The following is a 141,675-nucleotide window of genomic DNA, read 5'->3' on the forward strand; positions in this document are numbered from 1 at the left end:
AGGGAGGAGGGGTGCAAAGCCTACTCCCAGTGCATGGGAGGAGAAGAGAAGGGAGCAGAACAGACAGCCCAGTGAAGGGTTAATCAGAGTCAGTCCGCGCTCCTTTTTCCAGGACTGGCTGCACCAAATTCTTCCGTTTCTCTTGGCAGGGGTTTAAACTGTGGGGCTAAGCTCAGCACATTAGCCTGGAGAATCCCTCAGCTCCAATAGCAAGCAGGACCCAGAGCAAGACATTGCAGCATATTAGCAAAGCAGCAGGCTCACCCAGCGCATGCAGGTGCCAAGCGAGTGGCAACAGTGGCAACAAAACTTACACACTCTCCCTGTGGAGAGGCAGAAACACAGACGAATTGAGGGTCCCTTACCTCAGCAGCAGCAGGCCATGCACACAGGCATGCACATTTACATAAATAACGTAGGAGTGGAGCTTCACCCTCTCTCTCTGTAGGGTGAAATGTAAGGCTTGGGGACTGGGTCCATCCACGGAGTTAGTGCCAGTCTGAGCCATCCCCTTGGCTGCATTTCATGTGCATTTGGTGGCATTTCCTTGGGAGGTCTGGAATCTCTCACCTCCATCCTCCCACCCCTCAGAGTCCCAATTATCCAAGGGGCAACACTATACTCATTGAGGGAAGCAGGGATTTGCAACAGCTAGCACCTGGCATGCCAGTAAGCCCCAGGCAATGCCATTTGCTCCCCAACTCTGGGCTGGCAAAAACGTAGTGATCTAGAGAGCCCTCTGACCAGAGAATAGGACTAGGAATTATTCCCTGAACAAATACACTGATTCCTCTTCCTGGTGGCTTATCTTACTCCTCTCTCATGCTTGCCCAGGTGACTGACCACCGAAAAGTGCACACTAGTTGCATGTTCAGGTGGTTCCTTCCTCTGTGCTCACCCCTTAAGGGGATGACATTCTCCTGCAACAACCCCTCTGCTTCCTGATTGCAAAGCACACACATGCACAGAGTGAGTGAGGGGTAGCTGGAGGCCAGACCTAGTGCCAGCTTGTCCACACTGGGTACCACCCCTGGAACAGTCATGACAAGCATCAGTTGGCACAGCCCAAACTCAGCCAGTAGTGTGAGAGCAGTGGTGCAGAATGGAAGTCTAGGGTCCAGCGCTCAGCCTTGCTTCCTTGCTCCGCTTCACCCTTTGCACAGATGGAGCAGCTATCCAGCTCCACAAGCAAAAGCTGTTTGAGGATCCTTTTCACACAGAACCCTTCCGTAATGCAAAGCTGAGGCATGACAGCTTTATCTTCCCCATCTCTGCCTGCCACCCTAGCCCTGACATGACTTCCTTCTCCAGACATATCCCTGCCCAGTTATGTCTCCACCAGCTCAGAGTTTGTCCTGGCTTCAGCACTGGCCAATACTTCCCTGAATTTCTCCATTGAAGGGTGTGCTCAGGATATGACTTTAAAAACAGTCTCAGCACCCACGCACACAGAAAGCTGGGAGAAGACCCAGAGAGCAACATATTCCAGCTCAGACATGGTGATTCCAACATCAGCTTTGTACAGATATGTCCCTCAGGAGAAGGAAAGAAAAACAGAGATGATTTGGAAGGAGAATAAACCCCCTCCTTCTATGGGACTTTCTCCAGAGGAGAAACCACCTAACGGGGAAGTTTGATTCAGCTGAGTAAGAAACCACCTTAAGCTGAGATGACATCTCTTTTGAATGTCATATTCAACAGTGTATGCTGAGATAAACAGGGATCGAGGATATGCTAGCAGTTCTTTAAAAGATTATTAATAATGTGCTGTTCATGTCCATCAGAGATTCCTGCCACAGTCCACCAGTAACAGACTCTGACAGCCCTGAAGAGGAATAACTCCTGCCATGATAGGGCTTTTGCCGAGCACTAGAGGAGGCATGAGCCAAACTTGGCTTTCCCCTAGCCTTGTCCCATCATGGCCATTAGCACTAGAGACGGGTACATGGTCCTGTGACAGAGACCCCAAGGGTCTAGGCAGCACCAGGAGACTCAGACATGCGCTGGGGCACAGGAACCTCACGTTCTGCATGCAAGCCCTGGTGGGCCGAGGAGGCCTTGTAGCAAAGGCTGGTGTTTTCATGGATCCAGCATGGATCCAGGCCTTGAAGGCAGGAAGAGGCATTAAGTGCAGTGAGGGGAGGCTGCTGTAGATCTGCCAGAGGATGGTTGTTAATGGACAGGACCGATCCTACAGCTCTATGGAGCTGAAAGAAGAGTACCCCAAATGCAGGACTTCAGTAGGACAGGCTGGACAGACAAGCATCCATCTTTGCTAGAAATTTCTCACACCATGGCTTGTGAACTAGCATCAATATGATTGTCCAAAAGCCTGAGCAGAGAAGGTCCATGTCAGAGCAGTACAAGGAAAACAGAAAGAACTGGGAAATCATCTAGACTGCTACATTTCTACCTAACCCACTTCCACCAGACTGAGTTTGCCTGAATCTGGCCCATCAGCTGTCAGCATTAGGACCAGGGTGAGAGCATGATCAAGGAGCTTTCCCCCTCTCCCATAGAGATTGAAACATCTCAGGCTGGAAATCTCCCAAGAGCTCCCTCCTGAGCTTCACTGCTGTTTCCTGTTCTCGGGGGCAGGAAATACCAAGCAAGCAGCTCCACGAATGACTTCAAAACTTCCACTTCCAGCGTCGGCTGCTAGCCGAGGATAGAGGAGGAAGGGACATTCTGTGCGCTGGGAATGGCCTACCCATACACCTTACCCCTGTGGGTCAGAATTGCTCCCTCTTTTTGGTCCTCTCTCTGTTTCTTGGGAAGCTAGGGCCCCAGGAACAACTTCTCCTAGCCCTTAAAATCAGACTTAAGAGGTGGTTGCACTGATCTCCCAGGCTTTCAGTTCTGATGCATTCTCTTTTGCTCTCTGCCTCCATTTAGAGATATGAAAATATGTATATTAATAGCTGCATGGGAAATGAGACTGTGCACTGCACATGATGAGGCTGCTTCACTTACTGTGAACATAGATGTCCACAGCTGTTGTGGCACAGTCACCTTCATGGTGTCCTCCACCACCACCACCATTGCCATCATGATGGTCTGCACACCGTGGGCTTTGCATGCGAAAAGACACATCTCCTGCACCCCCCTGTTATTCTAAGTCCCTCAGCCTGGCCACGGTGCGGGTTTATGCCCTGTATTCTTGTCTCCTTTCTGATTTTGTTGTTCCAGCCCTGTGCTGCTGTGCTAAGAGCTGCACAACAGCATAGAGTAACTGCCAGTGCAAGAGAAAAAGTCCATGCCCAAACTTCCTTGGTTAGAAATAACACAGTAGAGCCTGGCCCAGCTCTGACACTGCTTCCAATTGCTCTATTGATTGGTCCAGTAGTTCATTAGCACAGGTACAGACTCAGTTGTCTTCGAGAAAGGGCCTTTACAAGCAGAGGAGAGCAGGAGAAAGGGAGCTTTGAGATATAGGGTAACTGCTGTGCTCTGAGAGGGACAGGGAAGCAAGGTGTCAAGGGCCATTGCAGCAGGAATCAAACTTAGGACAGAGGATGACAACTCAGAGCAAGGTCCACCCCATGTTTTTTCATTTCTGTGCCCTGGCTGCCCAGGGGTACAGAAAGAGACCCTTCTGTGCACCTCACATTGGGGTCTCATCAGAGCAGAGGTGCCCTGAAGTTGTCTGCATTGGAGCTGAGTGCTGGAGCTGTCTCTGAGAAATGTCTGCTTACCTAGAGCACCACAGGGCCCCTCCCAAAGGCCCCATCGCAGCAGGCCCCATGGGCAGAGGCCACATCCCAGATGCATGCAAGAGCCCAGAGTTGCCCAGCACGATCTGAGCCTGATGGGTGGAGGTCACTGCCTCATTTGCCTGCCACAAGCTCCCCACACTGCTCAGCATGCCTGCTTTTGGCCTGGGTACGGATAGAGCCAGCTGCTCCTGGCTCCAGCACTCATCTCTGCCAGGCGCCGAGCCATCTGCCTGGCAGGGCCAGCCACACCTGCTGGGAAGGAGACAGAAGTTGGGCAATCTCTCTGCCTTTGTGGCTTTTGGGCTGGTGGCATCATGCAGCGGCTCCAAGAAGGCTTGTGTGTTCACACAAAAGAAAAAATAAGGGGCTGCTTCTTCCACACCACCCCCAAAGCCTAGCCACAGCTGGGTGCTTTTGCAAGGGCATGGCTTGGTGCAGTGGGGCAGGTGCCAACGTGACAGCATCAGTGATCAATGTCATCTGACCTGTTGCTGGCTCCTTCTGGCAAGCCAGACCCATCTGGGAGGACAGAGATTTTTTACCCTGTGCTTGTGACCAGGAGTGGCCCCCCTGCCAGAGCAGTCTGTGCCACTGCGCTGCACAAGTAGCTGCATCCTGAGCACTAAGCATAGTCCCCTGCCAATAAACAACACAGGAACCAGTGAGGAACAGGCAGTGGGTCTCTCCTGAGCAAAGAAGGGGCTCTTTGCTCCCAGCCCTTCTGGGAGCTTCAAAGGAGACATGGCTAAACAGCTCTCTGATAGCTTGGGCTTGGGACAGTGACAGTCAAAGCAGTGATGGGGCTGACAGCTGCCTTGGATGTTGTTATAGAGTCCACGTACCCACACAACTACAGACAGTGCTGTGATGTAGGGGAAAAGGAAGGGACTCAATGACTGTCCTCTGCAGAGCTTTACCCTGTCTCCATCCTCCGCAGCAGGAACTGTGAGAGCCAGAGGTGGGCCACCCACCAGTGTAAAGGTGCAGGTTTTTTCTCCAGTGCACAAGACCACATGCCTGAGGCATTTGGGGCAAGGCAGTGCCATGGCAGGAGGAGCACATAGGATCTGCCACTAGGCTTTATGTCCCAACCTCACTTCCAGGAATAGCACTAATTAGGTGCTGGGATGGAAAGTCTCTCCCAGTTATGGCTGGACAGAGGAGTTCAGGTCTTCTGGCCTTTGGGATGACAAAGCTGAAGGGAGCAGTGAAGGCAGAAGTAATCATAGAGTCATAGAAACATAGAATCAGTAAAGTTGGAAGGAATCTCTGGAGATCATGTAGTCCAACCTCCCTGCTCAGTAGGGTCACCTAGAGCATGTTAGACAGGGTTGCATCCAGGCAGGCCTTGAAGATCTCCAGAGAAGGAGACTCCACAACCTCTCTGGCCAACCTCTTCCAGTGCTCTGTCACTCTCACAGTGAAGACATTCCCCCTCATGTTCAGGCAGAACTTCTTGTGCTTCAATTTTTGTCCACTGCTTCTTGTCCTGTCACATGGGACAACTGAAAAGAGTTTGTCTCCATCCCCTTGACACCCTCCCTTCAGGTACTTGTACACATTGATAAGATCCCCCCTCAATCTTCTCTTCCCCAGGCTGAAGAGGCCCAGCTCTCGCAGCCATTCCTCATAGGGCAGGTGCTCCAGCCCTCTGATCATCTTCGTAGCCCTATGCTGACTCTCTCCAGTAGCTCCATGTCTCTCTTGTACTGGGGAGCCCAGAACTGGATGCAGTACTCAAGATGAGGCCTCCCCAGGGCTGAGTAGAGGGGCAGGATCACTTCCTTTGACCTGCTGACAACAGTCTTCCTAATGCACCACAGAAGACCATTGGCGTTCCTGGCAGCAAGGGCACATTGCCAGCTCATGGTCAGCTTGTCATCCACCAGCACTCCCAGGTCCTTCTGTGAAGAGCTGCTCTCCAGCAGGTCAGCCCCCAGCTTGTACTGGTGCCTAGGGTTATTTTTCCCTAGGTGCAGGACCCTGCACTTGCCCTTGTTGCACCTCAAGAGGTTCCTCTCCGCCCAACTCTCCAGTCTGTCCACATCTCTCTGAATGGCAGCAGAGTCCTCTGGTGTATCAGCTATTTTTTCCATCTTGGTATCATCAGCAAACTTGCTGAGGAGGCACTCTGTCCCCTCATCCAGGTCATTGATGAAGAAGTTGAACAGGGTGGGACCCAGTACTGATCCCTGGGGGATGCCACTAGCCACAGGCCTCCAACTAGACTCCACCCCACTGATGACAACTCTCTGAGCTCTACCTTTCAATGGGAAGCATCCCCAGACTTACCATGACTGAAGAACCTGGAGGCCTCAGAAACACTGTTTCTCTGTCCTATTTCTCCTCATTATGAAGAAGCAGTTGACACACATAAGGGAGCAGTGCTTACCACAGTCTAGCTGACTCTCTCCCAAAAATTGCTCCCATCTCCCACTTCCATGGGAGTCAGAGCTGCTCTGCCACCCTCAGGTGCTGGAATGTCGCAGTTGGGAACCTGGCAGCTCTTGCTGATGTTGGTGATTCCAAAACCAATCTGGAAAGCTTTTCCCAGCCCTCAACAGGACCAAGTCACACAGGACTTTCATCTTACGTCCAAAGGACGTAGGGAAGTGAGTTCTGCTTTTGAGAAGTTGGAGACAGAGAAAAGTTATTCCAGAGGCCTGAGAAGCCTCCCACACTGTACACCATACATTCCAGCCTTGGCAGCTCTCCAGGATACCTTTGGCCAAGGGGTGTCTGCAGGGAGCTATTCCCTCTGAGCATCATGCACAGGCAAACCAATTACTCCTATGAGCTCACCCTTCTTCTGAGACAGCCTCATTTCCAAGCTGCAGGCTCAGAGGAGCTTAGCAGTATTGAACTTTTGGCTGAAAAAGTGGCACAAGATGGCACAAAAGGTCTTTCTGAATATTTCAGTCAGGGTTTAAGGGCCTGTCTAGAAATGAGGATGCATGGCTCTACCTGTTGCCAGCTCCTGTCCTGCTTTCACCTTCTGGTGTAGCAGTGGTCCCTGTGACTTGGCTGCAGTTCTGCTGTGCACAGGAGACCCTGAACCAGTTTGGGGAGTGAGGAGGGATTTATGTGAGCACTATGACAGAATCACAGAGTAGTTGAGATTGGAAGGGACCTCTGGAGATCATCTGATCCATCTGTTAGGCACCCCAGCCCAGCTGCCTGCATAGTCCTGGAAACAGGAACCATAGCCAGCTCCTGCAGGGATTTCCATCAGAGCCAGTCCCAAAGCTCTGGAAGGAAGGCAGAGGTGCTCTCAGGACATGAGTCATTCAACCTATTTCATCTGGTGACCTCAGGGAACGTGAATTGCCTCAAGGACTCCACTGCCCACAGGTCTGCTGGGCAGAGCAAGAGTTGAGGGCAACATCGGATGTGGCTGCCATGCTGCAGACACCACAAGCATGCTGGGGTTGGGCTGGCGGACCCCATGACACACCATGTGCCCAGTAGAGCTGGATTCCTCAACCACGGCCCTGGCCAGCTGATGCCCTGATGCATGCCCTCACAGCATTGAGCTAGTCATAGTTCTGCTCAAGCACACAGCTCTGCTAGCCATGTGGCTGCAGCAGAGGAACAAAGAGATCACATTAAGAATCAGGTTGTCCTGGTAAGCATCCATGGCACCTGTGTCTGGCCTTAGCATGGGGCAGATACTGGATAGGCAGCAGCTTAGGGGAGCTCAGTGGCAGCTGCTCCTAAACCATCATACATCCACTTTATGAGGTGTGAACCCCCAGGAGGATGCTGGGTTGGGGGCCTGCTGAGACCTCTTACTCTCACTCTGCCTCATCCAGGAGCCTGCTCTCCACCTTCCTACTCCCTCTAGTGCCACTTCAGACTGCTGTGAAGGACTCAAGTGTTTTTTTGCCCATCTTCAGGGCTCTCTGACCCCTACATCCAGCCCCATGGTGTTCTCCTGCTCCATCACGGGCACACAATGAACCCAACCAGCTGATGCCACCTTCAAGTCCTGCTGACATCCCCCTTGCCCACCCTCATGGGCACTCTGACATGCTGCTGTAGCACTACGCAAATGGCCTCTTGTGTTAGCTCAGGAAAACTTAGCTACAGCAGGGCTGTTTCGACCTTGACCTAGAGTAACTCTGCAGTGGTGGCTACAGGAGACGACATGAGCTCAGCGGCCTGTCTGATGGGAAAAAAACACACACAGCAACCTCTCTCCTTCCTTTCTTCTCTGTCTGCCATCCATTTGGTGGGCAATGTGGCCTCTCTGCAGCTTTATCTTGGTTGTTTAAAAGGCTCCCTGGCTGACATGCACACCGTATGGGAGCAGTCAGCCGAGGAGAGCTGTAAATCTCTGAAGGCCTCATCTTGCGGGGCACATTAGCGTTTTAAACTTGTCAGCTTTCAGCGATGGTAATTGACTGTTTAAAGCCATTCTTCCCTCCACATACTGCTCCATTTTATGCAGCAGTAAGCTCCATCCTCTTTGAGTTGGAGCGGGGGGCTGTGCATCTCCCCGCACACATCCTAAGGGACTGATTTTGCCTTAGCTCTGTTTCTCAGGGTCCCATATGGGGCATGAATGCCTCTGAGCCTTCTCCTCCCCTTCTCACCCCCGTGATATTGCCCTTGCCTTTCTATTTGGATGATGATATGTAACATTGCAAAGCACTCCAGTCTCATTGAGGTGGCTTCCCTGTGTCAGCCCATTTGAGATGACACCAGATCCCACTGAAACTGAGTCTTGGAAGATTTATGAAAATCACCTCCAACTTAAAGGCAATCTGGTGGGATTCAAATGCAGCATTATATGTGTGTGTGTATGTGTGTGTGTGATCTCCAGCACTTTGCACAGCCTCAGATGCGAGGCAGAGATGCACTGTCTGGCGGCTGGCCAACTGTGGCTGCAGTCGGAGCACTCTGTGCCCACCAGGGGAGGATGCTTCTGATGCTCTGGTGGTGGCACGCAGCTCCCCCAATGGCCTTGCAAGCTGTATCTGGAGCAGAGAGTGTGGGGGCTGTGAGGAGGAAAAGCTCTGCTTGCACAGCTCTCCTTGAGATGCACGCCTACACAGGCAACCTCTCCTCGAAGGGCCACATGACCTCATCCATGTATCTACCTCACAGAGGGATCCTACAGAGACATCAAGGTGTGAGCACTTCGTGGATACCCACCTTGCTCCGCATGCACACTCAGCTCAGCTAAGCACAGTAGTGTCTCCTACTGCCTAGCACAAGCCTGAGCCCTGAAGATGCTCTTCAGCCCCTATATGGACTGGAGGGACCTGGAGAGAAGCCTCATGGCCTAGGCATGGCCCTTCACCTCTCTCCCCCTCAGAAAATCCCAGCACAGCCATCACCTCAGGGAGCCCACATGCATGGAGTGTCTCAGGAACAATTTCACCTCTGGGTCAATACAGCCCCCACCAAGGCACCCCCTGTGGGGCCCAACAAACAACAGCTGCACTTTTTCTGCAGAGACTGTGACAGCCGCACTTAGACGTAAATCAGCCCCAGGCCCCCAACCATCCCCGTACACAGGGTCAGAGCCGCCGTGATGACGAGCTAGTGTGGAGGCAGGGGATCTGAAGCTGTTCCTAGAGCTGGGTGATTAGTGGTATGAGTCCTGCGTCAGAAAGCATTGCTTCCCTGTGCTGCTAATTTTTCTCCTTGGTTACGAGAGGAAGGGGAGAAGCAGGCCAGGCAGGAGGGGGGCATCTGGGCCACTGAGCACAGGGGCCGTGGCACAGCATTCAGCATGATCCATCACAGGCACAAAATTGTTGCCCCTGAATTAGCCAAGTGTCTGATGACGCATGCACTGTTGGGGGGCTGGAAGAGGGAGGACTGGAGTGCTGGTGGGCAATGTGCATCACTCTAGCCACCCCACAGCTGCCCAGCTGGGCACACTAAGGGAAAGATGTGGCAGGAATGGGGTCAGCCCCAGTTCTGTGACAGAAAAGGCATATATAGCAAGCAAAGAGAGCATGGGGCAAATCCCAGGCTCTACACTGGCCCAGGCCCCTGGCCACTAGCACAGCCATGCCCTCTGCTGAGCCCCGCAGTGTAGCTTCCAATGAGTTCCTACATGCTCCCAGCAGTGTCTGTCTATGGTGATGCCCAGAAATAATCTGGCAGCAAAGCAGAGCTGGTGACGCTTCCCCCTGCCTCCGCACATGAGGGGTGGGGAGAGGGGAAGGTGAAAAGAGCCAGCTGCGGCCCTTCTCTGTCACTGTGGCCCTCTGATAACATCGAATTTGGGTCCTGGAAACCTGTGACAAAGGGGGGTTGCAAGTGCAGAGGGAGCAGTTAAGCTTCCTATCACCTGCAGGGCAGTGCTTCCCTGTGGACCCTGCCAGCCTACCTCCCTGCAGGCAGGAGAGAGGCTTCAAAAGTGGGGAGAGAGGGGAGGAGGCCAGGAAGGTACCAGCAGTGGCACACACATCCCTGAGCACACTGACACGTCTCTGGCCTCAGCGGACCACCAGCCCATCTTGACCAAAGCACAGTGCATGTCCTGCTTCAGGTGACCACAGCACCCCAGCCATGGAGTCTCCCCCTTGGCTACAGGGACAGCAGAGCTTATGTTAGGAGCCTGATTTTTAGATTGCTGTTCACAGCATGATGCTCCAGCCCAGCTAAGGCCAACTGCTTGCTTATTATATCGACAGTGTAAACGTGTTGCAAATTGCCTGAATTAGCCGTGTGCCATGAACAGGTCTACGGATAATGGGATGCAGAGCCCTTTCAGTAGCAGGCAGCTCACAATCCAGTTAGACAGCTCCTGCTCCAGCCTTTCCCTGCTGTAAAATAAAAGCCCAATGGCAGTCAGAGCCCAGTGCACCTCTCACATGTGAGTAGGAAGAGTGCACAGTAGGCAGGATCCAGTCTAACCAAAGCAACCCCTTCTCCCAGCTACCTTCACCTCCTCTCTCTTCCTCACCTGATTGTTCTCCTCCCTTGAGGCCTTCCCCAGAAGATATTTTCCTTCTGGTTGTGGAGTGTAGGGAGGGGGATGCTGTTACTCTCCACTTTTATGCCCAAACTGCACAGCAGCAACTTTGAATGGAAAATCTAGGTGAAATATCCTGTCTGATATCTAAGGCCATCCTTACTTTGGACTTTGAATTAAATCCTGTGAGCTAGCCATACTGGTTCAGCCCAAAGGCCCACCTAGTCTAAGATCACACCTGAGAGCAGCTCTAATAGGGACATAAGGGAAGATGTAAGAACTGAATTAGCTGTCGGTGGATTTTTTGTGCATGGATTGAGCTGATCACTTTTTCACTCCACAGTACACATTTGTTTTCCTGCAGCAAGGCATTCCCCACCTCCTTCCAGACACTCAGCTGGACTGAAGCCAGTCTGATGTACTTGACTGGGCTTTCCTCTGGACCTGCAGGAAAGACTGGACCTGAGCCCTCTCGGCTGTGTGCAGGAAGGTTTGGCCTGTGGTGCCAAAGTCTGGTGATCATGACCACGGGGCAACAGAAGGTCTGGGGAGACCCTGGCTCCATGTATATCCCCACACTGCACCCTTGCAAGAGTATTGGCTTTAAAAGGACTTTATTAACATCAACAGGCATCTCAGTGCAGCAGGCACCAGGCAGGAGTGTGCTGAGGAGAGACAAAGAGAAAGCAAGCAGCGGTGGGGAAGGGCCAGGCTCGCCTCCTCACACAAGCACTTTTCCTCTACTAAGTAGTGAGAAAGCAACACTGAGAAGTACCTAAAATTAGAGCTGCCAAACCCCAGCTGAGGAAGCCTGGAAAGATCCCCAGGCCCTGGAGCCTCGGGCAAGCTGCATAAAAGGCAGTGGAAGGGAAGGGAAGGCAACTCAGGGACCACAGCAAGTAGAACAAGGCACAGCAGGAGTGGGGAGCCGTGTTGCAGCAGCTGTCTGTCTTTCTCCCTCCCTCCCATCCCACTGCCTGCATGCCACATGCATGTACTCCCCACATGCATACCTCCTGCACACAGGGACAAACACACAACCTATGCTGCACCCCAGTAAGAGTTATGGGGATCTGCTGTCCCTCTGAGGGCATCCACTGGGGATGTAGCCATGCTAGCACATCACAAGACAACGGACATGATCTTCAAGCGCTGTGAGCATCCTCCTACCACGTATCTTATCCTTCTCCGGGAGCCCTGTGGATCTCATTCTGATGCTTAGAGAGGACTATGTACTTGCAAAATGCTCCATCAGTGTAGGCACTGAATAATATGTAGTGGACCATTCCTCAGTGTGCCTTACAGCCCCATGCTGTCTCCCTCATGATGGACCCTGCCACAAAGCCATCTGGCGGAGTAGGGATGATTGAGGAGACCACAAGCTGGATGATCTGGGTGATTGGTATCCTCCCAGAAAGCTTACTTTCACCTGCACTCAGCAAACAGGAATGGCAACCGTATGATCTCCCAACTGTCTACTCTAGAGTAATTTCCTGCCCTCGGTGTCATCCCAGGAAGACAAGACCAGTGATTCAAAAGTTTTGCCTTTAGCCAAATGTGCCAACACAGCTGAGGTCAGACAGACACATCCTTTGGCATCTTCCTAACAAGCTCTTTACCAAGATGTGATAGCCTGGACCCAGGCCAAACAGGGGCAGGGCAAGTTCCACTAGTCTCCCAAGGCTCCTCCTGATTCACAGAGAAGGAGCTCAGATGACAACATCCCAGTCACCCTGTCTGGACCTGACAGCACAGGCAGTGGAATCACAGGTCACTCATCAGACATACAGCTAAAATGTAAAAATGCAGCAGCCTCACAGGCAGCCAGTGACTTTGCACTGAATTTGGTTTACCAGCTCCTATTTGTCGTGATCAAAGGTTTAGAACCAGTTTCACTGAGCTCCAGAGATGCTATAAAATGGCTGAGTCAAGGGCAGGTCTATATCATTTTCCTCAGTAACTGCAAAATCAAAAAGGAAGCTGTAGCCTGACACTTGGTGGAAGTGGTACTATTCTGTCTGATCCATGTCCTCCCCAAGGTTAGGACCCCAGTCAAACCAGTCCCTTCTGCAGGCCACAGAATCAGACCCCAGTCACTTAATTTGGAGTAAACCAGCTCCTGCTTGACATTTGTCCATGACTCAATGCTGGATGCATATAAAATTGTCCAGTCAGGAGGCAGAAGCATCAGACAGTAGTCAAAAAGAAAGGATCCTGGGGATAAATACACCCCAAAGGGATGCCTTGGGAGTGGCTTGCTCCATATTCATCACTTGCTGTCCTCCTAGCAGCTTCTGGGCCCAGCGTGAAAGACAGGGTATGCTATGAAAACACAACTCCATACACCACCATCATTAAGTCATGGACTGGTCATGTGTGCACAGAGGTCTGAGCATACATAAGGGCCTTCTCCAAAGGACAGTACTTCATCTCAGTCTCCTCTGCTCTGTCACCCAACTGTGTGCCTCCAGCATGGCAGGAGCCTAGCCAGCACCAGAGGGATGTTATATTCACCAAGGCAGGCATGGGAAAATGGGATTGGGACAGAAAAGGAAGATGCAGCAGTGTGAAATTAGTCAGGACCAGATGCTTGCACCAGATTCATCATGAGGAGATGCAAGCAGTGACGCAGTGGTGGCTGGGGTGAGGATGTGATGAGATGGGATGAGAAAGGATGAAATAATTGGGATGGGGTGGGATGGGATGGAATGAGATAGGATGGGTGAGATGGAATGAGACAGACAGGAGAGGGTGGGCTGGGGTGGGACAGGACTGGATGGGATGGGACAAGATAAGTGAGATGAGATGAAATGGATAGGAAAGGGCAAGAAGGGAGGGACAGGACAAGATGGGGTAGGATAGGTGAGACAGGATTGGATGAGACAGACAGGAGAGGATGGAATGAGAAGGGAAGGGATGGCATGGGATGACATAGGATGAGTGAGATGGGATGGAATGGGATGGGATGAGTTGGATGAGTGAGGCTGGGACAGGATGGGACAAGGTGACACAGGACAGGATAGGTGGGTGAGATGGGATCAGCCAGATGGGAGAGGATGGAATGGGACAAGACAGGATGGAGTAGGAAAGACACAAAAGAATAGGACAGGACAGGACAGGATAGATGGGATAGGACAGGGTGGGATAGGGTGAGACAGACAGGCAAGGATGGACAGGTGAGGATGGAATGGAATGAGATGGATGGAACAGAATGAAATAGCATGGAACAGGAAGGAATTGGATGGGACAGGTGGGATGATGTGAGGAAGATAGATGAGGCTGGGACAGGAGAGGATGAGACACAACAAGGTTTAAGGAACAAAAAGCCCTCCTGGGACCCTGCTCACCATGGACATGCTAAGGTGGCCCAGCCTGGCTTGTAGCAGAGCACAGCACAGCATCCCTGCTCTGCAGTTTTGGCAATGGCAAAGCAGTCCCATTAGTCTGCTGACTTTGCCCTGTTGGGCGCTATGCTGGAGGTGGGGAGCCACATGCACGACCCAGAACAAGCATCTTATGCTTTCCCGTGGGGAAGCAAATAGCTACCTGGACCATGAGATCTGATTAGATGTGTGACACATCGTAGCATTGCAAGGACATGATGGTCAGGGCTCTGGCACATGACCAGTCCCTGACCCACATCCTTCCAGTGCTTGGGGGACATAGTGAGGGGAGTAGGCTGCCCCCAAATGGATGTTGCATGCTCCTCTGCTTCCCTTCTAGCACTGCGCATGGGGTGACATACCTTCCAGCCATGCCCAGCTGGCACAGCCACCCCCACAGTCAGCCCCCCAGCACCCTCCGTGTGAAGAACCCCCATCCCACCACTATCATCATACAGTATTCAGCTTTGGAGCACCCTGCTGCCCTGAAAAGCCCTGCTCTGCAAGTACCTACAGATGCTGCTTGGGAGACGCACACCCACCATGGCCTCCAGTGCAGCTGTCCAGATGTACAAGTAGCTGGGGTGGGGAACTCACCTTCAGCTCCCCCTTGGCTCAGTGCAGGGCTGCAAAAGTGAGAATCTGAGCTCCCACATCACCCCACGGAAAACAGGAAGTGGGAAAGGGGTCCAGGTGGAGCTGGCACTGGCATTGAGTCCCACCAGCTGACCAAAAACAAGCGTGCCACACAGCTGCAGGATTTTTGGAGTGTTAGGACCTGATTGTGAGGGGGATGTTTGGCATGTTCCAGGCTGTGTTCATGCTGGAGAGCAACTGGACAGGTGAGAAACAGCAAGGACAAGGGACAAGGGTTGGCCACATGTATGTCTGTGAGATGGACTTGGCTCACCTGAGTTCGTGCATCTTGCACAACATTGGGCCTACAGATCCCCTCCACAGCTCAGACCCTCAGGAACTGACTGACCTTCAAAGCACTGTGAAGCTTGGCCTCGAGTACTGTGCCAGGCTCAGTGGCATGGCAGGGGGGGCTGAAGTCATTCAATGCCCATGGCCACTTCACTGCCTCCAGCCAAATGCAAAGAGGACCTCTCCCAGCTTTGGCTGGTAAGGCAACCACTGTGCTGGGAGCTGTGCTACCTGCCTGTCCTCTGAAGGCAGCAGTGAGAGTCCAGCTTGCAGAGCCCTGGAGAGCCTCAAGGAGCCAGAGGTCAGGTGAGTTACTCAGTAAGGAAAGGAGGTAGCTTCAAAGGCTTCCTAAGATAATGAACAGTGTCTGCCTGCAGTTTACCCTTCACATTTGCTGCCTATAATGGTTACTAAGAGATGCCTGTCTCTTTATTTGAGATCTTTCAACAGCTGTCTGATAGAGAAGTCCTTTATCTTGCCTCTCTCAGGCTCCAGTCCAACACAGCTCTCTAGAGGTAGGGAAGAAGAGGGGGAAGAAAAAAACAGAATTCACTCCTGACCAAGAGCCCCACCTAATCCACTGCATGTGGAAAATTATTGCCATTGCACAGGCCACCTTCCTACATACTCAAGCTAGTACCACTCCTGAAGCTTTTCTGCCTGCATTTTTTTCTGTCTCCTTCCTGCTGGGAGAATAAGAACTTCGGTATTTGGACAAACTCTTGAGAAAACAACTTTACAAGTGCTCGAGGCACCGTGTTGTTTTTGATTTCCTTTTGTCTGAACCTGCGATGGATTTGCCTGGAACAACCACAAAGGCAGAAGAAGCCCCATTGTGGTCCCTAACCCAGCACCCAGCATCAGCATGCCAGGAAACCACTTGTCCTGATTAGCACTGCTGGAAGTCTGCTAAGCTGCACCAGTACAGCAGGACACTGTGGGACCAGGCCTTTCCCTTCTACACACAAGTCCAACCTTATCTTGCCAGATCACACTCAGCCAGACCACAGTTCCAGCCACAGTTCCAGCCAACTAACAGCCATATTTGCACCCACATCAAAGGGGCTGATACAGAAAAGCTGCCAAGGATAGTGTGAGGCTTCAAGACAGATGACCTCCCTTCTCTGCTCAGTACAAACGCAATGAGACTGGGACTCACCTCTACCACCCTGAGGTACTTGCAAAGTAGACATCTGTAACTGAAGCCATCCCACCCAGGATTGCTCCATCATGGGCAGAGAGACTAAGCTTCTTTGAGGTTTCCTCTGAGCTCTTGTAGCTTCTCCTTCAGGGCAAAATGCATTGCACCTAAGCTCAAATGCCTGAACCCTTTCTCACCCAAGAGGATGAAGATGTCAGCTTGTGTTTGTGCTTTCCACAGCAGCTACTATGCCCCAACCCCAGTCAGCATTTTCTCATGTCTCCACATGTATAAATGTGTGGTCATACAATGTTCACCAGCAGTTTGAAAAATACTTGGTTCTTGAACTGGGGTTAATGACACACTCTCCAGATAGCTGTGGACAGAGCTTCATCTCAAGGAAACAATGCAGAAACCTCCCCACACTGCTAACTGAGAAAAAAAGGTTATTATCCCTTAATCACAGTTTGGGAAACTGAGTCACACAGTGGTTAAATAATGTATTCCTTCTCAGAGCTCAGAGGCTGGTTGTTGGGCTAGTTTTGTCTTGCTTGCAAAGATCAGACAGGAAAAAAAAATACAAATTGTTTTCTATGAAAAATAAGCCACTAAGAGTTACCCATTTTACTTCATGGGCGTTCTGATTCACAGCATTTGGTGGCCAGTTCAGACAGAGCCATTACAATCTCTGACCATGCACGATCCACAGCTTAGCATTGTCTCCTTACTGCTATGGAATCAGCTAGCTAAATCACATGGAATTTGCTTTCTTTACTCCTTGGACTTCTTAACCAATTTCAACATAGCTGCCAAGCTATACCTGTATGATCACACAGCATATCCAGGCCACTGAGATATGCTCAAAGCCCAAGACGTAGCACTGACCATATCTAAATTGACCTTAAACTTCTCCCCTATGTTGTTGGTATGGCTGATGGCATTGATGCTACTCCTGAGAGCAAGGTGAAAAAGAAAGGGACAGGAGAATGATGCAAACTCATTTCCAAATCCAGTAAGTGGAAAGGCAATATCTGTCCAATGCCCTCCTTTAGGAGGAAGGCTGTATGGATCAGTACGGTGCTTGCAGACAGCATGTTTTGGAAACATCAGCCTTCTCTGCAGCAATTCCTGCACCGTCACCAGCAGCCCTCTGAGCGGGGATGCAGTGCAGGACCAGTTTGCATGTGGCCACATATCAACCATTGGCACTTGCTGGATGCTCATGGATCCAGTGGATTGCTAGTAAAAGCATTTGGATAATCTCTTGCTAATAGGGGATTCTGGGTAACATTTTCCAAAGCGTCTCCAGGATTTAAGGGCCTAGCTCTGCAAAGGAGTTGAAATTGTGGGAATTAGGTACCGAAATAAGAGTTAGGCACTTGAGAACCACTCTGGATCAGGCTTTTAATTTACTCTTTAACTGTAGTGTAAGAAAGCCTCTTGAAAGATAAGGGCTGTGTTACAGGCACTTAGCAGAGGTCCCTGTAACATAGTCCGCTATTTCCATCAGAGGCCAATACCACGTGCCTTGTGAAGAAATTATAAATGTGGCTGGTGCATGTAGTATTTCCTTGCTCTCCTGATCTCCAGAAATTCATGGTTCAGAGTTTCGTGAGCTAGAGAGATACTATCTTTCTGTTTAAGAGCTCTCCATACTTTTTTCTGTCTTTAAACTGTCACATTGCTCATGTAAACTTTCAGCACTCAGACCATCCTCCAGTGAGGAGTTCCACCATTTAATGATACTCCATAAGAATAAACATTTCCTTATGTTTCCTTTGAATCTGGCCCCATGCTAATTTTGTTTGACCTGGGCCCCAGTTGGTATATGAGAAGAAACAGTGAACAACCATCCATCTTCTCTGTACTGCTCAGGATTTCAGAGATCGCTGCTTCCAGAAACTGCATGCTCTGCCCCAGGGAAGGACAATTCTGATGACAGAGAACAAAATGAGTTCCTGCCCCTTGCTGTGGATGACTTGGGCTTGATTTTGTTCTCCATTCCTGACCAAAATAAAGAAATAGCAGGAAGGGAATCCTGCCCTGCCACATTCACTATCTCACTGCAGTTCTTAGATACCCTCAGAGCTCCTCCACTGTGCTGGGAGCTGCTCTAAAGCACTAACACCACTGTCAGAGAAAGGGAAATTAAGCCACAAGGCAATTACTTAGATGTCTTCTGGTCATCTCATAACCCCATGCAAGAAGGTAAAAGAAGGCTCCCAAAGCCCTGTCATTCATTTTGGAGATCAGTCCAGTCAACATTGGTGGAACATTTGTGTCCTACTCCTCCCTGGATGCATTTAGCCTAGCTATATTACACTACTTACCTCATTACTAGATTTTAGCCTGTAAAATAGGGACAGCAGGCAAACTGAGGCAGGAGAGGGACCCATGCAGCCTAACCAAAGTCCCACAAAAAGGTGGTAACACAGGTGGAGCTAAATCCACACCTTAGTACTCTAATCACTGACCCTCACTACCTCTTTGCCTGGTTGGAAACCCCGTGAAGAGAGACAGCAGTAGCTTGGTGGGGAGGGCAAAAGGATGGCTGTATAGCCTCATGGATGGGCCATCGGTGCCCACAGCTCCCAGGAGCAGAGGTAGGGCAGAGAGCCCGCAGGGCTGGGGTGCACAGCAGAGGCTCTCCAGCCCCGAGCCAGGCAGCTGATTAAAATGCAGTCCAGCCACCCTGGGCCTGTCCCCACCGTCTCCTGGCTTTAAATAATAGCTTAATTATCTCATTTACATTTGGCTCCTTTCAGGGAGGCACTGCAGTTTATTAACATTTTCCCTCCCGGTGTCTCAGCTCTGTGTCCCTGTAGCAGACTTTCCCACACTGCCTATCCTCCTTTCCTGGGGTGCAGCTCCCCATGGTTCCCCATGTGCTCACCCCATAGAAGCTGTCTCCAAGGATCTGGAATCACCTGGACCCAGCATACAAGCAAACAACATATTTATATAAATCTTGGGGGAAGGGAACAGCTGCCCTGGTGCATCAGCCACATGTTGAAGGCCCTCCTCATCCTCTTACTACCTCACCCTGGCACTTGCTGAAGTTCTGCCATTACTTTGCTGCAGGCTCTTCTCTTGGTCTCTCCCCAAGTCCCCATTTCCACCCCTCACTGGATAGCTTTTAACTTTCCTTTTTTATCGTCTCTTTTTAAATCTTCTTTGAAAGCTCCAGCCAAACACTGAATTCCTTTGAAGAAGAAGAAAACCTCTCCACAGGTTGCCATTTCTCACCAGCTAGAGCTGTGCAAGGATCCAGTGCCCAGCCCTGGAGGTGGGAACCACTGCCCAAGAGCTCCCCCAGCCCTCTGCACATCTCTCAAGGATGTTTTCAGAGGAGGGGATTAGGATGGGAGGCATCACCAAACCCCACCTCCCAGGCTCCTCCCAAGCCTCATGTGAGGTTTTCTGGAACACCCTAAAAGCCTAAATTGTGCTCCTACATCATACAGCACCTTTGAGACAATTTAATACCTGATTAAGAAACATGCCCTGCTGAGCTGAAGGGGAGATTTTGCTGCAAATTTATGTGCAAATCATTCCCTGGGCCACAACACGGCAAGTACCCGGGTGGGGATGAGGCAGAGACAGGGCTGTGAGACTATGTGCAGCATTAGGCTCTACACTATGCCAGGCAGCACGCTGCTCTCTCTGCTGGATCTGCCATCCCAATACTCAGCAGTAGGATGGGAGCCCTGCAAATACAGGGTGGCAAAAGCAAAGCAGCAATACAGAGCTAGTTCCTTCAGCTGCCAGGGCCCTGTCCCACCAGTACAGAGGGAAATGGAGCCAGCATAGTCAGGTTGGGGGGGGGAGGGACTGCATGTCCTGAAGGCTCCTTGGTAGACCTACTTATTGGCTTTTGCAGACTGTTCAAGCCTTCACCTTGGCAGCCCATTTCCCCCGCCCCTGCTCACTCTGTCCTTTGGTGCAGCCCTGGAGGCTATTTCCCTCCCTGGGCTTGGCACGGCTGGCTGAGCTGTGGCACAGCACTGCAGGCCCTGCTGTCGTATTATGGTCCCCTGCATGAGTGGCAGGCATTTCAAGACAGCCTTATTGGCTTTGTGTAGCCTCCAAAACCCTGTCCCTGCTGCTAATTTAGCTGGGACAGCCAGGCTGTCCCTTGTCTGGGCAGAGTGCATGGTTAAACCCTTTGATCTGTTCCCTCTCATTCCTTTCAAACAATCCCTCATTGCCAGGAGAGTTTGTGCTTCAGTGCAGAGGTGCTCTTTTTGGAACATATATTTTTAATAGGTATTTCAGACGCAGTGCAGGCACGAGGGAGTAATTCTCCTGTGCCCTGGTATTTACATATTTTCCAGTGTGCGCAGCACAGGCAGGGGAATGTTTCACAGAGGGAGCACAGCAAACAGGAAGGAAAGAGCTTTGTGCTTTATATCACTGGGGCCCAATTACAGCGTGCAAGGCAGGGAGCCCATCCGGGTATCGCCCTCTCCAGCCAGTCCAAGCTGCAATTATAGTCCTTGCCAGACTCAGCAGGATCTGGAAAAAAAAATATCTCGAGAGCTTCAGAAATGATTGTTAGCTCATTCTTCGGGGCACAGAGATTTTAGGGCACCATCTGCTCACTTTTCTCTGCCAGCATAGATCCTAAGAACTACTGGTTTTCACCTGGCTTCTGAAAGAAAGGAAGGACTGGGGAGAACCCAAATGTTCACCACTGTGCTGGCACTGCATAGGCTATGCAGACAGGACAACCTGGGAGCTGAAGCTGCAGGGAGGGTTTTTCAGGGATGTAGCTAGCTTGTAATATTGAAGGGAAGGAATTAAGGTATGTGGAAGACGTAAAGAGATATCCCATAGAGCAAATGTCATAGGAGATGTGGAAGGAAGATGGGATACTTACTGCATGCACAGCAAGTGTTTACAAGACTAGTCTTCTCGTGGAGCCGTGTGACTCCCAGACATGGAGTGTGCCTACGCGTTGCACTGCTCATTGTATAATCCCAAGAGTTTGCAGCAACCCTCTGACAGCATCTTTATTACCAGGAGGGATGACATACAACCAAACATCATCTAGGGTAGGTCACAGCACAATTTAGGTCAGTTCTGAGCTCCCTGCCAGCCCAAGCCACCAGACTGCCTGCCCTGTCAGGGCAGCACTGCTGGGGACCTGCCTCTGAACAGCCTGCCTCTCCCACAGGCTTGGTTCCTCTCGAGTGGGTGACATCATTGGGACGAGAGTGTGTTGGAGCACAGGACAGTGCAATCACTGGCCACAGACCCATGCTGGGAACAAGAAGAGGCATAGTGCCATGCTCTTCAGGAGGACTAGTTTCTATGACCAGTCCTGCATGCTGCTTTCAGCCCCATGGCACTGACCAGAGTAAGATATGCTGCTGATGACATGATTTTCCACTTTTGCAGGGCTGTTACTAGGCAAAGGCATTGAAAAAATTAAGCTGCAGAGGCAGTAGGAAGAGAGAAGAAAGGGCTATATGGGGATATCATGCATCATGCTAAACCTAGCAAACATTATTTCTGAGCCAAAACAACAAATATTTAAGTGCTGCAAGTTTCTCAGCTGAAGCAGGCTCTTCAGTGAGCCAGATGTGACCTTCAAACATTTCTAGGACTAAGTTACATGCAAAGGTAGGATTTGTCCCACTAAACGTCACGCACGGAGTACGAGCCCACTACTGTCAAGACATGCAAGTTCTATTTTCTTTGAAGTTCTTCCAGCTTCCAAGTCCTGCCTGGCAATTATACACTTTTTTCAGGTCTAAATTTGTTGGCCTGTCTCTAAACATATGCTGTACGATATGATATGGAGCATTTGGGCATAGATTTCTGTGTAGCAGTGCCGTCTGCTTCAGAGCATTCATGCTGTGGCAGTTTCTGCTCCTTCAGCACTGTAAAACCTACAGATTATTATTTCAATGTACAGGAGACCATACTGTATCTCAATACAGGAAGAAAGAAAATAAGCCTGAATTCAAATTTACCACTGCTGAAACAAAAATAGAAGAACACACGGGGACCAAGTCTTAGACAGGATGCATACACCTGTATATATTCGAATTGCCTTATCTAGGTGCTAGTTATCCATCTTTCTTATATCATGTCCTGTACGGTTGACCATACATGTCAAAACATCAGTAAGGAAAACTGGGATTGCTCCTACAGTTGAGAGAATGGGATAGGGTAAACACTACCAAGTCTATTAAACCCAGATCTGTGCCTTGCTTTCCAGGTAGCTCTTTGCCTGTCTAGCCTATTCATAAGATGAATCCTGGGGCAATGAGCCAAGTTTACTGCTGTACTCCCCAGCCTGATTCAGATCTTTGAGCACAAGAATCATTCAGAGCAAGAGTGGAAAAGATTAAAAGCTGGGTTTGATTGCCACTAGTAGGTTTCAGTGTTAACAGCCTAGTTGTTAAGAGGGCAAATGGGATCCTGATCTCCACAGGACAAGTGGAGCAACTGTGTGAGAAGAGGCTGAACTAAGATCCTACTAATTAGGGTTTCTGCTTGTCCAGACATAGAGGCACACTGATTGCGGTTTCCAGCAGAGCCCTGATCTAGGGGGCTGCTCTGATGGGCTCTTGGCTTTCCCTCTGAGCCATGTGAGAGCCACCATGTCCCATTTCTGTTGCCTCAGCTTCCTTCAAGGCAGGCGCAAAGACCTGGCATTCTGCACATGGCCATTTGGGAGCCCCTCTGAGTTGACAGGTCGTAGCTGGGAGACCAGGCCAGATTTCCCGTTTTGGAGTGAGTGGCCTTGGCTTGTTGCAAAGTATGAACACCCTCAGATACATCTCAAAAGGCTTTAACTAGCACATACAGATTTGTCAGGCCTAATCCTGTCAAGTCAGCCTGGAGTTTGGCCTTGAAAAGGCTCCAGATGTTCCTACTCAACAGCTAGGCAATGAGCCTGGCTCTGGGACATGAACAGGGCCAAAGTACGCCCTGGCTGAAGCCATGCAGTTTTCACCTGCCGGCAGACCAACCCATCTCCCATGTAGGCCTTGGCCTGTTTCAGGGGAAACTCCAAGCTTTGGAGGCATCAGAAGATTTGTTGCAGCTGTGACTGGCAGGATGAGGTGCTACCAGAGATGTTGGAGACATCAGCACGAACATCCTCTCCAATGTGGAGCCTAGGTCCCAGAGCGGGGAGATGGCAGGGGCTTGTACAAGGGCCAGACAGAGGAAGTCCCTTCCTGGGCCCTGACTCCTGTTTGAAGAGCCCATATCACTGTGGCCGCCAGGTCCCCAGGGAAAGGGCACATCATGCAGCGGCTCCTGCCCCTTGAATGTTCTCCAGGGCCACCTCCCAGCAGCTGCCAGCTTTGCAGTGATGTAAGGGTATGTAAGCCCTAAATGCCCCTGCTTTTCAAAGAGGAGCCAATCCCCACCGATTTCATCCCATTGCTGAGTCAGAGTTGGCTTTGTTTCTTATCTTCATGGGAGAAAGGCAGCAATGGAGCAGTGTCCAGCCCAAAGCCTCTGCTGTTTTGTTAGACTTTCCCAGCGCAACATATAAGATGAGGGGGACTTTGAGGCTAGCTGGCTTGTTGCTGTGCTTTGTCCTTGCTGGTCTGGCCATGCTGAAACCAAGATCTGTCCTAATGGTTGTGCGTGCCCTCCGCTGAGCTCTCTCAATCCAGGAGACCCTATGGTCCTCAGGCCAGAGGAAAACAGTTTGCAGGAAAGATGGTGAGACCAGCAAAACTTCTGTGGTCCTCTCAGGAGTTTCACCACTGATAACCTGCACACTTGCTTCAGGGCCAAGTCCCATCTACCAGGATGTTTCAGCTAAGTGAAGAGCTGGGCTATGTCTCTTCATCACTGAAACCGCTTGCAAGGCCCAAGTACCAGGAGGGGCATCACATCTGCTGGTTCATCTCACCAGCATGCACTTGAAGCTGCATAAGGGTGAAGTTCCCTCTGAGCTACTTGTGCTGCCAGCTCCCTGCTCCCTTCATAGCCCCTGCATACCACTGCACCTAAAAAGACAAAGCCATGTGCCTTGCTCCCAGCTGCTGGAAAACTGCCAGGAACCACTTCCAGGCTGCGTCACAGTATTCACGGCCTGCTCTCTCAGGCTATACATAGTTGTGTGACTGCAGGTTTTTCTGGAAGTTGAGTTGCTAAAGAACTAGCATTCCCCAGCCAAAACAGAGCAGTGTCACAAAGGGGAGCCAAGTTGTAAAGGGGAGAGCCACACAAGTAGGTGTGATCCTTGTAGCAGCAGACTGAGGTTTGCTTTGCTGTCAGGTACCCATCCCATAAGCAATCAGTGCACAGTGACTTTAGACATCTCTGTCCCCCAGCTCCTTGGCAGAGCAGCGCAAAGTTTTGCAGGGCTGATTTCACTTTGATGCAGCCAACAGAGCCAGACAGGATGTGAACCTCTGCACCAGAATGTGCCTCGGAGAGAAGCTGTAGAAGATAGAAAGGAAGAAACCACTGCTATATTGCAAATCACGTCCTTGGCCTTTCCAGCTGCTGCGCTCTGCGGGTTTTTTTCTGAGAGTCTGAGCTCAGAGAGACACTGACTCAAACACTGCGACAACCTTCTTTTCCCCTGGAGTTCCTGAGTGCTTGAGAATGGCCTGCAGTACTGCAGGGGATGGCCTGATTACATTTCTGTATATCCCACTAGGTCAGTTTGGCTCAGGAGAAGCCAGCCCACTGCCAAACTTTGTGAATCTCATTCTGCTTCACTCTGATACCCGGGGAAGCCCCGGGGATGAGACATGTGCTGAGGAAGGGCAATGGATGGGGTGTAGGTTCTATGGAATCTGGCATTCCAGCTCAGAAGAGGACCTTTCTAAGACCTCTGTGGGAAGATGGAGGAGACCCCATAGATGATGAACATTTCCTATGAATCTCCTCTTTCTCATAGGAGTCATGAGCAGTTGCTCTCCAGGCATGATTGTATCTGTAAGCACTGTAACTTAGTTTAACCCTTGTTACCCAAAACCTGACCTCATCAGTATCCTGGCATCCCATAGTAAGCAGGAAATCCCAAAAGTGACAGCATCATGTGATCCATTTTTCTTTAGACCATGGTGTCCTGGTATACTAACTTCTGTAGCAGCTTTAGTGTAAGTCTACCCTCTGTCTGCCCTCTTAATTGTGCTGCTGCATGTTCGTTGTACCCATGATCACACCAGCTGCTTCATAAGGCCATGCTGTGAACAGCTCAGTAAAATGATCTCTATTAAAAAATAACTCAAAAAAAAAAAAAAAAAAAAAAAAAAAAAACACACAATGATGGAAGAAGCCAATGCATTGTAAACCCATGGCCTCAGCCCCACCTCAGCCATCTTCCTCCAGCTGTTCGGATGCGGCATAGTGTGTTGGAATTAATCATTTGATAAGGTGGAGCAGGTCTGAAGTGTTGCCTTTCGGATGAGCTCAACTGTCTTGACCTCATCACCAAATCACAAAATACTTCAGACTGAAAGGGGCCTCAGGAGGTCTCTAGTCCAACCTCCTGCTCAAAGCAAGGTTAATTATAAGACCAAGTTGCTCAGGGCTTTGTCCACTGCGAATTTGAAAGTCTCCCAGGGTAGAGAGTGTACAGTCTTTCTAGGCAACTAGCTCTGATGCTTGATTGTCTTCATGGAGTAAAATTCAGTGTGAGTTTTTCTTGTTTCACAGAATCACAGAATTGGTAAGGTTGAAAGGGACCTCTGGAAATCATCTAGTCCAACCACCCTGCTCAAGCAGGGTCACCTGCAGCGTGTTGGACAGGGTTGCATCCAGGCAGGTTTGAAGATCTCCAGGGAAGTAGGCTCCACAACCTCTCTGGGCAACCTCTTCCAGTGCTCTGTCACTCTCACAGTAAAGAAGTTCTTCCTCATACTCAGGCAGAACTTCCTGTGTTTCAGTTTGTGCCTGTTGCTTCTTGTCCTGTCAAATGGGACAACTGAGAAGAGTTTGTCTCCATCCCCTTTACACCCTCCCTTCAGATACTTAAAAACATTGATAAGATCTCTTCTCAGTCTTGTCTTCTGCAGGCTAAACAGGCCCAGCTCTTGCAGCCATTCCTCATAGGGCAAATGCTCCAGCCCTCTGATCATCTTTGTAGCCCTATGCTGGACTCCTTCCAGTAGCTTCATGCCTCTCTTGTACTGGGAAGCCCAGAACTGGCCACAGTACTCAAGATGTGGCTTCACCAGGGCTGAGTAGAGAAGCAGGAGCTCCTCCCTCAACCTGCTGGCAACACTCTTCCTAAAGCAAACCAGGAGACCATTGGCCTTCCTGGCCACAAGGGCACATTGCCGGCTCATGGTCAACTTGTTGTACACCAGGACTCCCAGGTCCTCCTCTGCAGAGCTGCTTTCCAGCAGGTCAGCCCCCAGCCTGAACTGGTGCATGGGGTTATACTTCCCTAGGTGCAGGACTCTGCACTTGCCTTTGCTGAACTTCAGGAGATTCCTCTCTGCCCAACTCTCCAGCCTGTCCAGGACTCTCTGAATGGCAGCAGTGCCTTCTAGTGCATCAGCCACAACTCCCAGCTCGGTATCATCAGCAAACTTGCTGAGGAGGCACTCTGTCCCCTCATCCAGGTCATTGATGAAGAACTTGAACAAAACTGGCCCCAGTACTGATCCCTTGGGGACACCACCGCAGGCCTCCAACTAGACTCTGAGCCACTGAGCACAACCCTCTGAGCTCTGCCTTTCAGCCAATTCTCAATCAACCTCACTGTCCACTCGTCTAACCTGCACTTCCTGAGCTTGTCTAGGAGGATGTTATGGGAGACAGTATCGAAAGCCTTGCTGAAGTCAAGGTACACAACGTCCACTGCTCTCCCCTCACCTACCCAGCCAGTCACTCCATCATAGAAGATTATCAGATTGGTTAAGCAGGATTTCCCCTTGGTGAATCCATGTTGACTACTCCTGAGCACCTTCTTTTCCTCCATATGTTTGGAGATGACATGTAGGATCAGCTGTTCCATCACCTTTGTAGGGATGGAGGTGAGGGTGACCACCCTGTAGTTGCATGGGTCCTCCTTCTTGCCCTTTTTGAAGACGGGAGTGACACTGGCCTTCTTCCAGTCCTCAGGCACCTCTCCAGTTCTCCATGACCTTTCAAAGATGATGGAGAGTAGCCTAGGAACAACATCCTCCAGCTCCCTCAGCACTCATGGGTGCATCCCATCAGGGCCCATGGATTTGTGAATGTCAGGTTTGCCCAGAAGGTCTCTAATCCTATCCTCCTTGATCAGAGGAAAGTTTTCCTTTCTCCAGACTTTCTTCCTTGTCTCCAGGCTCTGGGATTCTTGAGGGCTGCCCTTAGCAGTGAAGACTGAAGCAAAGACGGCGTTCAGTAACTCTGCCTTCTCTGTATCCTTCGCCACCAGGGCTCCCACCCCACTCAGTAGGAGGCCCACATTTTCCCCAGTCTTCCTCTTGCTGCTAATGTATCTGAAGAAGTCCTTCTTGTTGTCCTTGACATGCCTTGCTAGACTTAATTCCAAATGGTCCTTAGCCTTCCTCGTTGCATCTCTACATACTCTGACAACATTCTTAGAATCCTCCCAAGTGGCCTGTCCCCTCTTCCACATTCTGTGTACATTCTTCTTCTGTTGGAGTTTTGCCAGGAGCACCTTGCTCACCCATGCAGGTTTCCTGCCCCCTTTCCTGGACTTCTTTCTCCTTGGGACTCTTGAGCCTGGAGGAAGTGATGCTTGAATGTTAACCAGCTCTCATGGACCCCCCTTCCTTCTAGGGCCTTAAGCCATGGGACTCCTCCAGGTAGAACCCTGAAGATCCCAAAGTCCAGTCTCCTGAAGTCCAGGGTTGCAATCCTTCTTATGGCCTTGCTTCTTCCTTGCAGGATCCTGAACTCCAACATCTCATGGTCACTGCAGCCAAGGCTGCCCCCAGCCCTCACATCTCTTACCGGTTCTTCTTTGTTGGTTAGGACAAGGTCCAGCAGGACACTCTTCCTTATAGGCTCCTCCACTACCTGTGTCAAGAAGTTATCATCGATGCACTGCAGGAGCCTCCTGGACTGTTTGTGCCTAGCTGTGTTGTCTTTCCAGCAGATACAGGTTTCAGCTTATGCCCATTGTTTCTCATCCTCCCATCATGCACCACTGTGAAGAATCTGGCTCCATCTTCTCAATAATCTCCTTGTATGTGCTGGCAGGCTGCTATTAGGTCTCCCTGAAGCCTTCCCTTCTCAAGGTTAAATCTTCCGGTACTGCTGCTCTCAACACCCTTTCCAGCTGAGAGGAGGCTCCTGCAGTCCTGTACAACAGTTCTCACTAGCTGCCCTGAGCTCTTGCATGCCTCTGGAGCCCAAACCCACTAAACATGAAGGCAGATGACCAGATCATATCCCATCACACTCTGGGCTGCTCTAAAGACAGGGAATAATGACTGAAATCAACTGAATTAGCTCAATCCGAGATGTTCCTGCCTCTCAGTTATTACACGGTAACACAGGGCTATGAACACTCCTAGCCTGTAATACCAATGAAGGGGGGAGGGAAAGCCACTTTTTGTAAAAGATGAGCTTTCTGTAAGGAAATAGACATATTTAACATTTAAAACAACAGACAAGGAGGCCTGAGAGGTCCCACTGCACCTTAAATTTCCGTATTGTTCCTGGAGGAACCAATGTGTGAATGTCATTGCACATTTGTAGCTTACACAGAAAAAGCAAGTATAGTCCAATCAGCCTGTTCCCCTGGCTGAGTCATCTGCCCCATGCTCTGATTTCACAGTTCCTCAGCATGAGCCAAACCCAGAAGTCAGTCTTCCCATAGCTAAGCCTCTTCAGAACGCAAGCTGTATTTTTGCCAAGTTGAAGACTGGATTAAGAGGGGTTTGAAACACTGGAAGCACACAACATGGATCAAAAACAGATTGTCACAATCCTGTCATCAGCCATCAGCCCCTCTGCCTACAACAATGTCTCATAGACAAGCATCGAACCAGACCAGCTCCGGTTGGCCTGCAGCATTGAATACCTAGCAGTACTAGACAAGCAATTTGTGGAGAGATAAGTATGAGACTATCACGGTGGAGGACCCAGAGAGTGTGATCAAAACAGGTGGTTGAAAGGGATGTGGAGAACTTGAGAAGAAATAGGAAGAAACAGCAAGTGACGGGGCCAGTCCCATGAGCTTAGCATCTGCCAGAGAGGATCAGGTTCCAGGACAGAAGGCCGTCTGCGAGCTGGCATAAAGATGAGAGCAAGCCAAGAAGTCTTTGGAAGTCACCAGGCCAGGCTTAAAAAGAACAGAAAACTGTGGCTCTCATTTTGAGCTACTCATTAGCCACACGGACTCTGGCCTTTCAACTAGACTAATTACTGATTGTTGAAAAGATAATGCTTCCCACAGCTGCTAAACTTGCTGACATTGAGCCATGGATGTCTTCTATTCTGGGAAGGGGGAGTGGAGTCTCCTAGAGTGAACTTATGGAGCTGGGCAAAGCCACACTGGAGCAGAGATAAAGTTAAAGGACTAAAGCTGCAGCTGTTTGGAAATTGTTCAAAACGAGCCATGAGTTGGTGACTTGGCTATTCTGGGACAATCTAGGAGCCAGCACTGGGGAGAGCAAATTCACAGCCTGCTAGTACATAAAAGGACTGCATCAAGCCTAAATGTGAACAGTGTCCAGTACAGAGGTGAAACAGATGCAGGTTTGTCTGGTGCTGGTCTAAGATCTCAAAGCATAGTCCTCGGTCACTAATGAGGAATTTGCATTTCTAGCATGGGATCTACCTCCTGCACCTCACAGTTCTACAACTGAGGATAACCATATAACATCCGCCAAAGTCACAGAGAGAAAGGTACTTCAGGGATAATTTTGGCTCTTGTGAGTGTCAACATTTATATAAGACAAAGGAATCCTGCCTTAAAGATACCCATTCCTTTCCAGTGACTGGAAAGGGATCCTGAACAACTAGCAGAGATGAAGACAGCTCCTGGCAGATGAGATGGAGACAGCTCTGAGTTAGATGAATGAATGAATCCCAGCAGCTATGATCGGAAGCCCACAGAGGCTGAAGAATCCAGGACTTGCTCTCTTCTAATTCCTATGGGGAGAACTGAGCAAACCAGGAAGTCTTGCAAACCTGCAGGAAGATTGCACATGAGCAGAAGACAACATCTGAGGTTCAAACACTGAATTGTCTATGGGTTTTCTTTGGTTAAGCACTTTAAAAACTGAACCTTGAATCTAAATTTTTCAAATGGCCTTTCCCTCCTCACTTTCTCATACCCAAAACTCCCTCCACCAAATAATTCTTTTCAGTTTGGACAAAAGTCTTAGATCTTCTAGAGATATGCAAGCTCAACTGTTGCTCTACAGGCTCTTAATCTCCACTTTTCTGGAGCTGTAGTGAATCCAGCAGAGGTTCCCCAAGTAGAAGATAAAATGTTGCAGTGGATGAAGATTCTGAATGCTCTGCATTTCCCAGATCTTGGGTGGGGGCACTAGGATTGGATGTTCTGATATGTCTAAAGGAAGGTTTATTTCCCCTCTCCAGTGCTCCTATTCCGATGTGGGACAGTGTGAGACCACTATCACACAAAACCAGTGCCACACATCCCCAGAGCTAGACAATTAGACTCTTTGCAAGCTTACTCCAAGGACAGCGGCCTTTTGAGGTCACCCACTGCATATGCTGGAAAGCATAGAAGATCTCATTAGGCAAATATTTATGATCAATATTGTGCACTCCCTGGCAATGAACAGCATCACCTGAAGCAAGAAGCTCACCATGGACAGCTGGAAAGTACACAGGTTGATGGAAGATCCTGGGTTCAGCCTGAGCTTCTGCTCACCTGGGTTTCAAACATCTACACTTATTCTAAATATTTCTTTCAGGATTCACCAAGAGATTAATTAGCTACTTGGAAATCCCAGACATTAATTATTGATTATGCAAAAGATTTTGTTCTTCACAGTTGCTGAGCTTGTCAGTGTTGGCGTACTTGAGGACTGAGGCTTCCAGGATGGAGAGAGTCCCTGAGTATGTCTGGATGGGCCCTGGAGAGTGCATTTGTTACTCACTTTCCCTGGTGGGACAGAGTAGGGCAAGGAGCTGTAGCGTGGCTCAGAAAAGGGAGTCATGTGTTGAGTTGAGAGCCTGACTCAAGCAATCTACTCCACTTCCCAGGCACTGGGAGCCAAGCTGAAGGAGCAGCGTGACCTACTCAGTTACTGAAGGGTAGCAACAGAATCTGGGCGTACTCCTCCCAAAGATGTTTGAGCTGATCAATGAAGCTGCCTCCACAGTGTACAGAGCGGAGATAATTCACCCTTTCCCCATCACCTCCTTGGCCAGCCTCCTCCTTGCAGCAATATGGCCATTCCCCGGCAGTGTCGGGTTGTCTCCAGCAGCACAAAAGCCTTCAGAAATGTCGCACTGATACACAGGTGCCTGGAGAAAGGTGCAATTTTGCTTGGAAGTGGTTATGCTTCTTCTCACTGTAACTCCCCCTGGAAATATTGCACTGGCACAGAGTGAGCCAGGGGAGCCGTGGCGAGAGGTGAGATTCAGGGAGCCAAGGTGGCAGTGATAAACCTCCTGCAATGCCTGGCAATTAATCTTGTGAAGCGGTGAGTCAGAGTCACCCAGAGCTTCCTCCTATCACCTGGAACGAGGCTGCCATGATCTCTAGCTGAGGGGAGAAAATCTCAGTGTGGGGGACTTTCAAACGCCACGGGGCCTGGGGAGAGTTTAATTTTGCAGTATGGCAAATTCAGAGCCTTATCTACCAAGAAAGGTGCTGTTCCCCCCTCCAGATACCAGACTCCATCCTAATGATAAAGCTTCATGTAAAGAGTTGTCAAAGGAAGGGAAACAGGGAGGACTGTGACTGTTTAAATGAAGACCCCAGAAAGGAGGGGGCTGATAATAACTCCTTCTAAGAAAATATCCCCAGGTGTTTTTCTCTCATTCTCCCTGGAAATCTGCAATGTTTCCCAAAGTTCACCAACCTTTCCAGAGGAAAAGCCTCTTCCCATCTTGCCCTAGGCATGAATGCAGTTTGCAGTTTTAACAGCAGATGTCTCTCCTATTATGATTTATAAAAATGCTTAAAATAAATAATGCAAACATATTTACAGCAATGAATTCCTGCTCCTGAGCGCATTTGTCACCCGGAGACTCCTGAGCAGCGGAGACTCGCGCCTGAGTGCCTCCTGCACAGCCTCCCCGCCGCCCCCGCAGCCGCCCTCTCCCCTCCCACTGGCACCGTGGTGGCTGCTGTGAGGAGCCCGAAGCGGGGCCGCCAAATCCCCCATCCTCCCCCAGGTCCGGGCTCAGGCCGGCGATTTATTCCAAATGTTGTATAATCAACGTGTTAAATATTTAAAACGGTCATGCGGGAGAACTACCCCGGCGGTGCCTGATTTCACACATCCTGACAATTTCACGGACCTCTGGGCTTACATTTCTTGGCGAATAATGAAAGGCTCTTCAAGCCTCGTTCCTAGAAGGGCAACTTTGGGTGGTTTGCCCTGGTGCAACTCCTTAAAACAAGATGCGACTTGTGTATCGCCTCTCCCACCTCCGAGCCCAGCCATGTCCAATTCTTTTAAGCATGACATTCACACGAGGCAGACGCAGCCATCGTGCCGCGGAGGTGACTCAAAGGCAGGACTGAGGGGGGAGAAGCGGGGAGCCGAGGAGGGAGGCTGGCCTGGGGACAGCTGCTGACGGTGCCCGTGCCGCTTGGCCCACTCCAAATGGAGCAACTTTGTTCCACCTAATGCAGGGCACCGTTTCCGCAGCCTGCTATTTCTGATGCACGCACACACACAAAAGAGCGAGGCATACCTGCCTGCGCGGCTGTGATGTGAGGAGAAGTGGCCCAATTACAGCTTCGTACCTAGCCTTGCTGTTTCCATAGCTTCACAGTGCAGCGCTTCCGTCTCCTGAGGCCATCAGAGCAGGACCCGGCATCTTATCAGCGATCATCCTGGAATATAGCTCTCCTCTAGGCCATACCTGCAGACGGCCAATCTCACTAGCAACACAGGGTAATATCTTTTCCCACAAGAGCTGTACAATGATTTCTTCCTGCTGTAATTTGTGTTGCTTCCAAACCAACCTGCATAACCAGTATGGAGGAGGCAAAGCAAAAAGCAGAGCTGCTGCCCAGAGCTCCTTGGAGAAGTCCCTGAGGCTGGGGAGCTGGGGAAAGCTACTGTCTCAGTGCAAAGGACTCTTTAAGCAGCTCTTACAGCCTGTGCTCTGGCACTGCTTATAAAGCACAAGAGGAAACATCCAAAAGGACTTGAGTTTCCCTGGCCAAACACCATCTTGAATGGCTTCGGGGAGGGGAAACCGTCAGAACAGCCTGGAAAACTGGGCTGAAAGGACAGCAAGAGGGAGAGCAGGATATTCTCCCAGAGCAGCCAGATCCTGCACACATTTTGGCCCATGTGAAAGCCGAACTATGCTCTGGCAAAATGGATGCAAAATTCAAATTGAAAAGCCTACATAAGAAAGCTACTGAGTCTTTGTGACCCACAAGGGCTGGTGTCTTGCTAAGGATCGTCCTTGTTCCAGGCCACCTTGAGAGGAAAACAGGCTGTGCAAAGGTCTGGAGTGGCTCTGCTGTGATCCATGCCACTAGCAGCGCACAAGAATGATGGAAACATGTTATACATGTGACATGCAGTGATATCATGAACAGTGCACTCTAATACGTTCAGAAAAAGAGCAGCCTGCAACCTCACTTCCCTCAGTCAATCACAGCCAATTTTGCAAGTCAATAACACACTCTATCTCTGCTTCTGAGCTCCAAAACCAGATTCACAGGCAAACCAGACAGGGTGAACTTCCCAAAGCAAGTCAGTCATGCCCCTACACCAGCGCCTTCTCAGGCCAGGCCAGAGGACTCTTGCTGTATCACCAGGTATTCCCACCAAACATAGCCCAGCGGGATCATAGAGGCACACAAAATAAGAGTCGTTCAGCACTCTGCATCTTCTTAAGGATATTGTAGATAGAGCAGATCCTACCTTGGAACAGGATGGACTTTGCGACCTTCTCCAGTCCTCTGCTTCCCAACTCGGGCAGCCAGGCAGGAATTGCTTGCACAGTTCATCCACCAAAATCTTGCTTCAGAATGACCATAATTATTTGTGAATTTGGGTACCATTTGGAATGAAAAGGGACATTTGTTATCATGGAACAATCAAAATATTTCCTTTTGACTTTTATGTTTTTAATGGCACTTCTCAACTTTTCACTTGTAATTCATCTAGAAATTTAATTAATACTGGTAGTAGCTAAAACCATATGCCTCCTGTCCAAACAATGCTTTTTTGTTTCAGAAAGAATAACAAGAACAGTTCATTGTGAGCTGACCCAAAGTGATTTCTTTCCTCTGAGTTTTTTATTTAAAAGCCAAAACAAAACAAAAACCTTACTTACTCTCACATCCCAAGTATACTTTTGCCACACATCAACTGCTTGCTTGAAATTTTCTGTGCTTTCTGGCTGGTTCAGGCTGAATTTTTCTATCCAATATTTAAACAAAAAAAAATGGGCGGTCATTTCTGAGAATGCAGCTTGCTCATTAAGCATGACCATTTCCTTTTGAAGATCTCCCACCACCTTGCCTGAAATCTGGCAGGCCATGGCTGTGCTAGGTTCAGACATGCTTGCTCCTTTCCCTGAGGAGCTGCACATATATTCAGTCAAATTATCAGCCTCTGAAAATTGTTGTTTGCAGATTTGTTTGCAGACTGCAGATGCCACAGAATGTATGCTCAGCCTCTGGAAAACCTGCTGCTAGGTCTCTCAAATGGAGAGCATGCAGAGAGTGTGTGATGGCTGACGGGCAAGCCAGGCCAGGCCAGCTGAATGTCCCACCAGCACTGTATCTGGGTCTGACAGCGGCCGACAACAGACACTTGGGGAAGGCACATAAATAGGACAAACATGTATGATACGTTCCCAACCCCAATGGCATGTGGCCCAAGGGCTTCCCAAAGCAAAGTTGGGGGTGTTGTGTTATGCCTTCTATTCTTTCTTGCTTTTTTTTCCCCTAATCTTTCTGTGCAAAGTTTTAAAGGTATATAGGCAGAAGAGTTAGGAGCCTAATGCAAACTCACTAGTGTCTAGCTTCATGTTTAGCCCCTGAAATATGTCTGCCAATTGGTCCTCTTGGCCTCCATTCCAGTGGCAAACTGAGGAAACAATGCCCCTTCCTAGCACATGGGTACTAGGGAGAAGACAGCTTCCCCCAGGATTTTCTTCCATGCTCAAAAAAATTAATTCCCTAGCAAAGCTCAAAGACTACATGGAGACTGAGGCAAGAGCTACCCACTGAAGGAAAGCAATAGCTGTGTCATGTTTGGAACAAATGAATCAGGACCAGGCGGAATAAACAGAACGTAGTCATCAAATTCAAGACAGTTCTGAGATCTGATGGTTACTGCATGGTCTAACTCTGAGTGCTTGCACCCTCACGCAGCTGTGTTTGCCACGAAACAGAAGGTCTGACATGCCAAAACATCTTCTCAGCTATATCTTCAAATGGTCCCCTGCTGGTGCCTGCCCAAGAAAGCCTGCAGACAGGCCTCAGAAGCTCTACATGCAGCTTGCCAGCCTTGTGCCTGCCCTTCGTGTTGGACTTGGAAGCCACGCCTCAGGGCAGGTCTCTGGCTCCATGCAGCTGCTCCCGGGCTCATAACCTTCTCAGGTTGGGCAGAGAAGCTGTGGCCACCCCTTTCTGGGCCAACATTATCCACATAGTCAAGACAGGACAGGCTGCGACCCTGTTACCCTCCACTGGCCTTAATGGGAGGCTCCCAGGCACCAACTAGGACAGCTCACAGCTGGCTGAGGGCGTCAGGACAACTGGCAAACACCTCTGAGACAGTCGAAGCATCAGAGAGGAAGCAAGCTGGGTTTGTTTCCCTCTTTACCCTCCCCTTCTGGAGTTCTGCCATGTCCAAAGAGGGGAAAGATGCCAAAAAAATTCAACTGGGATATGAATATGATGTTCAGACTGCAGCATCAGCTGTAACCTAGCCTGAACTCTCTAGCCACAAAGGTCCATCCTGCACTGCAGACAGCAGGGACAACCGCCAGCCCTCAGCTGCCAAACCTTCCTTCCAGCCTCAGCCCTCGGACACCAGCCCATCGGTGAGTCCATGTCAGCTGCTTCCCGACAGTCCTGCTGCCTGTCCTACCTTTCTCTCCTGCCTGCAAAGCACTGGCCAGAGCAACTTCTCTCCTACCTGCACATACCTCCATTCCTGCAGGAGTGACGTGACCCTCAGAGCTGAGAATAGCACACGAGGGAATTGCCAAGGATCCTTTCAGCTGCGTTGTGACACACTGAATGTTGCTGACAGAGAGGTTGTCCAAGCAGATGCCAAAGGAAAGGGAGTAGCCCATGAGTGGTTGTGTCTGGGAGAGGTCCAGGCCATTTGGTTTGGTTTGGTCCTGCGTTCATAATGAGAAGCACAGGGCGTTGCAGCCACACACGTCATGATGGAGAGCAGAGCCAGGGACGCAGACATGAGAAATCATCTCAGTGGAGGGCAGGCGCTCTGCTTCAAGAACGCAGTGCTGCTTGGCATGTAGGTGCTCACTTCTCCCCCGTGTGAGGCAGTACCGGGAAGTCATGGGCTGGAGTCATGCAGGACATCTCAGCCCAGGGGACTGCAGTCCGGGGGTCCCCACCTGCCTCTGACATTTTTCTCTGGCTCTGAATGGGCCAGAAGTCACAGGTAAAGTTCAAAGCCTGGGCTCCCTTTGCCACCCTAGACTTAGTGCCCACTCCCAGCATATCAGATCCCAACGGAGTTGTCTTCTCAGATCTTCTACACTCAGCACATCAGGGCAGCAATTTGGGATGAGGCAGAGGAGACATCTGGCTCTTATCATCTTGGAGTAGGAATGAGTCCCCAGGTTGAATTACATCCATGTGCAGTGCTCATGTGTGAGCCAAGTCTGGCTCATAGGGGCTGGGAGGAGAGAGCCAGGCCTGCAAATTGCCCATGGCTGGAGGAAGGCTCAGCAGGGCTGTGGGCAGAGGGGGCTTTACCCAGGTCTGGTGCTGGTGCATGCCCGTTGCTGGACAGGGAGAGGAGACCAAGACGGACTTTGGTCTCCAACCTGGGAGATCCAGCAGCTTGTCTGAGCTGCAAGAGAAGCAGGGGAAAATAGAGAAAATTGGGTATGAAGAGAGGCTATTGTAGATCTGCTCCAACCCAGGCTCTGGCAGCACTAGGATCTTTGTTGAGAATTGACTTTCCCAAGTTTAGGAGGCTGAGAGATGTGTAGAATAAATCGTTTGTGACACTGACTCCTACACTTCTAGATTCGCATGGGATTTAGCCACCTGACTCCCAGTTAAGTCAACACCAGTTATTAAGGTCAGTAGAAGTCGAGTGGCTAAATCCCATCTTGGGACTTGGACAATGCAGAGGTATCAATGCTCTGAGGCAGTGCCACTAGTCCCAAAGCTGCCCCATGCCACCCAAGCACCTTTTTGCTCCATTCGGAGCAGGTCTGTGAGCTGCTTGTGTTTCAGATTCAAAATGATGTAATTAAATGATGCAGTCTATTGAGCTCCTTCAATCTATTGAGCTCCTTCTTGGGATTATTCTGTTAAAGGGAAAAGGGAAAGGAGAGGAGAGGAGAGGAGAGGAGAGGAGAGGAGAGGAGAGGAGAGGAGAGGAGAGGAGAGGAGAGGAGAGGAGAGGAGAGGAGAGGAGAGGAGAGGAGAGGAGAGGAGAGGAGAGGGGAGGGAAGATATTGCTCTGATTCAGGAACAGTCTGGTCTGTTTTACTGTTGTTTCTGTGTGGTTTCACTTCTTTCTTTCCCCCTCGTACTATCTGAGCTTTCAAAAGCACCAAGGAGATGTCTTGATTAACCACAGTGTTTTTTGGCAGTTTTATTTCGTTACAAACTCTCTTCCACCTAATCCTTCCCAGTTATTGTTGTTATTTTTATTATGATTTTTTTTACAGACCCCCTGTTTCCAGTTGTACTTAACCTGGCCATGTCCCTTTAAATACCACAGCCTGTGCAGAATAGGGGATCAGTCCTTTGACAGGAGCTAAAGTCCTGTTTGATCTGGATTAGATGCTGATTTTGCTTACCAGACTAAAGACCAAGGGGGGACCGTGCAGTGCCCGTGTTTGCACAAACCTGCCTGGTTACATTCCTCCTCTTCCCTGTGTCCAGCCAAAGGGGTGAGCACAGTGCTGTGCACACAGCTTGAAATCAAAGGGGAAAAGGCCACTTTATCTGGAAACATAAGAAAACAGCAGTGGGAGGATGGAGTCTGCAGCTAGATGCTGTGTTGAAGAGCTGGTTCAGGTGGCAGACCATTCCAAGATAGAGAGTGCAGGCAGGTCACTACCCATTAGCTGAGACTTGCTAACATGCCTACATGCATCTCAGCTCTTGGCAGACACTGCATGGCTTCACCCAGGAGGCTCCAGCTAAGTCTTGCTGCTGTTTCCTTGCAGGTTGGAGTTAAATTGTGTTATGTCAGTATTCACCTCTGGTCTTTCCTTGGTTTCTCTAACTGTCTCTTGAAGGGACAGTGCAGAGTATGGTGGCATCGAGGACTCCACCTTGCCCCATTCCCCAGCAAGTCACATTTTCTACAGCAAATCTTGTCCTCCCTGTGTCTCCCTTCCATCCCCAGCTTCTCCCTCTTCCCCTACTTTTTTGTCTGTTCCCTCTGCCCAAAGGGCAAGTTTTCCTCTTTGGTGTTCTCCCTTCTCCAGACTCTACCATGCAATCCCTCATCCTCTCATACCTGTGCTCTTCACTGTCCCCCATTCCTTGGCTCAGGCTCAGTCCTGCTCTTGAGTCCACCAGGAGCAGCAACACCTCCTCCATGGCCCTATAGCTTGGCCTCCCAAACAAGTGCTGGTGTCTTTTCTCCCACAACTGTTTCCTCTGCAAGGGACCACAACTGAACCAGGGCCAAGAGAGATTGCAGGGGCTACCAGCGAGCTCAAGTGCTTATTGGAGGACTGGAAAGTAGCCACATGCAGCACCCCCATTACACACATACTTATCCTCCAAGCAAAGACAATTCAAACCTCCCCTTGCAGGTGTCAAATGGTAATTTATCCGGACTTACCACAATAGGCAACAAATCATCTTGCCCATGGATGCCCTCTAGACCATGTAGAGCAGGTGGTGGCCATGGCTCAGTGCCAGAGTCCTTGTCCCACTCAGCCTGGCTCCTGCACCTATGGCCTCACTGCATGTAGGAGTAGCAGCAAGCATGTGGTGTGGTCCCTGCCATAGCCCAGCCTCACCTCACACTCTCCAGATTAAAAAGACCTGGTGCATCTGTGATCTGACTGCACTCTCTGGATTGACATGGGGGGCTGAGCTGTCTCAATCCCTTGGTTTCTCTAATCCCAGTATTCCCCTCCATCGCCACCACCACTATGTCCAGTTGCTTCCTTCCTCTGCCCCAACAACCATGAGGACCAAATCTTCCCTCCTAGGCAGGGCCAGACTTACAGGGTTGTCCAGAAGGCATTAGCACAAGGGTTGCTTCATGGCAGTTGTGCCCTATGGACGTCACCAAGCATCAGTGCAAAGCAGAATCATCTCCTGAAGCAAACCAAGCCTTGGCCTGGCAACAGGGCAAAAGAGTGTCTCTTGCTTACGCAGGCTGACGTGTGAGTCAGATTGGGTGCAGAGCATGGCCGCCCACCCTTCTCCGGGAAGCATCTGCCACCGGGGACAGTGCCCAGGTCGCCTGGCGGCAGGAGGAGCTGTCAGCGCACATTAGTGCACTATGCTTGCAGGGACGTGCCACCGCGGCTTGCTTCCTGCACGCTTCAGTCGCCTCGGCACGCCACGCCGGCAAACGGCTGCTGGTAACAGCCGTGTGTTGACCTGAATACTCTTCTCTGGAGCTGTGGACGTGGAGGGGGCAGAGTGTGTGCACTGCTTGCACATGTGCATCTTGGGAGGTACGTGAGGTGGCTGTGGGCCTGGGATGGTCCCAGGCAGGGTGGAGAGGGTACCAGGCATGTCCGGCTAAGGGCTGCTGTGGTGTCAGTTAACTGGTTACCATGGTTAGCCTTACACCATTGGGGCTAGCATGGCTTTTCAGTACCCCTGAACATGCAAATTATCACTCAAACACAGTTCAAAAATAGATAGCACCTAGTATAATAAAATATGCAAACTCTTTGTCTGAGCTGGGCTGGGGAAACATGATTTCCAGGGAATTATGCAGCAATTAGTATTTCTGTGAAACTTCTGGTTCCCAGCTTTTTAAGGGAGACTTGTGCCTGCAATGGCATGGTGGAAGGATGTCAAAGGAAACATGTCATCACTGTCATGTGAGTGGGAGCATCTGGAAGATTGCAGCAGTGAGTGGATCACAGTTGAGAGCTTCTGAGCTGAGCTCTCCTGCTCACTCTCAGGGGTTCAGCACTGTCCAGATTTGCAGGAGAGGAAGGAGGAAGATGCAGGACATGAGTCCTTTGTGGGCTCTGATCTCCTGACAAGTCTGTTCCCTCCATTGGGAAACTGAATCCACTGGAGGTGAGGAGGCGCATGACCATGCCACTGCTGGAAATAGCACAACCTACAGCAGATGGGGCTTTAAAAAGAACAGAACCAGTGAGTGAGGGGAAAAAATGAAGAAATTAATGTCTGTAAAGGTCAAGGAGGATGTATTCCTTGAAGCCCTGATCCTTGGCTCCCACCAATCAGCTTGGAGGAAGTGGGGCTCAGATGATTTCCAGTGCTGCCTTACTTGGCCTAAAGGACTAGAAGAGCAATGGCTACCTGTATTGCCCAGCTGCTCAGAACTCATGTCCCTGAAGATAACATAAAATGGCTCAGCAATGGGAAGGGCAGTGAGAGGAGGCAGAAATCCAGGGTCAGCCAGGGCTCTGCCAAGGTAAAACGGGCACATCCGGAAAGAAAGGGGGAGATGATCTTACTCTCTTGTTCCTGTGCAAGAGAAACCCTGACCATAGAAGGTGGTCTTGTGAAATATTCTGGACACCATCCCTCTTTGGCAAGGAAGAGGAGAACAGGAAAGGCCAGAAAGTAGGTGGCACTAACTGGCACATCTGGGAAAAGAGACTAAATACTTTGGAACGTTTCATCTATGCTTGTCCTGTTCCTGCGCCTTTCCTAGGTTTAGTATAGCCTCTTTTAACTCTTGCTGGCTCCTAGGTTTGCCTGTTGCCAGTCAATGAGATACAAACCAGCATCTCCTCTGGCCTCAGCAGGCCTGCTAGGTTTGCTTAGCCTTGGGGAGAGGGCTAAAGGCTTGCAAAGTGTCCCACCAGGCCACTCACAGGAGGAGCAAGCCAAAAGATCTCAAACACAAGACAGGAGACAGAAAGGCACCTTTCCGACTTTACAAGGCCTCAACATCCAGCCCTAGAGCAGAAGAACAAGAGGGCTGTGGGGCAGGCTGGAGGGAAGCAACAGGACAGCAGGATCTTGTCTCCCTGTTGCCCATGATACCACCTGGCTGGCATCATGAGTACTACATCCACTCACAATGTGTCAGGGGAGGGGGGAGAGGGGTGTACATGCACCCCCCCCCACCCCCCCAGGACAGAGGACTCATAATGGCTATCGGTGCTAGCACCCAGGCAAGGGGAAGCAGCCCCTGCTGGTTCCAGGCTGCAAACCCATTGGCCTGGGCTGGTATTTTGTTGCCTCTCCTAAGCCTCTGCTCAGCTGCTGTTGTTCACAAGTCGTCATCCAAAGGCTGAATGTTAATGCTGGGACTGCAGCCACACCAGTCACTCCTTCCTCTTCTCCTCTTCCTGCAATGCAAAGGCCTCAGTACTTTTTTCCCTCTGATAACATAGCGTCTCGTATTTAGTAGCCTCCTTCCGCTGTCACAGGCCGACCTATTTCTCACAAATCCTGACTGCACTGGCCTTAAAACATCCTGACGCAGTGCTGAAACCGGTCTTGGCACAGCAACAAGTCTCCGATTAAGCAGGAGCCACAGCGGACTGGTGTGAACTTTGCAGCGAGCAAACATTGCCTGGAAGAGCAGAACAACTGCGGCATGGTTTGAATCTGGGGGTACCTACACATGCACCAAGAATAATCAGGCTTCAGCCTTCATTAAAAGGAAGGACACCACTGCTCAACCAGGGCACATGTTCCTTGTTGCCTACAGGGTCTTCCTTGCAGTGGAGTATGCTGGAGGATGTGGTATGCTGCAGGAGTCGGAGTGATGACAATGGGCCAAGGAGGAGAGAGATGTCCCCCTCCATGCACTGCCCAAGGTCTCACATACCCTACAGAACACAGGGATGGGAGCTGAGACCTCGACTCCCTGCTCACCAAGGATGCTTCCTCCTTGTCAGAACAAGGCTGGGAGCAGCCCTGCTGAGTAGAGAGCTGAGCTCCAGGCAGGGTGTCAGGTCCCATGGTACACAAGTCCTCAGAGTAGGAGGATCTTGGCGCGTTTCTGCACATCCCCAAATAGAAAAACCACCCATGACTCCTGCATCTATGGGATGCATAGATGGCTCTATGCATCCCATAGAGCCATGCTACTATGACCAGCCTGGAGATCTTGGCCATCTAGGGCCACAGCTCTGTCTTATCTGGGACCTATCTCTTTTCAGAATGGTGGGACACAGGAGTGGATGTCATCTCCCACCTACAGCCCACTTTTTAGGGGCTCTGCTATGTATACACCCGCCTCACATGGCTCCCAGCCACAGGGGAGACCTCGGTGTGTGGTAGTAGGTCAGGGAGTTTGAAAGACTCAGAGATGCAGTGAAGTGATGAGGGATCCCCCATGGTTCATCTACCCTGAGAAGAGCCCATAGATCCTCTTCAGGCTTGCTCCAGAACAGAGACAATGCCATCAGCTCTTTGGTTCACTGTCTTGGAAAGATCCTCCTGCTTCCCCCATCACATGCTTCAGCATGGGCATCGTCCAGAGGAATAAGCCAGTTCAGCACTTGTTCCTGGAGGATAAGCTACAAAAGATGGGAGATTTTTAGTCTGAATTTTCAAAATGCATAATGTTGAGAAGAACTTCATCCAGGGCTGAAAACTGGGCAAAAAAGCTTATGGGAGCTTTGTGATGCAGGGGAAATTTCAACTGGTCAGCCAGGGAGAACTGAATGGAGAGAGATTTATTTAGATTGATATTCCTGTGTGAGCTGACTCAGTGGCTGATAGGTTTGGCCTAAGGTTCCAGACTTGAAAATGATCAGAAAGCTCTTAACAGTCCATAACAGCCCCAAAAAAGCAGGCAGCGTGTGGGCCAGGATCCCTTATGGCTCCCCATTCTTGGTGAGGGTTGACAACCCACTGCCAACCTCTCTGGGGTAAACCGGTCCCAGCAACCCCACTGGCATTTGGCACCAGAGCAGCATGTCCCAAGCGAGTGATGCTGTCTGCACAGGGCATATCCAGTTGAGATAGGGGCCAAGGCTGCCAATCCTCCTGATGCAAGAGCAGCAGCTGCCTCACTCTGCAGTGGCATCAGCTCAGCCCACGTGCCATGATACACAGGGGAGCAGCCACAGATGGCCTGGCCTTGTAGGAGATGCCAACCACCTCTCTGCTTCACATGGAGGCTGGCCAGCCCATGTCTTGGCCCCACTGAACTCCCCTGGCTGTGCAGCATTCCTGTGTGATACACCCAAGCTGCTCCCTAGCCCACCGGTCCCTGCTGGGAGCTCTTGCAGCCCTGCTGGGAGCTCTTGCAGCCCTCTCACCCTTGGGCTGAACAGTCACAGAGCAGCTCCAAGGCCTCGTTGTTCATGGTCAACCCCATCCCATCTTCACAAAGGCACCAGCACCAAACAAGTTCACAGCTTCCCTCTTATGACATTCTCCTCCTCCTCAGCTCACTACCTGCCTCTCTGCAGCTCCTGAGTCCTAACTGGAGCCGGAGAGGGGCCATGAGAACAGTGCTGCCCGTACCTCTGACACCTGCCTCTAGCAACCAGCATGGCTGGAGAGCTCAGCCTCTGCAACAGGACCCCATTGCCAGGCGCTCCTGGGCCAGGCTCCCACCTGCAAGCAGCACAGTACAACTCTGCCGAGGCCATGCAGGGCCCAGGCATAGCTGGGCACTCTGGCTGGCGGCTGCCTTGTGTCACCGGGGTGCTGAGGAGCCGGGAGGCTGCCTCTCTCCAGGGATAGCCACCACCATGCTTCCCCCAGCTGCAATCGTGTCATAGCAAGGGCCACCAGGCTGGAAGGGTTTTGCACATCCCACTCTGCCTTCGAGACACAAAGGAAGAGCCTTGAACTTCCCTGTTGAACATTAACTGAGCGTGGCAGCAAGCGTTTCCGCTGCGGCTTTGCCCGCCCCGCCGTCACAGCCGAGCTGCAGCGAAGCAGTGGGAGCAACGCTGCCCACAGCCTGCCCCAGCCTGCCTGGGAAGGTCACGCTCAGCCTGTGGCACTCGCAGCAAGCCCGCCATCCGGCTCAGCTGAAGCACATTTTGTTCAGCGTTTCCTGCATCCTGCTCACATTCCCCGTGCTGAGAGGGAAGGAGGGAGGAAGGGAGGGAAGGGGGGGGACGCATGGGTCAGCGCGAGGTCAGGCTACTAATTGCATCCAAGAGCATGGCGGGCCTGGAGGAGGCCATCAATCTACCAGGCCCCAACTGCAACCAGCAGCCCAAAACAGCAGCAGGAAGAACAGCAGGCCAGGGAGGCCAATGATGGCTCCAGTGGATGGGAAGGTGGCAAAGGCAAGGGATGGGGGGCCATCAGCTCACTGAGCAGCCTATAAAGCATTCACCCCACTCTGGAGCGGGCTGTGTGAGCACCCTTGGGCCATGCAAAGCCACTTGAAGGTGCTGGGGGTGCTCCTGTGGCAGGCCAGCCTCATTTGCCTGGGCCAGGTCACCACCTGAGAGGTGCCTGTGTGCAGCTCCAGCATCAGTGTGGAGCTCACAGCTCCTGCCACCTGCTCTGATGCAGCTCTTCCCATACCAGGGGCTCTGGGGTTTGTCCCCCCTCCGGCCTGGCTGAGCCAGCTCTTTGTTCAAACCCCTGCTGGTGCTGCTGTTGTGCCCATGGCCATGCATCACTGCCAGCCCCAGCCCAAGCTTTGTGTTGGACACCAGTGTCTCACAGCATCAGCTGCTTCTGTCCTCCTATGCAGAGGCTGAGCTACCAAGGTCAGGCAGGAAGGGGAGCTTGAATCCAGTCATGCCCTCTGTGCTAGCACACAGTAGGACTGGCGGCAACTGGCGGCAGGTTGCACTGACTCCTCTTCCAAGTGTTAATGAGGATGTTAATTAAGAGTGACCCCCATGCCAGCCCTTGTGGTACTGCTTAAGCAGCTCCCTCAACACTGTGCAGAGCTCATTATCACCGTCACACCTTCCCAGCAGCCGGTCCCAGCCCCAGCACCCAGCCCTGCTGGGCCTGGGGGATGGCAGCCTGGGGGATTTCTTCCTCAGCAGCCTGGACAGGCTGGAGGCATAGCACAGCTCAGGGTCTGTGGCCAGCAGCAACATCACAGCTGCATGTGCTGCAGAAGAAGGGTTTGGCCCTCAGGGATGCCTGAGGTCCCTGCACCATGCTTGCCTGGACCGGAGCTTGTTGGCAAGGAGAGGCCATTCACCCCAGGAGACACAGAGGCAAAGATGCAGCCCAGTATGGGGGTGAGCTACCAGTGCTGTGGAGAGGCTACTCTCTCCCACCTCCCCATAGCCCCACCATCCCAGGCCTGCTCACAGGGAGAGTTTGAATCCCATCTTCTCTCTGGCTCCATATTATCTCACAAACTGTTTTGTCCTTGTTCCTCTTGGGGAAGGCCCTGCTAACACCATGTCCCTCTGCTAACATCCACATTTCCTGCCAATGCCCCCAGTCCCTGCAGACACCCATGTGCCCTGTGAATGCTCATCTCTTAAGCTGTTGCCCACATCCCCTGCTGATGCCGACATCCCTGGTATCATTAATGATGTCCTCTGTCGATGCCAACATCCTCTGCTGATGCCCACATCCTTTGTTAATGTCCACATCCCTTGTCAGCACCCACTGCCCCTGATAATGCTACCTGTAGCCCTGGTGTCCTGGGACCTACTCCAGTACAAGTGCAGTGCCTGGAGACCAGGAGCAGCGGCAGCACCCACATGAGCTGAGGAGCATGCAGCTGCTGCAGTTGCTAGTGCTTGGAATGGCAGCAAGGCTAAGGGGTCCCCAGGGGGCTGGGGAGGCCACTGCAACGTGGAGAGCGGTGCCAGTCACTGCTTCCCAGCTCCAGACCCCACATAAGGGGCAAGAGAACTATCAGCATGAAGGCAGGCATGGGCAGAGGCCGTTCTCATTGCAGTGGCACCATCCCCCCTCCCCCACCCCGCTCACACTCAGGCCTGCAAGCTACTCCAGGATCACACACCTGCATGGGTGCGAGCTCCAGGCACAGCAGCTGCACTGCCTGCAGGGCACAGCCCATGCCAGTTGCTTTGCAGCCAGGCAGAGCGGCTGGGAGAGAGCCCAGCTCCCCGTTGGAGATGCCTTCCTGCTCTGCACTCTGTGCTCAAATGGTGCTGCCCTGGGTGTCTTCCCCTAAACCTCCCCAGCACTTGGCAAGGGGCTCACTGGAGCGTATGGGCTGCCACAGCATGCCATGCCCGAGTGATGCCCAAGAGGGTTTTCAGGGACACACACCATGCCTCAGTTTCCTGCCTGGCAAAAGCGTGGGGCTTCCCCTGGGAGAAAGCAGAGCTGGAAGCATTACGACTCCAGAGTGGGGAGTAAGTCTGGAGTTTGCCCCATCTGCAACTGGCCTGGGGGCATTTCCCCACCCTGTGACCTGTGCTGATGGCAGCCACTGTGGCTGTATGTACAGTGCCAAGCGCAGACCTGCCACGGAGACGTGGCTGGAGAACCCTTCGCCCTGCCGGTGCCAGGCGGCCCTCAGCCCTGCCACACTGCCAGCCACAGTGCTGCCAGTCAGCAGTGGGTGGGCTCACACCAGTCAGCTGGGGACGGTGGGCAAAGGCATCCCAACAAGTTGGGGGCTGCCTGGGCATGGCCTTGCAGGACAGCCCCAGCTGTGGCTGCTGCTGAGAATGAAAGAAATAGCAGCACCTCCGCCTAGCATAGTGGTTGGAAGTGGAAAGCCCTGCACAGGGGTCTGCGTGCCATTCCCTTTTCCCACCACCCTCCCCAGGACAGACTCCCAGCATGGGGCAGGGGCCCATCCCCCCAGGTGCCAGCACTGTCCAGTCACACTATCCCAAATATTTGTCACAGTCATAAAAATCAGCTGGACTGCTGTTTTCCACCTTATACACCCCCCCCCCACAGGCACATTCCTGCTAAGTGACTTTGGCTGTTGCCCGAGGAGTGCAAACAGGGACCTAGCTCCCTGCAGACACTTACCAGTGCCAAACTGGTTGGTGTGGGGCATGCAGGCACCCTGGGTATGCCGTGCAGCAGCGTGAGTGGCAGCACACAGGCTCCATTGTCCCCACTGACGTCGCGGCTCTGTCCCTTGCCACCCTGGCTCAGCTCCGTCCATCGCAGGCTCCAGGTTGCCCAGCTTGCACCCCTGGGCACAGTTGACAGCACAACCCAGCTGCTCCAGAGCGAGGGGCAAGGATCCCACATGAAATTCCTGTCCCCCGGCGTGAGCCCAATGGATGCGGTGAGATGGTCTGACTCAAAAGCTGGTGGAGATTGAATTTGTGGAAGTTTTCCTTAAGGGCTTTCAAAGGGCTTTTCTGTGATTTCTGCCTTCTCTGGGGCTTCGCAGGTTCCTGCCTGGCAGGGAGGGAGCGGAGCCGCGCAAAGTCCACGTATCTCCATCGCCTCCCTGCCTTCCCCTCCTGCTGGGCTGCACATCTGTTGAACAGATGCTCGGCTCCGGGCACCCGCCCGGCCCAAAAGTTGGCTGGAGCCAGGGACAAAGACCTCCTCCGAGGGAGGTAGGAGCCAGGTCTGCCACGTCATGTCACATCTGCCTCTTGCCCTGGTTGAGATGGGGCCTGACCTTGCTCCCACCAGGAGACCCTGTGACCTTCTTGGGACAAGGAGGGCCAGTGCAGGGCTTCCTGCAGGCGCGGGCAAGCGGGATGCAGCAGAAACCACGTGCCGCCACGTCTCCGATTGCCAAGGGCTGTGCTCATGACACCGTCCGCTTTGGGGAAGGGCTGGATCAAAGCATGGCACTGTCCTCCTCCCAAATGACCATGGCGATGGAGAGCATGTCTCGACATCCTCCCCCGCCCCACACAGCGTGGGCAGCGATCCCAGCAGCTGCCGTCCTACAGCCAGGCCCAGTGCTGCCTCCAGCAACCCTCTGCCCCAAACAGCTCATGCTGATCTGGTGCTGGACAAAAAAAACTTGAAGAAAAAACAGCCTATAAAAACAGACGTGTGGTCTCCTCAAATATTCAAACACCTAAACTTACTCACCTTGAAGAGTTTCTTTCTCTACATTTTCATTTTCTGCTTGTCCTGACAAAACAACTCTCAGTGCAGTTATCTGTGGCATGTTAATTATTTTCTTTTACAAAAACAAATGGCATGCGCAACATGGTAAAACTCCAGGCAGGTCGAGCTGTGAAATATCCCTGGGAGGAGACACAAGGCTGGCTTAACCCAGCTACCGCCAGGATTAAACACACGCAGATTTAGCCGGCGACACTATTCCTAGGTCATTATTTTGTTACGGCCGGCTCAGGAGCTGCAGGTTTATGCGGTGTGACGGCCCTTTCCGAGCAGCAGCAGCCCTAGCTGCCAGCAAGCCCCCAGGGGCGGCCAGCTCCACTTCCCGGGTGCACCCACCGCGTCGAGGATGGCGCTGGGGGCCGGCTCGCCTGCCAGCAGCGTCGGGGCTGGGGGGATAGGGGGGGACCCAAACTGCTTGAGACAGGGATGGAGAGAAATAACAAAGCTGTAAATCATGACACAAAACATGCATTCATTTTATTCACAAAAACAGCCTGGATCGCTAAAACATTACAAACAGCATTTCAATTTAATGATGTAGAGAGCGCTGGAGAGACGGGGATTTGAACAGAAGAGAAATATCACTTTTCATAACTGCTTCAGCACAGGTCCTGCAATATTATTTTTATTTTGATTTTAACTTCAGTAAGTTTACAAAAATGACTTCTAGAAGTAAACCATTGCAATTAGGAGTTTTTTTCTGTATTCAGTATTTCTTGTTCTATATTAATAAACTAACAATGACATGTTTTTCTTTTCTTTTTTCTTCTTTTTTTTTTCCTTTTTTAAGGACCGCCGTTTTTGTAGTAATTGTTTTCTTTCATCTTTTATACCAAACCTCTTGCTGGTTAAACCTACATACGTGAATGGCTAGGAAAAGGGATACTACATTGCTTTAAACATATTCTCATTTATAAACATGAAGTTGAGGCATTCTAGAAACTATCCACTCTATTGTATGATGGGAAATAATCAAATAAAAAGTATAAATGAGGGTGCAATTAAACAACTGTGCTAAATTACAGTAGTGCTTATTAGTAACTAGATTTTAAAAGGTTACTGTAAATTTACATTCCCTACACAAGTACTGCATCTTTCACACATAAACAACATCAACACCAAAACACAGAAAGAAACTGATTGTCCATACTCTGTCTATTAAGTCTTGGTACTTTACAGATCCATTGTTTTTTTCTTTTAATTATTTTATTTGAAAAGCAGTTAAATGTCTGACTAGGACTCGAAGATGTTAAACGAACGCAAAAAAAAAATTATAAAAACAGGAATGAAATTTTGCGAGAAAATATTTTTGGTTCTAAAGAGACACAGGTGCATCCATTCATTTCAGCCAAAAATCCCTTGCCTGAGACAACACAAGCAAGCAGTGACATTGCACTTGGATGACAGAGCTTTGGGATTCCCATTCCTACTGAAACCATCTGAACGCAGCTCCTGTAGGAAGCATCACCTTCTGGAAAGGAAGAGAGACAAGGGGAGGGGGGGAGAAGAACAAGACAGAGAAGGGACGAGGCATTAAGTCGGGTCGCGGGCAGGACGAGCCCCACGCCGCGGCCCTGGCCCCGCAGCGGCTGCTCCGGGGACGGCTGGGGGGCTCCTTACCCACTGCTCCCCGGGGCCAGCTCAGGTTCGGAGGGGGGAGCTGGGGCCAGTGCTTTCTGGCCGCAGCTAGCGAGCCCCCGCGACGGCCTTGTTTACGTGAGGGAGCCTCGTCAAACAGGTATTAGCGGGCAGCGCCACTAATGTCATCAGCGCTAAGTTGATTAAAGGCAGCTAAGTAAAAGCAGCAGGCAACCATGCGGAGAGCCCGGGCCAGCTCTGCCCCATCCCTCCCGTCGAGGGCTCGGCAGTGGCGGCAGCGCGGCCAGTTTTGTCCTTGGCAGGGAGGGAAGGTCGGGCAGAGCCTGCTCGGAAAAGGCAAAACCGGCCTCAGGCCCAGGCAGAAGCCGCGGGCTCCAAGGAGGGCGAGAGGGGCCGTAATCCCGGCGGGCCGAGTGCTCCCAGCGCCCCAGCAGCACAACGCTGCATTCTTGGCGGACGGCTCCTGCCGGAGGGTGCCAGCCCCCGGCGCGGGGCGGCACAGGACGGCGCGGGGCGGCGCGGGGCGGCGTGGCGCAGGGCGGTGAGCTCAGCCCACTCCCTGAGCCGCCCCTTCACACGCCCGCTGGCCGCGGCACAAAGCGACCTAGGCTGGCTAAGGAGCTCAGGGTGCCTCGCCGTACCACGGCCCCACGCGCCCGGCCGCCCTGCCCCGGCACTGAACCGCTTTGCGCTCGGCATTAGGGCCGGCCCCGGTGCTCTCCCGGCGCCGCCGGACAAAGCCGGCGCGAGGGAGGCGAGCGCGTGGCCTTGCCCAACACGTAAGCCGCCGGCTGCCAGCCCGATCCAAGCCACAGCTCAGCACCCTCCCTATCCCCGCACAAGGCTCTGCCCCACGTTTGCCACCTGCAGCAAATGAAGAGCTCCCACCCCTACCCCATTCAAAAGTGCTCAGCACTGCCAGGTAGGATGGGAGCCCGCGGGGGCCCCGGGTGCTCAGCGCCTTTAGGAGGGAGCTCAGGCTCGCACAGGCTGAGCTGCTGGAGCTGTCCCGGGTGCAAGGAGCCGGTGCGTCTCCCGCACCTCAGCCGTTGCACTGCTCCCTCCAGGGGCTGGCCGGGCAGAGCAGGATCGGGGCGAGGGAGAGCGGCTCAGCACTGCTCTCCCGGCCGGCACGCCAGGCCATGGCCCAGGCAGCGCAGAGCATCTCCTGGGTCCCTCCTCAGCGGGACACCCTGGGGCTGGCAACCCGGTCCACACCTGTGTGTTGACACTCTCCTGGATCCAGTCACCGCCGCTCCAGTGGTCCTGCCTGCTGCCTACCCCCACCCTGCAAAGACCTGTCTTCCCACAGGTGCTCTTCAAATGAAAGGATGCCTTCCAGCGGCAGAAAAAGCTTCATCTCAGAGGTCCTGCGCGTGTGGCAGCAAGTGGCTGCAGCACTGCGCCTAGGAAGGTTCCCACCCTGCCCCACGATGGGGGCAGGCAGCAGAACCACTCCAAGCTGCTTTCATTCTGCGCAAAGGATGGGCTGACCACGGCCCTTCCCGCAGCCCGGCCAAAACGGGGGGCCAGCGAGCACGTTCCGAGCGCCCTGCCTTCCTCCCTAGGCACGAGGCACGGGCCGCTGGGCAGGCCCCCCGCTTCCCGGCTGCCCCCTCCGCCAGCCACCTGCAGAGGCAGCCGAATGCTCAGGACAAGAGCTCCTAGTCCCTGACTCAGCTTTTCTCCTGAGCAAAGATCTTTGGTTAGGTGTGAGATGAGCGAGAGGGTTTACGGCTCAGTTGAGGCCGAACAAATTCGTGCCAATGGGGGCCTCGTTGACCTGGGACTGCCCTGCAGCAGCACTCTACCGCTTAAGGATTTCACTGAAGTTATAACACAGCGACAACAAGGAGGCAGTGGGAACACTCGCTCCTGAAAGGGCATCTGGAAAAACAGCTCCGCGATTGTTCCCACTGTCCCCTCTCCGCTCCAGACACAATGGCACAGCCTCCAACTTCCCCTCCGTCCGATAGCGAGCACAATGGCCGGGCCGCAGCAAGCCGCCGCCGCTGCGGCAGGGCACGGCCTTTCCAGCGGAGCCTGGCACGGCGAGGTGACCTCCCTCGCTCCCGGTGCCGGCAGCCCAGCCCAGACCTCCCCTGCGCTTAAGGACATGGAAAAAATGCAAGAAAAAATACAAAGGGGTGCACGCATGAGTCGGGCTGGGACCCTGGCGATTCAGCCACACGGGGAAAACAGACAGATCCCACCCAGCACGCAGGAGCAAAAGAAACACAAGGCACAAGGACACATCTTGTGACACAGCTGCCTTGCCTAAACACCTTCCCCCGGTCCAGCCAGCAGATGTGCTTACAAGGATATCAAGCAGAGAAACTGTGGTACAGACATAGTTGATGCAGCTTGGGATAGCAGCTTAAATGGGATTTAATGGTTAGTGTCCCCCCTCAGAACTCTCAGAAACTCTCCTCTCTCCTACCCTCAACTTTATCCTGGGCTTTTGCAAGGAAAGTCGACAGCATCCCTTGCCCAGGAACAGGCCAAGGCTTTGCCGCTCAGAGCCGGACCCCATGCAGCTGCTAATCTACCAGTGGGCTGTGCACTGGTGGGACTGCACGGTCCCACACTGAAATCTGTGAGGACACACAGGCTCTAATCCGCTCCTGCCCCAGGGGGATGCAGGGACAGATGTCTACAGCCTGACCAGGGGCCCTGACGAACACCTCTTTCCCCTGCAGAGCAACTCTGGGCACCACAGTGGACCCCTCAGCATCTCGCTGCACAGAGTGAAGAGGGATAAAGTTGGACAGTAACATGCTCCAGGCTCTGATCAGGCTCAATCTTGCATGTGACAAAGTGCCTGATAACAAAGAACACCTCCGAAGCCACCTCCAGTAACAGACAGAGTTCAAGGGAACTTGTGATCCAAAGGCCCAGAAAGAGAGATGCTCTGTCCTACTCTGGTAGGAGGATATGACTACCCAGAAGGAGGAGGTAGGATGTTTTCCCAGCTGGATAGAGATGGGAAGCCAGAGCAACATTTACAAGACCAAGTGCTACCTGTGCAAGTACCATGATGTTTCTAGATGCCAAGAGACTCCAGTGAAGGTGAAGTGATACTTGCCAGAACCATGGGGCACACGATCACCAACAGGACATGCCAGAAACAAGGCCATCTGTGAAAACTTTCCCCTTTGGTTTTTGCATGTCCAAACAAGCATGTGACACTAATGTGAAACAGCCCAGGGTCCTGAACCAAACCTTGGTGAGAATGTCCCCATTCCCACCCCACCCTGAACTCCTCCTGGCTCTAAGAAAGCCATAGGGAACTAGTAATTTCTCTGAAATGCTCAAGACATAACATAACCTACAAAATACTTGGGAGCACCCCAGCCTAAGTGCTTCAGCTACTGAAAGATGAGATAAGTATCACAGAATCACAGAATCGATAAGGTTGGAAGGGACCTCTGGAGATCATCAACCTCCCTGCTCAAGCAGAGTCACCTAGAGCATGTTGCACAGGATTGCATCCAGGCAGGTTTTCAATATTTCCAGAGAAGGAGACTCCACACGTTCTCTAGGCAATCTATTCCAGGGACACCAGTAGCTACAGGCCTCCAACTAGACTCTGAGCCACCGAGCACAACCCTCTGAGCTCTGCTTTTCAGCCAGTTCTCAATCCACCTCACTGTCCACTCGTCTAACCTGCACTTCCTGAGCTTATCTGGGAGGATGTTATGGGAGACAGTATCGAAAGCCTTGCTGAAGTCAAGGTATACAACATCCACTGCTCTCCCCTCACCTACCCAGCCAGTCATTCCATCACAGAAGGCTATTAGACTGGTTAAGTAGGATTTCCCCTTGGTGAATCCATGCTGACTACTCCTGAGCACCTTCTTTCCTCCACATGCTTAAAGATGACATGTAGGATCAGCTGTTCCATCCTCTTTCCAGGGATGGAGGTGAGGCTATCTGGTCTGAAATTTCCTGGGTCCTCCTTCCTGCTCTTTTTGAAGACTGGAGAGACATTGGCTTTCTTCCAGTCCTCAGGCACCTCTCCAGTTCTCCATGACCTTTCAAAGATGATGGAGAGTGGCCTAGCAATAACATCCACCAACTCCCTCAGTACTTGTGGGTGCATCCCATCAGGGCCTATGGATTTGTGGGCATCAATTTTGCCTAAATGATCTCTGCTTCTCCAGGAAAGACTCTCCAAGCCTCAAATACTCTGAAATAACCTGGAGGAATATGACACCACCTCCCAGACTGATGTGGGAATAGACAACCTAGAAGGTTTCACTGGTACAGGTACTTCTTCTATCGCCCAAAGCAACATGTTAGCAACCAGCAGGAGGAGAGATGCACCCCAGGTAAGCAAAGCCCCTTGGACAAGCCTGGGGCTCTGGTGCCTGGGTTCACTGGGCAGTGGGTACAGCTGCCACAGGGCCAGCAGCAGTGGAGAGAGCCAACCCTGAGACAGGCTCCAGGGCTATGCTCCAAAGAAGCACACTGGCTCCTAGAGATAGCTCACCACATACATGTGCCCATGCAGGGCGCATGGTGACTCATGTACTGCCCTAAAGCCCATAAATAGGCCACCTGCAGGTCATTAAACCTCTTCAGGAGCTAGCTGGGCTCTCCTTTGCAGACATCTGCAAGATATTTGCATGACCAGAACAGTGACTTTCCCCTACATTCCTGCAGAAGGTACCCCAAAGTGCTCACCTCTATGAGCACCCAGATTTGGGGCTTAGGCACATGGGAAAAGTGGAAGGGAGATAACAGGAGGTAGAAGGTGTTGCCCAGGTGGGACAGATCAGACTTTCTCCTACTCCCAGTGCATGTCTGACTTAGGCAGCAAATTTGAGCTGAGGAGGCCAATGAGTAGAGAGCTGCAGGAATCAGTTTCCCAATGGGCTCTGCATTTGTAATCTAATATCTGGGAAAGACAAAAAAGCTAAAGTCCAAATATGGAACCCACAGGAACAGACCGCAACAGATTCACGTGCAAGAGTCATCTACCCAAATACAGATGTCCACATCTGACTAACAGAGAGGAATGAGATGTGAGGGAGCTTCTAACATGTCTGGAAGGAGACTCCAGAAATAGTCATCTTAAACACCTCTCTCTCTCTTCATTATTAAGGGAAGATGGACAACTAGTGCACGAGGATGCTCAGGCTGGATTCTGCCTTGTCCATACAATGTAGCACCCTCACATCACTATTAGCTGGGACATCGTGGCCAGCAGTAGGCACTTCACCAAGGCTACTCAAGACAGCTCTGTGGAGTAAAATCCCCATTACTCATGGCCTTCACATGGCCTTCCACTCCAGAGATAAGCCCAGGACTGGATGGCAGACCATCCAGCATTACCTAGAGCTGCCTGGGCTGGTAGAGCCCAGAGGAGCCCGGTTGGTGTAGGGACACGGTACTGCCCTTTCAAAGTGTCTGACCTGCCTCTCCAGCCTCAGTGCTTCAGCCAGCAGCCGCTGCACCAGGACACCAGTCGTGGCCGGTTCTTCAGGCTCTTTAGATGGGCAGATAAAGCCTAACGATGGTATTGGGATTTAGTCTGTTTTTTATGCTGCCATAAAGGTTTAATTCTATTTTTTTACTGCTTGATTTTAGATCAATGTTTAATCACAGCTGTAGCCCCTGCCCTAGCTCTCTAAGGACGCTCCTCTCAACATACATGGCTGGCAGACTGACCCGCAGACAGAGGTTTGGCAGGGCTCTCCATAGGGTGCTCTTCTCCTGTCAGATCAGGGCCCCACCAGTGCGGACGACACTTCAAAGAAAACACAATGAATTTTGCAGCCATGTATAAATAGCCATCACCTTACTCTGACATTAATGCTAACACAGGGTTGATGTGCTGCCATGACCCATCACCCATGAAGATGCCAAATGGACCACCCTACGCAGCCAGCACCTCTACTCCCCCGGCCATTGTCACCTCCAGATGGTGTTTCCACAGCAAAACAGGTAGCAGCAGCCCTGATGGCTGCTATAAGCTTGGCCAAAAGCAATGCATTGCCAAGGCTGGAAGATGATGTGGGGTGAGACCTAACAGCCTGGTCATAAATACTAGTATCATCATGACATCAGAGAGGGTCCCAGTGTATCCCTCTCCCAGCACCTCTACATATTGTCACAATGTAGTTCAACTTTACCTAAGCTAACACTGCATGAGGTGATATCCTAAAATAGTGGCTCAAAATACATAGCCTTTGAGCATGTGTTCTGATGGATGAGCCTGTGACATCCCAAGGCAACCTGTGTCTGCCCAGGCGTCCGATTCCTCTGGAGCACCAGCTCCCCTCAGCTTGAACGTTCTTGCAGATCCCCTTGGAAAGCAAAGTGACCCGTCCTCTCTGGGGTCCCCAAATGCTATCAAATTAAAAGTCCAATTTCAGTGGCTCCAATTTCTCAGTCAGCCACAGAATAGGGAAACAAATCAATGGGGTGATAGTTTCATGGGTTCCCTGTGCTATTTAACATCCCCATAACTCGTGTAATGCCGGGGAGAAAGGAGCGGCTCCTCAGGCTGATGTGAGCTGCGATTCTATTGACCTGTTTTAGGACTCTTTGGAAGAGATGAACTTTTTTTTTCCTTTCTCCCTTTTTCCAGATCACTGACTCAGCAAATTAGAACAAGAATATAATTTAGCAATACAGCGGTTTTTGAAAGACACAGTCCCACTCTCCTCATCCCCACCGCCCAAATAGACCTTTTTTCCCTTCACTATTCATTCAGAGCTGATGCTAATTGAAAACATAGAACGTGGTTAAGAAAACAGTGGGTTATCTCTTTGGGAAGATGTCAGAGGATGGACGATGCCCTTGCATTACCAGTATGTGAGGTCTAGCTGGTGTCAGGGTGATTTTTTTAACCTTCGCTAGCTTTGTGGGTACACTCACCAGCAGGAAGAGGACAAAAGGTATACACATGCAGCTGATGGCTAGATTAACTCCCGAGAAAATCAAACCTAGATTAAGCGCAATGCAAAGTAGATTCTACAGAGAAGTGTTGGCCCAGAGCAGCCACTGGTCTGCAGCATGAAGCAGTCACTGCCAGAGGGAAGAGTGCCCACACACTGCCCCCAGCACACTGCAGTGCATCCCCAGTACTCCCAAGGCATCAAGCTCTCATTCACACCACACTAATGGGAACAACCACATTCCTGTCAGACCTGCAAGGCTCCAGCTGAATTTCAGTCATATCTGATGACTCAGTTCACCTGACCTTGCCTGTGGAGCTCACATTAATAATGTCCCTTACCTGGCATTTTTAGCAAGTCAGCACCCTAACCCGGCAGCAGAATTTGCAACAGCTTCCAAGACCAAACCCAACAACCTTGTGTTGACATGGTCTCCATAGACCTCAGAGGTAGAGCCCGAGTACCACCATAAGGCCTCACTCTGTGGAGAGAAGAGCAGCCTCTGTGCTCAGTGAATTCAGTAGCTAGGGGGAGGGGAAGGGGGACTCCTGCCATCTTCAAGGATGTACACAATGCCTTTGGATTTCTCAAAGGAAATCCAATGAATCCCTCCTGCATTCACACCGACAGAGCCACGATCAGACCATGCCCCTGGAACAACTCACACTGCCTTAGCACAAGAGTCATTGCCCAGGGCACCGTCCATTGCTTTATCTTCAGTAACATCCAAGAGCACATGCTGCAACCATTTCCCACCACAAAACCTTGGGCCTCTTCTCTCCCATTTACAATAAAGAGTGAGCTGAGAGACTGGGATTCAGGTGCAACATAAACATTGGTTTCACAGCCACCACCAACTACCCACAAGTTCTACCCCAAAAAGCCTTCCGTCTTTCCATCCTTTGACTCCCTTAACAGGTTAGAAAGTGCTCCCTGGCTAGGGACAGCGGATAGCTGCAGTCCCTTTAGTAGAACAGATACAGGCAGTGAAACTCAAGCAGGAGTTCAGCAGCAAAAACTCTCTGCTGTAAATGCCTGCAAAAGGGACACCAACAGCATGCATAGGGCCACCAGCAACCTGGGGAGAGACTCCAGCCCTCATCCCTAACCAGAACAACCCCAGTACATAAGAGTGGGTTGGGGACTGGGGGCGCTGGGCAAAGCAGACAACTTGTAGTGAGAACTGTTAAGGGAAAAGAAAAAAAGTAAGAAGTACCAGGTGTTTTATTATCTAGGGCAAGATCCAAACCCAGGAGAGCAGCCCAAGAGAAGGGTTAGGGTGCCTGACAGGGGCCGGTTACCTCCAGTGCTGCAGAAGGCTTCTTTTTGAGTTCTTCACATTTTCGGAATTTGCAAATCTGGTGGCCAGTTTTGCGATTCCTACAACTGCTGCACTGCTCGCAGTTTATCCGTCTTCGGCAGGGTGGGCACATGCCACATCTTTTCCGTTTCTTTTTCCCCGAATTGATGGCAGATGCCAATTCATTCTGCATTGGATACTCTGCCAAGCCAGCCATATGGAGCGCGCTCTCTGCCAGAAACACGCCAGCGGGGGTCATAATGAAAAGGCCTGGGTTGATGGGAAAAGCCCCCAGGTAAGGAAAATCAGAGGGGCTGTTCATTGTCTCTGCAGCTGAGACTGCCTCCATATCAGAGATACCAGTCCCATGGTCGCTTGCTAGAGGAATATGCTCCTGTACCACTCTTTTGAGCATTTCTGTTGACTGAGCAAACTGTTGTAGGGCGTTCTGTCCTTCTGAGGAGATTTCTGACACCCTGTCTAATTTGCTCAGCATACTAGAGATGTTTTTGTGCTTTGAGGTAGAATTACTTTTATCCACAGTTGCTTCATTGCCATTAGTTAAGGAGGTGCCTTTCTCTGAATGTTCGCTTACCGAGCTGCTGCTACCAAAGGTGGAATAGTGGGAGAGTGGACGGGACTTCTTAAGACTTTTGTTCAAAGGTTCACTTATTATTCCACTTTTGTTCCTCCTCTCAGAGTTGACAGGGGGTTGAGAGTCATCTTGGTTATTTTTTTCCAACGTGTCTGGCTTGTTCCCAGTGTCTTGATGGGAGCCCGAATTCGACATGGTGCCCAGAGCAAAACAGCAATACCAAACCAAAAAAAAAAAAAAAAAAAAAACCCAAACCAAAGCAAAAGACCCCCAAAGCCCCTCTCGCAGCACCAACACACCAGCCACCAGAGAAAGCTTAAATAGCAATGCTCATGAACGGGGCGTATCCTCCAAGGTCGACTGCAAAGGTCTTCAGTACAATTTCAGTGCAAAGACATAGTCTGCGGCTCTGATACAAAACATACGGCTCTGGAAGTAGAAAATAAAAGAGAGTTAGTACTGGCAAGAGCAAACAGGCTTTTCAAAGCAGCTCTTCCTCCCCCTGCAATGAAAGTCTCAGTGCCACGAACAAAGAAACTCCAGGGAACGGACCTCAGTGGAGATCCGTTCCGCTGCTCTTTAAAAGGGTCACCATCCAGACAGAAATCGGGGGGTTACAAAGGAAGTCCTGGCCTGGGAGCAATGTCACTCTGCTGTTTAAAGGCTCTCTGTGCCCAGCTCTCCTCCCCCTGAGGACTGAAATCCCAGGGAAGTCACGGGGCGCTCCTGCTCCGCTCCAGCGGCGGGCGGCCCCAACACCAGAACGGGCTGCAGGCACCCGCAGGCCATCTCAGGTCCCAGAGCCCAGGACCACCCGGCCCTCACACCTCAGGCAGGTGCAGCAGCCACAAAGCCGGGTGCAGGACCTGACAGGGCACCTAGAGGCATCTCAGGTTTCCAGGCCCTCTCCACTGAAGCTGCTCTCTCCCAGCTCAGGCTAGCGCTGCCTCCATCCTCCTCCTTGCTCCGAGGTCCTCCTCTCCCTGCTCTCTGAGCTCTTCGAGCCGGGCATCCAGCCTGGCTCCCCTCCTGGGAGAGGGAGGGACAGACCATCCATCTGCCTAGGCAATGCAACCCACCCAGCACCCCGAGGCCAAGCAGGAAATACAGCTACCTGCTGATTTTTATTTTCTGGTCTCATAAACACAGAAATATTAAGGAGCAAGTGTGACAGAGACCCCTCCTCTCTGCTCTAAGGGGGAGAAATAGAAAATTTAGACAGATACAACTGCTTCTTGTAATGAAGACCCCCAACCTGTCCACCCGCACAAGCGCACTGGAGAGTTAAGGGGAGAGCTACACCGTCCTCCACCTAGGCCCAGCTCGGATCCCCTCCAGCCAAAAATCCGGGACAGCCCACTGACCATCCACGCGCACCTTCCCCCCCAATGGCCTCCCTGCTTGCACGGCCGCAGCATTTGCCCCGTCACGCCAGGGCAGGAAGAGGCTCAGTGGTGCCAAAGAGCCTCCCCCTTCTCTCAACGCGGTTCCCCCTGCACAGGAGGCGACGCCGCGGGACCCTCAGGCAGGTCTGGGGCAGCTGGGCCCAGCGTGGCTGCAAACACTTGTTGTTGTGAAATTCCTCCTCCTCCTCCTCCTCCCCTCGGGAGCACGCACGCATGCACGCACGCACAGGCACCACCAGAGTAATCAGGCTTTAGAGGAGAAAAGCTCCAGGGCTTAGCAGAGCAGGAACCCATGTCCCCACCCCGGCAGCAGCTGGGGGAGGGCGCCACAGCGGGAGGCCTCCTCTCCCCTCCGCCACCCCGACGTGCAGGCAGCGTCCCCCTGCCATCCCTGCGCTCCCACGGGCCCACTCCGCAGCCCTATCTCCTCAATGTGCCAAGGCTCTGCCCCTGGACGGCCGCGGGAACAGAGCCAGGCCACGAGGGCCCCGCTGGGCCCCACGGCTCCAAGTCCAGGAGCAGCGCCCGCAGAGCGCAGAGCAGCCCGCACATCCTCCCGCCACGTCGCCCTTGTGCCAGCGCGGACTCACTGCGAGCGCAACAGCGGGTGCACCCCTCCTAGCGCCGCAGACACGGCAGGGAGCGCAACGGCAGGTGCACCCCTCCTGGTGCCGGAGACACGGCAGGGAGCGCGACGGCGGGTGCACCCCTCCTAGTGCCACAGATACGGCAGGGAGCGCGACAGCGGGTGCACCCCTTCCAGTGCCGGAGACATGGCAGGGAGCGCAACGGTGGGTGCACCCCTCCCAGTGCCGGAGACACGGCAGGGAGTGCGACGGCTGCACGCACGGCGCCTCGCCGCTCTGCCGTTAAACGCTTACAGGGGCAAGAAGCCCAAGCCAAACACCACATTACTGGAACAGGAAGACAGCCCATCTCACCCCGCTACAGGAGACAGCTCGCCTGCAGAGAAAAACACCCCCACCCTCGCACTAAAACCGCTTGCTTCAGCTGCTGTGGGATTTAAGACAGAGTGCGGATCGATGCAGGACTCGGGTTCCAGCCCAGAGCTCTCCAATTCCCGTGGGGAGGGAGGGGGCCGCAGCAGGACAGCCTGCCCTTCCCTGGGCCTCGGCCCAGCGGGGAGCGTGGTGCCCCAGCCCCGGGCACGGGAAAGGTCGCTGGCGAGGATCATGGGCACTTTGGGGACACGCCTGCCGCCCAGGAACAGCGGGGTGCCGGAGGGTGCACTGGCGAGCAGCCGTGCCGGTACAGCTGGCAGGACCGGCCCAGCCACTGCCGGTGGCGCAGCAGGGCCCAACCCAGGCTCGTCCCAGCAGCATTAGGACAGGTCACACCTTAATGACCAAAGCTGCCGGTGCTGGGGCCAGAAGGGGAGTGCAGCAGGAAAAGCATCTAACGGGAGGATGTGAGATAAAGCAGCCCGGCGGCTTTATCTCACGCCCTCCCGCGACTGCCTTTCCTGCGGCCCTTCTCCTCTTCCGCCCCGCGGCGCAGCAGTCCCACTCCCCTCCGCAACGGGCGGCAGGCCCCCACCTCGTGGCTCCTCGGGCCATGGTGCCGGCAGGGACCACTGTGCCACGTGAGAGCTGCTCAGGCTTTGCAGGCCTGGCACGTGAGAGCCCACTCCAGCAGGCAACGCTTCCATCCGCAAGGGGGGAGGACGGGCCGGAGGCACCAGGTTCCCCGGCTCCCCGTGCCACAGCAAACGGAAGCTCGGTTACTCCCAGCATCGCTTGGTGCCGAACAACTGGCCCTTTCCCGCTGCAGCTGGAAGGGGAGACAGAAGCGCCCGCTGCATATGAAATGGGTTCGCCTCTGCTCGCCGTGCTACAGCAGGCCTGGCTCAGCTGGCTCTCCACGTTTTGCAGAAAGAGGCCACGGCGCGGACCCCTCCGGCTCTCTCACAAGCCCATGGCTACAAACCCCTGCTGAGCACCACTGTAGGGCGCCTTCAGCTGACAATGAAGGAGCTGTAATTGGGGTAGTGGGGCGGCCAGCAGGATGCTCTAATTAAGCAGTCTCTCCTCTGCAGGCCCTGGCTCCAGGGCGGACACCAGCAGGTGAGGTGGCACAGCATGGCAGCACGGCTCCCGCAGCGAATGCCAGGCCACACGGGCACCCTGCCTCCTGCCGCTGCAGCAACGCGCCAGGGGCCGTGCCACGCTGAGCCGGCGCCGGCAGCGGCAGGAACGGCGCTGCCACTGCCCCAGCCTCGGCATCATCGTGCCCAGGCAGCGGGCTCCTGGCCAAGCCTTGCTGCTGAGCTGGGATCTGCAAGGCCCAAGCACCACACTGGATCAATCCCGGATTTACCAACCTGCCGAGCTCACATTTCTGGCCTGTCTGTAATCTTGTGGAGTTTAAGCTGCAGCTGATATTGCTCAGACACCTTTTGGGGCTCTTTACTGTGTTCCCTTCTTAAAATCTCCACTACGTGTCTCTGGTCTTGATGCTCCGGTGGCTCGGCAGCATCAGAGCACTGATATTAATCCCAGAGAAGGGGTTTCTGGCCAAAAACAAGAGCAGCAGTAAGAGGGACAGCAAAAGCCCACCTTGCACTGCTCCTAGCAGGGGAGCTCAAACCATGCCTGCAAGGGATTCCCCACCTCACAGGGCTGCAAGGGGCCAGCTCTCCATACCACAGGGCCCTGTTCCCAGCCCCGTTCACCAGGCGATATGGTCTGAGCACCACACCAGGAAGGACACTGGCTCCAGGACGTCGGTCACCAGCTGGACCCAGCAAGAGCTTGTCGCTATCGCAACTCATTGCTGCGTAAAGTCGAAGTCCCTCACGTTTGGCTCCCTCCCCAGCTTTGCTCCTGGCAGCCTTGTCCCTCCGCACTTCTCTGCGCAGCCACGCGCTGCAGTCTCCATCTCCATCAGTTATTTCCAAGGGCACATCTTCCCCCGCGGTCGGCCGTAACGGCCAGCCTTCTCCAGCTGGCTCTATCAGGGAACTATTCTGTGCTCCCACTCCGCCACATAAATCAGCCCCAGCAGCTCTGAGCCCCAACCAGACGGATGTATGCAAACATCAGGTTAGAGACCATCCTGCAGCCTCCTTAACAGGGACCGATCATTACCTAGCATGAAAAGAGGGGGTTTCACATACTGATCATAAATAGCTTTCCCCAAGGCCGACAGGGGACTGAGAGGGATTCCTCGCTCCTGGGCTGCTGTGAGTTCAGAGGAAGGCACAAGGTCCTGCTTCTCGTTTCTCCTCCACCCTCTTGCCAGCAGGACGTGATACTGGCACAGGATTGGCTATCTCCAGCCAGCAGCCAGTCTTGCCATGAATACCTCCTTGGTGGCCTGGGCTGGGACTGGAGCCCTCCCTGGGGTCCTCCTGCAGCAGCAGGAGGCAGTGCACCAGCGGGACTAGGCCACCACAGCCCGTCTGGCACAGTTCCTTCTACTGCCACCCTTTAGTGTAAGGGCTCCTGGGCCCCACCAGACAGGTACCACCACCTCAGCCCGAGCCAGCAAGCCAGCACGCTGCCAACGTTCACACCCAGGGCTTGCATGCCCTCACTCTAGAAAGCGCTGGTGGTTCAGAAGGGGTGGCCAAGCTGAGCGGCCCCATCGCTGTACAATCCTGTCATTGTCCAGGCGGCTGCTCCAGCTCCTCCAGCTCCTGCCATCTGGAACCGCCTGGCGCAGCCCCTCGCAGCATCTTCAGCTCCCGCGCAGCTCAGCTGCACTTGCTCCGTGGTCCCATGGGGCTCAGGCTGCTCAACCTCCACGGTGGTATACACTGGGCAAGGATGCTAGCCACAGCCCCTTGCCCCCATGATAGACCCACGAGCCCAAGAGCCTCACAAAGTCAGGGAGGAGAGAGAAAATCTCTTGCAAACACCAGTACTAGGTTTCCGAGGGAAGGAGCTTGCCGAATCGTCTATGATGTTCCCACTTTACTGTGACAAGGAGGCACAGGGCAGCACCTGGCCAGGATGTACTCATCCCAGTGCCATCACACAGAGCCCCCAGGACCTGCCTGCAGACCAGCTACAGGGTGCCGAGCCAAACCATGTGCACAGGGACCCCCTGCCCACCCACTGGGACCACAGAACCCCAGCAGTGAGAACAATTCGGCACATCCCAGCTACTCATCACCATCCTTTGCCCAGACACGCTGCTAATTGCTGGGGGGTGCAGGGGGATTAATTATCTTAATCCCCTCTTTATGATTGACCTGAGCAAAGGCAGACAGGCACCCCCGCCTTCCGTTCCTGCCCCTTTTCCGGCCCCTATACCCCTGGAGAATGCATCGGGCAGTGTCATCTGGGTCCGTCAGAAGGTGCTTAGTTTCAGACGCAGCATTAAGGACCATGTGATGTACCCATTCATTCAGGTCTTTACACCGAGCAGCTTAGCAGGCTGGAGAGATGCCAGGGTTCAAGGGGATGCTGTCAAGGTCAGGAGGCCCAAAAGCAGACCCGACAGGCCACCAGCCCTTTGCAAATGGTCCAGGCAGCTCTGAAAGATGGGTTGGAGAAGTGCTGGGCCACTGGCCCTTTTCCCACTGTGTGCCCCACTGGAGAGGTGTTTCAGAGCCCAGCATGCCATGGAGTGGGGAAGCAAGCCACCCCAGTGGCTGCAGGCCCGTGGCAAGAGAAGCCAAAGGAGACGATGCATTGAGCCTGGGACCACAGTGTGAATGTCCCCATGCCCTCAGCACCACAACTTTCCCCCCAGGTAGTGGCCACAAGCAGGGAGAAGTAGAGTCCTGGTCACATCCAGCCTGTGGCCAGGCACAAATGCCACGAGCCCAGATCATGCGCATGTCACCAGGTGACAGGACAAGACAGGATGCTGCAAAGGAGCCCTGTCATTGTGGCTGAGGCTCAGCATCCAGCTTGGGGCAGAGGGGTACAGCAACCTTGTCTCATGAGCCACAGTACGCAGCAAGGGGATGCCACCAGGGCCACTCACGCTTCAAGGGCAGCTGGAGGCCGTGAGGTTGGACCCTGCTCCTCGCTGGGCCTTTCTACTACCCACTGCCCCCAGCAAACATGCTGATGTCTGCAAAGACCAAAGCATTATTCTCACAGGCTCCTGTCCAAAGCCTGCGTCTCCTAAGAGGTCCTAGGCATGCAGTGAGCCTGTGGCTGTTGAGAGCAGCAGAAAGACTCTGAAAGTCCCAGAGCTTCATGCGATCAGCGAGTTACCACATTGACCGTGTCTCTGCTCATTGCCAGGAGCTGACCCACAGTAACTTGGACACTCCCACTTGTCCTTCCTTCTTTCCAGAGAAAGGCCTATGTCCACGGAGGGGGCTCGGGAGCCCCAAGAACTTGCCTGGAGCTGCAGTCAGAGAAAGTAGCTCTGCCCAGGGACTCCCCACCCCAGCGACCATGACCGCCAGCCTGAGATGCCTTACCAAGGCAAGATGGTACCCTTCTCCCACATCCCAAGCAAGGAAAAAAGGCAGCCTGGCCGCACACCAGGCCTCTCCTTTTCTCCAAGGTTCACCCAAGAGCTCAACTTGAAATATCTCAAAGCTAAGCGACCTCATTTCTCCCCGTCTCTTCTCTCAGCCAGGGCTCTGATCTCGGTTTCCCCACGGGGTCCCTGGTTTCACTCAGAGGCGTAGCATGTACAAGTTCGGTGCACTGCCTGCCTTGGCTCAGATGGGAGAGCTCTGGTCCTCATCACCGCAGCCCAGCCGGGGCTCTTCTTACAGCACGATGTTATGATAATGCTAACAACTCAAAAAAAGGTTGCAAAAAGATCTCGAATGCCCCAGCACCTGGAGAAACAGTCATCAACCGACGGACTAAGAGTCTCCTTGATTGCAGGAACCATTTATCATAAGAGGGGAGCAGGAGAGAGGAGCTTTGCTTCTTGTAAAAATGACAGATAGCGATTTCCACCCCCCCCCCCCCATATTATTTCACTGTCCGCTGCCCAACATTACTGGAAAGTAATCAGCTCCTTCAGATGTAAAATCTCTTGTCTTTAAAAATAACTTCTGCTTTCCTTTAATTTTAAATAGATCAATCTCCTCCCGTAACAGCCACTGTTCGTTCAGCCATGCACAGACACGACTGTAAAGAGAGAAAAAAAGAAAAGCCAAAGCCGAGGTGCTCCCAGGCTCGGGAGACAAAGAGAGAAAATAAAAGTTCTGCTTTTCAAATTCTTTCAGTGCCGCGCTCTCCCCCATTGTGCACTGCTTGGTGGGCGCTGGGGCCACGGCATTGTCTGGCCGGCAGAGGTGGAGCAGACGTACGACGGAAGGGAAACCGGCATCTTTTCAGCCTCAAAAAAGGAGGCACTAAGTGGCGATAATTGTGTACACTGCAGGATTTTTGTCCCCGCTCCCTCCCCCGCTGGCCCCCTCCCCATCCAGCCAAGGCAGTAGCCAGTCACCCAGCACAGCCTTCCACCTCCTTTGCAAAATGCTGGTGAGGAACTAGGCCACACCGTGGCCAGCCCCAGTAAGGAGCAGCATCCCTGCTGCCCTCAGCACCCGCTCCCAGAGTTTCTCTCTTTCCAAGGCATCCCTGGAAGGAGTTAGATACAGGGAGGCAGTGTGTTATTGCTGGCCATCACGACCAAAGCTGAAGATGCCTTCCTAGCTAAAAGTCTTTGCAGCTCTGGAGAACGGGAGTCTGGCCTCTGCAAGCCATCGTAGCCTCAGCAGCTGTACAAGTTTTTGTAGCTCAGTACCTTGTTTTTTGGTTTTTGGTTTTTTTTCGGTCTACAGAAAAACAGTCTCTGCCTCAGCCACGGCCTTGGCCACAGACACTTCTCAGTAGCAAAGCAATGTTAAATGGACCTGCCAAGCAGCACATATTGAGCAAGAGAACTACAGAGCTGGCTCTTGTCTTGTGAGCCCCACGCAAGACCTGGGTTACATCCCTCAGTCGTGTTGTGCCACAGCTTTTCCCCTGCTCTTACATCCCATATACCCTATGGCGATGGTCAGTTATGGCTCTCACAGGCCCTCTGAGCTGCTGCACCATCCTGGCTGGTAGCCGAGGACATGGCATCTCTGTAGCCAGAAGAGAAGTGCTATGGGTGGTGTGCATGACACCCTTGATGCATGCTGGCTGCTGTGTTTCACATCACCCTCTCCCCCTCCCAGCAGAGAAAAGCTAGTAGGTTTGATGGCACCACCACTCTGTTGCATCATCACTAGCCAAAAGGTTCACAAGCAAAACAAGGAAGGAAAGGTTCACAAGAACAAGCAGAACCAGAATGAGTCTCAGGCAGCTCCAATCTCAGCACAGCAGCACCCAGCTCAACTCTCAAATAGCCAGCTTCCACAGAAAAATCAGAGCTGGAATGATGACATCACTGTGCTGTTCCCCTCACCAGGTGACACAGGCCAACTGAAAGCTAGCGGTGACTTCTAATCACAGCCTAATCAACAAGAGGTTCAGCAGAAAACGCTAGACCAAAAGGCTCCTGGACCTCTCCAGACACATTCAAGTGAGACTAACAGTATGGCATTACAGGGAACAGTCACTAAGTCTTTAGCTGCAGAGGATTCAACCAGGCAACAGCCAGACAGAGACTGCTGGGAGAGCAGAGACTGCTGCCACAGTCACTGGACCGCTTCTTCTGCCAAAGCCATTCAGTGTTGCAAGGAGAACCAGGAGAGGAAGGGAGAAATCAAGCCAACATCTCCAAAGGCTAAGTGTCCCTGCAGGACACCCATTCAGCCAGAATGTTGTGCCTGCTATATGTGCAGAGGTACCATCAGACAAAGACAAGGACATCCTTCACCCACTTTGTTTGCAAGTCATTCATGCTGTCAACCCAACAGCTTAGATTCCCCTGCAAGCTCTGCTTTTCACATTCATCTTCCCAACAACAGGTTCAGGTAAGAAGATCAGCTTCAGGATGCACCAAGAAAGTTACCATCACTTTTCCCAAGACATCAAGAGAGGATGCAGAGGCTTGAGTTTTGTTGGGCTGTGTTGCAAATGCTAAGCCTCATATTGGGCATTTGCAGGTTAACTAGGCCAAGGTCTCATAGGTCGCCAGATGGACATCTTTCATGGAGACAGTTCATCTCCAATCCTCCAGAATGTCCTTTGAAGGGCTGGTCATGGCAGCCGCTCTGCTCATCTCTGCTACTGAGGTGGCACTGAGGGACATTAAGAAGCCAACTCCTGAATTAAAAAGGCTATGGAAGATTAAATCCAGCATCTGGAATTAGCCCTGAAAGCAGATGGCAAATCATCATGGTGCACAGAGTGGCTTTCACCAGCCTCCTCTGCAGACAGACACTTTTCTCTGGTGATGCTTCATAAGAACTGCTCCTGATACACACAGCCGAGCCAGCCAGTGCCAGAACACAGGTGACCTCAATGAGGAGTCACCACCCTGCCACGTTAAGCACAGTTTGGTGCATCCACCAGGGAAGGTGCAGTGAGGCCACAGTGACTTCTCACAGATGCTCTGCTGAGCAGGTAGAAGGTGACAACACCTCTCCATCAGAAAGGTAGGCTCCCCAGGTCGGAGGCCTGGGCCGAGGCCTCTGTTTACTGATGACAGAGAGTTTCCCCACATAACATGCTATCTGCACAACAGCTGCTGCTGCAAGCAGAGATCAGCTGAACACCCTCCTGCGCTTCCCAGTCCACTGACTAACCAGGCTGCAATGCACATCCACACACTGCTCCCATCTTCCAACTCACGCAAACACAACTAGGCAAGGATGGCATCAGCAGCATGGTCCCCTGGCCTTCCAAAGAGGTTAAAATAGCATATTCAGAACAGAAAAGGATGTTGCCAACCCTACCATCACCTCCATGATCAGAAGCAAAACAGGGAGATTCATCCCTGAGTAGGGCTGTTACAGCCTCTCCAGCACCTGCACCGCTGTGGTCCAGTCTCCTCCCTGCAGCACCTCAACCCAGCTGCCCCAGCAATGGCAGGACTCCAGGGAGCTACTGGTCGTAAGCTGGTCTCTGTGCTCACAGGGACCGTGACCTGCTCCAGGTGAGCCACAGCACCGAGACAGGTGAGCCACCCCTGCAGGTATCCTCATCTGCTCAGGCTGCCCGCATGTGCCTGTGGGCTACCCCATGCCGCCCGGCTTGCAAACATGGCTCCATCCTGCCTTTGAGGGGTGGTAGTTACGGATTAAAGAGTCTTAAATGTCAGACGACCAGGCGCTCCCTTGAAATCCACTTATCTCCACTGCCACTTGGAACGGCCAGACCAGGGCGGTTATGGAGATAACGCGATTTGAAACGTCCATCCGAGTATTTCAGGACTCCATTTGCCCTGTGGACAACTCCAGGCACCTCCTCCCCCTTCTTTGCTCACGCAGCTGCTGCCCAGAGACTCAGGCGAAGGAGAGCCTGGCCTCGCTCAGCCTCCTCCAGCCCCAGGGCAAGCCAGGGGGCTGTGCCCCTACCCGTGAGCCCCCCCCCCCTTCCGTTTGCGGGATAACAGAGGCTTGGCAGCCTCACCACCCCCGGTGCTTTCATTGCACAGCTCATCCACCCCCCTTGCCAAAGCTGTGCCATTCGCTGCCCAAATCCTAAAACGACTGTAACTAAAACCTACCAGATTGAGACTCAGAAAGTCCTCCCCCCTTTCTTTCTTTCTTTCTTCCACCCCCCCCCCCACCTCCCTCCAAATGGGATTGAACAGATCTGTGTTTGCAAGAGCCGATCTCACAGCCAAGCAGCATCTGACATTCACGCGCTGTGGCACGGCTCTCCGCTGGGGAACATTTCCATTCTCGCCCACCTCTCCTAGCCTGGCATCGCCTTCCTAATGCTGTCCTCCCCCTGGGGTCAGTGGAGGAGACAAAACTTTGAATCCGCCGCTAAGAAAAAACATGTAAGCCTGGGAAATACAAAATAAATCAGCAAGGTGCTGTCCTATCCAGAGACTTTGCAAGCCAGTATGTGGTTTGTGGAGAAAGCCCTGGAGATGAGACATCAGTCCCAGCCCAGCCCCATCAGAACCCCCTTCCCTCTGCAAAGCCTTCCCAAACCTTCTTGAAGGGATTTTTTTTTCCAGTGCAGAGGGAGCAGCTGAGTCTTTCTGGCCCAGCCAGTCCCTGGTGTGTCTCTACACGCACCACCAAGGAAAGTGACTGATGACATTTCAGGGCTACAAGATCAGAGAGACCAAACTGAATGGACCATACACCCTGCATGAAAGATGTTCCAGCCACTTCTTGCGCTGTAGCCAGCCATTTGCAAGCACTGTGCAGAGGTGGATCCCAGCAGTTCAGGAGTCGCTGATCCCAGAGCTGCAGTCACAGGTGCAGTAATAGCACTGCACCAACATACAGCCTGATGGCAATTCGCCCACTTCCAAGCACTCCCCTCACCCAGAAGGTGAGAGGAAAATTGGATCTTGGGCAGACAGTGTCACAAAGGAAAACGCTTGAACCCCTCTAACTGGAAGGGAATGCAGGAGGGAACTGAAAGAGCTTTTTGTAAGGGTGTCCAGTTTTTCTGGGAGACAGGAGTGCTGCAGAGAGCACTCCTACTGCACTTCCCTGTATAGCGGGCTCCGGGGCTGCTGGGCCACCCCGAGCATCCCAAAAGACCTACTAGAGCCACAGCAGAGTGCTCCAACTGACCCACGCAAGCTTTCACCCCATAGAGACGCACATGCTGCCTTGCAGACCTATGAGGCCAAGCTAAGATGTGTGAATCACTACAGTTAACAGATGGGCCGATTAAAGCATACATTACTTGGGGTATAACTGATAATCAGGTCACAGTGAGACTGATCAGCAGCAGAACAGCTCCTAGAAGTTAATAAAAAAAAAAAAAAAGTTTATGTACACCAGCATGGGAACATTTGTAAATTAAGAGGCCCATATCCACCAATGCCACCTCCAGAAGCCACCCTGGCAGAGAGAAGTCCTCTCTCACTCCCACCTTTCTCAAAACCGGATCATTCCACAACACATTAAGCAGCTACACAACAACCCATCATAAAGCAATGGGATCCTTGGAATCCCAGGAAAGCTGGCAGTGGGAAAGGCTGGGAATTCATGGGTGTTTTATTCATGGCACCTCTGGTAGCTGTCTCGCCATTGCTGTCAGACAGTCTAGCAAGAAAAGCAGCCAGCAGCGGGAACGAACACTTGAGAGCACCTGGGCCGATTCAGCAGATTTGCATTTTGTCATTAATGCGTGGCAACAAACCTCATGGCTCAAAGACAGGTGAGATGGGGCTAAAGACTTGGTGTCCAAACCGAGATAATGACTGAACACAAGGAAGCAGGCCAGAAGGAACCATGAAAGCAAGGGTACAGCGGGATCCTAGATGACTAACCATTTACCCCTTTGCAGGCAGGAGAGGACATCGGCATCCAAGAGGACTCAGTAAACATCTCAGCCACTCGCACCCAAGCTGTGCACCAGAAATATCCCTGAGGGCTGGGCCCACATGGCTTTTGCACTTGCAGGATTAACACATGCAATCACCCTCACGTCCCCAAGAACACTGGCTCCTAAACAGAGCCCCTTTTCCACATGCAGAGGGCTGCTGAGGAGGAGTTTCTTTAATGTTAGGAAGGCGGCTGTGCAATTGGAAAGGCGCCGGGGTCCAGAAATGGCAGCTATTGACAGATGTCTAATAGGACGCAGAATAATCCTGTCTTCCTCCGGGAGGATTCGGGTCGCCCTTGCCCTCGCTGGGGGCTTATCCATTGTCTGGATCTGCTTGTGGTTGTTATTTTTGGTCAGCACTGCATTTTACTTGGCCTCACTTGCATAAGGAATACAGAAAGAAGGGAAAGAAAGAGGATGAAGACAGAATGACCAGAGCTGGGGTGAAGGATACTGACCCTACTTTGTGAAGGGGCAGCAGCATTCCCTGCACCTGACAATGCTCAGGAAACACAGATCAGTCTCTTCCCAACCCTGCAGCTTCTCTGGGTAAGATCTGAGCTTGCAGCATGGACAGGGCCAGCCCAGTCGGCAGCGAGGGCATGCTGTGGCCAACGGAAGCATCTCACCCAGGTGCCCTCCCACACTGCATCAGTCTCACTTGATATCCAAAGGAATTGCCCCAGGTCTCCAGCAATCCTGATGGACCAGAAGGGTTTCACAGGGTAACAACTCTCTCTGCCCAGGTGCCAGTGCCCTCCCAGACAGGGAGCAGAGTCAGGGATGACTCCAGAGGTGCTTTCTCATCACAAGACATGGAGCTGGAGTGCTCTGGCACGGACAGCCAGGCCCTGCTCTGTTGCAAGCACTGAGCCCTGGGCTCTGCCTCCAGACCTGCAACCTCCTCAGATCCACTCACACAGGCACAGAGAGCCTGGGAGAGCCTAATGAACCCCAGCAGGTTCAGATCTGCCTCATGGCCCCTCCAAGCCTAGCATCCATCCCTCACCTGTCGTTCCCAGCACTGTGGTTTCCCGCTGCGCCAGGCTCAGAGGGGGCAGGCGAGCTCCACTGGCAGGTCCAGCACTCCCCGATGCCCGTGGCCTTTCTGACACTACAGGATGCTGTTCTCAGAGCACAGCTGCCAGCATCCACACTCAGCCCTCCAAGCCAGGTATAACAGGAGGCCAAGGCACAAAAGGGGATAAGAGCAGTCTAAGAGCTCCTAGGAGTGAAAAATTAGAATCATGCCCTGAGACTTTGTGCTTCACACTGTCTACCCAGACACCACAGGCAGACTTGGAGAGACTCCCCGCTTGCCGGGAAGGCACGGCACTCTGCTCCTTTGTGCGTTGGGCTCACTTACTAACGCCACACGTTCTGCCTGCAAAGCACTAAGACAATGAAAGGCTCCCTCCCCGCTCAGCGGGCTTTCAGTCCTCCCGCCCTGCTTCCTGCGAGAGATCGAGGGCACGCCGCACAAAAATGATTCTCCCGAGCTTTCCCTGAGCTCAGTGCCACTTGTCATTCAAGCAACCCTGTGGCCTTTAAGCTGCCAAGGTACCAGAGCTGTTCCGGAATCGGAGTTAGCTCAGCTTCTGCCCTGGAGCAAGGAATCTGAAACACTGCCACTGGAAACGAAACAGAGCATCCATCATTTTTCTTGCCAGGAATATATCCAGCCCAAAAAGAAATACTGCCTGCTAAACAGCCAGCAACAAAAACCCTCAATTTCACCAGCAAACCAGAGCCCAGCATCTCGCCTATCGGTCATTTCCACGGAGGTCCTGATTGTCCGCACTTAGCAGTGGAATTAAAAATCACCCAAAACGAAAAGAGCAGCGAAGTTAGGTCGGGGCTGCAGGGGACAGAGCTGCCTGGGGCTGGCAGGAGGAACACGAGGAGAGCAATGGGCATAGCACTGGGTTGGGATTGCTGGCGGGGGATGGCAGGCCCCACCCAGGATGCTATAACAAAAATTCAGCAGCTAGGAAAAAGGACGCAGGTGGCTGAGCCAGGGCTGGAGGGAATGAGAGCTCCCTCCCTCCGCCGCAAAAACATCAAATAAAACCAAATCCAGCTGTTCCCTGGTGCGAGTCCTGCTGCAGGGGGGCAGCCCTCAGAAAGCCAGCCATGCCCATCACTGCTGCCAGAGCCTTGTCCAAGAGCTGCCCACAGCAAAGCGGGTCTTCACCGCCAGCATTCCCAATTCCGTCCCCAGGAAAAGGAGCAGTGTGTTCCCAGCCAGGCCCAGCCCCCAGCACAGGCACGCCAACCTAAATATCTGCAAGAAGCTCTCCCCTCCATGGGAACAGCAACTATATGCAGAGTTCACATGCCCCAGCAATGCCTGATTAAACTCCCAAACTCCTAGAGAATACCCCCGAGGCTGTCTGAAGATAAGCTAGAAACTAGACTGCTCTCAGGAAATACAAAAAACGGGAAAAAGCAATCACATTTTTTAGATCTAGAATAATACAGATCAAACCCTGACACTCTAGTTCAGACACAAATTAATCTTTCAAGCCCACTGCCGTACACAGCAAGAACATCCCACTCAATCCCTCACCAGGGCAAGTTTACGGGGCTGAGCAAGATCCTGCTGAAGTCAGCAGTGACTAAAACTGGAAAGTCCAATTCTAGACAACATGTACGTGTACGCTTGACTCAAGCAGCCAATACGTGCCCTTGCCACCAACTTAATTATATGTGCATTTAGGAGCTGGCCTCTAATATGCCATCAGAATTGGGGCCAAGAAAGGCTGTGAAGGTAGGCTCAGACTTCTGCTAAGAAGGTAAATAAGGAGCTGAGGTTTTTGCTTATACTAAACACATCACCACCTTCTGTAACGGTCTTAGAATGCAAAAGATGCATGCACAGAAACCTGAGGCTCCCTGGATATCAGTCCCCCGAGCAGAACTGCACCACTGCCACAAAACCAGTACACCACTAGGCACTGAAGGGAAATAGGATGAGCCCTGCTCTTCACACCACCAGATCCACTGTCTTCCTGCGGAAAGACACACAGGTGAGAGTGGCTTATGCTACTGCTTTGTGGCAAGAAGCTCGTTTGCTCACAGTCCAGAGCCCATAGCCAAGCTCTGTCCATCCCTGCTCCTGCTCATTTCCATAGCAGCACCCCAAAGCTCAGGGCCCTGCCTCTCATCTTCTGCCTCAGCAGCATGAGCTAGGCTTGGCCCCTCTGGAAGATGCCATTTACAAGGCTGGGGTGGGAGGCCTTATTGTATGAGCAGTCTGGTGCTAACGGCAGAAGCAATATTGCCTCCAAAGGTCAGCTGGGAAGAGAGGTCCTGGCACTTCCCGGACCTGTGGTCCTCTGCACATCCTCTGTCACATCTGTTCACTCTGGAGAGCACAGACGCTGTTTCTGCAGGTCCTCAGGTCTCCTGAGACTCTGTCTGCCCCCTCCCTTCTTCCTTTTGGCTTCTCCACAGCTACAGCACGGGCCCTTGCTGGTAGTAGACTCAAATCTCCAAAGCCGTCTGGACACCTACACACTCACTGTACGCAAGGACAATCCATAAAAAACATGTTCTCACAGCACCTAACACAGTGGGCTAGCTGGAGCATCACAGTATAAATAGCAAGGTGATATAAATATTTGTAAGGCCCTCATCCCTTCGTACCTGCTGGAGACCACAAAGCAACCAGCTCCTTATCCTCTGGGAGAACCGCGCACAGAGAGGTTTTGCACCACGTCCCGGAGATCAACAAATCCTGGCACTTGGAAACGCAAAGGCTCACGAGCAAGAACAGTCTGTTCCTGGCTGCCTGCATCTAGGGTTTGGCGACAGCTGTGGAGAGACGATGCAGAGGGAGAGCAGAGACATCGCAGCTGTGACATCGGTTTCGACAGCGACCTACTGTGATGTCGCGAATGGGAAATTCTGCCTTCAGCGCAGCTCTGGGCAAAGGAGAGACTCTGCCTCCGCAGTGTAACTCCAGGTAGTATCTCCAGTCACAAAAACCTTCCCTCTCTATCCTCAGGCACTCTGCTGGACCCTCCGAAGTGCCAGTGCCACGACTGCTGTGGAACTGCTCAAGACCTCAAAAAAAAACCTGCACCAAATCTGTGCCACGCTCTCAGATGCATGAACGCTGAGCTCCCTCAGTAAGCCATAGGTGAGCAGTCACATCTGAGGTCAAAGGAGCACAGGTGATGCACCTCCTTCCTGCCAAGCTCTCATTTGGAGGGGATTTCTCACAGCTCTTTGGGTTATTGATGCTTACTCAAGAATTAACCCAAGAGAGGATTTCTTCCTTCTATGTAGCATGATGGAGCAGGATGGAAAAAGAGCAGTCTAGGCAACATGATGTGAACAGTCATTGGGAAAACAGTTCCCAGCAAAGGATGGGACAAGAACTTATCCTTCATCGATACAGCAGCATGGTGGGTAGAGGTTGTACCAACAACCCCCAATTTCTGTCTTTGATAAGATTACAAGTTTGGTTGAGAAAAGCAATTGCACCAGTAAAACACACATAGATTTTCACTGGATGTCTTGCCTACAGCCACAAGCCATCCTACTCTAAAAAATCAGCATTGTGCCATAGCAATAGAGCATAAGCGAGACAGATTAAGAACTGGCAGATCACAAAGAAACAGCCATAATACAAGCAGAAAACAGTGCAAGGGCCCAGGGAAGGAAAGGAAGATGCTACCACCAGAACCAAGCCATGTAATGAATTAGGATAGGGAGATCCTCAGATGAAAGAGCAGTGGGGTATACGTTAAGTAAGAGGGAGGATTAAGCTCTGTGTTTGGTATCAGGGAGACCAGCTCTGGAATAGCCCCAGTTTCACAGGAGGTTGCAAAATGGAAAAGCCACAGATCTGATCACTTAACATGAAGGAAACAACACAAGGTGAGAGATAGAAAGGGCTTGATGTGGTTAGCTTATTGAACAGGAGATAGGATTTGAGGAGACTTGATTACAGAGTGTAAGTACCATTACGGAGAGAAAGCATCAGACCCTGAACAGCTCTTTATCTGAAGGAGAAAGGCCTGACAGAAGTTGGTGGCTGGAACCTGGGGCCAGACAAACACAAAAGCAAAATAAGGCAGAGGTTTCTAACAGCACAGACAATCCACCGCTGGAATACACTCTCAAAGAAGCAGAGCCTTTGGTTCCTGTGGGGATGCCTTGCTAGGATAGGAGCTACACAGGAGCACACCAGTCACTGCCTGAGTGACCATGCTCAGCATGAGGGTATCTCAAGATCTTCATCCACTTATATAGGCAATCAGGCAAGCTAACCAACTGGTCCTTTCTGGCCCTAAACTCCAAGGGAGTACAAATAAAACTGGAGGTAGACAGGAATGTTCTACCTTTTCTCACTTCCCTGCCACCCGAGGAACAAGAAGGCACTGGATGTGGTTATCACAGCTAATACATTCTGCATTGCTGTTCACCTCTTCCCCAGTCCACCCAGGAAGGGTTCAGAGTCCCCAACCTCCTCAGCTCATGACCCCTGCAAGAGCATGTTTCTCCACTCTTAAGAAGGGGATGATCCCATGCACTCCTGAAACAAAACATCCACATGTTCCAGGTGCTCCAATGGGCTGTTTGGCTCCCTTATGAGAAAAGTCATCAGAAGCAAAACTCCTTGAACAAAATATCTGGGAAAAGACGAGTAGGTCTGACTCAGCAACCCAGACCCTTGGAACAGACTAGACAAGATATAAATGTGATGGGAAAGAAATACGCCGAACACGGAAGAGGTAATTTTGTTTGGTAATGGTGTGCTTATGCATCCCACATGGACTGATGATGACCCATGGGGGATGCAGTACTCTATTCCAGGTGACCTGGTACCACAGTGAAGCACAGAAGTTTGAGGAAACTCAGAGAAAAAGCAGTTGAGTGGCTGGGAGTGCCAGAAGCTGATTTATGAAGACATATTAATAAGAGCTCAGTATATTGGACCAGGGTGGCCAATCAATGACTCAGTCACAGAGCAGCACATCTCCAGATTGGTCCTCCTGCCACAGTGCATGGAAGCCCCAGAGGATGGAGGAACATATCCTCTAGAAGACAGGGCACCAATCCAAAAGGGCACAGCTAAGAGCATATCAACCCTGCTGCTGAGGGATAAATCAGGCTCTGCTCTCAGAAGCGGCCACCAGGGCTGAGGGCACACACCTGACACGGTGGGACACTGCCCTAGAAGAGCCTCTCTGGCCAGGCTCTAGCCCTGCTGGCCATCTCTACACTACTGCAACTCTAGGAGACAGGCAAGCTCTTCCCCCTGTGCCACTTAAAGACCTTCCTTCGGGCAAGCAGGAGAGCTGGGAAGGGAGATACAAAGAAAGGAGGAGATTGCAAAGATAGCTCAGCCCACAGAGGCTGAAAACAGCTCCTAATGCAGGCAGGGGAGCCAACATCCTTCCATTCCTGCCCAGTCTGACTGCCATGGATCCACTGTTGTCCTTTCTAACATATGAACCACCCATCAGAGAATCCCTAGTGGTTCCAGAATGGTACAGAATAGCTAGGCTACGGAAAGGAAAGAAATCCCTATGGAGAGCTAGAAGCAAGGCAAGGAGCAGCAGGCTACTGAGGAGGGACCACGTGATCTTCTGCATAAAAGGCAAATTACCAGCACTTGTTTTTTCCTGAAAGAGGAGCTCCAGAGGACACAAGTGAAGGTCTGAGGAACAGAGCAGTTCACATCAATGGGCAGAAGATACCTATGTCGGAGGGTTTCTGAATCCTTCCACAGGTAGGGCTGGACAAGCTAGGCTGGGAGCTCCAGCTCCCACGGAGATGCTGCCATCCTTGAAGCCTGCTCTCAGCTTACATGACATACATCCTACTCCATCTGCTGCCTTCCCCGGCCTGCTGCTTCCTTTCATCCTTCTCCATCTTCTTCACCAAGCTGGGACACAGTGGCAGGGAAGAGCCACGTCACAGACTCCTCATGCCTCAGAAGTGAGGGAACAAGGAGATGGGGCTGAGGAGACAGGAGCGCAGGAGCTGTCACACCTCAGCTCCCCAGTGACTCTGCAGCAGCAAAGCCCTGGGGAAGACGTGCCACGGGGCAGAGCACAGCAAGGCAGGCAGACAGCCCCAGCACCTTCAGCTCACAGAGAGCAGGAGCACTGAGGGAATTTAGACTTGAATTAGAGGAGTGGTTGAAACTATTAAAAAAAAAAACAGCACAGTTAGGACGAGCCATTGGCATTTCAGAGAATGTCTGCGATATCTTTTTCAGTTTTCTGGTAGGTTCTCAGTAAATCCAAGACATGAGTAAGGGAAGTTTTGTGAAGAATGCTATGCACAGAAAAGAGAGGAAGGGGCATTTCCATCCCAAGGGTTTCACAAAGACTCATCATGATATTTTTCCTCCTTTGTTAGCTTTTGACACATTTGATACACGGCACATCCAGGCTAAGGGTAGAGAAAGCTCCCCAGCACTTCCTACTATCCTACACAATTCTGGTACCTCTGGGGACTCTCTAATGGGTCATCCATGTGTTAGAGTACAACAGTGGGACCACTGTGAGATCCCACTGCCCTTCTTTTTATCTGGAAGATCCTCTCCCCCTACAGATCCAAGCGGCTCCTCCTGCTTTACATATTAAGACAGTCACATCATCCAGGTTCTCCTCCATCGAGGTCGCTGCCCCATCCTACGGCACCTTCGATGGACCCGTGTGCCCTTCCAGCACCTTTCTTCCACATGATGTAAAGGTGAACTGCAGCAGCAGGGAGGGGGAAAATGCTTCTTCAGGATTCACAGCGAAAGAGGTATTGGGAAAACAGGACACACTTTTTTTTCCCTGATGCTGCATTTTAATGATGTATCGAAGCCAAAAAAATGAGCTATGACATTCTCAGGGCTGCAGACTTCACCTTCTCTTTTGGCAGAACGAAGAGCCTGGCAATTAACTTAGTGGCCAGAGAAGCCTGGGTCCAACTCCCAGAGCACGTGAGGCACAGGCTAAGGTCCGACAGGCTCCCGCGTTACCACTGGTCAGTTGAGCTGCTGTAACCACCTGTAGACATGCGCCATGGTGCCCCCAGAGCTAGTGAAGATGCTTCACTTCGACCGTCTTTGCTGGGATTTCAGCTCTAACCCACCAAGGGTGCAGCAAGCCCATCCAACCGTGCATCTGCAAGGGATTAGGGACAAGCACGCTGCTAGCGACTTGCGGCTGGGGCTTCCGGCTGACGGCGGGCGCCAGCGAGGGGGGTTGCCTGCCGGAGGTGCTAACATAGTCGCATGCAACCGCCTGCCCGCGTCCTCGTGTCCACGCAGCAGGCGGCCCTGCTTCAACTCAAGCGGTTTAAGTTAAACTAGTGCAAGTCCCTCCTGCAGACCCCCGAGGCGTAAGGCTCGCTGAGCTCTTAATGGGCTTATGGACCTGCTCCGACCAGCTCCCTCCGCAGGAGGGGCCGGGGGCTTTAAAGGCACCACCAGCCAGCAGCCTTGCACCAGCCCCCTCGTGCGACCCCCCAGCATGGGCTGTCAGCGTAACTGCCATAGCCCAGGCCATCGCTGCCGGCGCTAAGCTCTCAGCCCGTCCCAGGCCTGCTCTGAATTACACGCCTGCCCCGTCACAGCACCGCAGCCCTCGCCCTAAACACCCCGCTGGACCGCGCTCAGCCCCAAGCACAAAGACGGGGACCATCTGCCCCACGGCTGCTTGGCACCATCCCCTGCGGTGGCTCGCGCCCTCCCTGGGCAGAGCTTGTGGGACATGCGGCTCACGCAGAGCCCTGCACCCGGGCAGCCGCTGCCTGGCAAAACCGCCGGCGGCTTTAGCCTCGCTCTCCTCCGTCCCCAGCGCCCCTCACTGACCTTGGGAGCGGGCTGCGGTGGCGCGGGCAGGCGGCGGGTCCGGCGACAAGGGCCGCCGCGCGGGGCCGAGGCCGGGGCCGGGGCCGGGGCGGGGGGAGTGCCTGCCCGCATGGATGGGCCGGCCCAGCACAGCTGGACTTCGGAGCACTGCAGACGGCTTTGAGGCGACGCATTCATCTGCAGAACGGGGCGGGAGATGAAAGCGCTTCCTGCGCCGGCCGCCTGGCTGACCACCGCGCCGGAGACCCCCTCCCTCCCCGCCGCCGCCCGCCCGCCCCCGGGCGGCCTCGCGGCCGGCCGGCAGCGCCGGGGCCGCCGGGCACATGCCGGAGCAGGGCGGGGAGCCGCAGCCGCGCGGCGAGGCCGCACCGCGGCGGGGGCCCCACGCAGGCCCGCGGCCGCCTTCGCACGCCCCCCGGCTCTGCACACGCGGGCGGGAAGCGACGGCCAGCCTCAGGGCGGCGCGGGTGTGTGGGGGGGGGGCTCGCCGCGGCCCGGCCGTTGGCGACCGCCCGGTCACCCGGCGCAGGCAAACACAGGAAGGGGAGCGAAAAGCCGCAGGCGGAGGGAAGGAACAGAGGGAGGGCGATACGTATCGGGAGAGGAAAGGGAGGAAGGGCCAAGATAAAGAGCGGGGAGGAAGGCGAGACACAGCCCTCGCCGTGGCGGCGGCCGTGAGCGGGGCGGGCGCCGCCGGGCCAGCAGGCCCACAGGGCCGGGGGCCCTGCCCCCCGCGCGGCCACCTTTGCCCCCGCGCCAGCCGCGACCGGCGGGTTAGCGCTTATCGGCTCTGCCCCGGCCAAGGAGCGGGGAGGGCGGCGAGCGCCAAGGCTTTGGGTGCCGGGGGGGCGGGGGGGGGGGGGGCGACAGCAGGCACCCGAAGGGTGGCTCACGCCCCAGCGCCTGCTCCGGGGCTCTGGGCGGCCAGGCTGGCCGGCGCGTTGCCCCCTGCGGCCTTCCCCCAGCCCCCCCAGCCCCGGGCGCCGGGAGGGGGCTCATTTTGGCCCAGCAACACGCGGTGGCCCGGCCTGCGTGCGCCGTCGCGGCGGCGCGCTCTTTGGAAACGCTGTTTTTCTAGGCTCGGCTCTCCAGCGCGCTGGCAGGAAACGCCGCAGCCACACGGTGAACCCGGAACAGCTTCGCGCGGCAGGAGGGTGCCAGGCGGAGGCGGCCACTGGGGGGGTTTTGTTTAAGGGAAAACCTTGCTCAAAAGCGGCGGCAAAAGCGTCCTTTAAACCAGCGCAGCGCACTTCAAACGCAGCCGCTTGCTGTCCCGTTGCTCTCCCAAAAACAACGGCTCTGCCTTTATGCTCTCAAATATCTGGGGAACTTGGATTCCATCATGTAGATTTGTGTCTTTGGGTATTTTGAGAGGGGAAATGAATTAAAAAAAAAAAAGAAAGAAAGAAAAAGAAAAGACTAGGCATACAACTGAGCTCCCATGATTTCCGTATCAGCTGCTGTACACACACATGGCATGGAAAAATCCTTAGGAAATTTCTGTGAAAAAGAAAAAAAAAAAAAGAAAGAAAACCCACACAACACTGAGCTAGCTGGACACAGCATGCCAGGAGGGGCTGACAGAGCTGTTACGGTCTATTGGGCCAATAATCCACAAACTAAGACGGATTTATTGTACATGGCAGATCGTAACAGCTCCAAAGAAACCATCACTGTCTCCTGTGCTTAAAATTCACTTTCTTTTGAAAAAAAGGGGCCAAAATATGGCTTTACAAGATAAGATGCGTGGTTGTACCATTCTATGACAGACAGAAGCCTGTGCAAATACATATATGTTTTTTTTTTTCCACGTATATAAATAAATAAAATATCTGTTCTTCCAAAGCAAGCGCTATAGCATTACTGGGCTCGGCGCGCTGTCGTTACCACTGGATTACGAGGCTAGGTTTCACCTCCGCTAGCAAGATGGATTTGCAGGGGCATTGTTTCCACCGCAATATTACCACCGAACACATGGGAAGATAAAAAGAGCACATTAAATCCAACTCGGGCCCTGCACAAATCTGGCAGGGTTTACTGGGACTGGGGGCGGGCGCAGGCTCAGAGAAGGGAATTGGGTGGGTTTGGGTTCCTCCCTTGCAAAGAGGGAAGGCGCAGCCCTCTAAGAAGGGAGACCTGTGCCAGAGCAGCGTGCAGAGAGCAGGCTCTTCCCCTGTTGGCAATGCTGGCACAATTTAACATCGGCAAGCCTGGGATTGAGAATGTTTTAAAAAATAATAGTACTAATTAATGTCAGAGCCTGTGTCTTCCTCTGCAGCTTTGTTTCTGGACACCTACACGTGGACGGGACCCCTCCAGAAGAGCTCGAGCCAGTGCGGAGGAGTGGGGTGAGACTGACCCTGCAGTAATTGCGGCGTCTGTTCAAATCACTCCAACGCTGGAAATCACGCTGGGCCTGGATGAAAGCTTACAGTGCGGATGATCATATCAGACTGGGATAAAAGAGGATAAGCTAACAGGTTTAGTGCACAGCTTGTCTGAGTTGGTGCTGCTGCAGAGGAAGGAGACCAGGCTCCAGGCTTACCCCGAGGGTCTCAGCCAGGTTACCCCAGCACAAGCCGTGGCCGCACGCCTCGCCAGGGTCCCAGCACACCAGGTGCTCAGCAGTACGAAAGCTAAGCAGCTGCTATGCGGGAGCCCACTCCTGCCAGCACGCAGGCGAATATGCCTCAGCAAAGCGAAGGCTGGGGCATATGGTGAGCAAGCGAGCCCTCTGCAGACGGGGCAGAGGCAGCCAGCCGCATCGTCAAGACCCGCATACCTACTGGCAGTGAACGCAGAACCCTCTGGTCTGCTCAGGCTCAGTCCAAAGTGCCTACAACATCCTGCCTAGGTGCAATACCTCCTGGTCCCTGGGAAACACGGCACCCAGGCCACGCAAGGAAGCCAGCTGCCTGCAGGAACGGCCAGCCCTCGCAATGCCTCCAGCCCCATGCTGAAATCTTCCTCTGGGAGGGAACCGCAGGACACAACCACACACCTCCGAAAATGAGAACACTCCAGAGCTCCCCAAGAGCACTACAGCGCATCAGTACAGAGCAACCAGAAAAAATGGCAGCAGGAGCTACGGCCTCCCACCACCACTGGCAACTCAGGTTACGCGCCTGCACAAGAGTGGCAGTGCAGGTCCACATGGATGCACCCACAACCTGCCTGCAGCTTGGCGGCAACCTCTCGGCTGGTCTAATCCAACAGGCAGAGACTGAGGGTGGAAGGTGGGATTTTGCACCCGACATCAGGGCCAAGCTAGAGATGTGAGGCAGCCCAGAGGAGGCATCGTCTCCCGTCTTCAGCAGAGGAGCGCAGCCTGGCAGCTAGAGCAGGGTAAGGCAAAACAAGGGGCCTGGATTCTCTTCCCAGCTCTGAGGAGGGAGTTTAGGCGAGTAATTAGAGCAGGAGGCTGTGAGTCAGCAAACGATGCGTAACCTCGCAGATTTTGACAATGAGGCAAAAGACGGCAGTTTCGACTGAGAGCTTCCGATGAAAGGGTATATTTATATATGCAAGAATCAGAAACTCTGAACAATTGCATGGCTGGTGACCCGCTCTACAAAACACGCTACTTTACAATGACTGTCCAGCTGCCAAATATTTGACGGCTTTAAAAATAATTGGAAATAGAGACATGTTTGCAACCTAAGCGTACGGGAACAAGGTATCAGGAGGAGGGACCAGACTGGCTTCAAAAAAAAAAAAAATGACAGACGGGGGAGAAGGCACCAGCCAGCCTCTTCTCTGATATTCAAGGCCGCTTGGTGAGCTGGTTAACTCTCGACTCTGCAGCTGACCTTGACAAACGCTGTGCTTCGGATGCCCTAGAGAGAAGAACAGACCATCACGGAGATCCTCCCCGCACAACTGCCACGCTCCTAGATTTATATTAAGGGTGAGTGTTGGCCTGGAAGCAAATCCCAGCTCCAGCCACAGACTCGCTCCCTCCCAGGGGCCGACAGGGCTGCAGTCGGAGGCAGCACAAACACAGGTAGGGAACGCTCCTCCCCCACGGCACAGCAACCCTGACGAGGAGAGTTTAATTAACCCTGGAAAGCAATCGTTAAACATCCAGCCTGGGTAATCGATGCGGAAGGGGCAGCTTGCTTCGGAGGGACCATCTGCTTTAGGGAGGGAGGACTGATTGCCCACCTGCCCTTCGCCCCACGACCTCTCCAAGCGCCTCCCCGCGCCTGCCGGGAAGCATCAGCCAGCAGCTTGTGTGCGGGGAGAGATTTAGGGAAGGAGCAAGGCCAAATCCCAAGGGCCTTACTCATGCTTAACGGGGGCCAAACTCCTCCAGCCACGAATGGAGCTGCATGCGAGCTTGGAGCAAGTAGCGGGTTACTGAGCCCCCCGTGGCAGGCTGCGGCCCCAGGCAGGAGTCCCCTCCACAGCTCACCCCCTCTCCCTCTCTTTTCTAATCTCTCTTCCCGTAAAGCCCCAGGTCTTCAAGCCACGTGATTTCCTACGAGTTGCAGCTCTCATTCCAAATACCACTTCTCCCCAGCTGAAGCGCAGCCTGGTCGGCTCAAAACCCAACCCAGGCAGCAGGTGGGTAAGGTGAATGCACCAGGCCAGAGCCTGACACCTCCGTATGCTTCAAGGCAGCTGGGCTACAGGAGAGACTCCAGATTAGAGCAGGGAGGAAACCAGCCTGTGAACACCCAACCCAGAGACAGTGAGGACATCTCCACAGCTTCTGCTCTAGCTGAAGGACAGAGTTAAGAAGGCCATGCATTGACACATTGCCACACACTAGCAATGGCTATTCCCACTAGTGACACAGGTTTGGGGCATTCGCAGTCCTGAAGCTGCAGGACTTTAATGTATTTTGCATCTGTAGGCCTTCCTCTGCGTAGTGGTTCTGCTCCTGACAGCTGTCCCAGTGGTCACATACCTAAGGTCAAACCTTAATGCATCCCCAGCAGCAGGGGAAGGGAGTTGAAGTGGTCGGGAAGTTTTGTTCAGAGCCATTAAGCTGCCTTTAGACCTCTGCACTGACTTTCTCATCAGTTAAAGCTTCTGCTGACAAAATTCAAGTCTCTTTCTCCTCCTTGTCTCAGCAGCTGTGGGGAGAACTTCTTCCCAAACCTGAGCAAAGCCAGGTCCCCACCCAATCTGTTTGGCTCAGCTGAGCACTAGAGACCCAGGCCCTCCCCGCTGCAGGTAAAAATCATGCATGGACACAAGTAAAGCACCTTTGCAACCCTGGAAATAGCACTGATGCTTAATTACTGCTGTGCCATGGACCAGGACAAGCAGAAAACACACAGGGTTTTTGTGTGTCCAGCATCAATGATGGCTGCACCATGCAGTGCCTGCTGGTGCTCTTGCCCATGAAATCTGTGTCACCCAGTACTACCACGCAGCCAGCTCTGGGATAGGATTGGGGTGCTGCTCAGCACTCAACACTTGGACACTGATCTCAGCATGAGCAAGATGGGAGACTGGCAGAATATAGCTCCCAAAGGGTGCAGCCAGCCCAGTGAGCCAGAACCTCAGCTTTGCCTCTCCTCCCACATCTACATGTCTGGCAATCTTATCTCCAGGAACCGAGAGATGGTTCAATGCACTGTAATCAACATCCCCAGCAGATTTCTGATCAGATCATCCTTTACGTAGGTCAAGATGCAGACCCCAAACTACTTGTCAGCACCTCAAACTCCAAGGGCAGCAGTGAGCCCTTCTTCAAGATGGTACTTCCAAGTTTGTCCTTAATTGCTTTCATTTCTGCCTCATAAATGATTCATGGTGCCTGTGGCGCTTCAGGACAAGGCTGCGGCTGGGGAAGGCGCTTCCTTGCCTGGCAGAGACTTCGCCGAGGCGACAAAGCAGGCGGCTGCAGCAGACAGCCGGGCTGACGCAGCGGGGTCAGGGCAGGGAAGCACCCCGTTCCCGAGGGAGAAACTGTGCCTAATGAGGCTGTTTTCCCCCTTTGAAGGCCTCCAATCCAAACTCTGAAATGGGGGCTCTCAAGACATGCTCAGGATCAACGCAGAGAAGAAGCAGGATGGGACTGGAGTGCACTGAGGAAAGATGGCCCCCAAAGGGCCAAGTGAATGCAGACAGGCTGACTCAACCCACGGCGGCAGCTCTAAATACCGCAGGAGTTAGCGATGGTGGTGAATCAGTGGTGACCCCCTTAGGTGAGGGATGAAGCCAAGTGGATGGCAGAGGACCACCAGGCACTGAACAGGCCAAGACTGAGTAAGCCATCAGAGGAAGAGGGCATGCCACCACCTTCACACGCCCGTGAAACCAGTCCCCCTCATATCAGCCTCTGACCCCACGAGGAAGGCCAGAGGATGACTTCACCAATTTCAAGAGGAGGGTGAAGCAGCTCCTTCTGCCCACCCCAGACACCAGGCGAGCTTTGAGGCAGATGCCGTGGCTGGCTTATAAAAGTGCTCTCACTGCCATGCCCACAGACAGCCCCTCTATCCCCTTGCTGAGCGGGCTCCTTCCCAGCCCCAGCCACACAGAGCACGGTGGGCCCTGCGTGCTGCAGATGGGCTAGCAGTGGGGTGGATGTGGCCAGCTGTTGAGATCCACATCTGCTTGCTAGCCAAGCTGGGGAAAGTGGGGGAGGAACAGGCTGGTCCATGCTCCAGCAGGGCAGGGCTCCCAGTCCTCGCAGAGCCCCCCCCCCCACCTCCAACGCATCCAGGCCCTGGCAAGTTACTACATCCCCGTCCACCCAGCAGGCAGAAATGCGGCAAGAGCCGAGCAGCGTCACTTACCTCCCACACCCCAGCCCTCGTTTCAGTGTTTGGGGGTTCAGCACGGAAATGCCGCCACTAAACGCAGCAGCGCTGCAGAGCCAAATCAGCACAAGAGCAGAGCTGATGAAAAAGCATCAGAGGGAAACGTCAGGATTTCATCCTCTGAACTGGACTTGGCACGACTGGAACCAGTGTCCCTTGAGGCCTATATTCCTCCCTCTCGTATGAGGGGGAGCTTTCTATTATCGCTGGAGGGCAGCTGCCTGCACCAGGGCAAGAGATGCCCAATCCCTTCACAAATTACAGCAAACGATCAATGCCACCTACACCCGGAGACAGGACGCAACTAAGATCTGCAAGCAGGCAGAGGAGAACAGCCCAAGAGTTTGTGCCAGCATCTCCCACCTCAGTGGCTAACACAAGACACCTCTGCTCGTCATCAAGACACAAAGCCTGGCTTTTAGCAGCACCGCGTCCCAGAAGGGCTGCAGGCAGCCAGCTGCTTGCAAGGACGCAGCACATGCACAGTCCGCTTCAGAGGGACACGGGGCAGAGCCTGAATGCCTTTGAGAGCACGACTCCATGGCATAGGGCACGATGCGGATGCCAAGCACTGGATCAGTGTGGGTTTCTTTCAGCGGACCCAGCTCTACTCCCTTGCACCAAGTGCTTCACGAGGGTAAAGGAAGCATCTCCAAGGAAGGCTGCATTCGATACGACCAGCCGGATGGTGTAGGGTCACCCTGGCACCAGGTGAGCTAGAGGGCCCAGGGCAGAGAGCACTCCCTTCCACAATGCCCACCCTGCCGCGGGAGAGCACAGCAGCCAGCGGGGCCACGGCCGAGCGGGACTTGCCTCGTACCCGACTGAACAAAGGGCTCTGCTCCCCGGCTGCCGGCCCTGCCGCTCCCAGCCGCCTGCGACACGCTCAACGCAATTAATATAGGAATAAAGGAAACGCTGCGAGGAGCCCAACCGTGTTACCAGGGAAGGGGCCGCTGCAAGACGGTGGCACAGCACAGCCCGTGCAGTCAGAGTGAAAGAGTGAGATGGCCCCAGTGAGCCAGGCCTGCAGACACCAAACCATGGGACACCGCACAGCCCTGGCGCTGAGAAAAAATCCTACCCTCGTCCTCTTATTATTTCCCCCCAGGGCAGCAGGGAAAGGTTCAGCTGCTCTGATCCCACGAGCTGTCTGTCGTGAGAAGCAGGGCAACAGATGGGTCTGCAGGACAGCCCTGACCGGTAGGATTAAAGGTGACCTGCAAAGCAAAAAGTGGGCTTGTGCCCTTCATTTCCATGGGGCTGGGGAACACGTTGGCTTCTTTAAAGCTGTGTTCAAAAGCAAAGTCCATTCCTGCCACCTTGTACCGGAGGTCTCTGCAGACAAGGGGCAAATGACAAGGCCTCTCCTGCAGCGTGGCTGTGAGAGGTGATTTTCAGAGGGGAAACTGTTGCTCTTTAGCCTCTCTAACTTTCCACTTCTCTGCAGCAACGCCTGTTCCGCTCCCAGCTGGCAAACAGGCAGGGGAAATGCTCTCGGCAGGGAAGGGCCTCACGTCCGGAGAGCAGGACCACATGTCTCTCCCCTCCTCAGGAGCACTGAGCTTGAAGAGGGCAGTGGGTAACTGCCACGGCACCCATGCACCTCATCAGACACGACTGAAGCGCAGGGCAGGCTCACCCAGCACCCACAAACCTACCCAAGGCAATGTTAGCTCATTGGCTGGTTGGTGGAGGGTAAAAGGTAGAAGGGGTTTAATGACAGCTGTTGAAAGCGTGCGCACACACACACATGAGTACCAGTTCGAAGGGCATCTGTGCACCTTGCTGGGGGAAAATCTCATTTGCACCACGGAAGGCAGAGGGAAGGGTGCAGCAAGGCCATATTCCCCCTCCACGCAATGCAAAACTCCAGATTCAATTCGCTCTCCTGATAAGCTCAGCAGCCAAAGCCTTCAGGGTTGGGAGCAATTCTCCTCCTCTCTGCAGCGTCCTCAGGTCTCCCCAGCACTAATTAGAGTGCCGGCCGTGGCGTGAAAGAAACTCCTGGCGGATTCAGCTCCTAGCCAGGCGACGGCTGCAGGGTCATTAGTTCTTGTCAGCCCCTCGCCAGGCCGCTCCTACCCGGCATGCTCCGCGGAGAGCTCACTGCACTCCCCATCCCCGCAGGCTGGGAGGCAGCGCCAGTGCCCGGCCAAGGACCGCCTGGCGTGCCGGCTGCCGCAGCCGACACAGCGAGGAAGGCAGCACGCAGCCAAGCAGGACCGGCTTGGCGAGGGCTTGCCGGGGCGTGCTGCCCCACCAAAGCCCCTGGGGTGATGGTTAAAGAGATGCTTCAGGCCACCCTGGTGCTCCAAGGCCAGGGACGCAGCCAGCATCTCTCCAGGCACCAGCTTCCCTGGCATGGAGGTCCAGTCTGAGGTCTCCCAAACCCCCTGTCTGTGGCAGGGCATCCCTATGGGAGCACTCGGGCATAGAGAAGTGAACCCACTTGGGGATCAGCAGATGGTTAGCAACACCTCGGAGCACCTCTATGTTCCTGCAAGAGCCTGGCGCTCCCTCAGAAAGCATGTAGCAGTGGGCTGCAAACCAGGAAAGGCTGGTGAGGATGGCCAGCCAGCCTCTTTACTGCTCTGCTACCAGAGGGAAACTGAGGCAGGGAAGGACTGGGACATGGCCACGCACTTAGCATCAGACAGGGCATCCGAGCTTGGAGGTTTCAGCTTTTACTGCTAATTCTCATCACACAGCCACCCTTGCAGCCTGGGTATAAGTGTGTGCATGGGGGGACAGAGAGAGAAGAGGTGGCAGGAAAAGAGCACAGTCCAAAGCAGAAATGCAAAGTGCCTCAGACCAATCCTGTGGTTCACGGAAACGAGGAGCCCAGTGCCACGAGCGGTGCCTGGCCCATGCCCTGTCCCAAGGCAGGTTGGCCTTGCCACTCCAGCCAGGTGGCCACATAACCTGGCTACTAAACGCGTCAGGCAGCAACGTCGCACCCACAGTAACCCAGGCAGCCCCAGCTCCCACCCTCCTGGTGCAGAGGCCAATGCAAAGAGCACAACCCAAACCAGCACAATGCCCCCAGCACCAGAAAAAGCTGACTCACAGGCTGGATCTGACCCATGGGCTGCCACTTGGCCTTCAATAACACACTGTCACATTGACCCAACCCCACAGCCCGTAAAATTCACGGGCAAGCAGTTGCCAGATGTGCCCACACCACCTCCGGAGCAATAGCTGCTTTCCCAGCACTCAGCCCTGGAGCCGGCACAGCTCTGCCCAGTGCCATGGATAAGTGCCGGCGTGCTCAATGCACATTTCCCCAGCACAGCTTGACTTTTCAGCGTGGGATGGGGGAGTTAGCAAGAGGCAATGCTTGCTGCAAGGTGTTCCTGGGGGTCTGTACCCCACCCGAGAGCAATCATGTGCTCTTACAGCACGCATGACATGAGCACACTGATGAATGCTACCTTTGTAAGGGAAGGACTCACCAAAACAGTGTGACCAGGGGTCCACAGGGCCTCCCAATCTGTTCATCCCCATGCCCCTGCCCCAGTTCTCCTCGATCGCCTCTCTCTTTGCTCTCTCCTGCCTGAGACAGCTTCCCAAGGACTTGGGTAGCCCATCAGTGGTGCCTTTGAGGACAAGAGCGTTTGCCCACCAAGTGCTTCTAGACAGGACCAGGCAGTCGCAGCTCCAGGCTGGATCAGGACAGGCATATCTACCCATCCACTGTCTGCAAAACAAGTCCTTGAGGTCCTCCCTCCAGCCTGGCTTGGCCTGTATAGATAGGCAAATGCCACCAGGATATGCAAACCCCTCCCCAAACTGGAGGGTCAGCCCCATTTCACTCCTGGAATGCACCACGAACCCGGGAGATAGGTCTCGGCTCCCAGAAGAATATTGCCCCTGGGTAAGCAGGCAGCCCCAAGCCAGAAACACAAATGCGCAATGGGAGAAGAAGAAATAAAGGCAGGGATGCTCCGGAGACGCAGCCTGGGCCCCTTTATTGCTCCAGGCACAGCTCAGAGCAATCACAGCTTCTCATCCTCTGCTGGTCTCCCCAGAGATGGCTACTCCAGTTTCCTCCCAAAATATACTAGACACAGCCCTATCCCTCCCCCAGCACATGCTTTCAGGTCCTCCAGAAGGTCAGTAAAGCCCAGGGATTTCTCCCTCCTTTCCCCTCCTCTCTTCCTCCTGCGTAGCCAAAGCGATGCACCCACTCCAAGTGACGGAAGGCGGCCCCCTCCCAGTAGCCACCTAGTTCCAGGAGAGGACGTGTCCCAAGCAGGGAAGGTCTCTCTCTTCTTGGAAGTCCCCTGCGACCTTCCAAAGCGCTGCGACTGGCGGCCGTGCCGGGGCAAGCCTGGGCAAAGCAGCTAGGGTAGATTGTATTTCGTGCCCGGGCGCAGCACGCTGAGCGCCCAGTCCCCCCGGAGCGGCACAGGGCACGCCAGCCCCCTCTTCTCATTAGCAATGTGCTGCGAGAGATTTATGCGGTGACAAAATTTAAAGCCTGAAGCAGAGCGAAACCAAGCGCCTCCCGGCGCCTCTCCATGCGCGCTGGTGTAAATCAGGAGAGACTCTAATGAAGTCTGCGGAGGAAGGCAGCTCGGCCACGGCTGCCCCGCAGCCCGGCCTCCCACCCCGCTGCACCCTGGTGGGTGCAAGCACCATCCCACCCCACGTCCCCGCGGCCAGTGAGCGTCCCCGGCACATGGTCAGCACCAGGGTAATGCTACCGGATCCAACGCCCCACAGCTTGGGGAGAGTCCTGTATTTCTCAGAGGGGCTTTCTCGTGCTATCGCCTCCCAGTTCAGGGCTTCGCCCTGACCTGCATCACCTCAGGGAAGGCGCAGGAACCCCAGTCACCCTTAGGAGGTCCCTCCTTCCCTCAAAGCACACGCAGGCTCTGCAGGCAGCCCGTCACAGAGCCACACGCACACCCTCCAGCCCAGCACCGGCATAAACGGAGGGAGAGGGGCCCAGCTGAAAGAGAAGAGCTTTATCTGATGAATATTCAACGCGCAGCTGAAATTCCAGGTCCACAGCTAATCCTTAAAGATCGCTGCTCCGTGGGGAATCTCGGGCCGGTTTGCGGGATAGAGGATCAGAGGAGCTCAAAATGGAAAAGACCACATATTACAGATAACAGAGGCCGTTCCTCGCAAGGGCAGGGAAGAGCTGCAAAGAGAGGGACTTATTTGCCTCTGCCTTCCTGGCTGCTCTAAGTGTTTTCCAGCCTCCTCTGTTGAGTTAACGTCCTTTCAGATTAGCTGCTGAAGCTGTGGCCTTGCAGCTGAGTGTCGGTTATTTCCAGGATTAGGCTGGTTGCAATTACCGAAACATCCAGCGCGAGTGCAGGTGAAGGGACGACAGCTGAACCGCTTCCCTTCCTCTCCCTGCTCCCCAAAATCCCTCTGCTTTCCCAGCCGCCAGCCCCGCTCCCAACAGCGCTGGCTCTGCCCGCTCCCTGCAGCCCCAGCGGGTCTGTTCTTGCAGCAGGAGGAGAAGGAAAAGCCAAGTATTACTTGAAATAAAACATGCCCCCGTGAGCGGGTTGCAGCAGACGCAGCGCAGCTGAGCCCACGCGGGACGCTGCAAAGCGATGGATTTAACAGGCTGGCAAGGCAACAGGAGACTTTCCAACGGCCCAAACAGCCCCAAGCCCATCCGCTACCTCTCTCTGCTCCACCAAACGCCCTCCAGACACTGCTGGGACCTTGGTTATCCCTCTCGAGCTCCGCAGGGCAACGGTAACCCATGCTCCGCCGGGGAGGGTGCCACTGCCGGCGTGGGATGAGGCAGCCCTGCATCAGGGACTCGCCGGAGCAGCGGTGTCGGATCCTGACACGCACACGCATACTCCATCGGCACGGTCAACCTGCTCCACCGCAGCGCCCTTCGCTGGTGAGGAGCTCAGCCTCCAGCTGGGCCCCACACCGCTGCACGCACCGGGCTGTAGCGGGGAGCATACAGCACCTACAGACCCGCAGGCCCGGCCCCGCACCTCGTCCCTGCGGGGCGGGCACCGGAGCCGGCCATCTGCCAGCCCAGCATCCGCTCCTGCACCTCACCCTCCTGGTCCCGACACTCTCGTCTCCTTCCACCCCCCCCCCCCCGTCAAAAACACCCCTTCCGACAATAAACTAACTACTAGCTGTGTGAATTCATCCCATTTTAATCTTCACGGTGCATCAGCATGGGGGGGAAAAAACAGCAATTTTTTTTTTGTCTTAATCTTTACCTGGGGTCATATTTACTAATCCTCTCGCTAATCCTCCAACGCCTTCACAAATAAAAAGGCCCCATCCTCCGCAGGGCTGAGCGCCTTGGAGAGGGGCTGCGAGCTCAGGCTTCCCGCAGCAGGCAGTGCCAGGCAGAGACCGCTCGCCGTGCTTGGCGGCGCCGCGCTCGGGAAGTTTGGCAGGGAGGGGAGACGACACGCTGAAGCCACAGCCCAGCAAATTCGTGCAAAGAGGCTAAAGGCCTCTCAGCGCCGCTGGTTTAGTATTCAGGGTGACGCCAGTTTTTCCCATTAAGACGGCTAATAAGCATTTTTAAAGGCTCTTTATTTAGAGGAGCAAAACCTAAAGGTGGGAAGAAGGGAATCAAAGCAGCATTAGGAAGATCTGGACGCAGCAACCAACGGAGGAAACCTCTACAGCTCTCAACTGTTGGGAGCTCATACACTCAAATATTTAGGGGAAAGGATGATCAGCTGCCTCTTAGAAAGGACTCAGGGAAAAGCCGTCCAACTGCAAGCTTGCGTTCCTTGTGGCAGAGCTGCCCCGAGAGCCCCAGGGCAACCTGCCTGCCAGGCGCTCCCTGGCCACGCTGGCGAGCGCGTCTGTCCCACGGCACCGTGCAGGGCGCCGCTCAGCCAAGGCGGCCTCCCTGCCACGCTCCAGCGACGATGCCTTTTCCCTCCTCTCCTCTTCCCCCTCCGGCGGGGAGGTGCAGCTCTTCCTCCTTTACGCCTCGCACAAGCCCCAGGTTGTGCTTTCCTGGGGCCGCTGCTCAGCCCAGATCCAGCCCTTTCCCTCCCATCACGCCTCTGCTAAAGGCCAGGCCCAAACATTGCTTCGTTGCTCTCTTTGCAAAGTATTTCGACACCTACGTGATAAAACAAACTCATCAATAGAAACGCCCTGACGGCTGGCTTTCCCCTTCCTTCCTTCCTCCTCCGCACACATACCCAGCTGCTCGCTTTGGAAGCGCCCATGTGTGAACACACAGCTTTCCCGAGCCAAATTGTGTCAGTCTGGCATCACACGCTGCACTAGAAAAGTCCTGCCGGGGACCAAAGCGCCCCAAGATGAGGTGCTCTGCAAGCACTTCCCGAGCAGCACGGCAAGCCACATGCGCCGCGTTAGGAGGGGAAACCGGGAGCGAGGCAGGAAGCGGGAGGCAGATGTTACCCGCTGAGCAGCGAGGGGAAACTGAACTCGCGTCGCCTGCTTCCAGTTTAGCACCTTAAAGGTGGCACGTGCCTCTCTCCAGCGCCGCCGGACAGCCCCTGCGGTGAAGGCACAAGGGTCTCGGGCCCTGAACGCTAAGGGAGCCGTCGTGGCCAGGCCAGCAGTGAGGCAGCGGGCTCTCCGTGCTTGCCACGTCACCCGTCGCAGCCCAGGGAGGGACTGACCGAAGCGCAGCAGCGCTGGGGCCACCTCGGAGCGGCGCTGCCCTTCTGCGCCTCGGTGGCCCCGAGCGTAAAGGACAGTGGCTCTCTCCCCCCGGGGAAGGGGCTCAGCGGGGACGGACAGACAGACAGACACTGAGCCCCTTGCACAGTCCCAAACGGCAGCAGCAGGCGCCCTCCCCGCAGCTGTCCCCCCCCCCGCCCCCCAAACACCCCAGTGCACCCCGCCGCCGGCGGCCCGCGATCTAACTAGTTCTGTCAGCGGGCCCCGCTCGGACGCGAGACAGCGCACGCTCGGCCACCGCCGGCACCTCGCTGCGCCGGGCTGGAATTTGCAAGCTGTCCTGACGCATTAAAGCGCAAACGCCTCGCGCCTTGCTCGCAGACCTGCCGCCGCCGCTGCGGGGGGCCGCGGCGGCCCCCTCCCGCGGCGCCACCGCCCTCCCACCCCTCCCGGCCACCCCGTGGACCCCCAAACCTCCCAGCTCCCGTCGCCTTTTATTTTTAGTTTTCCTCCCCCCAGCTTTAAATAGCTGCTTCAGCGGAGCTGGGAAGCGCCGGCAGACTCCCACCTTGGATTTCACGGCCGAGTGACGCTTTCTGCGCGCACCCCCCACCACCACCACCGTGCGCCAGCCACTGCAGCGGCTCCAGCCCCCGCTCCGGGCCTGACCCTGCCCTTGGAAGGACAGCCGGCGATAAAGGCGCCGGAGAGCAGCCGGGAGCCGGGTGCCTGGCTCCGCAGTCTCCTTGGATAGCGCCGAGCCAGCTGTTTATCTCCAGGCCGCCCTTCCCGTGCTCCCAGCACCGCACCAGCCTATTCCCACCTGGAGAGAAACCATCCGGGGTAGACCCTTCCCTTGGGGCTGGCCAGCAGCCCGGGCACCCGCCACTCTCCCCATCCCACCGAGCCGACAGACGCTGGGCCGCCACGACCACCCCTTCCCCAACATGCCCAACTTTGCATTCAAAGCCTCAGCTCAGTGGCCACCATCAGCCAGTGGCCAGACGGGCCCGCGCTGGAGACGTGACAGCTCAGTCCCACCCAAGGCTGATGTGGCACCTTCCAGACAGGCCCCCCCCCCCCCCCCGTGGCAGTCCCTAGGACATCTCCCCAGGCCACTCCCCTAGCAAGGGTGTGACAGCAGGCACGTTGTCCTGGGCAGGTCCTTCCAGACCTTTCCACCACACCGTAGCACTGGGAACGAGGGCTGCAAGAGACCCGGGCACGTGCCAAGACCGTGGGCAGAAGGGACGTCCCAGTCCCCATCATCAGTATCCACCTGCCCACACTACAGATGATGCTCTCTAACCACCGTAATACCTCACATATGCGGGTGGCTGCATCTGCCTACGGCCTCTGGCACACCCCAGACCTCACTTGTAAAGGAGGCATCCGTCCTGGGGCTTTTACCACAGCCAGGCACGTGAGACGGGCCCCGTGGCAACCAGCCGCGCTGCTCCCAACCGACGTGCCCACATACTGCAGCAGCCGGGCAAACTGCAGCGGGATCCCCGTGGGAGGAGGGGACAGAAACAGCAGGCTGGAATAAGAGCGTGAAGAAACGCTTCTTGCGTGCTCTGTCCGGAGCCAGCTAACGAGGCCATATTTGAAATGCTTCGCATACCTCCGGTCATCAGATTAGTGAGATGAAGAAGGTAAAGCAGAGGGCAAGGCGAGCACTCCCCAGAGTCGGCGATCCTCAGCCGCTCGCTCGCAAAGGTTACAGGAACTAGGGGAAAAGTCTCCGGCAGCGCCACGCGGAGAGCCAGGCTCGGAGAGGGGCCGCACCGCCGGGCGGCCCAAGGTCAGGCACCAGCTCCAGGCAGGCGGCGGGGCCAGAAGTGGGTGCGGGAACCCAGCGGCAGCTCTCTCCCGGCACAAAGAAGCGAAGCCTGTGGGTACTGCCATTGTGCCGGGTCCCAGCTGGCAGGAGATGTGGTTCAGCACAGCACAGAGGAAGGACGGAGTATCTGAGTGCAACAGGACAGCCTGGCACAAGAAAGAGGGCCCAGGGCCCTGCGTGGCACGGTGCTGCATCAGAGCATAGCAGTTTAAGCCAGGAAGAAGGTCAGTGAGAGTGGAGGGCCCCCAGCACCTGCAGGACAGACTGCAGTGCTGTTATTTGAGCCAGGATGCTGAAATACTGCAAGTGGGGGGAAAGTTGTGGGGCAGAATGGCTCAGCTCAGCATTCAAACTCTCCCCTCAGCCTGGCACTCATCCACTCTTGCTGTCCCTGGGCCTGCTGCCACCTCTGAGCCACAAAGGCCACCTTGGATCCCTTGCCTACACACAGCCCAGATGAGGACTAGAGCTGCCAAAAAGAAACAAGACTGCCACAACCTCCAAGCAACATTTGAGGGCACAATTCTTTCTCTCTTGACATGAACTCAAATCTTCCCCTATATATATATTAAAAAAAAAACAACTCTTGCAAAGCTAAAGGAAGAGTGCTGCTTCACTTTTTCCCAAAGGTTTGCTCAATTCCTAACACTCATGCCTGGGGGTCTTGAGCTGTCCTTGAGAAATCGGAGCTCTTTGGGCACAAATGCCCCCTCACAACTACATTCTAGCTCTCAGCCAGCTGCAGATGCTGGACAGCAAGGACCAGTCAGCAATGCCTCTAATCAATAACATGTGGGTACAGCAGAAAGTCTACAGAGCACAGAGAAACCAAAGGGAAACTTAGCCCTCCAGGAGCAATGGAGAATGAGAGCTGGGAACACCTGTAACTGCAAACATTCAGGATTATTCAGAGGCATAGTCTTTGAGACGTTGAAATGACAGACCCTGGACCTGGATCCAGACCACAAACAACTTTTCTGCTCAAGCCTCTGAGACAGAAAAAGAAATACACAAGTCACAAGGGCAGGCTCAAGTAAAAATTCAGGAGTAGTGACCCCAGGACCCTGGGGATTCCTGGGAACCATCTGGGATCAAAATAGATGGAACAGTGTTGCCTCTTTGGGCTCAGAGGAAGACTCTCATGAAGACAATTGTGGGAGGTAGATGTGGCCAAGATATTTCTATCAAAAATTGGAATGGAGACAAGAACTCAAGGTGGGATTGCGAAGGCAAAAATGAAACATCCAATAAGTCATGGTCGCAAGCTAGACTAGGAACAGTGTTGCCTCTTTGGGCTCAGAGGAAGACTCTCATGAAGACAATTGTGGGAGGTAGATGTGGCCAAGATATTTCTATCAAAAATTGGAATGGAGACAAGAACTCAAGGTGGGATTGCGAAGGCAAAAATGAAACATCCAATAAGTCATGGTCGCAAGCTAGACTAGGGCTGCCTTCAAACAGCAGGCAACCATCAGGAAACCAAGAAATGACCAGGAACAGCACAGGCAAAGGAAGCTGGAAGTGAACATGCCCAATACCATCACGCCAGAGAACAAATCCAAACCTTGCTCAGGCCTGAACCGTCTCTAGAAACTATAAGTGCTGAGTAAACTATTTTAGGGTCAGATGCATCTCAAAATCATAGGGCCACATTCAGCCCAGTTGCACCCATTATCTAACATTCAGTGGAATCACTCAGATTTATCCCAATAGCAGAGCTGGATCCACAGTACCCTTTCCTACACCTGCTACCAAGACATTTCAGGAACACAGAGAAAGCCTTGTGGGTACAACAGCTATTTGTCTCACCTTGGAGTGCCATGAAGTTAGTTCAAGCCAAGCTGCTTGAGATTTCAGAGGCCATTGACCAGGGATTGGAAAGAAATGGTACTGTCACTTGGGGTTAGCTTTGATCCAGCCAGGGAGCAGGCAAGTTGCTGCTTCCTGAAGTAAGGTTTCTCATGCCAGCAGGATCTGGTGCCACGAAGCTGAGGATCAGGCCTTTAGGGTGAACTTGATCCAATGACTCAGAAGAGAGACTCTATATCTTACAACATAGTGCAGGGCCCACTTATTACCTGCAACATGCTCTCACTGAAGAATTATATCATGCCTTCAACAAGAGATAAAGCCAATGATCTAAGCCTTTTTCCAGTTCTCATCTCTCTGAGCTGGGAGAGGCAAGGTGGGGAAGTACATCCCACTTGGAAAGTCAGAAGGCAGCATTTCCTTTCTTCACCATCAATTCTAGGGACAAGGCCAACATATACCTTCCTTGGTCAAGACAAGCACTCTGTAGGCATCACTCCATAAAGGCGACGGGTCCTGTGCTACATCCTTCCAGCACAAAGGATGTCCATGTTTGGCCTGTGGAAGACCTTCTGGTACAACTGTTACTGAGCTGGACCTCAAATCCCAAGGCCAGAATATGGATTGTGAGTCAAATATTCACAACGTGAATTCAGTAAGGGAGGCAAGGGACATTCAGGCCATTACCCGAGTCCCTTTTCCATACCATAAACTCATCTCTGGGTTGCTGCATGTGTAGAGATCCACAAAGGACACTTCCCTTCCAAAAAGCAGCACAGAAAGCTAGTTTTGCACAGAGGATGGGACAGGTCACACAACATTCATGGAACAGGGCAGGAGAGACCACTATGCAGATGCCACCCTCAAAGCAAGGGATCACAGAGCACCTCCCAGGGAGGCACATGAGGCCATGCCAGACAGATGGGTGGAGGTCAGAGACAGTAGACAATATGCACGTCAGGGAGCATCAGCCCATAGGCTCCCAGTGAGCTTCGTTTGGACCGACCCAGCATCAGCGAAGGCAGCAGAGAAAGCCTGAAGCAAGCACATGCAGGATGCAACTGCCGTTCATACTGGACAGACAACTGCATTCAAATGTGGGCAAGGTAGCCTGCTGCACAAACAGGTCCAAGCACTCCTGCAAACACATGGAATCCTTCAGCTTTATTCTGCCTCTTGAAAAACTTATGACCTTAAAAATCCTTTTATTCATATAATAACAGGCTGCCACCCTTGCACAGCAATGACTGTCATCCAAGTCGATACAGTGCCCTCCACCTGCTTCCAAGCCATCAGGGAAGATGAGCCAGGATGAAACAACTCCAGGCACATTAATGTAGCACATCCCAAGCCCTACAGCACCACAAAGGTAAGGATATTGGGCAGGGGGAGGACCTGCTGTTTGGCACAACAAAGCCATGCCATGAGCACAGAGATACTGATGGGCTCAAAAGCTTTCTTCAACTGTCTTCAGACACTTGAGGGCCATCGTCCAATGTACATTATACCACCATCCAACACACACCTGCCATGCCCTTTTTCTGGACTCTCTCAAACATGATGGGATCCACAGCCACTCATTCTGAGTCACTCTGCCCTGCACCCCAGCTCTTGGGAACTTTCCTAGGGCAGGGCTCATCTCACAAGTCTGTGTCCGATCCCCGGCTCCAACGCTGCTGCCATCCTGGAAGTCCCCCAAGAGATCCCACAAGGGCTGTGCAGGGGCATGGAGCCGGCAGCTAGCTGCTCTTGTCCCCATCCCTGCCTCTCACCCCCTGCCCTGCCCAAGGATAGCAGCTTCACGCAGCCACCCCAGGACAGTGTATTCATGCTCCACCTTCGCTCCTGGGCCCATGCTCACGATAAAGGTTAAACCTGCTGCAGGGCTGATCCTGACCCACTCCCCACAGGAGAGCTACCTCTGAGGTGGAACAAATTCATGTACCCTCTCTATTTGCCTGAGCCCAAGCTTCATGGGCAGGAGCAGCAGTTCCTCATCTGGCCACTGTTTTGCTCCCAACACCTCTTCCATTCTCTCCCTCCTACGCCACAGCTCCTCCTTTCCATGCTTCCTCCTGCTTTCCCCTGCCCCATCCACCTCATGGCTTGCCAGACAGGAAGGAAAATAATTGATCTCAGAGGTCAGTTACCACCAGCAACTCCTGTCCCTTCCCGTCGGTCCCAGTCCATCACCCTCACTGACTGGTCGCATCTCTAACAGAGCAGAGGGTGATTTGGGGCAAGAACAGCCAAGGTTCTCTTCTACTCTCCAGCTCTGGATGCAGCCAGGCCTCCCATCTCCCCCAGACAGCAGCTCCAGTGCTCCCCAGCCCATCCGGACTTTCAATTCCCAGTTACGTGGGGCAAGACACAGTCACTTTGGCCGGGTCATGCTCAAGGGCGCTCACTGTGAGACGGAGCCTGAGGGCTGCAAACCTCTCTCCCTCCCCTCTGCTCAGCCTTTGGAGGAGAATTTTGCTCCTGGCTGTTAAACAGAGCAGGAGAAGCCTGCAGCAGAGTGGAAAGGTGGGGTCGCCCCTAGCTGGGAAGGTGATGGAGCCCCTGGAAGGCCCCCAAGCTCCCAAGAGTCAAAGTTGAGTCAGGGGAAAAGGGGGGAAAAAACGCCTTTGAGTGCAATATTTTAGTTGAGCAACAGAGCATGAGTAAAGGACGGAGGCTTTTCGTGGTCTGGTGAGTTTAAGCTATGAGCTGAAAGTTTAACTATTAATACACTTAATCAAGAGGTTGTTCTTACACCCAAGGTTTAGGAAAACAAATGTGCCACCAGAGCAAAGAGAGGGACAGGAGTTGACAGGGCTAGACTAGGTCAACGCAGCCCTAGTGACGTGCTCCTGCTCTGGGCTGTGCACTGCCCAGCCTCCCTCTCCTCGGGAGGGAGGAGGCCATGAGCCCGGGACAAGCCGGCGCTGGATCCGGCCTTGGCAGCCCCTGCTCTGCTCGTCCTCGGCACCATCAGGGCTGCAACCTAGTAACAGCACTGGCGACACCAGGCGATGCCCCATCGGCAAGGGACAGCAGCTGAGCCAAGCTGGTGCGAGGGTGAAGCCCCCCTGGGATGGGGACAGGGCCAGAGGGCAATCAAGATCCAGCGGGAGACGTGCTGCACGCGCGCCCTCGCCCCCTCCTGCCCCAGGCGCCTCCGCTTTAGCCCCTGCTGCCTACGCCAGCCACATTGTTTTATCGCTGAGAAACAGGCTGCATTTTGGAGAGCGGCATCGACAAATCCCCCACACACACCTTGCCGGCTCGTTTTGCGCCATGGGCTTCTGGCCGTGGGGCTGAGGCTGCTGCTGCACGAGCCACGTGCCCCGAGGTCGGCAGTGGGGAGGCACCTGACGGCACCGCGTCCGCTCCCCACTTCCCCGCCGCGATATCCATGTCAAGGACGGCTCCGCTCAAAGCCTCAGACAACTCCCGCGTTTTTTCCCACCGTAATCTGCACGGCGTGGGCAGCGACGGCTGGGGGGGGCGTGCAAAGAGCATCGATTCACACGCACCTCCCTGTGCTTTCCCAGGCCCCTGCCTCCTCCTCGCCCAGGCCACGGCCCTCGATGCGCCTGGGGACCACCACCACCACCCCCTCCAGCCCTCGTCATCCCACACGATGCACGCGGAGCAGCCGGGTCACCAGGCAGCGCTCCGGTGAGTTCGGCTAACGATCCCTAGTGCGTCCTCAAGCAAAGGCACCTCCGAGCGCCTGACTCTGCCCATCCGGCTCACGAGCCCCGGCGTCCGGCGCAGGCTCGCCCCGCAGTTAAAGTGAGCGCAACGCTCAAAGCTGGGATGAACTTCCGAGAGCTCCGAGCGGCTCCTTTGTTAGCTGGCTGTTATTGTCCCCCGCCGGCGGGTCACCCCGGCGTCAGCGCCGGAGGTCGGAGCGCAACATCTGCGAGCCTGCTGACGCTCACCTCGCGGAGCGAGCTCCTTCCCACGTCCCGAGGGGGATGTCGCCCGCTCCCGGCACTGCCCGCCTCCAAGGGCCAATGCTCCTAAAACCATCCATCGCCTCACGGGCGGCTGCAGCCGGGCGCTTTCCATGGCCTCAGCCCGCGTGCACAAGCTCCCCGACGCCGGCAGGAGCGGCAACGCTTTCAGGGTCGCCGGCTCAAGTCGCACGGCGGCGGTGGGATGAGAGCTCTCGGCCGCCTCTGAAAAGCCGAGGTTTGCTTTTCCTGTTGTGGTTTGTCTTTCCCCGCGGGACGCGGGGAGTTCCTCGCTTGCTAAAGAAGCTGTTTCCCGCAGGATATATATATATATTTTTTTTTAAGAAAAAGGCAGATTGACCAAGCGGACACGGGAATGCTTTCCGCACCCTCAAACACAGCCCTCCAAGGAAAACCAGCTCCGCTTTCCCATTAACCAGTGCCGCATGGAGGCGAACACCTTGATTCAGGTTTCCTGGCCTCCCCCTGCTTGTCTGCAGGCCGATCTTAAAGCAGCCCAGAAACGCAGCCGAGAAACAACTAAATCAAAGGGAAATGAGTGCAATGAGACAGAAAGCACAGCAGCACGTTCAGGCGAGTGTAACAGCGGCCGACAGTCACTCCAGTCTGCTACGTAGGACCTGGGAGACTGCCCAGAGGCTGGGGAGCCCTCCAGGACCCAAGGGCGATAAGCGGGACGGAGTCAAGGAGGAAGCTGCAGGCTCAGTTTGGCATCTTCCAGCTCCTCTGGGGTTCAGTGGGACCCTCCGCAACAGCTTGCAGTGGTTGTCGGCAGCCCGCGCCCGCCACTTTCCAGTTTGGCACGAGGGCTCCCCAACAGCACCAAGCTGAGGATGCGCGCGCTGAGCTGCCCATCCCACCCCAGCACGCAGCCTCGCAGGAGCAACCTGTGACACGGGCAGCCGCAAGAGCGGCCTCCGCTCACAGCAAGCAAAGAGCCGGGCACGGGATCGCCTCCGCGGTGGGGGTAAGGACGGGGCCAGCGGGGGCTGAAACGCTGGCATGCCTTTGCAGAAGGGGCCGCTGGCACAGCAGGGTCCCCTTTCCAAAGAAACAAAACTTCCCCTGACTTCTTTAGCGGGAGCCAGTAAGTCCCATCCCAACCCCCACCAGACCCCCGCACAGGGGCACCCCAGCACAGCAGCAAGGCGCTTCTTCGGGCGACGCTTCCAATGCACCCGCTGCCCCGGGCACGTGAGCCATCCCCCGCCACTTCAAGGGAACTGCTCCCGGGAGTAAAGGTTGCCAGGCCAGGGTCAGGCCCGGCTCGGCACACATGTGATCCGTTATCACAGGATGTGTGTACAGCTTTGTTTATGTGTAGGACGCAGAACGAGGAGGACTGTTCCCCCCCTCCGCTTCTCTCTTTTCCTAATCAATCATTTGAGCAAAGAATGAAATGACCCAAACCGAACACCGGCCTGTAATAAGAAGGATGTCTCTGATTACAGGATACAACCTTGCCACAAAAAATACTAATACTACTAATAAAAATTAAAGAAAGAAAAGCTGTTCACCCATGGGGCCTGTCTGACTCCGATTCAGCGGAGTTTTGTACAATAATCACAACATTCAGTCATCATTCACAAAATCCACTATCGTTTTACAGCTGGCAGCACCCGCTCTGGATGCGTATTAGACATATTACACATTGTACATTGCGATTTGTCTGCTTCCATTTAATCTTTTATTCTTAGAGTATGTTCAGTGCCCTCACATCAAACGCAGGGGGGAGCGGAGCTTTATGAATTGCATATTACAGATCCACCAGCAAAGTGGGAAAAAAATTACTTTGCAAGGAGGAGGAAAAAAAAACTTCAGTTACTTGTTACACATGGCTCAGCTATACGGAGCGGCACCGTTCCCACGTCCACCCCTCAGCTGTCGCCGGCAGAAAACAAAACTGCGCTTGCCGTGCGAGCGAGAGAAACCCCAGAGGATGCAACCGACTGCGGGGAGGCAAAAATCTGCTGGCAAACAAAAAAATAAAAAAAAAAAAAAAAAAAAAAAAACGCCGAGAAGCGAGCGCGGCGGGGCCGCTGCCGCCCCCAGGGCCAGCGGAGCGGGACGCGCGGGGGCGGCGGCGGGGGGCGCCGCCGGCGCTCGCCGACAGCGGCCCGCAGCCCCCCGGCCGGCAGCGCCGCCGCGGCGCGGTGCCCGGTGCCCGGGCGCGTCGCCTCCCCCGCGGGCGGCGCCGCGGCCCCGAGCCGGCGCGGCGCTAGCGGGCGCCCCGCTGCCCGCCGCCCCCGGCCGCCGCCGCCACCATTGTCACCCGGGAAACCACCGGCGGCCGCGCCGGGCACGGCGCGACGGCGATGCTGCGCCTCCCCCCCGCCCCGCTCCCCCCGGCCCCCGCCGGCAGCCGGCACCGGGCAGCGCCGCCCGCCGCCGCGGGCAGAAAGGGCCGCGCCGCGGACAGCGGGGCCGGCGGCTTCCACCGCGCCAACAAAACTTTGCTCGTTACAACGCGACCGCGCCGCCGCCGCCACGGCGGGGCCGCCCGGGCGCCGCGCACGCAGCACCGGCCGCAGCCGGCCCCGGCGCGGGCAGGCGGCCAGCCCCGCGCCCGCCGCCGCCGCGAGCGGCACGGCACGGCACGGCACGGCGCGGCACCGGCCCCCCCCGCCCCCCCCCCCACTCCGCCTCCCCGCTCCCCCCGCCAAACTTTTTCCCGAGACTTTTCCCCCAACTCCGCGGCCGCCGCCCGCCGGGGCGGCCCCGCGGGGCCGGCACCTACCGGCGGTCCGGGGCGGGCGCCGCGGCGGGGGCACCGGAGCCGCCGCTGCTGCTGCCGCCGCCGCCGCCGCTCCGGGCAGCGCGGCCGTGCGCCCGGGCGGCCGCGGGGCGCACCGCCGCGGAGGGGGGGAGATCAGCACCTGCCCGGGGCCGGGGAGGGGGCCCGCGGGCGAGAGGGGAGCCGAGGCGGGCACGGTGCCTCGCCGCCGCCGCACACCCACCTCCACATCCCTGCTCGCTCTGGGAGTGCACAGCCACCGAAACACGCTGCACGGCGCTGCCGCGGCCGCTGCCCGCGGCTGCCGGCAAAACCCGGACCGGACCGGACCGCCCCGCGCGCCGCGCCACGCCGCGCCGCGCCGCGCGCGCCCCCCGCCGCCCCACGCGCGCGCGCGCGCGCGCCGGCCCCCGCCGCGCGGCTCCCCCCGCTGCCGCCCCGCACCGGCCCCCGCTCCCGTGGGGAGGCACCGCGGCGCGTCCACCCCCCTCCACCGTGGGCTTCCCCAACCCGCACCCACTTGCCGGGGTGTCCCACCGGGGTGCTCCCCCATCCTTTCTGCTCCATAGGGCGGCGGTCCGGGGTGGGCTCCTACGCCCGCCCCTCCCCCCCACGCATCCCTCTGGGATGTCACCTCGGGGTGTCCCTCCTCCACCCTGTCCGGACCCCCCCACAGCCAGTGGCACCCTGCTGTGTGCCCCACTCCACCCATGTGGGTTGTCACTCCAATGAGGGTGACGCCCTCACACCCCACATGCCCCCACAGGGTCCTCCTGTCCCAGCTGCCCCATCGAATGTCACCCCGCAGCACCCCCCATCTACCTGTGGGGCATCACCCCAGGGTGCTCCTGTGTTCCCACCACACACACTCCCCCCCACACTCCCCTCCTCCGCAGCGTCACCCCAGTGCGGTGTGCGAGGAGCCAGCTGGGCGCCCGGCAGCCGCTCGCAGAAGACATCTTAGCTGATGGCATCTGAACCTCTGCAAACTGCCCAGCGCTGCTGCTGCTGCAAGGCCGAGCCTCAACGTGCCTGCTGCCTCCTGGGGCGAAAAGCCCAAGCGACCACTTCTCAGCCTCAAAGAAGGCTGAAATAAATGTCCCCGGCTGGTGCACCTGAGCTTGCCACCCCCACCTAAACCCAAGGCGTTAGCAGCCGGAGGTGGGGGGGTCACCATGCCAAGGAGAGAGCTCCCAGGATCCTGAATCTTGCTGCTTTCTAAGGCAAAGCGTCCTTTGCCCTCTGCACCATAGAAATTGCCCCCACCCACCACCACCCCCAGCAGGTAGACAGCAAATAACCAAAGATGCAAAAATAATCAGCCAGCTAGAGGGAGGGGGGAAGGATCTTCCGAGGTGTGGCCCCAGCTGAGCTATGCTCAGCCCAGAAGTTTGCTGCTAAACTTCTTTGCATGCCTCCCCCCCCATCCCGGCAAAGTGGAGTTGGCTTCAGGATAAGCCCACGCTGTGCTCTGACTCCCGCAAAGCCGTGCATGGAGCGTCCTCTAAAACAAGCACAGCCCCAGGTTCTGGAGGGGTGGGTTGGGGGGGGCGGTTATTAGCAGCAGGGAGTGGAAGAGAGGAGTCAAAAATTTATCGGAACACCCTCTTTGGCAGAGAGCGCTGCAGCTTTCCAGGGATGCAACACCAAGCAGCCCTCCGTCCTGCAGACTTTTCAGTTGCCAGCAAATATCCAAAACCTTGCAAAAAAAAAAAAAAAAAAAAAAAGAAGAAGAAGAAGAAGAAGAAAAACACCAGCAAAAATGAAACTCCGTTTTGTTGCCGTTGATATTCCCCCCACCCCCAGGAACACAAAATCATTCCCCACCCCAACTTGAGCCTTTAAACGAAACAAAACTGCAGACAGTGCGGTGGGGACAGGGAAGGGGGGGGCGCGCAGAAAACATAACGTGAAAGCAAATGTGAATGCGCCGTTTGTATTTGACACACGTCTCGTTAATTATGCAAGTTTCACATATTTAGTAACCGGGATTTTCGGACGCGGTTGCTGCTGGCGTGCCGACGCGCTCCCTTCCCCGCGAGCCCGACGCGAGGCGCTTCCCCCCGACCCTCCCTCCAGCAGCACGGTGGGCAGAGTGGGGCCGGGCGGCCAGGAGGTGAGGGGGGCACATCCGGCTGCGAGGGGAGCGCTCCAGCAGCCCGGGAGCACCCCTGCCTCTGCTCCAAAAGGCTCTTCCCAGAAAGCTGGAGCGCCTTGCCCTCAGACACACGGCATCCCAGTGGTGGCCGGCTCCCCGCCAGGGCTGAGCCTGGAGGGCGGCTACCCGCTGCAGCCCCAGCCCCACGGGCAGGCCACCTCACCCGGCTCTCAGAGAGGTCCTGGGCATTTCGTTGCCGCTTGGAGAGCCGGTTTTAGGGGCCGCTCCGAGACACAGGGCTCTAGCAGCCTCCTTGCAGAGACAGGGCCACAGCAGAGCCCATCGCAATTGCGCCCGGATTGCGCAGACCCCGGTCGGCCTCATGCCCTAACCACCGAGCTGAAGTCCCCCGAGCCCAGGGACACCACAGCCCTTGCAGAAGGTCCTTGCACAACCATGGGGCAATTTCACCTGCTAGCAGGCTTGGAAAACTCCAGTAAATGGAAATTACCTTTATGGAGGCCTGAAGCCACTTAAAGCATCAGTCTGTGCCAGTCTGGATATGGACAACCTCGTGCCCATGTGGCACAGCAAGAAAACCCGCCATGACCTTAGAGGGCGACAGAACGGGCGCTGCACTCAGCTAAGGGGGAAACCGAGCCACGCGGCGACTTGCTCACCATTAGGCAGGAAGCCGATAGCAAAGGCAGAACTTCATCCCAGAGCTCCCCAGCAAACCTCCAGCTCCCGAGTGGCCCTGGAGCTGGCACATGATTTGCCAGCATCCCCCTGCTGCTACTGTGGCATTTGCAACAGGACCTGCTGCCGGCATGGTTGCTGCAAGACCAAGGGCCACCGTGGGCAGTTCCCAAGCACCCATACATGCTCCCCGCATCTCCTCTACTCCCTCTCCCCAGGAAATCTGTGCTGAGCTGCCTCTGCACTGCAGAAAGTCCCTGTCTTCCTGGGAATGTCCTTGCACTGCAGCCCAGCGCCTGGGGGCTGCAGGAACACCAGCACTTGTGGGGGGCACAGGAGGGATGGGATGGAGTGTGAGGGGGATGGAGATGAAGGTCAAAGGGCACAGGGATGAAGGGCAAGGTGGACAGGACAGAGGGAGAAAGACAGAGATGGAGGGTGGGGGGGATGGGACTGAGGGTAAGGGGACAGGGATGGAGCAGGAAGGAGACAAGGGATGGAGGGGGCAAGGTGTGGAGGAGAGGGCGAGGGGGAATGGGTGGAGGGCAAGGGAGACGGGAAGAAGGCAGGCCCGCAAATAGCCATGCCACCTCCCGTCTCTGCATGCCCCAGCTGGCGCCGAAATGTTCCCCTCCACGCAGGGCACGCGGCTCCCGCAGCGGGGGCCTGCGCTGTCTCCTCTCCCTGGCTGGTGAGCAAAGCCAGGACCTCTGCACGGCTCCAGACGGAGGCACACGGCCGGGCTGCTACGGCGCGGTTGGAATAAGAGTGGGGGAAGCGGAGGCGTGCACCCTCGCACCGCAGATGGAGCCGGCCAGGCAGCGTGCCAGTGTGCAGCTGGGGAGGGGACGCTGGCAGGCCAGCGCCCCGCGTAGGTGGGGGTCACGCAGGTACCCGGCCCCTCCGATGCCAGCAGGATGCAGGGCACTGTGGGATAGCCGCTGGAGGACTGCCAAGGCTGCGTGAGCAAAAGATGCGTCCTAACAACCTCCGGCACAAAAACGCGTTCCAAAAAAAACCCAGCCCAGAGCCCGGCCCAGCCGCCGCGATCCAAGTGGGTTACAGCACGGGCGCCCGCCCGCCGCCTCCTCCGCCTGGGACCCGGTGGGGATGCAGGGCACCTTCTCCCGGAGGGAGCCCAAACCTACGCAGCCGCGAAGAGCAGCCTTGTGCAGGGAGCCCCAGATTTTGGTGACGCCCCCAATTTAGAGGAGGGTCTGGATTTCTTAAGCAGCTGAAAGCCCTGTTGCAACGAGTTTCCTCCTCCCAGTGCCAGAGGACATGGGAAATTAGTGGGACGTGGGGCTGCGAAGCCGGAATAGCTCCTCCAGATGCTGGCCTGCGAGAGCCCCTGGCCCAGCAGGGAGGACGGGCCAGCGCAACCCTTTGGTCTTTTCAGAAAGCCCGTTTCCTCCAGCAGCCCTCGCTGCCGTGGCGCAAGAAAACCGAGCCGGAGCAGCTGGGGGCAGGGGAGGGGGGGCGGCGGCTCTGAGCTGACCTGCCTGCGGGCACACAGCGGCGTGGCTGCTGCGCCCGGGGTCAGCGCGACCCGCCGTGCCGCTCGGCCCCCAGCTCTGGGCTGCCCGGTTCTCAGCCGCGGGCGAACGTGGGCGCGTGCCTTTCTTGGTCGGGTGGCCGCCAGCCCAGCCGAGGGGGGACCGCGGTGCCTCCGTGTTCCCCCAGCAGTGCGGGGGCGGGGGGCTGCGGAGGCTGGCGAAGCAGGGCGCAAAACCTTCGGGTCCCGAGCAGCGAGCGTCGAGAGGGGCCTGCAGCCTGCAGGCAGCTCGCATCGAGCGAGGCTCTGGCTGCGTTAATTTTTAACCCCAGGCGTCTCCCGCGCGGCACTCACTCGCTCGCCCACCGCCGCCCACCACCCCCAGGGAGGGTGCAGCAGGCGCTTGGCGCTGCCCTGGGGCTGGCCAACCCCCTCGCCCCCGCAGAAAGGGCCTCGGGCTCAGGGGCTGCTTCCTTCCCCCTCCCCCCCCCACCCCGTGGGATCCCAGTGCAGGGCTGGGGCAGGCTGGGCAGGGCAGGGGGGGTTTGGGGCGGGGGGGGGATGCAGCTGTGGGGCCAGCATGCGGCGCTCGACTTTTTGCAAGCAGCATGCGGGCGGCTGTGGTCAGGGCTGTCCCACGGCTCCTCTGCAACTGCAGCAGCCGCTGCCCGGGAATGTCCTGGCAAGAGGGACACGGGCCTCAAAGCAAACACAAGCGGCGCAGGCAGTGGCGAGAAGGGCAGGAAGTCGGTTTCCCTCTGCCCTCTCCCACCCCAGCGCAGCGGCAGCGACGGCGGCGGCGGCGGGGCGAGCCAGCCTGGCTGCATGAGCCCTGCCGCGGGGAGAAAGAGCAGGCGACCGCGGCAGCTGCCGTGGGCAGGGGGCTGGGGAGAAACCCCCAGAGGGGGCAGGCGGGGGAGCGTCCCGTCCGTCTGCTCCCCCCCCCCCACCTCGGCCCGTGGCGCTGGGACGTGCTGCTGCACGGCACAGCCCGGGGAAGCGTTCACCAGAGGCGGAGCAGCTCATCTGCGGGTCTCTGCCTTTGCGCTTAGCTGTCCCCGGTGCCCTGAGGCACCCAGGGGCTGCTGGGCACAGGGGAGCATCAGCAGATGTCCCTTGCCCATGGAGGTGGCCTCCCCGTGACTGTGGCACAGCGCCAAGCGGCCGGGGTGCAGGGCACCCACTGGTGCCTTCCGCGGGGACACAAGACAAGCCCCCTCCGAAGCAATCCTGCCTGGTGGCTGAGCTGCTGCTTGCATCAGCGTTAAGGAGGCTGAGATAACGTGTGGGGCACCTGGAGGCCGACTGGGTGCCCCCGGCAAGCAGCCTTTCCCAGCAGCAGGGTAAGTGGGCGTGATGCCTTTTTGCAATGCGGGAAGGCGAGTGGGACTGGGTGCCGGCCTGGCTGCTTGGCGAGCAGGCATGGCTGCAGGAACGCCTACGTGAGAGACGGCAGCAGAGCCACGAGGACATTCAAGCTGCAGTGTTTCCACCTCCGGGGACCCTGGCAGGCGTCTTTTGAGCAGGGATTCGCCTGGAATTCAGACGCCCACGTGGTCCAAAATAGCCTTGCTCCAACCTCCGGAGCACCCTGCAAAAGCCATCTGCTTGTGCAGGCTGGGCAGGCAGCCGGGATGTGGCCGTGGGGCTGGGGCACGTCGGCTCTGCTCAGATCCCTTCCCGGCCACTCCCGCTGCGTACGTCTGCTGCTGGTGGTTTAAGGAAGCGTGCCCAGGCCCTGCGAGAGCGGGACTGGCAAGCACTGCGACACACAGCCAGGCAAGGGACACTCGGCCTGGATCGGGGTAACACAGGAGCTTTCCTAGTGCCTGCAGCTTTTTGGCTCACCTCAAGCTGCTGCTCAGCAGCAAAATCTGGGAACACATTAGTGACATGAAAATGCCTGTTCTCAGCCCAGGGCAGCTGTCCTTCAGGTGGAAGCTAAAATACAAAACAAGCCAGACCCACAGGAAAAGTTCTTACTGCCTTGCTTGCATACTCACCCATTTCTTCTCCTGGTCAGCCCTACTTTGCCATCACAGCCCCTGGCCCACCCAGTTCAGCATCGTTCCCATGACAGGACAGGACCCTTCTGCCACAGTACCTGGGGAGAGACAGGACGGTTGTTCGAGAGGGTCCCTTCTTGCAGGCATGCACAGAGGGCATCAGATGGGGCTTGCTGAACCACTTCTGCTCGCAGCAGCTCTCCAAAGTCAGCAAACGTCGTGGTTCAAGGCAATTGCAATTTTAGAAAGGGATATGTAAGTTAAACGATCCCCTCCTAGGAAATATCAAAAGTTACTTATGGCAGGAGCTAATTTGGGCACACTTGAGTCAGGAGCTGCGGAGAAACAACCGTGAAAGCTGTGATGGCCTCCCCCTCACCAGTATGACGGTCAGGACGTCTCCTTCCACCCAGCACGTCAACCACGTGCCCTCCATGCCGCCTGCACCCAAGGCCTTGCCCGTACAACTTCCTAGCAGGCGGTGATCAGCAGGGACAAGCTTGGCCCCCGCACCCACAGGGCGCTGACAAAACATTCAGGCACCGATGCCAAAAGAAGCCTGGAGGATTTGGGTGTCTGAAGATGGTGGTGAGACTTATCTGAGCACACTGCTATCTCATTGCAAGCCATGGAGAAGCAATCAAGCAAAGCTGAGCTTGTATCGCAAGAACCAGTTCACAATAGTTTTCTCCAGCAGCATTGGCGCACCTGACCGGCAGTCAGCAAAGGACATGAACATAGTGAAGTCTCTGGGTTGACCAAGCAGGTGACAACCCCTGTTTTGCAGGGAACCCTTTGCACTGTGGTGGTCCCTGAGTTGGGGGAGCTGGCTCACTGAGAGCCCTGGTCAGGCAAGCCCTGGTAGCAGAGCTCCTGCCTAGTGAGGGCACCGACCTGGGGGTATGCTCCCAAGAAGTAAATTCCTAGAGGGCCCCAGGAGCATGGTAATGTTAGAGCAGAGTTTAACCTTAAGGGTTATGAGAACCCCCGCAAAACTCCCTGTCATCCTCCAGATCCCTACAGAGGAAAGTCTCTATCATCAGGCGGGTCAGTCTGTGGATAGCTCAGGCTGCCCTCAGCACTCAGTTTGGCAGCAAGAAAGTCTGAGTGAGGCTGAGAAAGTTTGTCAGACAAAGCATGCTCTGTCACCTCTGCAGGTCATCAGGGCTCTGAGAAAGGGAGCACAACGGGTCCCCCCTGCTGTGAGATCCCTCCCAGACCCATTTTCCCCTTATTCGACATCTCCTGCTTCACTAATGCCTGCACAGCTGCAATCTTGACTGAGCTACACTTCAAAGGAGAGCTGGGGGTACGAGAGCCATGCATAGCACCAGTTACTAAGGGTACTTCATCTGATTCCCTTTTGCATGCCTTGCAGGAAGGATTTCCAAGTGCTAACCCCTCCAGGCTGGACTGGGTTCCTTTGCCCAGCTCCACCATCTTAGACATGATGAGCAATCAGGCCCATAAGCTTACACCTAAGCACTGGAAAAGTGCCCAAAACGTAGGGCATCCCTCTGTGTTCCTGTTTACTGTTTGTAAAGATGTCAGCAGCAACATGTGATCGATGCTATTGAAAGAAGCTGATAGATCTGACCATATGGGTATTAGGAAGCTATCTCCCCTTGATCACTTAAACAGCATCCATCATCCAGGTTGATGCCACTTCTGCACTGATCTGTAGCCTATAATGGATTGGAAGAAGTCAAAAGGACCCATTACATCCAGGTATCTCTTCCTCCAGAAAGGAAAGTTAGGGGCTAAGCAATAATTGCATGTCTCTCACATCACAGGCTAGTTCCTTAACCACCTAAGACCTCTCCAAGATCTCTCTCCTAACTTTATCTTCAAAGGACAGTGTTCAACTAGCACCAAATTCTTGGGCAGATTGAGATGTGCAGGGATCTCATCAAAGGCTCATCTGCCTGGAGTCTGAGGAGATACATTGGGCAACTACATGAAGAGCAGGAGCTCTTCACGTTGGATTGTGCTCACTCTACTGCTCCCTACTGTCAGAGAAGTCACCTCTTCACCAAGAAGTTCTCTGTGATCTCTTGAGGAACTTGAGTCCTCATTAGGATCACTCAAAGAGGCCTCCAGCACTCTCCTAGCCAGCTGTTTTTCCTCACTAAAACATCTCACTGCTGCTCTCCTCCAGTGAAGGCTTCCACGCATTCATCCTCTTCCTGCACCCAGGGGGAACCTCTGCACCTCTCCAGCGATGTCTGGCATCAAAAGCCCCCAAGGGTGGAGAATAGCTAGGCCTGAAGCCACACTGGGCACCGTCAGATTCGTAGCTCTGTTCCTACCAGGGCAAATGCAACCCAGGAAATCACGGCAAAGAGCCAGCCCAAAGTTGGATGGGAACAGATCCCCATTTCCTTACCTAGGAAGACCAACTGGACTTGTCAAGAGGAAAGAAATTCATCTACATCTCACACATATGGTCTCATCCTAATGGATATGTATGAGCATAAGGGAAGAAGAATAACCTTCTGGTTAGGCTAAGGGCTTGGCAGTTGAGATTTCGAGATGCTATTCTCAGCACTGTCCACACCTTGCTCCAAAGCCTTGGAAAAGTATTTATCCATCCTCAGGCCTCTCTTTTCCATGTGAGAATGTGGCCAATACCTATTTTGTGCTCACTGCAAAGGAGAGAGGACAGGCATTTGAGATGCATTTCCCTCCTCGGGTGACTTTCATTTCAAGTTAGTGAGAGCAAGCGGGAAAGAAAGCAAGAATAAATAGAAAGTCACCACGAGGGAAAGAAAGCAGAATGGCTCCTTCTGCGGCGCTCCGCGTCCAACCGCAAACAAAATGGCAGCTGTCGCATCACTTCCCCGACGGCTCTCGATTGAAGGGGGAGAAAGCAAAACCCACCCGGCTCTGCTTCGCCTTTCATAACATACACCCACCGCAATATGCCTCTTGTGCGCGCTCGCTGCGAGGCTGCCGGCAGGTTTGCCAGGAGCCCCGAGAGCTGCTGTGAGCATGGCTGGAGGAGCACGGCAAGGGCCGGTGCCTGCTGCCCGGCACTCCACGGCGTTGGGGTCACCAGCAGCTGGGAAGCAAGGTGATGCGGTGCCCAAATGAGCCCAGCTGGGAAGAGCTCCACAGCTGCTCGTAGTAGGGTCATTGCTTACATACTGGAGGTTGCCTGGCAAATTCACGTCCTCTGTGGAAATGGAAAGAAAATGTCCTTTCCCAGCAGGATGCGGCAACATGACTTTTCATCTCTAATAACCCAGAGCAAGCTGGAGCCTGGCCTTTCCAACCGCTGCTTCCAGCTCATTTTGTTTCACGCGATTCAGCCCCAGCCGTTTCCTTGGCTCGCTGTCTCTGAGGAGGGATGCGCAGACATGCGCCATCTGGGCTGCGGGGAGCATCCGGGCACCATCCGCCAGGCTGCAAGGTACCCAGGGCCGGGCCAGCAAGACAGGCGGCAAAGAGCCAGCGTCGGAAACCTCTCGGTTATTAGCAAACCTGCACCCAGGCCAACCGCACCATCGCCCGCTCGAGGAGGCCGTTGCCTGCCGTAGCGACCTGGCGGCCGCAGAGAGCGGGTATCATGGGCGGCCCGGCCCCGATGCATGCCCGGTGACATGCAGGCGCAGGAGAGCTGCACCCAGCTCCAAAGAGCGACGGCCCAGGATGAGGCGGACAGGCCGGCATGCTGGGACGCAGGCGGGCTGGTGCCAGGAGATTTCATGGGCCTCAGCGGAGGCAGCTCAGACGGTCACCCTGGTGCTTCCTCATTGCTAGGAGACTCACCGGAGCCTTGGCAGCTGGCTGTGCCTGCTCTGAAAGCTCTCGCCTTCCTTGAGCCTGGCAGGACTGCTTGGCAAGCAAGCGGGACAGCACTGGGGGCCCTGGACAGCCCCCAGTCCCCAGCCACCTCCATCACCACAGGTGAGCCAAGGCCACGCTTGCCAGCGCCCCTTCCTTCCTTGCCCTGCTGCCTGCATCTCCCGCATGGCCCCGGTCTGGGGCTGGCCGAGACCCCTTGCCCTCACCTGTGCAGCATGAGGAGGAGAGCAAACCCGGCCAGGATTTCCACCGAGGGGCACAGGGCTGCCGGCTGGCAACCAAGGACAGGCAGCCAGCACAAGGCAAGACAGGCCAGGCACCCGCTCTTGCCCACCGGGCTGCCCAAGAGCGATGCGCCCCTGTGGCAACAGCGACTCTGGGGTCCCTTCCATAAAAAGTCCAAGCATCACCTTTCCCCTTTGGACTTCCAGGAAAGGCCCTGCCAGCTGCCTCCAGTTGGACACTGGCACCCACTCCCTCCTCCTCCTCCTCCTGCTCCTCCTCCTTCTCCTCCTCCCTGTGCAGGGCATTTTTGCGGGAGCCTAGGCTCCGCAGGGATTGTGCAGAGCAGCCAGAGCAGCAGTAAATCCTTCTCTGCAGCCAGGGGCTCTGCCAAACTCTCCCTTCCACCCAAATTTATGGAAAAGCAGGTTCCTGCCAGGGAAACGCAGTACAACCCAAAGGTAGAACAGACGGTGCTTGCCGGCTGCAAAAAGGGCTCCTTTTAGCCTCCCCTTCCCCATTCGCAACCCTTTTCTCTCTCTCTCTTTCTCTCTCTCCCTCTCTCTCTCTCTCTCTCTCTCTATCTCAGGGCCGTTGTCCTTGGTGGCCCAGTTGATGGAGACTTCTCTGCATAGCCAAAAGATCTGGGGCCAGGCTGTACCATCCTTCCAGGCTGCCGACAGATGCTGCACCCCATAGCACAGCTTAGTTCCCAGATTCCTACCCTCCTGCGAATGCAGGCTTCCTCGGAGAACCCTCTGGCCACACATCTCAGCCTGAGTGCAGGGTCCCAGAGCAAGCCAGCTTACACCACCGTGATCCTCCATATGTGCGCCCATGCCATAGAAGAGCAGCCCAGATGTGGGTGAGGGAAGATGAAGGGTTCGAAAAGGGAGGCAAGCACTAGAAACTGCGAGTCACCAAGGATTTAATCAAGGTAGCAAAGGTCAGCAGCACGCCAGCCCCTTCCTCCACTGCTGTAGTGAAGGTAGAGCTGACAGTAGACCCGAGTATTTGCATTTCCTGATGGCTGCGTGCTGAAATTTGCAGTCTTAATGGTGCATTAATGCTGGCTCCTGCATTTCATTACTTCTGAGAGTGAGAAAAGGCACAGAGCGAAAATAAAAATTCCCCAGCTCTTCACCCCCGCCAGGCTGGGCCAAGCCTGGCCACCAAACGCAAGCCTGTTTCTATCAGCCTCGTCGCTTACACAATTATAAGCTGGCCTCCACCCTTGAGACGTACATCTGCAGAAATCCCTTCTCTGCCAGATTTGCTGCTCACAAAACTGCACGTTTCTTCCACTTATCCTTAAACCCAGAATACCCTTTTCCAGGTGCCATGGTGCCTGGAGCCCACGCGCCTCCCTGCCCAGCTGCCTTCCCTGTTCTGCTCCTCTGACACCCCCCACTCAAACATAGACACGCTTTGGAGAGGAGACCCCTCGGCTGCCTTCCCGTTTCACATACTGTTTTTAGACATGCACTCTGCAGATTGGGGAATTCTATATTCTTTTTGCCCAAATCAGATTTGGCTGCTCCTTCTCTGCTGCATCCTGGACGTTAATTTCTATGCCTGAGTTAAGTATAAAGTACTTGGAAAACTCTCTGGCCTGAAAGCATCAGAGGAAGACAAGCAGCCAAGGTTTGCACAGCAGAGCAGGAGGGAGCAAGTGCAGTGCAACCCCTGAGTGCTGGAGGCAGTTTAAAGGAGGGATCAGAAAGGGGGAAACCTCCTGGCTGCTTAGCAAGCGTCAAAGCCAAGCATGCCTGTTAGCCACACTCTCTCATATGTGCTGTTCAGGCGCTGGTGAGTTTTGGAGTACTTGGTAAGCCAACGTCCAGCATCTTCTTCCCTCAGGACTTTGGCTACCAAAGTGTCCCCATGTCTCCAGTCCCATGTGTTGAAGCCCAACCCAAGGACATCATAAAGAACTCCGATGGCCCAGGGTAAACAGGAGTGACCAGGCCAGAGACTCTCCTGTGGCCTTCAGATCTGCAAACATCTCTATCTCTGCCCACTTTGGCTTTGAGAGTTACCATCATCAGGGAGTTGTATCTCTTACTCTTCTCCCTTGTTTGAGACCCATGAACATCTCAGCCATCAGTACTAGGCAAGGTAGGCTGAATTAGGCTGACTGAACATAGCCCCACAGCCCCCAAAACCACTGCTATCCATGAGTGCAACAGGCACCTAAGATTTGGATTCTGCTTGGTGCAATCCAAATTTCTCCCTCTCCCCTCATTCCTGGAGCTGGCCCATTGAGTCTCCATTGCCATGAGAGGATCCAGTGTGCTGGTGGTGGGGGCACTTGGGCCAGCAGCCCCAAGTACTGCTGGCATTAGGGAACAGGACCTCCAGTGGGCTGCAGCCTCAGTGCCCCGAACACCATCCTCCCGGCACAAGTATCCTCATATCACAGCTTGTATCCAAGGGAGCCACAAGCACCTCCAAGCTTTCCACCACTCTCCTTGAAATCAGCAGACCAGAGCTGGTCTGGACACATTCAGTCTGAGTGGCCTCACTGCGCCCTGTGAGCGAGGGAGAGCCATTTACTCCCTTGATGACACTGGTGGCATCAGGACAGGGGCTCCCAAGCCCCCTTCTGTGCCCACTGCTGTGGTTCTGCACTCTCTTCACACTACTGACCTGGATTGCAGATCAGGCTTGGACATCTGCTGCCAAAGGCCCGTTGGCCTCGCTGCTAGGATAACTTTCCTGATGCACAGTCTGAATTCCCACTTGATCTTCTGAAGCCTGTTTCCATCTGCGCAGCGAGCCTGTGGCTCACCTCCTGCCTGGGCAGGCCTGCCCTGCCTTTCCCGGCCATAAAAACAACGGGCAGTGGAACTATTTCGGAAACACTTTTTACAGCTCTCTGGAAAGGGCTGCAGTTAACCCCTGAAGGAACCAGCTGCCATCAGGAAAAACAATTTCATCCCAGCCAAAGTATTTCACAGGAAAAAGCTGATTTTTCATGCCATTTTTAATGCAGACTATTTCAGCGCTGTTCCTCTGGACTTCACTATCTTTCCACTGTTCTCATGTACTGCTATAATCCAGTGCTCTGGACAATACATTTTCAATCCTTCCACATACAATAAATTGGAATTTAAATTCCACCAGAACTCAAGAATTTGCTGTCAAACTGCCCTTTTTTGTTGGACTGTGGAAGTATGGCTGGTGCTACTCCATAAGAGCTCAGGTTAAAGAGCACTACTGAAATACAGCCTCTGCTAACACACTCTGGCTATTTTCAAAGGCACCTACAGAGCATTAGGTCACAGCTACTAAAATAGCAGATTCCGGTCCAAATCGGGGTGATGAGCACATTTTGTCCAGACCTTGCCCCGGCCCCAAACATCCGAGCTCTCCTCTAGTGTTCCCGATGGGGGTCCTGTCCCAGGACTGGGGCACTGTGCAGCCTGGGCTCTGTCACACCTCATGGCAGGGAAGACAGAAATCTCGTGTGTGGCTGTGCCAGCTTACTGCGGACCTCAGCAGCAGCGTTCATGGGCGAGCTGGGCCACTTCTGACTTTCAAGAGCAGTTGGACACTTTTTTCTTCTTTCAGATCTGCTTAAAAAGTCCAGCGCATGGTCAGGACATGACCACACCAAGGCCAAGGATAGGAATAAGCCTGGAGGACAGACTCCCAGCATGCTGTCCCAGCACCCTGGCCGTAGTGAGCCCGCTGCGGGCTGCATGCCTTCACAGCTGCTCATCAGCTAATTGGGGACCTCAGCTAGAGTCCAGGCATAGCAAGACAGGACAGACACAACTGCCTAAACGCAGAGCAGAGCAAACGGGAGGTTTTGTGGCTTGGAAGCCCCTGGGAAGGGCCTGGTATTCAGTGCCTTCTGCTTTTGCCCTGTACAAAGTGCTCTGACAATGTCTAGAAGAGGAGTGAAATCAGTAAACTCAGCTCATAGCAGATCTGCGTGTTGCTTAGGTACAAACATCTCTGATTTCAGGCTGGGCTTGGGGGGAGTTGCCGATCTGCCTTGGCGTCCTGACCGCTGTCTTCCCAGCACAATCCCAGCCCTGCTCAGCAGCACCCAGAGACCACGGCTTTGGAACGTGACATTCCCTTTATTTTATCTTCACACATGGCCAGTTTTCAACAGGTGCTTTGCTCAGCCCACAGCAAAGGCCAAACTCTTCCACCACCTGGCACGTAGGCAGGCACAGGGGCAAAACCAGACTGAGCTTGTGCACCCCCTGCGAGTAGCCAGGATATGGGGCACCTGGCACCCTGAGCCCCGCTCAAGTCCACAAGTCAGCCCCACCAGCAAGGTTGTCTGGAGATGCCCAATACTGCCCAGAGGCAGAAATCATTTTTTTTTTCAAGTGATACCCTGACTGAGGGGCAGATATGGAGCCCACAGGCCACAGTATAGCTGATGATTGCTCTGAGGAGCCAGGTGTCAGTCCCACTTTGCCTACTGGATGCTTCTGGGTCAGTCCTTCCACCTCTCTGTGCCTTCGCTGCCCCAGCTGTTGTATGGGAACAGTGATACGGGTCCACCTTGATATTAGCCAATAAAACAAGTTAGACACCTCAGGGGTGGGCACGGAGACTGTCCCAACAAGGGTCCCATCAAATTGCAGCACCCTCTGGCTCTCTGTCACAAGGGTGCAGGAGGCCCCAAGCTCTCCAGAAACAAATGGAGGGAGGCCAGCAGGTGCCTTAGTGAAGGCTTGATAGAGATCTGGGTGCTGATGCTTGCTTCATGCCACAGATGATCACAAATACTGATGTCTGGGAGGGCAGTGCCATAGAATCATAGAATTAATAAGGTTGGAAGGGACCTCTGGAGATCATCTAGTCCAACCCTCAAGCGAGTGGCCCATACAGGGATCGAACCCACGGCCTTGGCATTATTAGCACCATGCACTAACCAGCTGAGCTAAACCTAACCCTGATCCTGAGGAGTGGGACACAGTCTTAGCACTCTGACACTTATGATCTGTCCCCTGTGGGCCTTCTTCCCATGCTTAAGCTTGTGTCTCAGGAGATTTTCCACAGACACTGTGATGGTTCCCTTCCTTCTCAGAGCTCAGCAGCCTTGGCTGGGTGCTTCAGAGGCAAAGACAGTCACTTTTGCCTCTGGAAAATTCAGCTGCAATTCAGACAAGAGCCTGGGATTTGGGCCATCCGTACTCTACTCCAGCATTACCTTTGCTGTTGTACATGACCTGAGTCCCTAAATTGTTCTGTGCCTCAGTTTCCCCTTTAGTAAAATGAAGAGGCTGTTCCTTTTTTCATCCGACTCTTGTCCTCCCTTCTGTAAGCTCTCTGGGGCAGAGACAGTCCCTCATTGCCAGGCTTGACAGCATCTTGGCTGAGAAAACCAAACCCTTAAGCATCCAGCCCTAGCAGGGAAAGCTGCCTGCACTTGAAAAATGGGCCTGTCTTCATTCAGAACAAGGGCTGGGCTTCCCTCATTAAATTACTTGTTTGCACTGCGAAATGGGCTTGTTTTTCTCGTTAAAAAATGCATGTACTGGGGCACTGCTCTGGTTTCAAGCAGCTGAAGTTTGACTAAATGCTCTGAATTTGGAGAGGGGTTGCAGTTCAGCACAGACACCCTGCAAGGATTTGGGGTGGGTGAAGGGACGGTACTCTCTGCAGCTCGACTGCTGCCTTCTCCCAGCCAGTTGGTGAAGGAGGCTGGAAAAGTTTCCTTAAAGTAGGAGTGGCCAAAGCCTCCATCACAGCTGGGGAAAAGGCTTGCAAAGGTCCCATGAAGGGAAGCCCAAGAAGGGAGGCTCACAGTGGTGAGGAAGATTTGGCACATCAAGGAGCAGCTCTCCGACATCGAAGCATTTGGTGTCTTCACGCACTATTTGCAAGTTAGGTCCAGGAAGAAGGCCATTTCTGGCTGCACGTGAGACTGAAGGAGATGAGAGCCCATCGCAGGCCAGTAGCCCAATGTTCCCAAGCAACTCAACTGGTCACACCTTGCTCTTGCCATTGCGCATCATCCTGCCTTGTCCCACCTGCGTACTGACTGGGCAGCTGCAACGAGAAGGATCCAGACACAATCTCTGCGCTGGAATTGCCACCCCAGCAGATCAGAGCTATGTCCTCGCCAACCTGAGGGCTTGAAACTGGCTCAGCAGGGAGGTGAAAGTAGATAAGAAGGGGGAGACTCACAAGCCCTCTCTCCAGGAAAAGCCACCCTGCTGGCTGCTCTTTCATAAGCAGCTAGGCCAGGCCTGAGTCAGCCCCCAGGCAGGCCACACTGGGAAGTAAGGGTGGCAGGACTGAAAGCCATGGGGGAGGGTTTAGAGTGACTGATGACCTTTGGGGAGCTGGATTTTTCCCCAGTATCCCACCCACTTTTGGAACCAGGAGCAGATTTGCAAGAAATTGGGTGTTGTCAGCCCTTCAAAATCAATATTTCCCTGGGTGCACCTGTGCCTTCGTAGGAGCTAGGGCCAGATGATTTTATGACAGTCTCTAGAGCCCTCAGGAGCTCAGCTTCTAGATTTAATTTCCTCTCCAATCTCAGTTGAAAAACATCTCTTCTCACCTTGTCGCCCTCCATGGTCCCTTCCTCTGCCCATGGTTTAGGAAGCCCAGGCCCATGGCTCCTTGGCAATGAGCAAGGGCAGAGCAAGATGAAGGGTGTTGGGGCTCAAGGGGACTGTGTCATGGTGGCTGGAGGGGCAGGCCTGCCTCCCACCTTGCCCAGCTTCCCAGGGAGTCCCAGGACACCTGATTTGTGGGGATCTCCTTGCCAATGAGAACATCTCCCTTGTCTTCCCCTGCCCCTGTATGAGGTGAAGGGGAGACATCAGGGTTCCGAATTACCACCAGAAGCAGCCCAGGGCAGGATGTCCACATGGAGCCACATGGACCACGTAGCCAGGTTTGCTGCTTGCTTCAGGCTCAGGAGCCCTGAGCCTTGTTCCAGGCCCAGAAATTACCACCTTCCATAAATGGCAAAGTCCTCATCTTCATCTTGTGCCCTGTGTGGAGCTATCTGGGAAAGTGGGGAGCCATGTGCCCTTCCTTAAGCTACATTCAAAGTGGGGACCCTCCCCTAAATCTGGTGAAGTCCAAAGATCTCATGTCCCATCATGGGTGGCCTTGGAGACCCGGCATCCCCCCAAGGCTGGATCAGAGCTGGAAGAGGACAGCATCTCCCCCCACCCAGGCTGGGCACCGCAGGAGGGCACCAGGGTTTGGTGGTTGAAGACACCCCACGGCAAAGCCTTCCTTCCCCATAAGCTGTGCTCTTGGGGCGTAGGCAGCCCACCTTGAGCTGAGGGGATCCCCCATCTCCCTGGGTCAGCGGGCCGGCGCTGAGGTGGGGGAGGCGCGGGAGACCCCTCGTCCCCCCGCGGAACAGGCGATAGAGGAACTGGCGGAGTTGCCATGGCGATTTTCTCCCTAGCAGATGCTCTGGGCAGGTGCAAGAAGAGGCTCTGCCCCCCTCGCTGTGCGGCACAATGCCAGTCGCATCCCGCAGAAACAGGAAGCCTCTGCAACCGCCTGCCTGCGAGCCCAACGGCCGCCGCGGGCCTCCTGGAGAGCCAGCGGGGGGCAGCCGGCCCCCTGCTCAACAGGGAAACTGAGTCACCAAGTGCTTCCCCACCAACGCACACCTCCAAAGGGAGCCCGAGGTCCCAGCTTCTCCTGCTTGGGCACCACGCGCGCGTGCTGACTGCATGTCTAGGGACTCTCCAACCCACCCTTGGGGCAGTGGCCTTCAGACTGTGCCAGCCCAACACCAAGAGCTTGGCCGCCTGCTTTGGCTGTTGTCCACCGCCATCTCGCTGGGGAGATCAGCCACATGCAGCGCTCACCCTCCAGGCTCTCCTCACTAGCACAAGCGAAGCAGTCTGCAGGCACTCCGGCTTTCAGAAAGCAGCCCAAGGGCCGAGGCTGCCCAAACTCTTCCCGGTTCACCTGCCACTGCAAACATTTTGCCTGCCCTTGCGGCCCCACTGATGGCTACATGTTGCACACTCATTTCATTGCTCATTAAAACCAGCAGCCTCTTCCTCCGAAATCACCGTTGCGAGTGGCGTGGCAATTAGATACTTAAAAATCCCCCTCCTCCACTTTCACAAAGGACGCCCTGAAAAGTGCATTGCTTGTGCTCTCATTTTCAGTATTTGGACTACACAGGGCTTCCGCAGCAGGCTCTCGGTGAAGCATTATCACAGGCTTATTTTGTATCGTGCTTAGGAGAGCCTTGTTTTTAAACTGTTTGTGTTGCTGGTTGTAAAGCGGTTGAGGTAAGCAGTACCCAGCAAGTCTGGTTTCAAAGTGTTGTCCACACGATCAAAAACTGTTCTATTAAGTCTGCAGACAGCATTTCCGCAGTAAGTAAAAGTCACCAGTTTGTGTACCTAGCGCAAAGGCTACATTTTAAAACATGCATGGGTCACTCTCATGCTTACGCAGAAAACCAAGCAGGAGATAATGGAGTCAGTGTTTGGACGTATTTCTGCATTATCAGGGAAATAACGCAACCCAACAATCATCTCCACAGCTGCACGATGGCTCCGGCGCTGCAGGCGCGCTGGCCTGGGCATGCAGGCCTGTGCTGAGGGGCAGCTTCCCTTGCTGTGTGCCTGCACGGGCTCTGCAACAGGGCCGTGCAGCTGGATACGGCGCAGGGGGAATGGGTCTGGTTGTCCTGCGGAGGCCACCAGCATAAACACAGAGAGAGATCCTGCTCCGTGTGCTACTTCCAACTGCAAAATCAAGGGGACAGCTCAGAGGGATGGGAAAGCAGAGTAAGTGTGCTGGGGGCAGACATGCTTCTTCCTGGGAGCCTTCTAGCTTGGGAGGAAGGGCAATGGGCAGCAGGGCGCAGGGTACAGCAGGGGTGGGGATGGTGGGTGCGGGGTGGAGTGGTGGCCTGGCACAGTGGGGTGTGGGAGTGGCAGCATGGGTGCCACGGCGTGGTGGGAGGTGCTGGGTAGTGCTACAGGGTGCCAGTGCAGGATGGTGATGCAACGCAGGGTGTACAGCATAGTGGGGTGGGGTGGTGATGCACTTCCCAGTGCAGTGGTGCCCAGCATGATGCTTGCTGCAGTGCAGTGCCTGCTGTGGCAGTGCCAGTGCAGTGTGGTGATGTCCAATGTGGTTATGCCCAGTGCAGCGCAGCCCATTATGGCAGTGCCCAGTGCAGTGTCTAGTGCAGTTGTGCCCAGGGCAGTGGCAAGTGTGGTGCCTGGTACAACAGCACAAGCTGCTGAGATGTTGGATTTGGTGCTGCCCAGTGCAGCACTCAGTGGCACAGTGCTGCCCAGCATGGCAGTGCCTGATGTGACAGAACCTGGCATGATGCTGCTCCGTACAGTGGCACCTAGTGCAGCAGTGCCTGGTGTGCTGCTGCCTGTCACAGCGGTTCCTGGTAAGGTGCCCAGTACGGTGCTGCCCAGTACGACAGTGACTGGTATGGTGAGAGTGAGATGCTGCCCAGTCCCGGTACGGTGCTGCCTAGTGCAGTGCCTGGTACGGTGCCCACTGTGGTGCTCAGTGCAGTGCCCAGTGCCGTGCTTGGTGCAGTGTCTGTTGTGGTGCTCAGTTCAATTCTTGGTGCAGTGCCTGGTGCAGTGCCCACTGCAGTGCTCAGTGTGGTGCTCAGTGCAGTGCCCACTGCAGTGCCTGCTGTGGTGCTTGGTGCGGTGCCCACTGTGGTGCTTGGTGCGGTGCTCGGTGCAGTGCTCAGTGTGGTGCCCACTGTGGTGCTCGGTGCTCAGTACGGTGCTCAGTGCGGTGCCCGCTGCAGTGCTTGGTGCTCAGTGCAGTGCTCAGTGTGGTGCCCACTGTGGTGCTCGGTGCTCAGTACGGAGCTTAACACAGTGCCTGCTGCGGTGCTTGGTGCTCTGTGCAGAGCTCAGTGCAGTGCCCGCTGCACTGCTCAGTGCGGAGCCTGCTGCAGTGCCTGCTGTGGTGCTCGGTGCAGAGCTCAGTGCAGTGCCCGCTGCGGTGCTTGGTGCTCGGTGCAGTGCCCGCTGTGGTGCTCGGTGCAGAACTCAGCGCAGTGCCCGCTGCGGTGCTCAGTGCAGTGCTCGGTGCGGTGCCTGCTGCTGTGTTTGGTGCTCAGTGCGGTGCTCAGTGTGGTGCCCACTGTGGTGCTCGGTGCTCAGTACGAAGCTCAACACAGTGCCCGCTGCGGTGCTTGGTGCTCTGTGTGGAGCTCAGTGCAGTGCCCGCTGCGGTGCTCAGTGCAGTGCCCGCTGCGGTGCTCGGTGCAGTGCTCGGTGCGGTGCCCGCTGCAGTGCCCGCTGCGGTGCTCGGTGCTCAGTGCAGTGCTCGGTGCGGGGCCCGCTGCGGCGCCCGGCGCTGCGCGGCTCCGCGGCCCGGCCCGGCGCGGCTCCGCGGCGTGGCGCGGTCCAGGCCGGCTCTTCGGGGCAGCGCGGCGCGGGCGGCGCGCCAGGCGAGGGTGTGCGGTGCCACCGGCGGGGCTCCCCGGGCCGCCGCCGCCGCCGCCTGACATTGGCTGGAAAGTGGAGCAGCTCGGCGGGGACGGTCGATGCGGATCGATCGCGGCGCGGGCTGCGCAGCGGCGCGGCGCGCCCGCACGTCGCCGCCCCGGGACGCCCGGCCCCGCGCCTCCGCACCGCGCCGCGGGACCCTGCGACGAGCCTTGGTTTAACGACCGCAAGCTGCCTTTCCCCACTCAGCGCTGCACCGGAGCTCCCCGGGTGCCAAGCCCCCGGGCAATGCCACCCCCGACACCCCGATAGAAGAAGGGGCCCGTGCCGAGGCTGCAGGGATTGGCACTGCCACCCCAGGGTGTCACACGGCCCCGGGACTGGGGAGGGGGCGAAAGTCGGGCACCGTGCGCCAAGCATGTCCCACTAAGCCTGGCAGGACCTGCTTGCAAGGAGGTCGGCCAGCGCGACGCTCACACGCCTAGGACTGCCTGGGATGTGCTGAGGGCACAGCAAAATTTGCTGCTGTGCAAGGAGTTCTGGCTGCCCCAGCCCACTGTGTGGCCCAGGGAGGGGGGATCACGGACGGATTGAGACTGGGGGGCAGCCGCAGCACAGCCCGGCCACCCCCTGCACCTCAAACCCAGCCTTGCCCCCCACACTGTGGCTCCACTCCCAGATCCTCCTGCTGAAGGTAGCAGGATGCTCCCTTGGGCATCTCCCTCACCCCCAAATTGTGGAGCAGTTCTAGAGGCAGGGGCAGGTCCAGCCTGCCTAATGATGCAGCGCAGCTTCTGTAACCTTGGGCCTTGCAGCTTGTTGCAGGTGTCTCTGCCACCAAGCCCAAAGAGCCACCTGACTGGCACAGCCGGGATGGGAGCAGGCAGACCCACGCGCCAACCCCACCTCTGCCAGCTCCGGGCGTCTGCTGTGCCTGGGGCTGGTGAGGACTTCACTCTGGCTGCATCTTTCAGAGTGCCTCACACGAGGCATTGCCCAAAGTTTCCTTCCTGGTGGCAGCAAAACCTTCTTTAATAACTAAAACCAAATAGGTTGGTGTTCAGTGCCCAGGCACCGGAGGCCAATACAGCCAAGATCAGGTATTCGTCCGCTGGGGGCAGGGGGGGAGGGAGAGGGCGGGGGGACATGGACGTGCATCTCTACGGTTTATCTTTTCCAGTCAGCGCCTGATTTTCAGGGCCCGGGATGCAGGCTGGTCTCCTGGCCGTGCTGGGCTCAGCAGTGGTGTAAAATGACAGTGTCAGACACGGCAACCCCTCCCCAGGCTGCCTCAGGGGATGCTCCGAAATCGTTCATGCAGGATCAGTGCTGTCCCCCAATGCTCAAGCCATGGAGAGAGAGCTACTTTTTCATAGCGTGCCTTTAATTAATGGCAGAAGGCGCTGCCGGGGCTGCCTGGTGGCTTGGCGGTAGTTAGGAAGGCTGGAGGGGTTTTACCCTGGGAGCTCGCAGCCTGCTGTCGCCGCTCCCCATGGACACCCCTTTGCCCTGCACGAGCAGCCCCACTCCCACAGCCGGCTGGAGGCTTCCTAATCTTATGCCAATGGGTCACGGTGGGACCACGGTTTCACCAGGTTTCGCTATTGTTTTACGGTGATCTTAATAATAATGCCGAAGGATCTTCTTACACAAGGCACCCCGGGGGAGATTTATCATCCGGCTGGACAGAGGGGGGCCATTTAAAATCAAGGGGCTGAACAGACTTGAAAGGAAAAAGCAAAATAATCTGCTGAATAAAATTATAAAGAGTGCTCCTGGCTTTGGTCTCCTCTGCTTAATGCCACCTTGGCATTAGCAGACAGGGTGGAGGGGGAGGTCACCCTGGATCTACAGGGCTTTGCAATAGAGGAGGCAAAGGCCCACCTCTTACCCTTCCGTATTAAAAAAAAAGAGAAAAAAGAAAAGAAAAGAAAAGAAAAGAAAAGAAAAGAAAAGAAAAGAAAAGAAAAGAAAAGAAAAGAAAAGAAAAGAAAAGAAAAGAAAAGAAAAGAAAAGAAAAGAAACTTTATTTGGCATCTTCTGCATGAATCAGGTTAGAATTTCACAGCTATTTAACACCTGGTTACAGCTTTTGCAGCAGAACTGATGATACTCTGTGCTCTGCACCCGTCTTTGCATCACAGGATCTCACTGCTTTCCAAAGCAGGGATGAGTGTTATTTATTTCTTCTTTATTAGGCAGGGACTTAAGACACAAGGTGCTTTGCCTGATTTTGCCAGGGTCTGCCAGCAACGCAGCGGCAGGAGGGGTGAAGCCCCAGCCCCACCACCCACCCCAGGCTGCCAGCCTGCAGCCAGCCGAGGTTGCACCCAGAGCTGAGGGCCAGCACGAGACAGCAGCGCTGCCGATAACCCCGTCCAGCTGCCATTACGGTTCAGTGGGAATTGAATCAAGTCCTTAAACCCCAAGAGTTAATCAAAGTGCTTTGAATATGTAAATGCTGAGTATTGTTTATCATTGCCTAGAGCTGATACAGCAATTTCCCTGCTCAAAGCCCCGTTCAGATGGTAGCTCATGAAAATTCACAACAGCCTTGCAGATAGGTGATGGGTATTATTACCCCCATTTTCTAAGTGAGCAAACTGAGGAAGGGCCATTGAGTGATGTTCCCTGTGGAACTGGTAACCACCGACAGAGCCCAGTTCAGTGCTCAGGAGGAGGCCACAGTCTGCCCCACCGAGCGTAAATCAGCACCGTCTCCTCTGCTGCTTGCCCAGTTTCCTCCAGCTGAAAATTTGGTCCTTCCTGCCCAGTCTCCAGATGGTGGTCAGTAATTCAGCCAGCAACGGCCAGATGTAATGTTCTCTTAAATACATACACTGCAGGTTCTGGGCAGATTGATCTGCCCAGGCAAAACACAATTTTCCATGAGGCTCTTTTGCAAGTGCTCCAGGAACAGGCGCTCTATAAATTAATAAAACACATGATTGACCAGGAACGTATAGTGCATGCAGGAGTCCGGACGAAGGATGGTGAACTATAGGACTGCACGGCTCAGCAGGAGCAAGATGGCTGCAGAGATGAATCACCAAGCTGGTTTTGGTGGAGGTCCCCAGACACCTACTTCCTTGGGCAGGGTGGGCACAGGCAGATATCTGTGGGACTGGCTCTGTTCCCTCACCCTAGTGATGGCCTGGCCAGGGGAGAAGATGCAGGGCCCCCCTGTAGCTGCTGTGTAACAAGCTGAAATGCAGGCTGGCGGGTGTAGGAAAGCTCTGTTCCCCCCGGTAAAGGCACTGCTCCTCACAGGAGGAGGCAGAGTAACTGTGGGGCTGAGCGGGCCCCTCCTAACCCACCTGTCCCACTACGTCTTGTCCCAGGGTGCTTTGCACATGGGGGACATGTTCAACCTGTTGAGATCAACACCTGGAAGAGTTCTTGCCACAAACCGAAGATGGGTGCCTGCATAGCTGAGACGCACAATAGCGTAATTTTGGTTTCCTCTTGTGCAGGGCAGCTGACCATGGAGTTCCAGGGCAGCCTCCTGTGTCATGAGACATGCCTGCAGCAGAGCTGCCAACCTCAGGAGAGGTTGGGGGACAGCTGGGAGCAGGACGTGTCTCAGACAGCCAAATTTAATCCTCCTACGTTAGCAAGGCTTAAAATAGGCTCCCTGCAGCATGGATGAGGGTGGTGGAGTTGGCCTACTCCAGCCCTCCCAAATACTATGGGGGAAGCAGTGATGGCTGTATTGCAGACAGGCACAGCTGGGAGAAACCATACCGCATTACTAGGGCATCCTTTGCTGTAGTGATCCACTTAATTAAACACACCTTGCAGCACCTTCAGCCCTCCAGCCTTCTTCCAACACAGGCTCTTCCTCTAACGCTCTTCCTCTGAATCTCTTTTCAGTCTCGGCTTCCATGGTTCTTCAACAGCCCTCTCCTGGTGACCCCTTTCATCAGATTGCTCCCACCCCTTGCTCATTTTTCTCTCCACATCATTGGCATGATATCGCTCTTTGTTTAAGTCCAGCCAGCTCGCAGTCTGGCCTCAGTCCTGCCTCTGTTGACTGCCACCCCCTAGGAGATGCCTTCCTGTGGCATATTTGTACAGGTATTCATACAGGCCCATCACGATCCTGCTCACTGCGCTTCAGCAGCTTTGGAGGTGACTGCCAGGGCCTTGTGGGGACTGACCCCTCTGTGGGAAGAAAGCAGTGGAGATGCGTGCACAGGTGGAAGGTGGCAGGCTCCTGCTCCCTGCCTTGGTGGAAGGAGAGAGAAGCCCTTGAAACAAGACAGATGTGGTAACACACTCAAGGAGTCTACCTGGCAACTCTGATGATCTAGACATAAAGATATTACTGAGCGTTCATCTTACAGAGGGACCATCTCCATGGCCCAAGTCCTGGATGTTGTGTCAGTGCTAATACAAGCCACTGTTGGTGCAGTGCCAGCCCCAGCTGTTGACCCTCATCCTGCAGTGAGGAACAACAGGACTTCCCTGAGTGTCTGGCTTTGCTTCTAAGGCAGCCAAAGAGATGTTTCTTAGGCAGAACTAAGCTCCTGTGCTCTCTCACCAGTTCTCGTATTCCCTCAGCTGAGGGACATGGGCATCAGCACTCATGGGATAATGGAGGAGTCTGTAGCACAGGCCACTGCCTTCAACCAGAGAAACAACCAGTGCTAGATAGGAGTGAATGGATGGATGGATAGGTAGATGTGTAGAAGGACAGATCCAAATTAGCAATATGTCCCCCTGCCTGGACTACACATCTGTCCCTCCAACCAATATCATTGTTTGTCAAAGAACTCAGCTGATGGCTCAGAAGAAATCTCCTGCCACAGCCTTGCAATGCTGGAGATCTGGCCCACTTTATCCAGAAGGTCAGTCAGGTGTCAGAATCCAAGCCCAGAAGGTCTGAAAGTGCTGGAAGGGGAACGTGTTACCCTGTGTAGGTGCCAGCACCTTCCTGAGCAAGGCAGGATGGTCTCAACGTAAGAAAATGTTCCTGCCTGCATCCTGCCTCTAAAGGGCTCCCCCAGGTTGTGGTGGGGGACGTCTGGAGGCTAAATCAATATGTTGGGAGCTCTCAGGGACCAAGCTTCTTCAGGGCTTGTGGGATACTGGGAGAGTCCTGCTGCTGGCCTGATGGCTGCATCTGCAATGCCCTTGGTCTTCAACTCTCCCCCCGGGTTGACAGCAGAGCCTGGCTCTGGGCAGCCCCTCCGGGCAGTCCCAGGGGGGACATTATTGTGGGGACACAATAACCAGCCATTATTGTCCTGGTTGCCCGTAATGGCTCTAGCCTCTTCCAGCCCCATTCCCTACCTGTCTTCCTGCTCTCTGTCCCTCCTGGATTTGGAGTCACAGGGCTCTCTGGCACCTCCAGGACCTGCTCTCCTCTGTAGCAGGGGTGACTCCCTATGGACTCTGCCCTCCCTGCCGTCCCTCCCGCTCCAGCCTTCCCACGGCACCAGCAGTTGGGGGCTTTAAAGAAACCATTTTCCCTTTTCTCCTTCCTCTGTGCAGCCTCGACGCGGGCCCACGCACCAGCTGGGCCCCCCACTAGGCTACTCCCACCGCCCCTGCTGTGCTCCTGCCTGCACAGCCTCCGCGGCTGCCTGCCGCCTCCCTGCCTTCACCTGGCTCCTGCGGCACAGTGCTCAGCAAGGCAGGCAGTGCGGCAGAGGAATGAAAAGCCCCGGCTCCCTTTTGATCTCTGTGAGGCTTCGGAGCTGGTCTCCGCTTGCTGGGACCACCCATTCCGGTCTTGCAGGGCTGCATCTCTGCTCCCAATGCCCGCCGGGGCACTGGGGCACGAGGCTGGACGCACGGTGGGCAGGCAACACGGCACGGGACCACTCCCTGTCACTGGCAGCTCCACAGCCCCCGGCCAGCCAGGCCGTATCTCCCAGTCCCAGCTTGGACCAGCCCTGCAGCATCCTCCACAGCCTTCTAGTCTCCGCTTCTCTGGCTCGGACCCGGCCTTTCAGCATTGCAGGGATCCCAGCCCTCCTCCTGCCCCAGGAGGACCCTGTGAGCCGCCCCCATCCCCTGGCACCACCCACCCCTCCACGGCTCCAAGCATTCCTGGGACGCCCGTGGGACTCCACTGCCCAGCATGGGCTCACACTGCTGCACAGCAGGAGGCGAAGAACACGCCCGGCCCCTGGCCAGGTATTCACCATACACAGAGTCAGCAGCAGGGTGGGCGACTGCTGCTGAAAATGCTCCTGGGCCGGGGGACCCCCTCACCGCCCTGGACCTTCCTGTGACTCTTTGCAGGAGCAAAGTTTCTCTGGGAAGAGTCAACAGGACAGATCTCCACATTCCCCTGAGCTGCACTGGGCTACCCCAAACTGCAAACCCTGCTGAGCAACCCAGCTCCTGCAAGCTGGGAGCATCAGAGATTAATCCCCAAGCCACTCCTGGTCCACAGTCAAACCATAGACAGAGTGTTTGCCGTGTTTGCAGGGCCTTGTTTTTACACCGTGTCCCAAAAGGAGATTTGCAGACTGTTAAACTCATTACTCCCGCGCACACGCAACACAACTGTGCGTGCTCATGTGTGCTTTCGTCCCCAGCAGGACTCCCTGATGCCGCTGCCTTGAGACGCGATGCCGAAGGAACTGGGGTCACCCCAGATTTGCTTACGCTGCTCTTTCTGCCCGGTGCTCTGGTGTCGTTGGCTGCTCATTGCATGGATGCGGCTGGCTCTAAAAGAAAATGAAAAGCCCCCAATAAAAGCCTCTGATTGTGCATATATGTATGTGGAGGAAGGATTTTATTACACAGAATTGACAGCATGTCCATTGTTAAAACTGGCAGCTTGGAAGATAGATAATAGGCAGCCAGGCTGAGCACAGCGCCAAGCGATGGCAGATCTATTCCCAACCAACTGCACAACCTTGGCTGTGTCACTTCATCTGTCTGCTCCTCCAGCGCCCGCTGCTGCAGCCTCTGAATGGCTCACGCTGCTTGACGCCTGCAGCCTCCGGACGTCCTTGGGAGGTAGGGTACCGCGGCCATCCTCGCCTCGCTGGCACCTCCCTCTGCTGCAGCTGCCCCAGCGTGCCTGGGGCAGGAGAGGCGAAGCAGCTCCTCAGGTGGTTTGGCCACCTCCACTCGGCCCCAGCCAGGATTAGCACACCACTTGGTGATGTTTTCCAGCCTGCCCTCCATGGATGGGCCCTCACCCTCATCCTCACCCTCACTTATTAACCCCAAAGCCCTAAATCTCTCAGCGGTTAGAGAGGACCTCCCTGCAGCAAGCCTGAACGTCCCCATTTGAGCCTTCTCCTTTCTTTGTCCTCTGTCTTTGGACAGAGAGAACAGGTTATTACGTTCCTCTTTTTGGCAGCTTTTCACATATTGGAAGGCCATTATCAGGCAATAAGGGAGCAAAGGAGCCAGTAGGAATTAGAGGAAATTGGTAATGGAAACCAAGGGATGTGGGAACTCTCTGGACTCCAGAGAAAAGGAAAAGGGAGAGGTTTTTCTGACTAATAACAGTAAAGAAGGGATGAGCCAGGGGTATTCATGCATTGCCAGGGAGAAACAGTGGCAATGGATATTCCCAATTGTGTTTGGAAACCCTTTCTCAAGTGGACAGTTGTTATCCCAGGATGATGACAAAACGTCACCATTTACACAGAGGCCTGGAGGTTTTCAGGTCACCTCTTCTGACCTCAGGTATTATCAGCGGTGGTTCCTCAGCGCATGGATCTCGCCACACAGGGAACACTTGGGGTGCTCAAAGTGGACATCTTGACCACTGTTGGATTTTGACAGTGGTTCAAGAGAAATTGAGCATTTTGCCAGTATTTTAGAGGAGGAGAATGGCACATTTCAGTTTGTGGCCTTGATAAATGAAAGGTTGGAGGGAGGATGACCAATGGGGACCTATCAGTGCAGAAGGGAAGGAGAGCTGTGTGCTTTATGCCAGTCAAAATACATGAAATATATCTTTTCTGATCACTAGGAAATTATTTTCTGAAGGAGATGATGAGCTGGTTGGTAGCAGGAAAGCTGCTGCCAGGACGGGCTTCCGCAAGACTTCCTCTCTCGTGGCTCTTCGTTAGGGAATTAGGACAAAACAACATGAATGCAGCGGAGAGGAAATGAATGCCAAGGGATCCGCCATTGGGAGAGCTTCAGGGGCTGTATCGTGGCCCCATTTCACCCAGTGCTGTTGTTGGGGATGTAGAAGAACACAGAAGCAGCTTGGCAAAAGCGGCAATGCGGACTTCTGCCAAGCAGGCACCCGGTGCTGGATGTGGCACCCAACCGGTCCCCAGTGCTATCTGGGTGCTATGGCCAAGCATCTCCTCGGGGGAGCTTGGCTACAGAGAATAAGGAAATGCCAGAGTCCTCCTGGCCTCCTCTCATCTTCAGAGGGTGTTTAGTGAGCAGCTGGTGGGTGCCCATGACCCTGCTCCCAGGCAAGAAAAGGCTGGGGCAGTTTGGGAGAGAAGCTCACCTCATTCACGCACTGCAACATGACTCTGGTCTCCTCTCAAGCAGAGGTGCCTCCACCAGCTCCTGCCCTGCACTCCATGTTGCTGGCAACCGGGCAGGCATAAGACCCCCCCAGGGAGGGTCCCCATCCACAGCAGAGCTCCCTAACCTCCCTGCTGCACCAGGTCCCTCCGACCATCCCAACAGCAGCCACTGAGACGCAGCAGAGGGGCAATCAGGTTGGGCTCCAGCTTCTCCAAGGCCTTCTTCAGCTGGTATGCCTGCCCCAGGGCCTGGGGGATGGTCATGCTGCCCAAAGGGCCAAACCTGTCCCGGCAGTAAGGGACTGAAATGCAAGCCCAGAAGGCCTTGATGGTGCCTGACAGCAGAGCTGAAGATGCAGCGAGAGATGAGGGTTGTCCCACTGCCCACGCTGGGAGCGGAAAGGAGGCCACGGTGGCACTGTGGAGGTGCCACCTGCTTCCCCCCGCACTGGGCAGCCCTGAAAGCTTGCGTCAAGGCAAAGTCCGTCCTGCCTCTCCGCCCCGGAGCCTTCCTTCCGGACCGCGGCCCGGGTGGAACGCCTTTGCAGGATGTTGCTGTATCGGATCCTCCCGCCAGGACAACGTGGCCTCTGCCCTTCTGGGCTGCAGCCTGGATGCAGCCCCAGCTCCGCGTGTCAGCTCCGACGGAGGAAAACGCCACGATAGCCCAAGCAGGCTCGGCCTGCAGGGGCTCCAGCTGGCCCAGCCCACGCGGCTCCCCAGGGACGCATCCCACCGCGTGGGAAAAGCAGGGAGACCCTTGGCGGCTGGCGCTCGCCGCCCTGGGCGCGCGGAGGAGCCGCGGCAGGGGCTCTGCTCTCCGCCGGTCGCTATTTTTAATTGCCCTTTCCCAGAAAAGGCTCGTGTGCGCTTCGAAACCAGTTTCCAGCTGGGAGTTTCGAAAGCTGCTTCCAGTTAGGCGCTTGCGGTGCTTTCTAGCTGTTATTTTTAGAAGGGCCGAAGGCAACGGCTCCCCTTCCCCGGGCTGGACGCGGGCTCGGCGCCTCGTGCTCAGCCGGGGCGACGCATGACACCCCCCCCGCCCCCGGCAGCCCAGCAGTTGCTTCTGCGGCCGCCGAGGCCCTGGCGAGCGGCGCCCAGCCCGGCTCCGTCGGGGGCGAGGGCGGACGCCTTGGAGACGGGATTTTACGACTCTCTTTGGCTGGTGCTTTTGGGGTTACTTTCATCTCCCTGCATCAAGCTGTGCGGAAAGGAAGACCAAAGGCAGAGGATATAAGCGGTGGTCATCTCCGAAGAGCCGGGGCGCGGAGGAACGTCTGCTGGTTTTAATTAAGAAGCGTTTGCTGGCGAAGTTTGCAGGACTGTGCGGTGCCTTGGCTATTACCGGGGTGGCAGCGAAAGACCCCCTGCAGCAGGGCCGGGCAGGCGGCGCGGGCATGGCGGCACCGGGACTCACGGCCGCCCGCCCGCCGGCTGCCCCACAGCAGGGCTCTGCACCTCACCCGGGCTCGGTATTTCGCTCAGGCTGTGCCCCACGCTTGGGCTGTGCCCTAAGCTTCAGCTGTGTCCTGTGCCTGGGCTCTGCCCCATGCCTGTGCTCTGCCCCACAGATGCGTTGTGCCCCATGGCTGGGCTGTGTCATATGCCTGGGCTGTGCCCCATCGCTGGGCTGTGCCCCATAGCTTGGTTGTGCCCCATGCCTGGGTTGTGCCCCATAGCTGGGCTGTGCCCTATTCCTGGGTTATGCCCCATGCCTGGGTTGTGCCCCATAGCTGGGCTGTGCCCTATGCCTGGGTTGTGCCCCATGCCTGGGCTGTGCCCCATAGCTGGTCTGTGCCCCACACCTGGGCTCTGCCCCATGGCTGGGCTGTGCCCTATGCCTGGGCTCTGTCCCATGCCTGGGCTGTGCCCCATGGTTGGGCTCTGCCCTATGCCTGGGCTCTGCCCCAAACCTGGGCTCTGCCCCACCCCTGGGCTGTGCCCCACGCCTGGGCTGTGCCCTATGGCTGGGCTCTGCCCCACGGCTGCGCTGTGCCCCATGCCTGCGCCGTGCCCTATCTGGGCCGTGCCCTATGCCTGGGCTCTGCCCCAAGCCTGGGCTGTGCCCCATGCCTGGGCTGTGCCCTACACCTCAGCTGTGCCCCGCCCCCAGCAGGGGCAGCAGCTCCCCGTGCTGGGGGACTCATCCCGGTGCCGGGGGGCCAGCGCTGGGCTGCGAGTCCCACGCCTGGGCCGCGGCCCCCGCGGCGACCCCCAGCACTCCGGCGCAGGGCTCAGCCCCCCCCCCCCCCCCCCGCCCCACGCGCGCACACACACGCAGCCACGCCGCCTTCGCCCTTGCCGGAGACGTTTGTTCTCGCAGCTCGAAAGCTCGCCAGAGCCGGGCGCGGGGGCTCGCCCCGGCAGCCGCCCATGATCGCCGCCATTGAACCGGCCCCCCGCGGGCGCCCGCGCGCCGCCCTCGCCGCTGCCCGCGCGCCCCTCTGCCCGGGGCCGCCGCCGCGCGGGCGGCCGCCTTCGCCCCCTCTTCCCGCTCGCCGGCCCCCCCGCCCCGCCGCGCACGCCGCCGCCGCGCTGACCCCACAGCCGGCCCCCGCGTTTCCACCGCGGGCTCCGACCCCCGGCGGCTTCCCGAATCCGATAACCGGCCGCGGGGAGAGGGGATGGGGCGGGGCAGGGGGAAGCAAGAAAGGGGGGGAAAAAATAAATAAAATTGGCTGAAGAGAGGCAGAGAGAAATCCACTGTTGTTTTACAAGCCCTAAATAACGCCGGGAGCTTAGCTGCAAACACATGGCGATACCGCACGAGCGTGTCTGTGCCCCCCCTCCCCGCCCGCCGCCACCTCGCCCCGCCGCCACTTAAAACCGGGGCTGGAAAATGCTACCACCTTAAAAATAAAAAAAAAAAGAAAGAAAGAAAGAAACAGCTTTTCTTGAAAAAAAAAGGGGGGGGGGAAGAAAGAAAGAAAGAAATCTCCTGAATTATTTAGCAAACGGTTCCAACGTGACGGCTAATTCTGCTGGCAGGCGCCGGCTCGCGGAGCCTGCCGGTGGGAGATGGCTATCGGCAGGGGCCAGCGAGGCGGCGCGAGCGGGGCGCCGCCGCCACCGTGGCCGTCGTCGTGGCCGTCGTGTCCCCCCCCCTCGCCCCCATCCCCAACCCTCCACAGCGGGCCCGGCTCTCCCGCCGGCCTGGGCGCCCGCCAGCCCCGGCAGCACCCGCCGGCACGGCGGCGGTTAAGCCGAGGCCGGCGGCAGCCGTGCCTGATTTTTTTTTTTTTTTTTCCCTCTCGCCGGGGGGCCACGGGCTGCAGTTTTCAAATCACCTTTTGTTCCCGGCTTGACGGGGTGGAGGACGCGGCGGAAAAGATAGATGTTTACGGCAAATTCGCTCTCCTCTGCTCGTGCTTCCCCCCCCACCCTCCTTCCCACCGCTGCCGCCGTGCACAGAAAGGAAAAAAAAAAAAAAAAAAGGACAAAAAACCCACGGGGAGAAATGCCAGGCTGTAAAGCGGCAGATTGCTGCACTTCTCCTTCACCTGTAACAAGTAACAGCCTGAGCACTTCCTCCTCCAGCAGCCCCAGCCCGGAGAAAAACAGCCAGGAAGGTTACGGTGTCGCCCGCAGAAAGCCGGCCGGCAGCTCCGGCGCTTCCCCTCGCAGCAGCTCTTGCTCCCAGCAGCCAGGGGCATTCGCCCTTTTCCAGCTCACCTGCTTCTTCCCAATTATTTTTTTTTCAGAAGCGGCTAACACTCTCCTTGGAAGAGCAACAGATGAACGAGACCCTGCCAGCGCTTTTTACGCCGTTCAATTTATTGCCTGCTTCACAACGGCCGTTTAACCGAGGACCACTCCTGCTGCTTTAACGCGCTTCAAGCGCCGGCAATGGAAAGCATTAAAAAAAGCAAGGAGAGAAAAAGAAAAAAAAACCCACAAAATCCTGCTGTCCGCCGCTTTTCTGGAGGAGGATGAACTCCAGCCCCTTTCCTGGTCCTTCCACAAAGTTTTGCCAAATAGATAATGTGTTTTATAATCTCGTGCCTGCGCCGGGCTCTGAGCTCTGTTTGGGCAAGGGAGGCCCTCTGCTGGCACTGGATCGGCCAGGGAGCGGAGCTCCGGGAGCCGAGGGCGGAAAACGGAGCCGGGCCTCGGTGCCGAGCCTTGCTGCCGAAGGCCCCGGCTCCCCGGCTGGCTTCATGCAAAGCCAGGACCCGTCTCGGCCGCAACGCCGGCGCGGATGGCGGCTGCGCTTGGCGCCGGGCAAAGGCAGCCCAAACGTCTCCTCCGCAGGGCGGAAAGCTCCCGCGGGCTCAGCGCAAGCCGGCAGGGAAGTGCCGGCGGCTTTGCCATGAGCCCGTGCTCAGGCTGGCAGGGAGCGCGTGCCACTGCCCGGGGACGGCCGCGGCGCACGGGGGACGGCCGCTGATCCCAGGTCGCCACGGCAGGGCTGGGTTTTCCAGCCTCGTGAGTGCCACCGCCAGCGGGCCTCTGGCACGCTCCCTGCTCTGGCGAGCTGAGAGGCAAAGAATAGCAGGAAGCAGCCTCCAGCCTGGAAGGTGTCGCTCCGCGGAGGGCGCCGGGACACGCGACGGTGCCAGGAGGAAGCAGGCCTCACTCCCAGGCGTCAGGCCAGCTGCACGCTTGCGGGATGCGGGACGGGGACGCTGTCGTCTTGGCAGCATGGGCCCGTCCTCAGCCGGCGACAGCTGGGGCCTCCCCTTTCCCGGGGTCCCTTCGGCCACCCCTCAGCATGGAGACCCTGCCTCTGAGCCAGAACCCTGCAGATGGACAGGTGTCTCCAAAGGCCTTTGAGTGCCAGGCCATTAACATAGCTGGGGGTGGCTCCTGCCTGGTCTGAGACGGGCCGGTGGCCACTGCCTCCTCGCCAGGCACCAGGAGCTTGGCAGTGACACACTCCATGTCAGGAGGCCACTGCGGTCCTGCTCACCTCTCCAGGAGGGCCACCACAGTCCTGCTCTGGTGGAAACAGCTCACGGCTGAAGCTCCAGAAGAGGCTGGGAAGGGCCAGTACAGACAAAGTTGGGCTCTCCAGTCCACTGGGGGCAGAAGAGGCTGGGGATGGAGCAACGTGTGCGGCAGGGGCCCCTTTCTGCCCCAGCTGGCAAGCTTCCCTTTACAAGGAGAGATGGTATGAGCTGCAGTCCTGGGCAATGCACCACCTGCATGTGTTTCCATGTCAGGCACATCCACCCCAGGGGTGGCTGGTTGCAGCAGAGGTGGCTTGAGGTTTGCTCTATATCCAAGAGCTCCCGCCATGTGAGTCCACACTCTGCTGCCCCCTCCATGCCTAGAAGCTCCAGGAGATGGCCTTTAGTGACCTGCCCTGTGGGCAAGGCCAGCAACAGGCAACATGTCCAGGAGGAATACCAGCCACGCTGCAGCTTCAACCATGCAAAGCCAGACCCTAGGCTACAAGTAAGGACTTGTACTTTCATCAGCAGATCTCTTTTTTCTCCTTTTTTTTTTTTTTTTTTTTTTTTTATGGTGACTGAAACTCAGCCTGGGTTATCAGAGAGATATTAAATTGCTATTGGAAGCAACCCCGGCAGGGTGGAAAAGCCGTGATGCATTCTTAACTCTTCCCTTCAAGGTCGAGCCAGCCAGCCCTGGGGGATAATGCGTTTGCCTCGTCCTTCCTGTAACGAGGATCACATGTCAGAGCCAAACTAAGTCTTGAGAAAATTAAACCTGTGAGCTCACAGCCTTACTGGAAGGCAGGCGCCGGTAGTCCTTGTGATCCCTGGTGCCTGTCCTGGAAACAGGGGTGGCCAGGCAGCAGTGCCACTCTTCGCAGCAGGCCATCCCCTGTGAGCTCCTATTGGGTGAAGGGGAGCATTTAGTGGGCCAGGTGCTGCTGAGGCCCCCAGAGCAGGGGGCACGTCCCTATTGGCCATGCACATTTGGAGGACAGCTGGGCAAAGATAGACCCAGGTTTGCAAGCCTGGGCAAAGGTGCGAGCATTCACAACCTGGTCAGAGATGTCGGCCTGCTCATGAGAGCTTTGCCACGGGAAGCCAGCAGCATCTCACCTACAACAGCCCCACTTGGGTGCTGCACACACCTTGGGCGATGCCTGGGTATGTAACTAGAATGGGACAAGGGATTCCCATTCCAGCAGGAAGCATGAGGCCCAGTGTGCATCTGCTCCAATAGCTCAGCAGTTAGAGATGGAAGCGCTGCTTCCATCCCTGTATTACGGGGTGATAGTGAAAGACCCACCTCTCACCAGGCGAAGCAGTTGGCCCCAGAATGACGTGTCCTCTGAAAGCTGTCACCTCGTCTTTCTCCCAAGAACCAGGCTCTTGCTTGGGCAAACTCTTGGACAGACATGGTGTGGCTCCAGCTGGACAGATACAGCAAGCACAGGCAGAGGCATGTCACCCTTGTCAAGGTCATTCTCTAGGTTTGAAGGTGTCCAGAAACAAAATCCAAACCAACCCTCAGCACCTCACAGTGATCCAGGACCAGCGCGCAAGGCAGCAGCCCAGGGCTCCAGGCAGGCTGAGACGCTTGAGCGAGGCTGAGCCTACTGGTGTGGGAGCTGGGCAGTGGGCACACAAGCTGTTAACACCTGGCTGCCAGGGCACATGGAGAAATAGCCATCGGCCAAGCTGGCAAGAAGTCCGAGGAGCCCACCCACTGCCACATCCGTCCCGGGCTGTGGCCGAGAGCACCTTTAGTTCTCCCAGTGCCGCTCGCTCTCCCTGACAAAGGCCAGAGGAGAGCAGAGCAGAGAGAAAACGCTGCTCTGCCTCTGTTTTCTCCTCCAGCCTCTTGCTCCTTTGTCATACTCCTCTTCCTCAGGAGGCCCTGGCCTGACTCTGCCCCCTAGCTCTGCGTGCTCCCAGCTGGCTGGGAGCCTGCAGCTCAGGGCTGCAGTGAGCGTCCCCACAGAGATGCCCAGGTTGGTGGGGTTTCGAGGTGTCCATCAGCAGCAGAGCCTGGGGACCACAGCCAGCCCCACGGCAGCCGCTGGCAGGTCCTGCCTCGGCTTTGCCCTTGGACAGAGGGGACAGCAGGGCACAGCGGCACCTAGCCGGCGGTGGCGCGGGCCCCAGGAGAGCCAGGGAGGCCCCACGGAGGGAGGGTGTTGAGGCAGCGCTGCAGCGCGCCAGCAGCTCCCGTTTCAGGGGCTGGCGGTCACGGAGCAGCTCTGGTTTCAGGGGCAAGCACGCGGCGCGGGGTCGGGGCTCGCCAGCGGCAGCGAGTAACAGGGTCGGGAGCCGGCTGTGGGCCCGCGCTTTGTGCGGCTGTGTTTGTTTTACCATCCTGCCCGGG

General features: G+C 55.0%; 1 protein-coding gene across 4 annotated transcripts; it reads right to left on the reverse strand.

Annotated features, from left to right (window-relative positions):
- Positions 1–48,948: 48,948 nt before the first annotated feature.
- Positions 48,949–105,500, reverse strand: CXXC5 (CXXC finger protein 5). Of its 4 annotated transcripts, none has more exons than XM_062587448.1 (3): positions 105,438–105,500; positions 58,302–59,324; positions 48,949–49,967 (listed from the first exon to the last, which is right to left on the reverse strand). In XM_062587448.1, exons 2-3 carry the CDS (start codon positions 59,088–59,090, stop codon positions 49,923–49,925), a joined length of 834 nt encoding a protein of 277 aa, XP_062443432.1. In that variant the 5' UTR covers positions 59,091–59,324; positions 105,438–105,500; the 3' UTR covers positions 48,949–49,922. The 4 variants fall into 4 exon arrangements, with proteins under 4 accessions (XP_062443432.1, XP_062443434.1, XP_062443431.1 ...); XM_062587450.1 differs by lacking the exon at positions 105,438–105,500 and adding an exon at positions 102,445–102,465 and having other exon boundaries at positions 48,949–49,964; XM_062587447.1 differs by lacking the exon at positions 105,438–105,500 and adding an exon at positions 102,445–102,465.
- Positions 105,501–141,675: the final 36,175 nt, after the last annotated feature.

The sequence above is a fragment of the Rhea pennata genome, chromosome 14 (assembly GCF_028389875.1).
Source record: "Rhea pennata isolate bPtePen1 chromosome 14, bPtePen1.pri, whole genome shotgun sequence".
Classification (NCBI taxonomy): domain Eukaryota; kingdom Metazoa; phylum Chordata; class Aves; order Rheiformes; family Rheidae; genus Rhea; species Rhea pennata.

What these genes read in the sequence shown, in the direction of transcription:
- CXXC5 (XM_062587448.1), bottom strand. Translation starts at nt 59,090, where the DNA reads ATGTCGAATTCGGGCTCCCATCAAGACACTGGGAACAAGCCAGACACG. An exon ending in AGCCTTCTGCAGCACTGGAG is followed by an intron (nt 49,968 to 58,301) that starts GTAACCGGCCCC and finishes CTTCCTTTCCAG; the next exon opens with AAGGTGATGCTTCCTACAGG.